The 144,179-nt window shown below is 47.9% G+C and overlaps 1 protein-coding gene across 2 annotated transcripts; it reads left to right on the top strand.

The window, feature by feature from the left end:
* The first annotated feature begins 95,129 nt into the window (after nt 1-95,129).
* MXD3 (MAX dimerization protein 3) lies at nt 95,130-134,399 on the top strand. 2 transcript variants are annotated; one of them, XM_086931785.1, is made up of 6 exons: nt 95,130-95,546; nt 96,975-97,074; nt 106,550-106,579; nt 107,265-107,379; nt 131,171-131,345; nt 131,939-134,399. In XM_086931785.1, exons 1-6 carry the CDS (start codon nt 95,477-95,479, stop codon nt 132,055-132,057), a joined length of 609 nt encoding a protein of 202 aa, XP_086787911.1. In that variant the 5' UTR covers nt 95,130-95,476; the 3' UTR covers nt 132,058-134,399. The 2 variants fall into 2 exon arrangements, with proteins under 2 accessions (XP_086787911.1, XP_086787912.1); XM_086931786.1 differs by lacking the exon at nt 95,130-95,546 and adding an exon at nt 96,214-96,271.
* The last annotated feature ends 9,780 nt before the right edge of the window (nt 134,400-144,179 follow it).

The following is a 144,179-nucleotide window of genomic DNA, read 5'->3' as shown; positions in this document are numbered from 1 at the left end:
AAGAGGGAATCATTGTCAGAAGAGTGGTGATGTCAGGAACCACTGGAAACTAGGGAATCACTATTTTGTTAACTTCACGCAAGTCAATCACAAAGCGATAAACATCTACATGGTCATCAGAGGAACCTGGTGGTGCCCTTTTAAGGATCGGAAGAATAGGGTTATTACAAATATTAGTAGTCGTCTCCTCAACCACACCTTTCTCAATCAAATCCTATACAATCTGCAACAAGGCTCGCTCTCCTGCCTGCAGTATTTTATATTGAGGGACACAAGGTAAAATAGCACAATCCTTAACGCGTATCGAAACAGGCTTTATCTGCAGCAATCCCACGTCTGTGTCACCTGTTGCCCACAGAGTGGGTGGCACGTCTTTAAACTCGGCAGGAAGGGGTGCATCTTTGGATAGACACTGCTTAGCACACACCACATCTGGACCTATGGTCATATAGACACCTACTGGAGAACAATAAATGGGGCATGCTACTTTTTTAATGAATCCAGAGCCATCAAATTCTCAACAAAAATGGTGAATCAACAGTGAAAGGACCTATGGTCAATGCAAGAGGTTTGGAAATGGGGCTTACAACCAGTACACCAGAAAAACCTAATGAAACATTATTATGGCCAGACAGAGCCACCCCAGGGACCAAAGAGCGAGCAATAGAACTGTTTGTTGCCACTGTATCCACCAAAAATTCCTTAGTCGAGTCATGCACGTTCACAGTAACATAAGGACCGCGCTGATTTACAGGTATCGAAACTGGTCCCTCACTCTGTCACTGACTGTTCTAGCTGTAAGACATTCCTGTCACCTCATCTGTGTCATAATCATCATGATAATAATGTCCGCCCCGAGGGTCATCAAAGTAATTATTATCAGAACGATCCTGTGAGGCCACAGCATTCTGAACGTTGTCCGCTACTCCAGCTCCACGACCCCGTCCACGAGAACCTCGTCCTCTTGGGGCAGCCACCTTCTGCAACAACACTGGACACTCGCTATCCAGTGTCCGTCCTCCTTACAATACGCACACTGATTCGGCCCTACAGGTGTAGTATTCCTGCTAGCACATGGAACTGTTGGGCCTGCTGCATTACCACCTTTGTCTTCAAATCCTTGTGCTTCTTCTCTGTCCTCTCCTTATCCTCATTTTGCCTGTGCTCATAATACTGTGCCATATTCAAAATAACAGAAGAAAAAGAGGTGGACCAGGTGCTCTCAGAAGCCTGTAATCGAGTCGCAATATCGGGAAGTAAGTTTGAAACAAATCTATTAGCGAACAATCGGACACCTCCCTCAATGGACAAATCCTGCCCACTATAATCCAGCAACACATTTTCAAACCAAATGAACAAATCAGACACACTCTCATCTTTCTTCTACCGACAAGCCGATAACTTGTCCCAAATAACCTTTCTCTGTGGAATAAGAGAATGCATATACTTTATAATGCGACCCAGCAAAGCAAGTATCTCTGCCCTAGGCTTATCACCAGGCTTCCTGTCCTGATCCCATGCTTTTATTTGATCCCATGTACCACCCAATTCCGCAACATGATCCTGTGTGTGCACTTGTCTCCAAATATCAACCGGAACCAGCAGACCAAAAAAACCTTTCAATATCCGCAAGCGTCATTACTGTTGAAGAGTCTGCCTCAGTCAATTCTTTATAATATGCAGTAGGATTTTTCCTAGGGTCAGGTAACTGAGTCGTAAGGGACAAAACCTCATTCCTTTTCCATGGAGTATAAACCCACTGTTCTTGGAAACGGGTAGCCTCACCTGGTCTGATAACAGCATTGAGCTGATCCCTTAACTCTGGGATCTTTGGGTGATATATAGGGTGAACATCCCGCATTGGAAACTGAGATACCGTGGTGGGGCTTTTCTCAAGCAGCCTACTCTGATAAGCTATCAATGTCGCGACACTACAAAAAACTTGGCCAGTCTCCATATTACTAGCATATACATGATCCTTAACATCATATAAAATCCTGTTCCCAAAGACCGATCAAAGTAGCCAACATGTAATTAAGGGCATGCTGTTGTACAAAAGGCTCATAATCTTTCATCACATTCCACACATCCTCCACACTGTTAATGGGATTTCAAGCTCACTAGGCAGCCTGATTAGCTACTACCTTTTTCTCTTTATCTCCCACATCAGATCACACTAATGTTCGCCCCATGCTTTCCTTAAATTTTGTCTAATCTGGCTCCTCAATGCCACGTACTGGTGTCCCACTACTCAGCAATGTTGGGGGATAAAAAAAAAAGGGGGAGTAGCAACAGAAGTAACAGGCACTAACGTCGGTACTGGCTGCGTCGTAGGTGTAAGGGCTGGTGAAAGAGATGTTGAAGCAATAGGAGTTGCAGGAGTACTAACAGTCATAGTTGCTGCAGACGGCGAGAACAAAGAAAGGACAGGAAGTGCTGTGGCCAAGACAGTCCGGTCAATAGTAACAGGAACAGAAACAGTAGAGACAGAAGAACCGGGTAGCTGGGCCTGTGCAGGATATGGGGGTCTAGTATTCAGCAATTCTTCCACAAAAGTATTGTTTTCTTCTCAGGCTACATAAGATTTATCAATTGGTAATCGAAACTTCCTACCTTCGCGTTCAACCCCTATCTTTTGCTTCTCTCTATCATGTGCTAAGCTTTCTGATTCAATGTTTGCATTCTCCCCTTCCGGGCCTCTTTCTCTGCTTTCATTTGCCTCTGTTTTGCCTCCTTTTCTCACATTCGAAGAGAATCAATCATAGACGGTCTACTTCTTTTTGCCAACAATTTCCCCTGTAAAACCCAATTTTTTGTTTATCAAAGGTGCCAGTCAATAGCCACTGCAACTCAGCATTGTCCCTCGTATATTTGTGACATAGTGTACTAAACATGCCAGGGTCAAGGCCATGCTTCACATACATATCAAAGTTCGGAGTGCCTTCTGGAGGTGCTGGCTGACTTTCTTCCAATCGAGCATCAGACGAACAACAACGACAACCCAAACAAAACAGTTTACTGACACCAGGCATTATCAAAAGAAAACAAGTTCACTACTTATGCTTGGCAAAGTATTTGCAAACACGTTCCCCCCAAAATCGGTCCTCAGACGGTACCAAATACATACCAAAATGGTACCATATCCACAAGAAACCAAAACTAACTCACCTGATATATGCAGGGCAAACTAATTTGCCGACTCTTCAGGCCAAACTGTCAGATCCAAGGATTTCGCCGTTCAGGACTCCAGTCGGGATGACAACTCGGCGAGGCACCATCCAGCAGGACAGAAGGGGCAGCTGCGAGTTCAGGAACTCTTGTGCAGGGATCCCTGATCCATCCGTCCGCCCCAACGATAGGGGTCGCTCACCCGAAGGAGTTCCTGTTCCGGCGCCAACTGAAGGAAGTGACCCGATTAGGGCCACCCGGGTCACTCACGACTACCTCTCAGCCTTCCATACAAATGAAGAGTCTGTCAGGCAATAGAGAATACAAACCAAGGATATATTTATTCAGATACATTCGATTCGAGTGGAGCCCCGTTTGCCCAGTCGCTTAGGGGTGCTGCAGAGAGGACTGACTTCAAAAACAGTACGATCCATTATGTACATTTCAGAACCAAGGAAGACCCGCCTATAATGGAATCTTCCAAGCAGGTGCCGCTAACACAAAGAAGTACATTAGGATGGGTTTCTATTCTGACGCCAAGCACACAATATCTCCTACCCAAGGTCATTCTGTCCGTGCCTGCCGCTAGACTGGTTGAAGAAGACTTCCATCTAGTGGGAAAGGTATGCCCTAATAAGAATTGTGTATTCTTTAGGAGAGCAAGGCCTAACCTTGGAGAAATGAAACTTTCCACAGCCTGCTATTCGAGGAGGGAATACGCAGTTAAGGGCATGATTCAAAATGGCGGCTAAACATAAAATCGTGCTTCGAATGCTAACTTACATGGAACAATGCACAAACAAAATAGCAAAACATATTTATTTCATCATCTATGCACAGCACCAATGCCATCCTGTCAAGATAAAGACAACACTTCCCCACACCCAAGGCCCTTTGTCCATATCCTGGTAGGAGTCGATAACACACCACAGACAAGCCATCAAGATGGCAGGAGACAGCAGAATACTTACAGAAAGTCCTCCAGATGCTTTAGGCAGGCAAAGGGAACTTTTCTAAAGTACCTTTTCTGTAATACTTAAATAAAATCTAAGACTACCATTACATTTGATTTTAACTATTAAAGAGAGTCCTTGAAATATTAAGTTACCAATCTGAAACTAGCATTATAAGGTATTCTAATGTAATCCAGTGTGTCCCTATGGAAGCCGTCAGTTTTGCTGTAGTGAAAATTTTTGTTATGCCTTTTTACTGTATGGACATGTAGAATATTAATCTTCTACATGTCCTACTTTTGAATACTATGCACCCTACTGGATGGGCAATGTGGCCTACCTTAGAGGTATTTATTAATATTTAAAAGGAAGTTTTAGGCCTGTCAAAAGAGTTTACTTTGATAGGTTGCATTGACAGTTTACAATTGAGCCGCCAGGCTACTGTGGTAGACCTGGAGACATGCTTGACTCTGTCACTATAGTGGTTGGTACAATGAGTGCTGCAGCCCATTTTTGACATTTAACTTACAGGCTAGCATCTACTAGGGGGTACATATGCCAATCAGGAGTATACCAATTTTACCATGTTGAAAGGAGGAGCGAAAGCACTTCATCACTGGTTAACCGTGGTAAGGTTCACTGAGTCCTATAGCCAGCAAAATAGATTTTTTTCACAACAAGTTTATTGATAAAGATGAGCACATGTGATAGAGTGGCCCCCTACAATCAGGATGGCACCACCAAACATACCGAGACAATCATGAAGATAGGACTAAGCGTCCAGTCAAGAAATCAATGTAATACAAGGATACAGGAAACATTAACCCCGTCTTTATCTTTTCATCTACCCATCAACCCAACTCCCAGAACCCTCCCCTGGATCCCACCCTAACCCCAGGCATGTGCGCATATACAGTATCGACGTAAGTTCCTAGTGCGGCAAGTGTAGGTGTGGGGGAGCGGGGTCACCAGGCCACATGGGGCTAAAGATCTTCCTCCGGTTCAGCAGGGGGGTCCAGTTGCAAGCCCCTGTGGTCTGCCCACCTTTTCCATATTTTAAAGTGTTTACGGGGGCATCCCCGAGCAGCAAAATAGATTTTGGAAAACAATTTAGTGACACTCTGCCGAAAGGGCAAATTTCCAACTTGTGACATACAAGATCCACAAATCATGCAAGTGGGAACCTTTACACCAAAAGACATTGTCTTACTATAACCGAGAGGTTATTGATTTCAGCCTCACGAGCAGAAGGGGCCAACCCAAATCTAAAGACTATAAATTAATTTTAAATGGACAGCCCCTAGTTGATGGGCTGTTTAAGATGAGGATACCAATTCTGGGAAGAGTGAGATCTTCTATGGCGGCATTTGAGAAAGGCACTACAATAGTGAAGGCATCAACCATACCCCCTAATGCTTGTTCTGTAATGCCATCTGAGGAAGCTTGCCTCACCCTTAATGCAAACACTCACAATTGAAAAATCGTCCTGCCAACTATTACTTCAGCCTCAGGTTTTACCTCTGATCCCTTATTGGAACTATTTATTCAATCTGTGAACATTCCATGGCTGAGGGGTAAACTGGAAGATCACGAATGGAGTAAATTCATCAATTGTTTTGATACTATCATGCTGCAGGTGACCAGGTCCTTATCCCCAGTGGTAATAAATAGTACATTAACTATAGTGTTGATGCACTTCCCTCGAGGACAGGAAGACAGAAGGGAGGAATTTTAACGTTCGTGCAGGATGCTAGGAATCTGTCTGTGAAGCAAATCCCTTTGGACTGTGCTGACATAATAGGGTTGATTAACGGTCCTAAGGATTTTTTAAACAAATGTTATAATGTTTAAAATTGACCGGGGAATTTACTTAAGGAATCGTCTACCTTGTCCAAATTAGATCGTATTGTTCCTAGTGGTCTCCCTAATGTCCAATTGATCATAGTCGGTGATTTTAATGTCTCATTTGAACCTATTGATCATATGGACTCCATTATGGAAATGGAGAATAGAGTTAGAGATGTTCAGAGACTGGTCAGTGAACCTTTAAAAAAAATGGTCCACCATGGCTCTACAGCTTAGTGTGATGCCATTTAAACACTGCTCTAGGGCCTGCAGATCTAAATAATATTTCTGTAGAAACTTTCCTTTTATAAGGGCTAGATCCAAGAGTAGGATTGTTTATATTTTTGGGGATTTAGAGATCTGGCACACTATGTCTGAGTTCAGGGTGTGTAAGAGGGTAGATTGTGACCACTATCCATTACATCTCTCTGTTAACACAATGCTGCCATCGCACTAACAATGCCCAACAATAGGAGATCTGTCAAATGGGGCAAAACCCTGACTAACTCTGAGGCTATGATCGCAATTGAATGATTATTTTAATACCCTAGTCGGGCCCTTGTCAGATAACCATGATATAGGAAGTGAAGTTCTTTCATGGAAGTACACCTTGAATTGTTTAGCACCCTGAGCTTGTTGTGCTATAAATATATCAATCCAGTCAACACAAATCCTTCCTCTTGGTTTAACTCTGAATACAAGCAAGTCAAACTTGCACTTCTAGCAGCTCTGAAGCTAGAGGACACATCTCTGATTTGAACAAAAACAGAACCAAGTTCAAAGATATCAGAGTTATGTCCAAACAAGAATGGATAAAAAATAGTTGAGAGGATTTGCTTGAAGTTTCTAGATCTGGGGACTGTAGATCATTTTGGTATATAAGAGAAAAATTCAATTTCAGAGCTAACAATCATTTGAATTATCACATTGCCTCCCGTATATGGGAACAACGTTTTAGCACCCTGTACAGTAATGTTTCAAATCCACAGCAAATTTAGAGTCCAGTGGCACCAGGTACTAAGGTGGATTGCAATGATTTGCCAATGAGCTTCACCCTTGAACTGTAAATCAACGCAAGTCAGGGAAGGCACCAGGGCCGGATAAAATTTCAGGTGACCTTTATAACTCAGAATAGGATGTATGGATCCCTTACGTAAATAAGCTTTATAATCTCATTATGGCAGATGCAAATATTCCTGAAACTTGGAAAGGTGCGGAAATCATCGCAATAATAAGATGGGTGACAGGAATAATCCTGGGAATTATCATCCCATAAATCTTATTCACAATTGACAAAAGACATTTTTTTCCTAGGTTTTGATACTATTCTTTACCCGCTGCAATCTGGTTTTAGACAGAAGATCAACACTGTCGATCAATTCTTCTGGTTCACTTTAATAGGAAGGAAGTATCTCCATTATCTAAGGACCATTTATTTATTTATTTTGAAGGTTTTATATAGCGCGAACAAGACTCTTACCAGTAACAGAGCGCTTCACAGGTCATACGTGGGAAGAACGAAATAACATCACACGTTCTAAGAGAAAACAGTAATACAAAGCAAATAGTAGCATAGATTAAGCTGACCGAAGATCAAACTATGGAGCATAGAAAACAGGATACAAATACAATCCAGAAAAACAGTTATAGAGTTCAAGTGAATTTAGCCATGAGGATCGCTTTCACTTCTATTTTGAATGCGGCAGAGAAAGGGTTCATTCTTGTTTCAATAGGCAAAGCATTTTAGCAGAAAAGTAATGGCACTCCTTGAGGCTCTGCTGCCCGCAGAGAGCACTAGTTTCTGAGCTAGATAGAGTGGGGTGTTGTGGTAGAGGGCCTTGTGCATCATACAAGCTATTTTGAGATTGATTCTGGCTTCAAATGGTAGCCAGTTGAGGGCTCTCAAGTCTGGGGATATGTGGGAGTTTCTCTTGGAGCCCGTGATGAGTCTTGCAGCTGAGTTGATTGTGGCTCTTATCGGTGCTGTCGATGTCCTTGAGAGGCCGCATAAGGTTACTGCCCCGTATTCCACGCGAGGGATTACAAGGGCTTGAACTGCTTGTTTGAAATCGTGTGCGGGCAGAAAGGGTTTCAGTTTTGGTAGGGTCTTCAGATGAAAATTAGCTCCTTTGGTTGAGGCGCTGATATGTTTCTGCATGGTTAGGTTACTGTCAAGCGTTACCCCTAGCGATTTTGCTGAATCCACAGCGAGAGGTTGACCATTGAGGGCTGTTAAGTGTTTCATCCACTCCAGGATAGTGGGAGTTTTGTTAGGGAGAGCAATTAAGAGGAATTCCGTTTTGAGGGACTTTAATTTAAAATGGTTTTCAGCCAATCATGTTTGGGTTTTTTGTAGGGTGGAGTTGGGCGATTTGATGTCATCAAGTGAGTGGATCTTGATGTAGATTTGGGTGTTGTCTGCATACATGTGGAAGTGAATCTTGGCGAGGCTGAGAAGATCGGCAAGTGGTTCCATAAAGAGGTTGAAAAAGGTGGGAGAGAGGGAGGAGCTTTGCGGAACTCCTAAAGTGACTGGCATGGGGTTGGACAGGGATTGGTTGACCTTGAAACTTTGTGATCTATTATGGAGGAAAGAAGTGAACCATTTAAATACTGTCCCAGACATTCCCATTCTGTGCTTCAAGAGATCGAGCAGGTTGCCGTGTTTGACGGTGTCAACGGCTGAAGACAAGTCGAGTAGGATTAGTAGACAGGCTTCGTTTCGGTCTAGGATTTTTAGGGCGTCGTCTAATGCATGAGTCATGGCTGGTTCAGTGATGTGACCTGCTCTGAAGCCTGATTGGTATTGATTAAGTAGGTTGAAATGATCAATGTGGTTGTTCAGCTGAATGTTAATGCATTTTTCCAGGAGTTTGGCAAGCATAGGAATGTTAGAGATCGGACGATAGTTATTTGGGTCCGAGGGGTCAGCAGTTGGTTTCTTAAGGATAGGCGAGAACTGACCTGATTTCAAGCTGTCTGGGATGGATCCTTGAAGGAGGGACATACTAATGATCTTAGTCCAGAGTGGTAGTAACAGAGTAATGAAGTCTTTTAGGGAATTTTCCGGGAGCGGGCCTATGAAGTGATTGTAAAGTTTCAAGGAGGTTAGCGTCTTTAAAATGGTATCCTCACTGTAGGTGTTGAAGTGGGACCAAGTAGCATTGTTTTTTTGTTTAAATTTCGGGAAACCGTTAGCTTGGGCACCAGCCCGGGGCAGTTAAGGGTTCTTTACCAGGTCTGAGATGGATTGAAGGTCTTCGAGTAGATCTGATTTAATGGACTCCGTCTTAGAGCCAAAGAAGGAGGCAAATTCTTCACAATTGGGTAGAGAGAGAGTGGTAAGACATTAGGGAGATTTGGTAGGCTCTTGGTCTGGGCTTTGATAAGATCAAATAGTTTTTTGGGGCGGTTCTTGGCTTGGTCTAGTTGAGACCTGAAGAAGCCGGTTTTAGATTTACGGACCTTTCTAAAATAGGCGTTTCTTGAGATTCTAAGGAGCTTGAGGTGTTCAGCAGAGGGGGAGGCTCTCTATCGTCGTTCAATGACTCTAAGAGAGCGTCTGTCTTCATTTAGTCTCCCATCAAACCACAGTTTTGAGTCTTTTGTAGAGGTCCTTTTCAGTTGAAGTGGGGCTATTTTGTCAAGTAGGTTGCTCATGGAATAAAAGTAATGATTGGTCAGTTCCTGTATGTGAGAAGTTGGCCCGATATGCAACGTTCGCTATTCTAGCGACCGCTATGTATCGTTCCAACGACCCTTATGGTGATTGGTTGTAAGTCAACCTTAGACCAGCTATCCTAGTAGCGTGGATACGAGCAGTCTTCGGGCTAAACTCTAGAGGGCGTGTTAAGCCAGCTGTTATACCATCACATACCCCTTGAACCCCAAGTGAAAGGACACCACACAAGTGTTATGAAAATAAACAGAATATTTGTTAAGAATCACAACAGCCCTGGACTCTTTATGAGGACAGGGTACTAAGCACAAACCAAAACTCTTAGGAGAATACTTCAAGTGCACAATTTAAACAAGTGTCCGGGGACACGGGAAGTTTAGTGGTCTCGGGCGGACCCGATAAGGCAAGTCGGAAGCGAGGGACTCGGGACCCTAGAGTAAGGAGGCTATGCAGGCACCGAAATGCCGAAGTTACCTAGCCACGAGGGCTGCAGCTGCACAAGTCTTACAGGCGTCGGGGTCTTCGCTGACGAGCCAGGAGCCGGAAGAAAAGGAGTTGCTGGCCGGCGACCAGTGCTGAATAGTTCGTAGAGATCCAAGCCTGGATCAGAGATCGTTGATACCTGAAAGCAGAGGGGACCAAGTTCGCACTACTAGCCAGTAGTCAGAGGGTACCAGGAAGGCACCGGTTGGCCGTCACCTCGACTAGGTGAGTGGGCGACGCTAGGCTCTGCAGTCTCACGGACCAGGAGGCGTTGTCGGCGACCAGGATGGAGGTGCGAGCTGTCCCACGAAGGTTGATGCTGTCGGCGTCGCTGGGCCCAGGATTGGGGCAACAAGCCTTGGCAGATTTCAGGGCCACGTGGTGGGCCTAAAATGGCGTCTTGAGTGGACCGGGAGGGTCCGGGGTGCTCCTCTCAAAGATGGAAGCAAAAGCCAGTCTGGAGCAACCAGACCAGCAGCGTTGGTTGTCGGGTGTCGTCAAAGAAGGGCACAAGCCAGCGGCTAGTGACCAGACAACGTACTGAGCAGCGAGCAGAAGGGCCCCACGCAGATCGTGGAGATGCTGGGAGACTGCACTTCGGTGCTGGAGCGGCTCAGGGTCGGGGTTTCTCGGACCCCAGAGCACTCACCAGAGAATTGCTTCGATGGTCGTGCTGATTAAGAAAGCGTGCAGGTTTTGTTGATGGCCGGTCCCTCGAGGTCTCGTCGCACCCACAGATCACAGCTGAGCTGATGACGTGGGTAGAGGTCAGAGGTGCCAGGGAAGCCGGTTCTCGTCGAGCTGGGCTGTCGGATTCCTTGAGGAAGGACTTGCAGCAAACCGCAGAGTTCTTAGATGGTGCCCGCTGGTGCAGGGTGACTACTCCTTAGCCACAAGGGAGAAATCTTGAGAAGAGTCTCGAAGTCCTTTCGTAGAAAGTATTCTTGATTCAAAGATGATCTAATTTGGAAGGGTCCCCGCTCCGGCCTTTATCCTAAAGAAAGGGGTGGGTACATGACTAGGTCCTGCCCTAAGGGTGGGACCAGGAAGGGGGGTAGTTACACCCCTCTCCCCTGCCGGACTGTCCCCAGGTCAGGGGCTGGCGCCCCTGGAACTGGTTCTGACCGGCAGATGCGTAGTGAGCACCGGGGTGCCACTCCGCAGTCACCTTCTCGCAAAGCCCTACCTACCCAGAATACACAAACCCTGTCTGGGACGGTGCGAACACCGCCCTTGACAGGAAACCCTTTGTCCAAGCTCTCCTCGCTTGGAAGGACTCCCAGCAGCAGGAGGTCAGACTTGTGTCTGTGGTGGCAGCATCCATTTTGTGGAGCTGAGGCTTTAGTTAACTTTAACCGGGGTTCACAGTTACATACATGTCGTGTCTGGATAACGCAATACCGAAGTTACCGATATGGCACGCGTTATCATGGAACAGCCATTGGGTCTTGGTTCCGCCAGCTGCAACCGGGCTCGGCTCGGGCCAGAACCCAATTCACACGATTCCAAGCACTCTGCCTTCAGGATTGTCAAGGCCTGCCATAGGAGTGTCTGATAGGAACTCGGGTGTCCATTGTGTGGTTAGATATAGGGCTACTATACCTAAAGCAACGAGCGGGTACGCTACGTTGCCCCAGCTGTCGTGCAGCCAGTTGTGTCAGATTTAGATGGCCATCCAGGGGTGGCATAATACATGCTTCAGCCCCTGGTAGGCCCTGGGTACACCGATGCCCTGAGTTACAGGGTCTGACAGGGTGGCCCAGTTCCAATTGGGTAATGCACCTAAGGTACACGCATCAATTTAGAGAGAGAACAGCTAGGCTGTGGGTCTGATTAGCAGGCCCGCAGCCCGAGAAAGTCGTAAACCAGTGAAACAAAAGCAAAAAGTCCGGGTGATCATAGGATTGCAGACCCTACTCTCCTACATGACCCCCCCCCCAAACGTTGGGACAATAAGCTAACCTTGACCAGGTGAGTCTTCTTGTTCTAAGTGGAAATACCTGGAGAGCCCATCTGCATTGCCATGATCAGTACCAGGTCTATGCTCCACTGTGAAGTCCATCCCCTGTAGGGAAATGGACCACCTAAGCAGTTTGGGGTTTTCACCCTTCATCTGATTTAGCCATTTAGCCAGAAGCATCTGTTTGGACAATGAATGGTTTGGAGTAGTCTGGACTCTTGAGGATAGGTGCCGTGCACATGGCCTGTTTTAGGTCATCGAATGCTTTTTGACAGCTCGCTGTCCACTGAACCTTTTTTGGCATTTTCTTACTCGTTAGTTCATTGAGCGGAGTCACAATCGATCCGTAATTTCTGACGAACTTCCGGTAGTAACCAGTCAGGCCCAAGAAAGCTCGAACCTGAGTCTGGGTGGTTGGAGGAGCCCAGTCCCTGATTGACTGTATCTTGCTCTCCAGTGGCTGAACTTGACCTCCCCCGACGAGGTGGCCCAAGTATACAACCTGTGTCTGCCCTATCTGGCACTTGGTAGCCTTGCTAGTGAGACCTGCCGCTTGCAGAGCCTCTAACACTTTCCGCAGGTGGACCAGGTGATCCTCCCAGGTGGAGCTAAAGACAGCAATATCGTCAAGATACGCCGCACAGAAGTCGTCCAGCCCAGTGAGAACGTGATTCACCAACCGTTGGAAGGTGGCAGGTGCATTTTTCAAACCAAAGGGCATCACCACAAACTGGTAGTGCCCACCAGGGGTAGAAAATGCGGTCTTGGACTTGGCGTCCTCAGCTAACCTGATTTGCCAATACCCAGCTGTCAGGTCAAACGTACTTAAGTAGTTGGCCGAAGCCAATCTATCGATAAGCTCGTCTGCCCTTGGTATTGGGTGGGCATCAGTCTTAGTGACTGCATTGAGACCCCGGTAGTCTACGAAGAACCTCATCGCTTTCTTACCGCCCGGGGTGTGAGGTTTCGGCACTAGAACTACGGGACTAGCCCAGGGGCTGTCCGAGGGTTCAATGACTCCCAGCTACAACATTTTCTGCACTTCGTTCTTGATGCAGTCTCTAACGCAGAGGTCTTCAAACTTTTTGATGCCGAGACCCCCTTGTAAAACCTTTTTAATCTTAAGGACCCCTTTCCAACAAAAGTTTCTAGAAACTGGTACTCCTTAACATCAACAACTATCGACAACCATAAATGCGCCTGTTAGACCTCATCACATCCATCCATCCATCATTCATCCACCCACACTTTCACACATCCATCCACACTTTCACACATCCATCCATCCATCCTTCATCCATCCATCCATCTACCCTTTCATCCTTTCAACCATACATCCATCCTTCATCCATCCACCCTTTCATCCTTACATCCATCCTTTACCAATCCACCCTTCCTTCCATCCATCCATCCATCATTCATCCACCCACCTTTTCACACATCCATCCATCATTCATCCATGCAACATTTTATCCATCCATCCATCCATACATCTATCCTTCATCCACCCACCCTTTCATCCATACATCCATCCTTTCATCCATACATCCACCCTTTCATCCTTCCATCCATAGATCCACCCTTCATCCATCCACCCTTTAATCCATACATCCATCCCTCATTCACCCACCGTTTCATCCATCCATCCACCCATCATTCATCCACCCACACTTTCACACATCCGTCCATCCATCCTTCATCTATCCATCCACCCTTTCATCCTTCCAACCATACATCCATCCTTCATCCACCCACCCTTTCATCCTTCCATCCATACATCCATCCTTCATCCTTTCATCCATACATCCATCCACCCTTTCATCCTTCCATCCATACATCCACCCTTCATCCATCCACCCTTTCATCCATACATCCATCCCTCCTTCACCCACCGTTTCATCCATCCATCCACCCATCATTCATCCACCCACCTTTTCACATCCATCCATCCATCCATCATGATCCATCCAACCTTTTATCTATCCATACATCCATCCTTCATCCATCTACCGTTTCATCCTTCCATCCATACATACATCCTTCATCTATCCACCCTTTCATCCACCCATTCATCCACCCATTCATCCATCATTCATCCATGCAACCTTTTATCCATCCATACATCCATCCTTCCTCCATCTACCATTTCATCCTTCCATCCATCCTTCATCCATACACCTTTTCATCCATTCATCCTTCGTCCATCCATCCATCCATTCACCCTTCATTCATCCACCCACCTTTTCACCCATCCCTCCATCCATCATGATCCATGCAACCTTTTATCCATCCATACATCCATCCTTTATCCATCCACCCTTTCATCCATTCATCCACTCACCTTTTCTGTGCCTCTCTCATGAGGGAAGGGCGTGGGGGGTCAGTATCTCTCTATGTCTTCTTCCCTCTTCCTCTCTCATGGGAGGGCATCTCTGTGCCTCCTTGCTGGGGCGGGGGTGGGCGGACAGGCTGTAACAACATCTCACCTAAAGAACAGACTCTCAGGCACATTTCTCCCGCACAGGCGCCAAGTATGAGGGGTTGTGCTTTGTGCTTTACAGCCTCCTCCCCCAGCCACCCTCCCCTGCCCGCCATCCCTTCCCCTCCTCGGCTTAAACACCTTCAGGGACACACACAAACCCGCACCCTTACTTCACAGGTCTTTAAAAGACCTTTTACTTTTAATGAGGCTTTGTTGTTTTTCACAGCTGGGTGTGAATTAGGCCTGCCGTGAGCACCATCAATCAGCCCGACGCCACTAAGGCAAACTGACAATCTGCGACCCCCTTCCCAGGACCCCACGACCCCCCTGGGGGTCGCGCCCCACAGATTGAAGACCCCTGCTCTAACGTGATCTGGCTGCCGGTAGATTTTACTCTTCACGGGCAAGCTGTCACCAGTGTCGACCTCATGGGTGCACCAATTGGTCTGACTGGGTGTTAGAGAGAACATATGCCGGAAGGATTGAAGAACCTGTTTACAATCCTCCTGTTGATGTTCGGAGAGGCTGCCACAAAAGACAACACCATCTACCGATCCATCGTCAGGATTCTGAGTGAGCAGGTCGGGGAGAGGGTCACTCTCCTCCTCCTCCTGTCCCTCATCCATGGCCATGAGCAAACTCATGTCCTTCCTGTCGACATATGCCTTGAGCCTGTTGACATGGAGCACCCTGTGGGGGCTCCGGGGAGTTCCCAGGTCTACCAGGTAGGTGACCTCTCCCTTTTTCTCCAGGATGGTGTAGGGCCCGGACCATTTGTCCTTGAGTGCTGCCGGGGCCACTGGCTCCAGCACCCACACCTTCTGTCCGGGCTGATAAACAGTCAAGACAGCCTTTTGGTCATGCCAAGTTTTTTGGAGTTCTTGGCTGGCCTTAAGGTTTTCGGATGCCTTCTCCATGTACTCAGCCATCCGCGAGCGGAGGCCCAGCACATAGTCCACTATGCTGGTTGCAGGCTTTTTGAGAGGTCTCTCCCATCCTTCCTTCACCAAACACAGGGGTCCTCTCACAGGATGCCCGTACAAAAGTTCAAAAGGGCTGTAGCCAACCCCCTTCTGTGGGACTTCTCTGTAAGCGAATAAAAGGCAGGGGATCAGGACGTCCCATCTACGCCGAAGCTTTTCAGGTAGTCCGTGAATCATCCCTTTCAGGGTCCTGTTGAATCTCTCAACAAGCCCATTGCATTGTGGATGATAGGGTGTAGTGAATTTGTAGTTGACACCACATTCCTTCCACATAGCAGTTAAGTAGCTCGACATGAAGTTTGCACCTCTGTCGGAGACGACCTCCTTAGGGAAGCCCACTCTGGAGAATACTCCAACTAGGGCTCTTGCCACAACAGGCGCTGTAGTGGTCCTAAGGGGAATAGCTTCAGGATACCTGGTGGCATGATCCACTACCACCAGTATAAACTTGTGCCCTGATGCTGTTGGTGGTTCCATGGGACCGACGATGTCAATCCCCACCCGTTCAAAGGGCACCCCCACCACAGGCATTGGTATAAGGGGGGCATTTGTCGTGCCACCTGACTTACCACTGGCTTGGCAAGTGACACAGGAGCGGCAAAACTCCTTGGTATCTTCGTTCATGTGAGGCCAGTGAAAGTGTGAGACAAGCCTGTCCCACGTCTTCGTCTGGCCTAAGTGTCCTGCTAAGGGAATCTCGTGGGCCAAGGTAAGGAGGAAACCACGCTGAGACAAGGGGACGACCAGCCTCCTGGTCATGCCAGGCTTGGGGTCTCTTGCCTCAGTGTACAGGAGTCCATCTTCCCAGTATACCTTGTGGGTACCTGTGACGTTCCCAGCAGCCTCAGCAGCAGCCTGCTGTCTGAGGGGTTCAAGAGAAGGGCAGCCTAACTGGTCCTTCCCCAGGTCCTCTCGTGTGGGTCCCCCTGAGCCCAGAAACTCAACTTGATCAAGTTCGAGTTCTTTAGGTTCAGTTTCCCGTAATTCTTGGAGGTCAGCCTCCTCTGAGTCCTGATCCTTGACCTGGGGCAAGGGGGAAGGTGAAGCCTTAACCCGACTGCTCCTCTTCTTGGGAGGTGTCTGATCCGTTGTTCCAGGATCCAGCACCTGCTCAGTGGGGCATCGTCTGACCTGTGACCTGGTCACAGCAAACACGTGTGCTGGCAAGCCTAACATCTCCATGTGAGTCCGTTGCTCCACTTCTGACCATCGTGATGACTCCAAATCATTGCCCAACAAACAATCCACTGGGAGGTCTGAACTAACAACAACCTTTTTCTGGCCATTTACCCCTCCCCAGGAGAAAGCAACAATCGCCATACTATGACTGGTAGAGGCGTTGCTGGCATTGGTCACCAGGAATTCTGTACCTGGCATGATCTGTCCAGGGTCCACAAAGTTAGGCGTCACCATGGTGACGCTGGCACAAGTGTCCCTATAGGCCTGAGCCATTCTTCCATTTATTAAAGGCGTCTGTCGGTATTTGCCCAAAGTATTGGGACTGATATCAGGGGATATATCCACATCCCCTGTACAGACAAGGACAGCCTGAGTGAGTGTACCAGCTAAGCCGTCACACCCCTCAGAACCCAAGGTTAACCCAACTAGTCCCTTGGGAGGCGCACTACTACTGCTGGCTGTACTAGGGGGCACAGGTGCCGTAGGGGCTGCAGTAGCAGGAGTCTGCCCTCCTTTCTTGGTGCACTCACTAAACCAGTGAGTTTTACTTTTACAGTATTGGCACCACCTTTTCGATTGACCTTCTTGATTCTTCTTTTTCTGGGAAGCCTGACCCCCCCCTCTTTGGGTTGTTGGGGACCTGTCGAAGACTTCTGGTCAGTTTGTTCCCCTTTCGAATCTTTACCCTTCTGGTCTGCTTTCTTCTGACCACCCTGGTTCTGGCCCTGGTTTTGCTTAACCCTCGTTCTGACCCATCTGTCTGCCTTCTTTCCCAATTCTTGGGGAGAGGTCAGATCCGAGTCGACAAGGTGCTGATGCAACAACTGGTTCTGACAATTGTTTAAAATCTGTTCTCGCATGATCAAATTATACAATCCTTGGTAATCAGTAACCTTACTGCCCAGCAACCAGCCCTCAAAAGCCTTAGTGGCACAATCAACGAAATCAGACCAGTCCTGAGACTGAGTTTTCTGGGTATCCCTGAACAGCAACCTGTACTGCTCAGTGGTTAGGCCGAACCCATCAATCAGTGTGTTCTTCAGGATCTGGTAATTGTTAGCATCCTCGACCCTTGTGGTGAGGAGCTTATCTCTACCTTTACCTTCAAAGGAGAGCCACAAGATAGCTGCCCACTGACTCTGGGGGACGCACTGTACAGTGCAGGCCCACTCCAAAGCAGTAATCCACTTGTGGATGTCGTCCCCTTGCTTAAAGGGGGGCACTATCTTATTCAGGTGCTTAGTGTCTAAACTCCTGGGTTCCCGTGGGGGAATGCTGCCACCAGTGGGAATCGTCCCACTCAACTCTTGCTCTCGGGCAAAGGCGAGTCTCTCTTTGGCTAGGGCAAGTTCTTCCCTTTCGATCCGCAGATTGACTTCCCGCTCCTTTGCTTCGTACATTCTCCTCTGAGGTGATGTCATCCCTCTTCGAGCAGAACCTCGAGAGCCATTGGTTCGAGCGGATCTGTTAGAGCCTCTCGACAGAGACCTAACTCGTCCGTTCCCAATGTTAAGCTGGCCCGAGAGAGTAATTTCTGACGAACTTCCGGTAGTAACCAGTCAGGCCCAAGAAAGCTCGAACCTGAGTCTGGGTGGTTGGAGGAGCCCAGTCCCTGATTGACTGTATCTTGCTCTCCAGTGGCTGAACTTGACCTCCCCCGACGAGGTGGCCCAAGTATACAACCTGTGTCTGCCCTATCTGGCACTTGGTAGCCTTGATAGTGAGACCTGCCGCTTGCAGAGCCTCTAACACTTTCCGCAGGTGGACCAGGTGATCCTCCCAGGTGGAGCTAAAGACAGCAATATCGTCAAGATACGCCGCACAGAAGTCGTCCAGCCCAGTGAGAACGTGATTCACCAACCGTTGGAAGGTGGCAGGTGCATTTTTCAAACCAAAGGGCATCACCACAAACTGGTAGTGCCCACCAGGGGTAGAAAATGCGGTCTTGGGCTTGGCGTCCTCAGCTAACCTGATTTGCCAATACCCAGCTGTCAGGTCAAACGTACTTAAGTAGTTGGCCGAAGCCAATCTATCGATAAGCTCGTCTGCCCTTGGTATTGGGTGGGCATCAGTCTTAGTGACTGCATTGAGACCCCGGTAGTCTACGAAGAACCTCATCGCTTTCTTACCGCCCGGGGTGTGAGGTTTCGGCACTAGAACTACGGGACTAGCCCAGGGGCTGTCCGAGGGTTCAATGACTCCCAGCTACAACATTTTCTGCACTTCGTTCTTGATGCAGTCTCTAACGCAGAGGTCTTCAAACTTTTTGATGCCGAGACCCCCTTGTAAAACCTTTTTAATCTTAAGGACCCCTTTCCAACAAAAGTTTCTAGAAACTGGTACTCCTCAACATCAACAACTATCGACAACCATAAATGCGCCTGTTAGACCTCATCACATCCATCCATCCATCATTCATCCACCCACACTTTCACACATCCATCCACACTTTCACACATCCATCCATCCATCCTTCATCCATCCATCCATCTACCCTTTCATCCTTTCAACCATACATCCATCCTTCATCCATCCACCCTTTCATCCTTACATCCATCCTTTACCAATCCACCCTTCCTTCCATCCATCCATCCATCATTCATCCACCCACCTTTTCACACATCCATCCATCATTCATCCATGCAACATTTTATCCATCCATCCATCCATACATCTATCCTTCATCCACCCACCCTTTCATCCATACATCCATCCTTTCATCCATACATCCACCCTTTCATCCTTCCATCCATAGATCCACCCTTCATCCATCCACCCTTTAATCCATACATCCATCCCTCATTCACCCACCGTTTCATCCATCCATCCACCCATCATTCATCCACCCACACTTTCACACATCCGTCCATCCACCCTTCATCTATCCATCCACCCTTTCATCCTTCCAACCATACATCCATCCTTCATCCACCCACCCTTTCATCCTTCCATCCATACATCCATCCTTCATCCTTTCATCCATACATCCATCCACCCTTTCATCCTTCCATCCATACATCCACCCTTCATCCATCCACCCTTTCATCCATACATCCATCCCTCATTCACCCACCGTTTCATCCATCCATCCACCCATCATTCATCCACCCACCTTTTCACATCCATCCATCCATCCATCATGATCCATCCAACCTTTTATCTATCCATACATCCATCCTTCATCCATCTACCGTTTCATCCTTCCATCCATACATACATCCTTCATCTATCCACCCTTTCATCCACCCATTCATCCACCCATTCATCCATCATTCATCCATGCAACCTTTTATCCATCCATACATCCATCCTTCCTCCATCTACCATTTCATCCTTCCATCCATCCTTCATCCATACACCTTTTCATCCATTCATCCTTCGTCCATCCATCCATCCATTCACCCTTCATTCATCCACCCACCTTTTCACCCATCCCTCCATCCATCATGATCCATGCAACCTTTTATCCATCCATACATCCATCCTTTATCCATCCACCCTTTCATCCATTCATCCACTCACCTTTTCTGTGCCTCTCTCATGAGGGAAGGGCGTGGGGGGTCAGTATCTCTCTATGTCTTCTTCCCTCTTCCTCTCTCATGGGAGGGCATCTCTGTGCCTCCTTGCTGGGGCGGGGGTGGGCGGACAGGCTGTAACAACATCTCACCTAAAGAACAGACTCTCAGGCACATTTCTCCCGCACAGGCGCCAAGTATGAGGGGTTGTGCTTTGTGCTTTACAGCCTCCTCCCCCAGCCACCCTCCCCTGCCCGCCATCCCTTCCCCTCCTCGGCTTAAACACCTTCAGGGACACACACAAACCCGCACCCTTACTTCACAGGTCTTTAAAAGACCTTTTACTTTTAATGAGGCTTTGTTGTTTTTCACAGCTGGGTGTGAATTAGGCCTGCCGTGAGCACCATCAATCAGCCCGACGCCACTAAGGCAAACTGACAATCTGCGACCCCCTTCCCAGGACTCCACGACCCCCCTGGGGGTCGCGCCCCACAGATTGAAGACCCCTGCTCTAACGTGATCTGGCTGCCGGTAGATTTTACTCTTCACGGGCAAGCTGTCACCAGTGTCGACCTCATGGGTGCACCAATTGGTCTGACTGGGTGTTAGAGAGAACATATGCCGGAAGGATTGAAGAACCTGTTTACAATCCTCCTGTTGATGTTCGGAGAGGCTGCCACAAAAGACAACACCATCTACCGATCCATCGTCAGGATTCTGAGTGAGCAGGTCGGGGAGAGGGTCACTCTCCTCCTCCTGTCCCTCATCCATGGCCATGAGCAAACTCATGTCCTTCCTGTCGACATATGCCTTGAGCCTGTTGACATGGAGCACCCTGTGGGGGCTCCGGGGAGTTCCCAGGTCTACCAGGTAGGTGACCTCTCCCTTTTTCTCCAGGATGGTGTAGGGCCCGAACCATTTGTCCTTGAGTGCTGCCGGGGCCACTGGCTCCAGCACCCACACCTTCTGTCCGGGCTGATAAACAGTCAAGACAGCCTTTTGGTCATGCCAAGTTTTTTGGAGTTCCTGGCTGGCCTTAAGGTTTTCGGATGCCTTCTCCATGTACTCAGCCATCCGCGAGCGGAGGCCCAGCACATAGTCCACTATGCTGGTTGCAGGCTTTTTGAGAGGTCTCTCCCATCCTTCCTTCACCAAACACAGGGGTCCTCTCACAGGATGCCCGTACAAAAGTTCAAAAGGGCTGTAGCCAACCCCCTTCTGTGGGACTTCTCTGTAAGCGAATAAAAGGCAGGGGATCAGGACGTCCCATCTACGCCGAAGCTTTTCAGGTAGTCCGTGAATCATCCCTTTCAGGGTCCTGTTGAATCTCTCAACAAGCCCATTGCATTGTGGATGATAGGGTGTAGTGAATTTGTAGTTGACACCACATTCCTTCCACATAGCAGTTAAGTAGCTCGACATGAAGTTTGCACCTCTGTCGGAGACGACCTCCTTAGGGAAGCCCACTCTGGAGAATACTCCAACTAGGGCTCTTGCCACAACAGGCGCTGTAGTGGTCCTAAGGGGAATAGCTTCAGGATACCTGGTGGCATGATCCACTACCACCAGTATAAACTTGTGCCCTGATGCTGTTGGTGGTTCCATGGGACCGACGATGTCAATCCCCACCCGTTCAAAGGGCACCCCCACCACAGGCATTGGTATAAGGGGGGCATTTGTCGTGCCACCTGACTTACCACTGGCTTGGCAAGTGACACAGGAGCGGCAAAACTCCTTGGTATCTTCGTTCATGTGAGGCCAGTGAAAGTGTGAGACAAGCCTGTCCCACGTCTTCGTCTGGCCTAAGTGTCCTGCTAAGGGAATCTCGTGGGCCAAGGTAAGGAGGAAACCACGCTGAGACAAGGGGACGACCAGCCTCCTGGTCATGCCAGGCTTGGGGTCTCTTGCCTCAGTGTACAGGAGTCCATCTTCCCAGTATACCTTGTGGGTACCTGTGACGTTCCCAGCAGCCTCAGCAGCAGCCTGCTGTCTGAGGGGTTCAAGAGAAGGGCAGCCTAACTGGTCCTTCCCCAGGTCCTCTCGTGTGGGTCCCCCTGAGCCCAGAAACTCAACTTGATCAAGTTCGAGTTCTTTAGGTTCAGTTTCCCGTAATTCTTGGAGGTCAGCCTCCTCTGAGTCCTGATCCTCGACCTGGGGCAAGGGGGAAGGTGAAGCCTTAACCCGACTGCTCCTCTTCTTGGGAGGTGTCTGATCCGTTGTTCCAGGATCCAGCACCTGCTCAGTGGGGCATCGTCTGACCTGTGACCTGGTCACAGCAAACACGTGTGCTGGCAAGCCTAACATCTCCATGTGAGTCCGTTGCTCCACTTCTGACCATCGTGATGACTCCAAATCATTGCCCAACAAACAATCCACTGGGAGGTCTGAACTAACAACAACCTTTTTCTGGCCATTTACCCCTCCCCAGGAGAAAGCAACAATCGCCATACTATGACTGGTAGAGGCGTTGCTGGCATTGGTCACCAGGAATTCTGTACCTGGCATGATCTGTCCAGGGTCCACAAAGTTAGGCGTCACCATGGTGACGCTGGCACAAGTGTCCCTATAGGCCTGAGCCATTCTTCCATTTATTAAAGGCGTCTGTCGTTATTTGCCCAAAGTATTGGGACTGATATCAGGGGATATATCCACATCCCCTGTACAGACAAGGACAGCCTGAGTGAGTGTACCAGCTAAGCCGTCACACCCCTCAGAACCCAAGGTTAACCCAACTAGTCCCTTGGGAGGCGCACTACTACTGCTGGCTGTACTAGGGGGCACAGGTGCCGTAGGGGCTGCAGTAGCAGGAGTCTGCCCTCCTTTCTTGGTGCACTCACTAAACCAGTGAGTTTTACTTTTACAGTATTGGCACCACCTTTTCGATTGACCTTCTTGATTCTTCTTTTTCTGGGAAGCCTGACCCCCCCCTCTTTGGGTTGTTGGGGACCTGTCGAAGACTTCTGGTCAGTTTGTTCCCCTTTCGAATCTTTACCCTTCTGGTCTGCTTTCTTCTGACCACCCTGGTTCTGGCCCTGGTTTTGCTTAACCCTCGTTCTGACCCATCTGTCTGCCTTCTTTCCCAATTCTTGGGGAGAGGTCAGATCCGAGTCGACAAGGTGCTGATGCAACAACTGGTTCTGACAATTGTTTAAAATCTGTTCTCGCATGATCAAATTATACAATCCTTGGTAATCAGTAACCTTACTGCCCAGCAACCAGCCCTCAAAAGCCTTAGTGGCACAATCAACGAAATCAGACCAGTCCTGAGACTGAGTTTTCTGGGTATCCCTGAACAGCAACCTGTACTGCTCAGTGGTTAGGCCGAACCCATCAATCAGTGTGTTCTTCAGGATCTGGTAATTGTTAGCATCCTCGACCCTTGTGGTGAGGAGCTTATCTCTACCTTTACCTTCAAAGGAGAGCCACAAGATAGCTGCCCACTGACTCTGGGGGACGCACTGTACAGTGCAGGCCCACTCCAAAGCAGTAATCCACTTGTGGATGTCGTCCCCTTGCTTAAAGGGGGGCACTATCTTATTCAGGTGCTTAGTGTCTAAACTCCTGGGTTCCCGTGGGGGAATGCTGCCACCAGTGGGAATCGTCCCACTCAACTCTTGCTCTCGGGCAAAGGCGAGTCTCTCTTTGGCTAGGGCAAGTTCTTCCCTTTCGATCCGCAGATTGACTTCCCGCTCCTTTGCTTCGTACATTCTCCTCTGAGGTGATGTCATCCCTCTTCGAGCAGAACCTCGAGAGCCATTGGTTCGAGCGGATCTGTTAGAGCCTCTCGACAGAGACCTAACTCGTCCGTTCCCAATGTTAAGCTGGCCCGAGAGAGTAATTTCTGACGAACTTCCGGTAGTAACCAGTCAGGCCCAAGAAAGCTCGAACCTGAGTTTGGGTGGTTGGAGGAGCCCAGTCCCTGATTGACTGTATCTTGCTCTCCAGTGGCTGAACTTGACCTCCCCCGACGAGGTGGCCCAAGTATACAACCTGTGTCTGCCCTATCTGGCACTTGGTAGCCTTGATAGTGAGACCTGCCGCTTGCAGAGCCTCTAACACTTTCCGCAGGTGGACCAGGTGATCCTCCCAGGTGGAGCTAAAGACAGCAATATCGTCAAGATACGCCGCACAGAAGTCGTCCAGCCCAGTGAGAACGTGATTCACCAACCGTTGGAAGGTGGCAGGTGCATTTTTCAAACCAAAGGGCATCACCACAAACTGGTAGTGCCCACCAGGGGTAGAAAATGCGGTCTTGGGCTTGGCGTCCTCAGCTAACCTGATTTGCCAATACCCAGCTGTCAGGTCAAACGTACTTAAGTAGTTGGCCGAAGCCAATCTATCGATAAGCTCGTCTGCCCTTGGTATTGGGTGGGCATCAGTCTTAGTGACTGCATTGAGACCCCGGTAGTCTACGAAGAACCTCATCGCTTTCTTACCGCCCGGGGTGTGAGGTTTCGGCACTAGAACTACGGGACTAGCCCAGGGGCTGTCCGAGGGTTCAATGACTCCCAGCTCCAACATTTTCTGCACTTCGTTCTTGATGCAGTCTCTAACGCAGAGGTCTTCAAACTTTTTGATGCCGAGACCCCCTTGTAAAACCTTTTTAATCTTAAGGACCCCTTTCCAACAAAAGTTTCTAGAAACTGGTACTCCTCAACATCAACAACTATCGACAACCATAAATGCGCCTGTTAGACCTCATCACATCCATCCATCCATCATTCATCCACCCACACTTTCACACATCCATCCACACTTTCACACATCCATCCATCCATCCTTCATCCATCCATCCATCTACCCTTTCATCCTTTCAACCATACATCCATCCTTCATCCATCCACCCTTTTATCCTTACATCCATCCTTTACCAATCCACCCTTCCTTCCATCCATCCATCCATCATTCATCCACCCACCTTTTCACACATCCATCCATCATTCATCCATGCAACATTTTATCCATCCATCCATCCATACATCTATCCTTCATCCACCCACCCTTTCATCCATACATCCATCCTTTCATCCATACATCCACCCTTTCATCCTTCCATCCATAGATCCACCCTTCATCCATCCACCCTTTAATCCATACATCCATCCCTCATTCACCCACCGTTTCATCCATCCATCCACCCATCATTCATCCACCCACACTTTCACACATCTGTCCATCCATCCTTCATCTATCCATCCACCCTTTCATCCTTCCAACCATACATCCATCCTTCATCCACCCACCCTTTCATCCTTCCATCCATACATCCATCCTTCATCCTTTCATCCATACATCCATCCACCCTTTCATCCTTCCATCCATACATCCACCCTTCATCCATCCACCCTTTCATCCATACATCCATCCCTCATTCACCCACCGTTTCATCCATCCATCCACCCATCATTCATCCACCCACCTTTTCACATCCATCCATCCATCCATCATGATCCATCCAACCTTTTATCTATCCATACATCCATCCTTCATCCATCTACCGTTTCATCCTTCCATCCATACATACATCCTTCATCTATCCACCCTTTCATCCACCCATTCATCCATCATTCATCCATGCAACCTTTTATCCATCCATACATCCATCCTTCCTCCATCTACCATTTCATCCTTCCATCCATCCTTCATCCATACACCTTTTCATCCATTCATCCTTCGTCCATCCATCCATCCATTCACCCTTCATTCATCCACCCACCTTTTCACCCATCCCTCCATCCATCATGATCCATGCAACCTTTTATCCATCCATACATCCATCCTTTATCCATCCACCCTTTCATCCATTCATCCACTCACCTTTTCTGTGCCTCTCTCATGATGGAAGGGCGTGGGGGGTCAGTATCTCTCTATGTCTTCTTCCCTCTTCCTCTCTCATGGGAGGGCATCTCTGTGCCTCCTTGCTGGGGCGGGGTGGGCGGACAGGCTGTAACAACATCTCACCTAAAGAACAGACTCTCAGGCACATTTCTCCCGCACAGGCGCCAAGTATGAGGGGTTGTGCTTTGTGCTTTACAGCCTCCTCCCCCAGCCACCCTCCCCTGCCCGCCATCCCTTCCCCTCCTCGGCTTAAACACCTTCAGGGACACACACAAACCCGCACCCTTACTTCACAGGTCTTTAAAAGACCTTTTACTTTTAATGAGGCTTTGTTGTTTTTCACAGCTGGGTGTGAATTAGGCCTGCCGTGAGCACCATCAATCAGCCCGACGCCACTAAGGCAAACTGACAATCTGCGACCCCCTTCCCAGGACTCCACGACCCCCCTGGGGGTCGCGCCCCACAGATTGAAGACCCCTGCTCTAACGTGATCTGGCTGCCGGTAGATTTTACTCTTCACGGGCAAGCTGTCACCAGTGTCGACCTCATGGGTGCACCAATTGGTCTGACTGGGTGTTAGAGAGAACATATGCCGGAAGGATTGAAGAACCTGTTTACAATCCTCCTGTTGATGTTCGGAGAGGCTGCCACAAAAGACAACACCATCTACCGATCCATCGTCAGGATTCTGAGTGAGCAGGTCGGGGAGAGGGTCACTCTCCTCCTCCTGTCCCTCATCCATGGCCATGAGCAAACTCATGTCCTTCCTGTCGACATATGCCTTGAGCCTGTTGACATGGAGCACCCTGTGGGGGCTCCGGGGAGTTCCCAGGTCTACCAGGTAGGTGACCTCTCCCTTTTTCTCCAGGATGGTGTAGGGCCCGGACCATTTGTCCTTGAGTGCTGCCGGGGCCACTGGCTCCAGCACCCACACCTTCTGTCCGGGCTGATAAACAGTCAAGACAGCCTTTTGGTCATGCCAAGTTTTTTGGAGTTCCTGGCTGGCCTTAAGGTTTTCGGATGCCTTCTCCATGTACTCAGCCATCCGCGAGCGGAGGCCCAGCACATAGTCCACTATGCTGGTTGCAGGCTTTTTGAGAGGTCTCTCCCATCCTTCCTTCACCAAACACAGGGGTCCTCTCACAGGATGCCCGTACACAAGTTCAAAAGGGCTGTAGCCAACCCCCTTCTGTGGGACTTCTCTGTAAGCGAATAAAAGGCAGGGGATCAGGACGTCCCATCTACGCCGAAGCTTTTCAGGTAGTCCGTGAATCATCCCTTTCAGGGTCCTGTTGAATCTCTCAACAAGCCCATTGCATTGTGGATGATAGGGTGTAGTGAATTTGTAGTTGACACCACATTCCTTCCACATAGCAGTTAAGTAGCTCGACATGAAGTTTGCACCTCTGTCGGAGACGACCTCCTTAGGGAAGCCCACTCTGGAGAATACTCCAACTAGGGCTCTTGCCACAACAGGCGCTGTAGTGGTCCTAAGGGGAATAGCTTCAGGATACCTGGTGGCATGATCCACTACCACCAGTATAAACTTGTGCCCTGATGCTGTTGGTGGTTCCATGGGACCGACGATGTCAATCCCCACCCGTTCAAAGGGCACCCCCACCACAGGCATTGGTATAAGGGGGGCATTTGTCGTGCCACCTGACTTACCACTGGCTTGGCAAGTGACACAGGAGCGGCAAAACTCCTTGGTATCTTCGTTCATGTGAGGCCAGTGAAAGTGTGAGACAAGCCTGTCCCACGTCTTCGTCTGGCCTAAGTGTCCTGCTAAGGGAATCTCGTGGGCCAAGGTAAGGAGGAAACCACGCTGAGACAAGGGGACGACCAGCCTCCTGGTCATGCCAGGCTTGGGGTCTCTTGCCTCAGTGTACAGGAGTCCATCTTCCCAGTATACCTTGTGGGTACCTGTGACGTTCCCAGCAGCCTCAGCAGCAGCCTGCTGTCTGAGGGGTTCAAGAGAAGGGCAGCCTAACTGGTCCTTCCCCAGGTCCTCTCGTGTGGGTCCCCCTGAGCCCAGAAACTCAACTTGATCAAGTTCGAGTTCTTTAGGTTCAGTTTCCCGTAATTCTTGGAGGTCAGCCTCCTCTGAGTCCTGATCCTCGACCTGGGGCAAGGGGGAAGGTGAAGCCTTAACCCGACTGCTCCTCTTCTTGGGAGGTGTCTGATCCGTTGTTCCAGGATCCAGCACCTGCTCAGTGGGGCATCGTCTGACCTGTGACCTGGTCACAGCAAACACGTGTGCTGGCAAGCCTAACATCTCCATGTGAGTCCGTTGCTCCACTTCTGACCATCGTGATGACTCCAAATCATTGCCCAACAAACAATCCACTGGGAGGTCTGAACTAACAACAACCTTTTTCTGGCCATTTACCCCTCCCCAGGAGAAAGCAACAATCGCCATACTATGACTGGTAGAGGCGTTGCTGGCATTGGTCACCAGGAATTCTGTACCTGGCATGATCTGTCCAGGGTCCACAAAGTTAGGCGTCACCATGGTGACGCTGGCACATGTGTCCCTATAGGCCTGAGCCATTCTTCCATTTATTAAAGGCGTCTGTCGGTATTTGCCCAAAGTATTGGGACTGATATCAGGGGATATATCCACATCCCCTGTACAGACAAGGACAGCCTGAGTGAGTGTACCAGCTAAGCCGTCACACCCCTCAGAACCCAAGGTTAACCCAACTAGTCCCTTGGGAGGCGCACTACTACTGCTGGCTGTACTAGGGGGCACAGGTGCCGTAGGGGCTGCAGTAGCAGGAGTCTGCCCTCCTTTCTTGGTGCACTCACTAAACCAGTGAGTTTTACTTTTACAGTATTGGCACCACCTTTTCGATTGACCTTCTTGATTCTTCTTTTTCTGGGAAGCCTGACCCCCCCCCTCTTTGGGTTGTTGGGGACCTGTCGAAGACTTCTGGTCAGTTTGTTCCCCTTTCAAATCTTTACCCTTCTGGTCTGCTTTCTTCTGACCACCCTGGTTCTGGCCCTGGTTTTGCTTAACCCTCGTTCTGACCCATCTGTCTGCCTTCTTTCCCAATTCTTGGGGAGAGGTCAGATCCGAGTCGACAAGGTGCTGATGCAACAACTGGTTCTGACAATTGTTTAAAATCTGTTCTCGCATGATCAAATTATACAATCCTTGGTAATCAGTAACCTTACTGCCCAGCAACCAGCCCTCAAAAGCCTTAGTGGCACAATCAACGAAATCAGACCAGTCCTGAGACTGAGTTTTCTGGGTATCCCTGAACAGCAACCTGTACTGCTCAGTGGTTAGGCCGAACCCATCAATCAGTGTGTTCTTCAGGATCTGGTAATTGTTAGCATCCTCGACCCTTGTGGTGAGGAGCTTATCTCTACCTTTACCTTCAAAGGAGAGCCACAAGATAGCTGCCCACTGACTCTGGGGGACGCACTGTACAGTGCAGGCCCACTCCAAAGCAGTAATCCACTTGTGGATGTCGTCCCCTTGCTTAAAGGGGGGCACTATCTTATTCAGGTGCTTAGTGTCTAAACTCCTGGGTTCCCGTGGGGGAATGCTGCCACCAGTGGGAATCGTCCCACTCAACTCTTGCTCTCGGGCAATGGGGAGTCTCTCTTTGGCTAGGGCAAGTTCTTCCCTTTCGATCCGCAGATTGACTTCCCGCTCCTTTGCTTCGTACATTCTCCTCTGAGGTGATGTCATCCCTCTTCGAGCAGAACCTCGAGAGCCATTGGTTCGAGCGGATCTGTTAGAGCCTCTCGACAGAGACCTAACTCGTCCGTTCCCAATGTTAAGCTGGCCCGAGAGAGGCCCCAGGGGTCTCCTAGTACCAAACTCGTGCCGGCTTAAGTTGTCCTGAGTTAGCTGACTAACTATGACTGGACCTTTGTCTGCCTCGTCCCCAGATGTCTCTGGTTCCTCGTCCTCCTCTTCGCCCTCGGCAGAGAGATGGATAAGGTCAGGGTCACCTCGGGTTCCCTCGAGGGGAGGCATTTCCATTTCGGGATGAGAAGGGTCGGTGTTACCCGCCTTCTTGGCATCATAAGTCTCCAAGAGACCAATCAGAAACGGAATGGTAGGGTTTGCACCCTGCTTAATCTTTCGAGACGTACAGATCTGTCGCATCTCATGAAAGCTAAGCGCAGCATATCTGGAGGTGACCTGTGGAAGGTCGACTGACACGAGGGGAGACTCAGAGTTTCCGCCTTTGTCCGACATGCTGTTTCTAGTGTGGTGTAAGTGATGCACCTACCTACACTATGGGTTTACCTACTGAGCCCTTGCTAAGAGTTGCAGCCAAGGTGTGCTAAGCCTTGAAGAGCTACAACAGCTGGTTCAGTAGAACTCAGAGTATTCTAAGTTAGGTTATATGTACCTGGAGTACTTATGCGATCTTTCACAAGATGTTCTTAGGATACGCGTGGTAAAACAACAGCAAGCTCAAATCCCACCGCTGCCACCAATGTGAGAAGTTGGCCCGATATGCAACGTTCGCTATTCTAGCGACCGCTATGTATCGTTCCAACGACCCTTATGGTGATTGGTTGTAAATCAACCTTAGACCAGCTATCCTAGTAGCGTGGATACGAGCAGTCTTCGGGCTAAACTCTAGAGGGCGTGTTAAGCCAGCTGTTATACCATCACATACCCCTTGAACCCCAAGTGAAAGGACACCACACAAGTGTTATGAAAATAAACAGAATATTTATTAAGAATCACAACAGCCCTGGACTCTTTATGAGGACAGGGTACTAAGCACAAACCAAAACTCTTAGGAGAATACTTCAAGTGCACAATTTAAACAAGTGTCCGGGGACACGGGAAGTTTAGTGGTCTCGGGCGGACCCGATAAGGCAAGTCGGAAGCGAGGGACTCGGGACCCTAGAGTAAGGAGGCTATGCAGGCACCGAAATGCCGAAGTTACCTAGCCACGAGGGCTGCGGCTGCACAAGTCTTACAGGCGTCGGGGTCTTCGCTGACGAGCCAGGAGCCGGAAGAAAAGGAGTTGCTGGCCGGCGACCAGTGCTGAATAGTTCGTAGAGATCCAAGCCTGGATCAGAGATCGTTGATACCTGAAAGCAGAGGGGACCAAGTTCGCACTACTAGCCAGTAGTCAGAGGGTACCAGGAAGGCACCGGTTGGCCGTCACCTCGACTAGGTGAGTGGGCGACGCTAGGCTCTGCAGTCTCACGGACCAGGAGGCGTTGTCGGCGACCAGGATGGAGGTGCGAGCTGTCCCACGAAGGTTGATGCTGTCGGCGTCGCTGGGCCCAGGATTGGGGCAACAAGCCTTGGCAGATTTCAGGGCCACGTGGTGGGCCTAAAATGGCGTCTTGAGTGGACCGGGAGGGTCCGGGGTGCTCCTCTCAAAGATGGAAGCAAAAGCCAGTCTGGAGCAACCAGACCAGCAGCGTTGGTTGTCGGGTGTCGTCAAAGAAGGGCACAAGCCAGCGGCTAGTGACCAGACAACGTACTGAGCAGCGAGCAGAAGGGCCCCACGCAGATCGTGGAGATGCTGGGAGACTGCACTTCGGTGCTGGAGCGGCTCAGGGTCGGGGTTTCTCGGACCCCAGAGCACTCACCAGAGAATTGCTTCGATGGTCGTGCTGATTAAGAAAGCGTGCAGGTTTTGTTGATGGCCGGTCCCTCGAGGTCTCGTCGCACCCACAGATCACAGCTGAGCTGATGACGTGGGTAGAGGTCAGAGGTGCCAGGGAAGCCGGTTCTCGTCGAGCTGGGCTGTCGGATTCCTTGAGGAAGGACTTGCAGCAAACCGCAGAGTTCTTAGATGGTGCCCGCTGGTGCAGGGTGACTACTCCTTAGCCACAAGGGAGAAATCTTGAGAAGAGTCTCGAAGTCCTTTCGTAGAAAGTATTCTTGATTCAAAGATGATCTAATTTGGAAGGGTCCCCGCTCCGGCCTTTATCCTAAAGAAAGGGGTGGGTACATGACTAGGTCCTGCCCTAAGGGTGGGACCAGGAAGGGGGGTAGTTACACCCCTCTCCCCTGCCGGACTGTCCCCAGGTCAGGGGCTGGCGCCCCTAGAACTGGTTCTGACCGGCAGATGCGTAGTGAGCACCGGGGTGCCACTCCGCAGTCACCTTCTCGCAAAGCCCTACCTACCCAGAATACACAAACCCTGTCTGGGACGGTGCGAACACCGCCCTTGACAGGAAACCCTTTGTCCAAGCTCTCCTCGCTTGGAAGGACTCCCAGCAGCAGGAGGTCAGACTTGTGTCTGTGGTGGCAGCATCCATTTTGTGGAGCTGAGGCTTTAGTTAACTTTAACCGGGGTTCACAGTTACATACATGTCGTGTCCCTCTAGAAGGGCGGAATGCTAACCTCGTCGCCAGTATTGGTGAGGGGGTCGCATCCCGATTCGTATGACACCTTACTCGACATGTCTGGATAACGCAATACCGAAGTTACCGATATGGCACGCGTTATCATGGAACAGCCATTGGGTCTTGGTTCCGCCAGCTGCAACCGGGCTCGGCTCGGGCCAGAACCCAATTCACACGATTCCAAGCACTCTGCCTTCAGGATTGTCAAGGCCTGCCATAGGAGTGTCTGATAGGAACTCGGGTGTCCATTGTGTGGTTAGATATAGGGCTACTATACCTAAAGCAACGAGCGGGTACGCTACGTTGCCCCAGCTGTCGTGCAGCCAGTTGTGTCAGATTTAGATGGCCATCCAGGGGTGGCATAATACATGCTTCAGCCCCTGGTAGGCCCTGGGTACACCGATGCCCTGAGTTACAGGGTCTGACAGGGTGGCCCAGTTCCAATTGGGTAATGCACCTAAGGTACACGCATCAATTTAGAGAGAGAACAGCTAGGCTGTGGGTCTGATTAGCAGGCCCGCAGCCCGAGAAAGTCGTAAACCAGTGAAACAAAAGCAAAAAGTCCGGGTGATCATAGGATTGCAGACCCTACTCTCCTACACTGTACATCGTCAAGGTCTTCCGGGTGACAGGAAATGTTTAAATTAGCTGATGCTATTAGGTCAGATCCAACATTATTCAGGTTCCTCTTCAATATCTTAGTTCTCAGGGGTTGAGTTGTGAGACGTTTAACCTTTTCTAGGATTTGGAATGTAATGACATGGTGGTCAGACCAGTCGCAAGGGAGGATCGATTTGAGCTGAGTGGGGTCAGCTTTAGAGATTATTAGGTCGAGAGTTGAGCCTTTGTCGTGAGTGGGGTTGTTACATATTTGGTTAAAATTAAGGTCAGCGAAAAAGGCTTTGAGGTTGTGTACCCCTGAGTCGTTCTGGTCTTCCCAGTGCAGGTTGAAGTCCCCCAGGAAAATGTGCTTATTTTGTTGCTGTCATTAGATACTCGAATGTCCATGAAGTTTTTTCTTTGAATGTGAGGTTATCTCCAGGAGGGTGGTAGAACGTGTGAAGAGAGCAAATTTGTTTGTTGTTGTTGGCGATGTTTAAGCATAGGTATTCACAATAGGAAAAGGCTGGGCATTGGAGTTGGTCACTGTTAGGCTGCTCTGGTGTATGCAGGCTATCCCACAGCCTGGCCTGTCCGATCTGTCTAGTCTGGTGATGTCATAGTTAGGGGGTAACAGGATGTCCATGATGGCCGTGGATGTTACGTTTAAACAGGTTTCCGTCAGGATCACAATGTCTGGTTTGTTAGTGATAAGTAGGTCAGCAATGTCCGCTGCGTGTCTAGAGGCGGACCTGCAGTTTAGGAGGATGCAGTTTAGCCTCGGCTTGATGGATATTGTGGTTGGTTCGGTTGTAAGGGGGATTCTAGTGAGGTTGTTTTCCACAATGCCTCTGGGGTTGTGTCTGGTGGTTCTGTATGTGTTAATCGGAATAGATCGGAATCTTTATGTAACGTTTGTAGACCTTAAAACAGCATTTGATTTGGTAGCTAGGGTCAAGCTATAGCAAGTACAGGAGCTGATAGGGATGAACCAATCTCTACTACACATAATAATTAGATTGCATGAATCAAATTAAGCACAGGTGAGATGGGGCCCTAAAGGCGAATTAACCAAATATGTTGTGATGGAGGGTGAGGTCCACCATGGCTGTGTGTTAGCCCAGACTATGCTTTCGCTATATATTCACAACGTGCTCAACCACTTACTCGATTGCACATATGACTATCCTAGATAATATGGAAAGTCATACCTATTCTCTTATTTGCAGATGATACTCTGCTGTTCTTGTTCACTCCTATGGGGTTACAAAATCTTTTGACTCAATTCACACTTTTTTGTGATGAGAGGGGTCTTGGGGATAACACTACTAAAAAAAATATATGTGCTTTAACCTCCATAGAGGTGGTTTCAATTTGGAAGGGATTTCCATACAGATCGAGTACAAATTTGATTATTTGGGTACTTTAATTGATAAAAACAGTTCTTGAGTGTCACATATGGGCCAAGATAGAAGTGCTTCTCTTCTGCATGGAGTGCATGCTGTGCTGAAAAGATACAAGTGTATGACCCCAAGATATGTTTCACCAGCCATTGAAATATATTGTGCTAAGATCTGGAGTGCAGCCCTGTTTTCATACCTGAATATCGACTCATGTGGTGTCTGGCTACCCCAACCCACCCAATAAGGGGATTAGTAATTAAATTCCCCCGGTTTTCTCTAAAACTACTCTTGGGTTATGCCAGACGCTGGCACGTGCGGACATTGTTCCGAACTCATATCTCACCATGCTCGATGCCTGTGCTCAGAGGTCCCTGCATATCTCCCTTTCCCTCTGATACCTAAGATCGGCTTTGAGGAAGTGTAACCTGGGTACGGGGTCTCGCCCTGAAGAGGGACCCCCTTTAATGATGTCCGACCCCCCCCTCTTGGCTCCACAGCCTCCCCAAAATCCTGGATGGTCGACAACTGAAAGATATAGTTGCGACGAGGAAGAGGAGGAAGGATGGGGGCCCTTTAAATGGACTAACAGCCTGATGGTGGAGGAGGAGCCTCGTGAGCAGATAAAAGGAGGCACCGACAGTCCACAGGGGTGTTACTACACCGGAGGAGCGGACAGAGTGCAGGAGAGCGGAGAGGCGGGAAGCAGCGAGACGGACTGGAGCGGAGGAGCAAGTTGGTTACGTGAAGAGGAGGGGACAGGAGGAGCGAGGTGGTTGAGCGAGGAGACCATTGCGGAAGTAGAGAACCCTGAACCAGGATAGCGGGAACCGGATTCCTCGGATCAAGAATCGGCGAGAGAGTATACCTCTGCAGAGAGCGCCGAGAGAGGAGAGACGGGATCGACAAAGCCTGGAGGCCAACCCCACGAGCCACCCAGCCGTACGCCAGGAGGGGTACGGCTAGCCGAGGTACGTGAACGGTTCCTGGGATGGTGGAGGCGAAAAGGCAGACGCCTGACTTAGTTTAAAGTGATCGTAGAGACCACCTGTTTCCCCTGATTGACTTAGCACTATAACTGCACAATCACGAGTCTAGATAGCAGTGCACTGTGTGTCCCCCTCACGACCCTCACGTCCCCCTTCCCCACTCAACTGCCATTCTTGTCATTCGGAAGAACTTACTTGTCCTCTCTTCTCTTTACCTTCTCGGCGGCCGGCGAGGGCGAACACTACGGAGCCTCCAGAGCCCAGCAGCAGGAGGAGGAGCCCCGTCCGGAGAAAGGAGGAGGGAGTGCTCCGAAAGACCCGGAAGGAAAGGAGCCGATCCCCCAGAAGGGACGCCACAAGAAAAACTTGTACCGATGACCTGTATGCGAAAATAAAAACCTCTACTACCAAAACACGTCTCCTACCCCTTCCTAGCCCCGCGGTAACAGTGGTGGAGAATGCGGGCAAAACCTCCGTCTGTCAACCCAAGATGGATGAGTTAGTGCAGGCCCTGGTACACGGACAAGAAAGATTGGAAAAGATTGCAGAACAGCAGTTGCTCGCAGCAGAAGCAGATAGAGAAATCATAAAAGCATCCGTCGTAGCCCGCACCCTGGACCCCCCTGTAGCTACAGGTTCAGTGGCAGTGGGCGGGATACCCCATGCTATTGGAGGGGTGTCTCTACAAAGTATCAGCCCGGTGAAGATCCGGACGCCTTCCTCCTTAATTTCGAGAGGGCAGCTCGGGCATGTGGCTGGCCCGCTGCGAAATGGCCCTTCTTCCTGGCCCCGTTACTGGTGGGGGAGGCCCAGGCCGCCTACCAGGTGGCAAACCCCCGAGGGGACACTTCATACTCCGACGTCAAAAAAATCATCCTGGACCATCTAGGCCTGGACAAAGAGGCATACCGGCTTCGGTTCAGGAAGGAGAGGGGTGTACCAGGAGAGACACCAAAGACATTGTTTGTCCGCCTAAAAATGGCCACGGATAAATGGCTCAAACCCAATGAAAGCACAAAAGAAGAAATCATGGACCGGATTTATCTTGAGCAGTTCCTTGAGGCTCTCTCCTTCTCTACACAAAGGTGGTTAAAACAACATCACAACTTAACCACCCTCCAGGCCGTCGAAATGGCCAATACCTTTTCCAGAGCACCACAAAGACCCCCGATGGTAGGGGAAACAGACAGACAGAAACAACTATACAAAACGGAGAAGAAACCCGTAAAAATCCAGGAGGTAGCGAAACCCCGTACATGGAAACCGGAGCCTCTGCCACATAGCGGGCCGCAGTGTTTTGAGTGTGGGACCTGGGGACACATTGCCCGACATTGTCCTCGTCGGAAGCAGGAAGAAGAGCCCATGGAGGTCGGATACCTACCCAGGACCGTGTTGTACTCGGCTGAGATGGGACGTGCATATAGAGTGAGTATGGATATCAATGGTAACCCAGTAGAAGCCCTGCTAGACTCAGGATGTCGTCAGTCCGTGGTCCAGGCCCACCACGTACTACCCCATCAGATCATCCCCAGAGAGAGAGTTTATATCAGGTGTGTTCATAGGGACGTGAAGCCGTACCCCGTGGCTGTAATCCCCCTGGTTCCACAAACAGGCACCCCCTTCCAAGTCAAAGTGGGGGTACTAACCTCCCTGCCAGAAGACCTGATTATTGGGACAGACAACCCGGCTTTTCTGGACATGTTCAAATCGAGCATTTCCACCGAGAAGGGGACAAGAAGCACCTCACAGAAAAGGAAGTCTTTGACTGCTTTAGCCTCCCCGGATCCCTGGATATTGGACCGGAGTTTCCAATTCGCCCAAGCAAATGATGCTACATTGTTTAATGCCTGGGAGACGGCCCACCAAACTCAGAACCAAAACCCCATTAGGTATCCACGCTTGTTCATCAAAAACGACCTTCTGTACAGACAGGGGAAGGAAAACGACCCAGAACAATTACTGGTACCTGTATCCTTTCGTGAACAAGTGTTGTTCTATTCTCACTCTCATCTAGTGGCAGGCCATACAGGAGCTGAAAAAACGACGCAAAATCTGCTGAAATGCTTCTACTGGCCTGGAATATATAAAGACTCTATGGTGTATTGCCAGGAATGCGATGTTTGTCAGAAACGGAACATGACCAGACCGCCCGCCGTTCCACTACAACCTCTTCCGATTATCGGAGTACCCTTCGGAAGAGTAGGGATGGACCTCATAGGGCCTCTCCCCAAGACAAAAAAAGGACATCAATACGTGTTAGTCATGGTAGACTATTCCACCCGATTTCCCGAGGCCTTCCCGTTGATGGCGACAACAACCAAGAATGTAGCAGACAAAATGCTGGAGTTGTTTTCCCGAGTCGGCTTCCCGAAAGAAATACTAACAGATCAGGGGACCCCCTTTGTGTCCCGCCTCATGAGAGAAGTGTGTGCCCTCCTACACATCCACCAAATCCGAACGGCCGTATACCATCCTCAAACCGATGGCCTAGTGGAGCGCTACAATCGCACATTGAAGACCACCCTGCGAAAAATGTTAGAAGTAAACGGTGCGGAGTGGGATCAGATACTCCTCCTGGCACTATACGTCATTAGGGGCCAAAAACAGAGCAGCCTAGGATTCTCCTCCTTTTAACTGCTATACGGGCGGCAGCCACGGTCCCTGTTGGACATGACCAAGGAAGCCTGGGAGAGGGAAACACCCGAAGAGGTAGCAAACACCCTGGAGTATGCCAGACACCTTAGGTCCAAACTGGGAAAATTAAGAGACCTGGCATTTACCAACCTGGAGAAAAGCCAAACGAAACAGAAGACGATATACGACAAAGGAAAGAAGTGGCGAAGGCTCTCCGTAGGTGACTGGGCTCTGGTATTGTTGCCTTCTTCGACTCAGAAGTTCAAAGCGGAATGGAGTGGACCATACGAAGTCATAGAAACAATCGGAAACACCAGCTACAGACTGAAAATACGTCCTCGAAGTACGCAGGTATATCACATCAACATACTGAAAAAATGGCTCGGCAGACCTCCAGCGGAGATTCATCTTACGAACTCGAACCAGCCCGATCCCCCTACCACCCTTGCAAATTTAGTGGTCAATGAGGAATTAACGGAAAAAGAGAAACAGGAGCTGGGGAAACCCTACATCGACATGCCACAGTGTTCTCAGATAGTCCAGGAAAAACTAGTCTGGCAGAGCACCGTATCCATACGATACCGGGGAAAACAGTAAAAATCAAACCCTATCGGATCCCGGAGGCCAGAAGGACCGGGATACAGCAAGAAGTGGAAGAAATGCTAAAACTCGGGGTGATCCGGCCTTCCCACAGTGAATGGTCAAGTCCCATTGTGTTAATACCAAAACCAGACGGAACGAGAAGGTTTTGTATGGACTTCCGAGCGCTGAACGACATATCCACTTTTGATGCTTATCCTATTCCAAGGATAGACGAACTCATCGAGAAACTTGGAGAAGCCAAATATATAAGCACGATCGACCTTACCAAAGGGTACTGGCAGGTCCCCCTTAAAGAGGAGGACCGGCATAAAACCGCGTTCACCACAGACACTGGAAGATAAGAATTCACTGTTCTCCCCTTTGGCCTGCATGGGGCCCCTGCCACCTTCCAAAGGTTGATGAACAATGTACTAAAGGACCTCTCGACATTCACATCTGCGTATCTTGATGATATCGTCGTCTTCAGCCCAGACTGGGGCACACATCTGAAACACCTGCATACACTGTTCGAGACGCTCACCCACGCTGGGTTGAAAGTAAACGCAAAAAAATCACGAATCGGATTCCAAAAAGTGAAATACTTGGGATATGTACTAGGTCACGGCCGGATTGAGCCCCAAATGGAGAAAGTGAGGGCCATAGCAGAAACCCCATTCCCGAGCACAAAAAAAGAGGCGGGAAGCAGCGAGACGGACTGGAGCGGAGGAGCAAGTTGGTTACGTGAAGAGGAGGGGACCGGAGGAGCGAGGTGGTTGAGCGAGGAGACCATTGCGGAAGTAGAGAACCCTGAACCAGGACGGTGGGAACCGGATTCCTCGGATCAAGAATCGGCGAGAGAGTATACCTCTGCAGAGAGCGCCGAGAGAGGAGAGACAGGATTGACAAAGCCTGGAGGCCAACCCCACGAGCCGCCCAGCCGTACGCCAGGAGGGGTACGGCTAGCCGAGGTACGTGAACGGTTCCTGGGGTGGTGGAGGCGAAAAGGCAGACGCCTGACTTAGTTTAAAGTGATCGTAGAGACCACCTGTTTCCCCTGATTGACTTAGCACTATAACTGCACAATCACGAGCCTAGATAGCAGTGCACCGTGTGTCCCCCTCACGTCCCCCCTTCCCCACTCAACTGCCATTCTTGTCATTCGGAAGAACTTACTTGTCCTCTCTTCTCTTTACCTTCTCGGCGGCCGGCGAGGGCGAACACTACGGAGCCTCCAGAGCCCAGCAGCAGGAGGAGGAGCCCCGTCCGGAGAAAGGAGGAGGGAGTGCTCCGAAAGACCCGTAAGGAAAGGAGCCGATCCCCCAGAAGGGGCGCCACAAGAAAAACTTGTACCGATGACCTGTATGCGAAAATAAAAACCTCTACTACCAAAACACGTCTCCTACCCCTTCCTAGCCCCGCGGTAACAGGAAGCTAGCTTCTTTATGCTATTTTAGCAATCCTCGTGTTGTCTCCATGAGACCATTTTGTTTTTAGAAGTGTATCGGAGAAAATACAGGAAAGACTTTTGAGTGTCAGAGATCCAACCTTATTGGAAGTTGTTGACATTGCCAAAGGTATAGAAAGGACTATGGTCTCTAGTAAAAGAATTACTGCTGATGTTTCTGTTCCAGGGGTATTATCTGTTGATTTACCTGCTGGGGTGGTTAGCGTTGCTGCTGTTTATGCTAAGAGCAAAGGTAAATCAACTCCTCTTAAAAAGAAAATATGGGTGTATGCTACCAATGTGGTTCCAAGACGCACTTAGCAGATAGCACCACGTGTCCATCAGGTTCATAAGTGTGGAACAAGTTGGGCACTTTCAGAGTGTCTGCAAGAACACTAGAGTTGGAGGCAGAGCAGTGTGCGGAAGATTTGTCTGAAATTGTACTTACTGTCACTTCTGAGGGAAGTGTTTCTAAGAAAGCCAAAGGTCCTTGGTGTCAGGCCCTCATTGGCTGATATGTCTGTAATCATGATGGATGATTCATGAGCTCCAATTATGATTATTTCAGATTCACTGTACAATGAAAGGTGGAGTACTATCGCTTTAGCTATATCTGATGTTAACCCCAAAGCTTTCAGAGGACAAGCTATAGAAATGTTTGGGTATTTTGTTGATGTGCTCACGTGTTTGGGAAGAAAAATCATCACAAAAATATATGTGGTAGTCAAAGGGACGAAAATTATTGGGAGGCAGTACCAGGCAAGGCTAGGTATAAGACTTGTTCCAGGTTCAGATAACCCAATAGTTGTCACTGATAACCAGATAACTTTCATTGAATTGGATGAAGAGTTATTAGTAGATTATGCTATAATCAAATTTTCACAAATTGTTTCAGGGAAAATTGGAAACAACATGACATGTAAACATCAGATATGGTTCAAGGAGATGGCTAGTCCTTTGGTACACAAAATAAGACCTGTTCCTTTAAGCATTAGGAAGGAGTTGAGAGCTTTGTTGGACAAGTTATATTTGGAAGAGGTGAAACAGCTCACTGAGTCCTCTGAATGGGTCAGTCCAGTGATAATTGTCAGACAGAAGAATTCTGAGTTCCGCTCTTGTGTGGATTTTAATAATCACAATATTATAACTGACTGTCATCCTCTGCCTGAAGTACTGGAACTATTGGCAAAGTTGGGAGGTTCTAATGTGTTTTCTTTATTGGACCTCAAATCAGCGTACCACCAGATTCTGTTTGCTGAAGAGAGTCAGGGCTTGACCACCTTTATCACTCCGCTTGGTGCTTACAAATTCTTATGAATGCCTTTCAGTTTGGCCTCTGCAGCAAGTGTTTTCCAGAAGTTAATGGACACCATATTGGCTGGCATTCCTGGGGTTCAAGCTTTTCAGGATGATGTTTTGATTTGTGCACCCATTGTTAGGGATCAAAATATTATTCTGAAACAATATATACACATATTTAAGGATGTTGGCATCACCTTGCGGATGGTAAATGCAAATGTATGGTAATTCAGCTAGATTATTTAGCCCATTGTGTTTCTGATCAAGGTATCAAACCCAAACTGACACTAGTGCAGGCCATACAGGAAGCCAAACCACCTGACTACAAAGAAACTTTGCGGTAATTTCTGGGCCTCTGTATTATTCAATGTCCATACAAGGTTATTCCATAGTGGTTCAGCCCCTCAGATTGCTTCCTAAAAAGGGGCAAAAATATGGCTGGTCGGAAGAGGTGAACAATGCTTTTCTAAATGTCAAGGCATTGATCACCTCAGCCCCCATTCTTTCTGCTTTAACTGCTGGGAAGCCGTGTTTTTTTAAGGTTGGTGCTAATTAGCCAGGATTGGAGCCATTAGTATCCCAGTGGATTGATATTGCTTTTGCTTACCGTTCTTTGATGACAGCTGAAACTAATTACAGCAACATAGAGCAGAAAGCACTGGCATGTTCATGGGCTGTGGAAAAATGTCAAACCTTCCTCTGGGGTACTGAATTTGATATTCTACTTGATCATAAGCTTTTAAATTATATGCTCAATGGGAAGAGTACAGGGAAGGCATCAGCGAGGCTGGTGATGATTGTGTCAAAGCTCCAAGAATACCATTTCAGCATTAAGCATCTACCAGATGGCAAGAATGCTAGGGTGGACTGTTTATAGTGTAGGCTGGTGAGTGTGGCAGCTGAGCAGTCAGGAGGATGATGTTGAGTGTGTGGTGGCGCTGACTGTTGATAAAGGTGCTAATTGTGATGGCCTGATGTGATGACCAGGACAGACGGACGCTAGGACCCTGTGGGTCACAGGGTGGTGACCAGGTCACCGGACACCACTTCCTGTCGAGGGACAGGAAAAGGACAATATACCATAGGACGAGGACGAGGACAGACGTGCCCTGACGGACTGCTGAAACATCCAAATAAAGAAATACCTTCACACACATGATCTGTGTCCCGAGTCTTCCTGCATGCTAGCGCGGAGTACATGACATCTGGCGACGAAGGATCCGGTCCATGCGTGCAGACATCGCGATTTCAAACCAGGAGCCCACCCTGGATCGCGTTGTGACCAACAGGAAGCGGGAAGAGTGAAGCGCCGTCCAGAAATAAGCAGCGACGTGGGAGCCCACCCCGACCGCCGCAAGAACAAGCAACACTGCCGGTAATCGCCTGCAATAAGAGCGCGAAGCTTGAAGGAGCTGAAAAGCCAGCGCGAGCTCTCGCGAGAGTCTCGGCGGCCATATTGGGGCCAGGCGGGAGAGCCAATAGAAACGAAGGATAAGCGCGGCGGCCATTTTGAAGTCAGGCAGCGCCCGGATTGGCTAGGAAGTCTCGCGAGAGTCTCGGCGGCCATTTTGAAGTCAGGCGCGAGAGCCAATCAGCGAGCAGGAAAGTTGGGCGGCCATCTTGAAGTCAGGAAGAGGTCGAAAACAAGAAAAAAAGTGCCGATTGCAAGAAAAAGGAGCAATAAAGCACAGGCAAAAGCAAAGAAATAGGAAATAAGACTAAAAATTGCGTCCTCTGCACCAAAAAGACGGGAAAAGGGACAAGATTAAAGAAAGAAACGAAGGAGCAAAGATATCAATAGAAATAGCTTGAAGTAAAGGAGTTTAAAGAAAATGCCAGACACAAAGTCACAGAGTGCACAATACCGCAGACCAGTGCCTTTCGTTGTATCGGAGCCACAAGTGGGCATCCGGTGGGAGAAGTGGATCATAAAATTTGAACGATACATGAAGGCGACTGATGTGGTGAATGAAAAAAAATTAGATCTATTCTTAAACTTAATGGGAGATGAGGTGGATGACCTCCTCATAACGCTGCCACAGAGTGAATTAGAAACCTATGACAAACTAATACAGTCTCTGACAGCCAAGTTTGACCCGCAAAGAAACGTTGACTTTGAGAGATATTCTTTTCACATGGCATATCAGCAGCCAGAAGAGTCAATGGATGATTTTGCAACGAGGCTAAGAAAGCTAGTAGCACATTGCGAATTTGAAAAGTACGACAACGAACAGGCACTTCGCCTCAAACTGATAGAAGGCTGCAGAGACACGGAATTTCGCACAAGGCTACTAAAAGAATCGACCACTGTAGAAAAAATTCTAGATCTTGCGAGGGCAGAAGCGAGAGCGACGACACAAGCGAAACAGATGGATCGAAAGGGAGAACAAATACATAGAATGGCAGACACCGGCAAGAAAGGGAACTGGAAAGGAGGACACAAGGAACAAGCGACAAGGAAACAAAGCTCCCAATGCTACAGGTGCGGCCTGGATTTCCCTCACAGAGGACCATGCCCAGCATTTGGTCAAACGTGCAGAAAATGCAACAGAAGCAACCATTTCGCGACTATGTGCCAAGGTGGACAATTCAAAAGTGAACGTGGCAAGCCAGGAAAGCCAAGAACAACAACAACAAAACATGTACGGCACATGGAAGCGACGGAAAGGAGCTCGTCGGGGGAATCAGGAGAAGAAGAGGAAGAGGAAGAAACAACAAGAAAAGTAGAACGCCTATATCTCATGACCACGGACGAAGGGCATGAAGAGGAACATATCAGGCTAATAGATAGGAAGTCAATAAAAAAGACGGATTGGGTGACAATCGAAGTAGGGCCCCATCAAACAAACTTTGTACTGGACAGCGGAGCCACATGCAACATCATGTGTGCCACCGAATATGAAAAGATGAAGAAGAAGCCGCCGCTACAACCATCAAGTGTAAGAGTCTTCACGTGGGGTGCACAAAATCCTGTAACAAACATGGGAAAATTCACGGACACAATGACGCACAAAGGCAAGACTGTCGTGGAGGATATACATGTGTTACGAGGAGACATTCCAGCACCGTGTCTACTCAGCAACGTAACAGCAAAAGTAATGGGACTACTGAAAATGATGTATCACATGTCAGAAAAGGAGAGCATATTACAGGAATTCCCGAAACTAACGGAAGGACTTGGAAAGCTAAAAGGAAAACAAATAACACTCCACATAAATGAGGCCGTCAGGCCAGTTGCACAGCATCACCGAAGGGTACCAATAAATCTACAACCTCAAGTGGAGGAAGAAATAAAGGCCTTGCTGGCACAGGATATCATTGAGCCCGCAGAAGGACCAACACCATGGGTGTCCCCAATAGTGGCTGTACCAAAGAAGGACACTACGCAAATAAGAATATGTGTGGATATGAGAGTACCAAACACAGCCATCGAAAGAGAAAGGCACCCAGGGCCACATTTGGACGACATGATAAGCTGCCTGACAGGAATGAGAAAATTTTCCAAATTAGACCTGTGCAAGGGATATCATCAGTTGGAGCTAGATGAGCAATCTAGATACATAACGACCTTCTCAACGCACCTCGGACTGTTTCGCTACAAAAGGCTGAGCTTTGGAATATCTTCAGCAGCAGAAATATTCCAAGAAACGATCAGGCAGATAATAAGACCGATAACGAACAGTTTAAACTACAGTGATGACATTCTGGTCTTTGGGAAGTCAGACGGAGAACATGACACAGCACTGAGGGAAGTATGCTCACGGTTAGTAGAAGTGGGCCTGACAGTCAACGAGAAGAAATGCGAGCTGGGAAGAGAAGAACTAGTATTTTTTGGACACGTATTCTCACGAAAAGGAATGAGGCCGGACAGGAGCAAGATAGATACGCTCGAAAAAACGAGTGAACCAAAAGACGTCGCTGACGTACGCTCGTTTCTTGGCCTTGCCAGCTACTGCGCGAGATACATAAAAGACTTCGCAACGGTGAGCACACCATTGAGAGAACTGACAAAACAAGGGCACCCATTCGAATGGACCACAGAATGCACAAAAGCGTTTGAAGAGATAAGAGCATCAGTGACGGCAGTAGACCACTTAGCGTACTTCGACCCAAACCTATGCACAGAACTCACAGTAGATGCCAGCCCGGTCGGCCTGGGCGCAATACTAGCACAACACAAACCTGGGAAAGATTCACCTCGACAAATAGTAGCATACGGAAGCAAAAGTTTGTCCGATGTTGAGAGAGCCTACTCCCAACCAGAGAAGGAGAGCTTGGCGGTAGTATGGGCATGTGAGCACTACCACATGTTCATATACGGAAAACCATTCACAATAGTGACAGACCACCAAGCGCTAGTGACTATCTATGGCAACCCAAAAGCGAAAATACCGCCAAGAATAGAAAGGTGGGGAATAAGGCTGATGGACTATAACTTCAAAATAGTACACAAACCAGGCAAAGACCAAAACCCAGCCGACTACATGTCGCGACACCCGCTCCTGTATCGGAATGGTGGTACCACAATGGCAGAAGAATACCTAAACTTCATCGTGAAACAAAACACTCCAGCGTCAATAACAAGTGAAGAACTGGAGCGAGAGACAAAAAGAGACCCGACAATGAAAGCAATAGGAACGATAGTGAGGCTACAGAGATGGAGACACATCAATAGCAACACCGTCACAGAAGCAGGAGTTGACAAAGAAGAACTGTTGGCGTTCAAAAAGATAGGTGAAGAATTGTCGGAGACAGAGAATGGAGTGCTGATGAGAGGTCCAAGAATTGTAATACCACATCGACTAAGGAAGAGAACAATCAAGATAGCCCATGAATCACATAGAGGAATAGTAGCGACAAAGAAGATGTTGAGAGAAAGAGTGTGGTTCCCAGGACTAGACAGCATGGTGGAGGAAGAAGTGTCACAATGTCACACCTGTCAAGTAACTGGATCAACCAGCAAGCCCACACCGTTAAGGATGTCGGAACTGCCAGTGGCAGTATGGACTGAACTAGCGGCAGACTTCTATGGGCCACTGGAGACTGGAAAATACCTGCTGGTAGTCATTGACGAATTTTCGAGATTCCCAATAGTGAGGGAAGTGCCATCGACATCGGCAAATGCCACCTTACCAGTGCTGGACGACATATTTGCCGCCTGGGGCTCACCACAGACACTAAAAACAGACAATGGTCCTCCATTTTCAGGAGAAGAATTCCGCAGGTTCGTGGACTACCTGGGGATCAAACACAGGAAAATAACCCCACTATGGCCACAAGCCAACGGAATGGCAGAACGATTTATGGGGACCATCAAAAGAGCCGTCCAGCGAGCAAAATTGACACAGATTTCCATTGGACAAGCGCTGTGTCAGGTACTACGAGATTATAGAAACACCCCTCACAGCACCACGGGCAGATGTCCAGCAGAACTGGTGTTAGGAAGAACAAGCAAAACAAGGCTACCACAGAGAGAAGCAATAGCAGACATCAATAGACAAGAGATCGCAGAAAAAGACAACAAAGAGAAAAAGAAAATGAAAGAATATGCTGACAAAAAGAGACATGCCGCTGAACACCAACTAAAGGAAGGAGACCTAGTAATAGTGAAGCAAACACAGCAAAGAAAATCAGACAGCCCATTTTCAAAAGATCCGCTGGTAGTGACTGGAGTAAACGGGTCAATGGTGACCGCGGTCTCAGACCATCGGAAGATAACAAGAAACAGCTCACACTTCAAGGAGTTCAAAATGGAAGAAGGAGAAAGAACAATAACGACTCCGGAAGGGGAAGAAAGAGAGCAAGGAACAAACGGAGAAGTGACAACACACAAAGAAGAAGGTAGAGGACCAGAACAGAGCAGAGAACAAAGACCAAGAAGAGAGTGCAAAAAGACAAAGAGACTGATAGAAGAAATGTAGAGACTCTTCACATGTCTCTCTCTCTCTCTCTCTCTCTCTCTCTCTCTCTCTCTCTCTCTCTCTCTCTCTCTCTCTCTCTCTCTCTCTCTCTCTCTCCCTCCCTCTCTTTTGCACTGTCTCACAAAGTTTCCACAGTGTGGAGAGTATTGCCAGGACTTGCGCATGGGGAAAGTATTTGTTGTGACAAGGGGGGAGATGTGATGACCAGGACAGACGGACGCTAGGACCCTGTGGGTCACAGGGTGGTGACCAGGTCACCGGACACCACTTCCTGTCGAGGGACAGGAAAAGGACAATATACCATAGGACGAGGACGAGGACAGACGTGCCCTGACGGACTGCTGAAACATCCAAATAAAGAAATACCTTCACACCCATGATCTGTGTCCCGAGTCTTCCTGCATGCTAGCGCGGAGTACATGACACCTACTACAAAGATTTGCAGGATGTTATTAGGTTTGTGAGGACTGGTTGGCCTAGAAAATAAATCGCAAATCTGGTCCAAAGACCTTTGCGCAAGTGTCAGATGAAATTTCCATGGTGGATGTTTTTCTTACCAGACACGACCTTTTGATTCCACCAGTGTTTTTTAGGAAGTTGTTGTTCAACGTCTACCATGAAGGGCATCTAGGTGTGTCAACTACTACTTGTAACATCAAATAATATTATCAGTGGATGGGGATAGGTGCTCAGGTTAATAGACGGGTAGCTGAATGCGATACGCTTGGTCTCGGACAAACATTAGAGGACTGCTGAAACCAGGTTACATGCTGTTCCTCTACCTGATGGTTCGTGGGAAAAGATATCACTAGATTTTGTCAGTCCATTTGATCTCCTTCCTGGTCACATGAAGTACATGATTGTTCTTGTTGATTATTTTTCCAAATTGTACTATTTTGATTTTGTCTCATCCCCTGATACTAAAACTGTGGTTTATTTTCTGGAAATGATTTTTGAAATCGAACATCCACCTAGACAGATTGTTTCAGACAGTGGAACACATTTTAAGTCTTCCCAGATGAAGTCTTTCTTTTAGAGATTCCACATAAAACATCTGCAAATGGTCCTATATTCTACCATTTCCAATGGCCTAGGAATGTGTCAACAATTTTTTGAAAGAGGGGGTGCAAACTGCTTTGTCCTCTGGTGTTAATGTGGAGGAATTTTTCAGAAGGAAAACATGGAATTATTTTGTGACTCGGCATATTGTAACTGGACTGGTTTTTTTGTCAAATGATTTCATAAAAGGTTACCTAGATTTGCTTTATGCTCTGATTGGGTCAAGTGAAAATACTAGTATCAAAGAAGTAGTTAAAAGGAAGCAGTGTGGCATGGAAAGTTACTTTTATAGCAAGTATAGTAGGAAAGAAGTTGATTACAGGATTGGGGATTGGGTTCATATAAAACAAATTGAGAAAAAAAGTAGGGTGCAGATTTACTCTTCCTTTTTTAGTTTCCAGAGTATCCAGGGAAGCCATTTTGTTGGCAGATAAAGGGTAGTGGAGTAGAAGGAGTCGGTCAAAATGTCATCAGAACAGGCGAGGAAACTTCAGAACACCAAACAGAAAGGTTTTGTGAGATTTTCAGATCAGGTTAACAATGTAAATTGGTTGGAGTATGGTTCTGAATGTACACCTCCAGCTCCAAGTTCCTGGAGGGAGTGGCTTGATGACTGATGCAACTAGTTCTGGTGTTAATGATGGATCTGTTTGTAGTCTGGGTTCTGGGATTGATTCACCTTCCGTGTCGGTTCCTACAGAGGTGGCTACTCATGGGGACAATGGTGAGGCATGTAGAACTGTTAGGAAGGTTTCTGTACCGGCGAGATTTAAAGATTATTATATGCAATAATGGTTGCAATAGGTGCATTGGGTAATGTTTCTGTACCAGGGAAATATAAGGTTATTGTCTATAACATAAACAATACATCTTTTTATACATAGGAAAATAAACTTTTCATAGATCGAAAAGCCGAGTTACAACAACATTGCAACATCATGAAACATAGGGTCCTTTCTGAAAATTCATCTTTTTTTTTTGCACTTTAAAAACAGGGACTAGGACACAGCCAATTAGTTTCATCCCTAAACATAGTCACTTCTTCAGGGCTGTTATGCAAAACATACAAACATTCACTTTAGTCAAAAAATCAAACTCCAATTTCAACAACAAAAAAGAAACATACAGACAGTGATAAGGGACCGAACTATAAAACATTAGAAAAGTGTTAAGCAAACAATAGATCACATATCACAAACAGTAAAATACCATTATGAAATAATTGAAGTACTATTGTGTCCAATTAATTTTACATGATCATTTATCAAGCATCATGTCTTTATCAAAAACAAATTTTTAGGTACAAGTAAGAGTTTTAATGCCTGTTCCTTATTATACAATACAAACCATGACCATAACTTCCTTATAACCTTTACCAAATCCGAAATGAGTCTGTTTTCATTCAAACGTATGTAGCTCTGCATAACTCACAAGTCCAACTAGTCTTATTTCCCTTCAGTCAGCACATAAACAACAAAAGCTAACCATTATATATGTAAGAAAAAGTTTGCAACAAAAAGTATAATCAAAAAGTACTTATCAGAAAGGTGTAAAATCCCAGTGACAAAATAAAAACGGTGGCCAGAAACTTTTCTGTGTTATTACTAAAAGAGTGTCCCTTAAAAAGGAAACTTTTTTATAGTATTCAAATGAATTCAGCAACCAATCTACAAAATACATTATGTAATAGTACAAATTACAATCTGATATCCAAATATAGTTATTATATATATAAACTTTAAAACAACTTACCATGCAACATCTATTCTCAGTCTAAGTAAAAGTCCTATGATCAAATTCTTCTTTCTACAGGTTGTAAAGGCACCAAATTTCAAACAGATCCTAAATTTCAACTCAAGTTGTGAGTCCCTAAAGTGTAAAAAAAGAGAGTAGTTCATTCCCTCCCAAACGACACAAGATAAATATAAAGATCTTCAACTCTATCATTGCTCGTATAGTGCAAGGCCTCATAATCCCAATCAGCACTGTTCAAAATGAAAGTGCATGTATCATATAGTAGCGCTAGAGATACCACATCCACGATCTAGAAACAAACAGGTTCGTCCATAATGTGTCCCATTCTAAGCAACCCATGGGTAGCTCATTCAAAAAGCCCAACCATCACACAGAAATGTAATATGGCCACTCATTCACACAAACTACTGGCTTATTTTAAAGAGTGGTTAGAAAGCATCCTATGTGCAACTCAAACGGGATGGTCAACCATCACACATAAATTTAATATGGCCATTCATTAGCATAGACTCCCGTTCTATGGTTGAAAAACAGTCTGGGCGGGTATAAAAACCGTCAAAGCCATGCCCCATTACATAAGCTAAAGAGGTGCTATACGGGTTTAGGCAAAAGTCAGAACTGCAAGTTTAGCCGCCCGTTAAAGAGCTCCAATTCAGATGCCCCAAAAATTATTTGTAAATCAAGAAATCCCTTTCAAACAATGGTCTGTATTGTCCACACAGTATATTTTGCTAGGTACGGAAATGCCTATCAAAATATACTGAAGAAGTTCCTATGTTTAGAGACAAAACGCGTTGGCTGTGTCCTTGTCCCTGTTTTTAAAATGCAAGAAAAGAGAAAAAGAATTTTCAGAAAAGACCCAGTTTCATGACAAATTCCTGTGTTGCAATGTTGTTGTAACTCTGCTTTTCATTCTTTGAAAAGTTACTTATCCTGTGTGTAAGAAGCTTTATTGTTTGTGTATGTTCTATGCCTTCTTTTGCAATCTGTTGATTTTACGGTCTTTTTGGACGAATGGCCCAGAGAGTGGGCACCTATTGACTGTGGGAACTATACAGACTGCAACAAAACTATAGCACGATTGTTCTGGTAATTTTTTGTTTAATTGTCTTTAACATGTTTTGCTATTTGTCTTTTGCATATGTAGATAGATTTTTTTACAGTATAAGTGTAAGGGTGGTGTTATATGTGTCAAATTGTATGGCTCTGTATCTTGTGCTGCATCACGAGATGCACAGTGCAATTCTTAGAATTGTTATGGCTCATGTTAGTCCAATGTTCCAGGCCCTGGCTCGTTGGGAGTTGCAGTTTCATTCTGACAGTTGCTCTTGGTGGAGGAGGACCTGATATATATATATATATATATATTAATATATATATATTAATATATATATATATATATATATATATATATATATATATATATATATATATATATATATATATATATATTAAATCTCACTGTCCGTCCGCTTCCCTTCACTCCCGGCCGGGTGCTGCAGCAGCGGGTGACGGCACCACCCGGGTCACGCTTAGACCCAAGCTCAGTTGTACAAAAGTACGCAGCACTCACAGGGACGTGTCCAAAAGTTTATTTGGCAAAACACTCTCCAAGACGCGTTTCGGCAACCGCATTTCTCAATTATATATATATATATATATACACATCTTACAACACTCTCAAATATTAAACTAATGATCTATTCTTGGTAAAAGATGGCCAAATGTTTGCAGCTCTGACAAGTACCATGCATCAGGGGTTAGACTAATGCATTTGTGTGGTGTCTGCATCACTGCACTCAAATGCATTAGTCGCGTATTTATAGCACTGCACAAGGTTATTGTCTGATTGATGAGCTGCACCAGCAGCAAGCATGGTGCTGGCTGAGACTGAGAAGGCAGATGGACGTTAGCCTCTCTGTGTCTTCACAGCCCATTCGATGCCCAATTTATTGTCACCACTGCAGCCCGGCGGGGACAGCATCCAATCAAACCGAGACTCAGCCCGGCCGCTTCAGGTACCATATGGCCTGTAACCGCAGCATGTCACTGCAATAAACAAAAAAAATAACCTTTCCGGAGTATGATGATCACATGAAAATGAGGGCTGCGCCTTGCCTGTTGATGTTTTCCGGTAACTAGTGCCACCCCACTGTGAGTGACCAAGTAAAAAATATTGTGAATAGCCCATCTCCTTTATACTTAACTGAGGCGGTGGGCGGCAGCTTTGATTTTCCTTGCCATGATCGCCAGAACGGTGCCTCTGGTCCACACGCGCCTACGTCTTCACAGACATCAGAACTGCTACAAAGGAGATGCACCCACTCAGGTTCCTGAACGATAAAATGTACAAGTATGTTGCCTCCTATGTGAACGGACAGCTTCAGGTCATAAGTGAGTGACGATAATTAGACAGAAAGCGGCAAAAGTAAAAATATATATAAACCTCTACTTAAGTAGTTTAATTAAATCCTATTTTTGAGTTGTATGTTTGGCCAAGAGCAGGATGCACTGGAGTGTTGAGGAGGGAAAAAGAGATAGGATTAGGAGTGGAGACAGTAAGGAAGGATTCAGAGAAACAATACAGAGACTAGGAGAGAAAGCAATGAGAATATGTAAAAGGAAAAGAAAGGAAGCAGTTAAACCTTGAGCCAGAACAAAAAAATATAGAAAACAAGATGGCAAAAGCTTAAAAGGACTGAAAAGAAATAAGGGACGATAGAGAGAGGAAAAATGTAGGGTGGCGGGGCAGAAATGACAAGTCTCGTTTTTCTCCAATTTGGTTTGAAGCACAAGCAGAACGGAACCACTCTCAGTCTCCTCGTCAGGCAACTCCCCCGGAGGTGCAATCCCCCATACCATCAGCCTGGGAGCTCTTGCTACAAACAATGGACACAATCGCCAAAGCAATGTCTTACCACGCTGACAAGCTGGATACCCAAGTGGACCTTCTAAACATCCTAGCAATTCATGTTCAGGGGGTTGAACAGAAACTGCAAAGCTTCAATGAGATGGTCTTGAGGGTGCAGCGAGACCAGGAAACTACATATCAAACGTGTAACTGCCATTGCACCCAAATAATAGACAAACTAGCGGAGGTCCCCACCATCCTCTCAGATCTACTTGTCGCAAGTAGGGAAGCCACAGAAAAGGCCGCTTTTGCAAACAGTGAAAGATAATAATGCACTAAGAGCGACTGACCCCGAATCACCCAACCACTTGGGCAAACAGATACAAAGCGGCGCATTTCCCTTTTCAAATCAATTACAGACAGACCTTACAGCACCTAGTCCAGCAACTACTGTCAACAACCCAAATATCCCAGTCTTACAACTAGCTGAAAATGTGCAGCAACCACTATCCAAGCCACGCACACCAATCAAGTTATTAACCAAGCGTGAGAGAAAACGCCTAAGAAAAACAAGAAACAAAAGGCAATCTAGACAGGCAACCAATTTATTTCCTGTGCAAACCAACCAGGAACGGAATCAGAGCGACCACGATGAAGCCCTCACTCCTCCTGATACAACTCCATACAATGATCAATTGAATCACCCACCCACGCAAACCCTCCAACTAACATCAAAAGGGAATCACCGCAGTCAGAGAAAGTATATAGTATTTTCAAGCCACCAACGAATGTAAACACCTTAAACCCACCAAGGCAATCCACTCAGTGAACTCACCAATTAAACAAAAGAAACCTACGATAGATACAAGTACACCAAGTCCACGCATTGCACTTTCAGTCACCGAAAATCTAGGGGAAGATATCTGTCAAACCGACCCAGGCAATAACTCTAATGCGGGAAGCAATCAAGCAACCCGGACAATTGTCCATAAACATCCAACCGAAAATAATACAGACGTAACCTTGGCCACTTCTTTGAGAACAACAGTGCCATCACTGGCCGACAACATCTTGGGAAGGGCAGTACACCTAGCGTCGCACCAGGATTTCTCCTCAAATTCCACCAAATTAGACTTCACCCCCCACTATGTATCAAGGGGAAATCATGACATTTTAAATGGAAGTATTCTACTTAAACTCTTTAAAGCTCTGCCCCCCCCTGAGTCACATAACTACCAGCGACATTGTTAGTATTGCATTTAAACTGAATGCGTACTTCATGGGACAAGAAATCACCACAGCCTCGTTCTCAGCCACCTCCTTTATTGAACAAATTTGGCAGCAGAGGGATCAATTTGCAACGTGGGGTATCGAGTTCAAAAAGATCAACCCCCCCCCTGCTACCCCAACCTGCTCCAACCAGTCTACCAATCAGTGGGTCTGCTAAAAGGGGCAAAAGGCTCAGACTATCAAACTTCCCAAAAAAGAAACGAGTGCATGTCCAAGAACATTAATATCACCTTTGCCAACCCAGAATCCATTAGGCCCCTTGGACCCCTGGAACGAATTACAGCCGGACCATCTCAAGATATGGCATGAATCAACACTCACGCAGCTTCCAATCGTCTCCAAGGCTGTAACATCTGCTCCTGGAATGTGTTCGGGCTTAGCACAAAACTTGACTTGACAGGCTTCATGGAATTCATTTTAAAGTATAAAATTCTTCTCTTCCAGGAAACTTGGATGATTAATCCTACTCCCATAACTGGATACAAGGAATTTCAGTGCCCCGCCGAAAAGGCAGGAAAACTAGGGAGAGCCAAAGGAGGGCTTTCAAAGTTTGTCTCAACTGATACTCCATGGCAAGCTTCATCAATAGAACTCGAGTTTTCTTGGCTGCAATGTGTCAAACTAAAAGCCCCGCTCCTAACTTGTTTGCTGATACTCAATATCTATATTCACCCGTTGTTCAGTCGGAAAAAGATATGTGTAGACCATCTATTAGCAACAATGACAACCCTAAAACGTGCCTATGGGGAAGCAAATATCATCTTGTCTGGGGACTTTAATATGAACTTACTTAAAGCCATTGACGAGCGGGGGCAAGATGGCCGCCGGGACGCCGTAGTGGAAGGTCGTGTCCTGACACCCTCCTGACCGAAGGACGAAAATGCGGTGAATTACGTGCTCGTTGTGCCGTTCTGACTACAGTTCTCCTGCTATTGTGGCGCATACGCTAAACCAATTTGCCGTGGAATTAGGTGTGGAATTTGGTCCTCTGTGGGAAGAGACTGTGCAATTGACTTGGTGATTAGTAACACAGGTGGAGAGCTGACAAAAGACGGAGTCGGCATTAACAATCTAACAAGAAGTGCGACTTACTGAATAGAAGGTGATGTTGAGAGAGCTCACTGGCTTGTTTTTGCTGATAAGTGACTTTCCTCAGGAGAAAAAGGGGGCATTGCATAAATATTTACATAAACATTTTATATTTTGGATAGCTCGCCCGCCCTTATCTGGAAATCATTGCTGGAAAACTGGTTTAAGATCTATGGCTCCAAAGCTTGCACTCTACTCGAAGAAAACTCGAGTGCGAGACGGCTGGGACAATGATTATGAGGTAGAAGAGGATATGGATATCCTTGATGCTCCAGCGTCAAATCTACGAGGGAAAGTGCGCTCTAAAGCACAACAAAGACGCGAGGCAGCAAAGGAAATAAAACTGAAAAAAATACGGGAAAAAGAGGAAGGGGAGAAAAAGAAGAAGACGACTGCTCCACCATCAGCTTCAGCGAGGAGAAAGGAGGAGGCAAAACTTACCGCCGGAGAGACATCAGGGAAGGAGACTGCACTCCGCCAAATGACTATAGTGGAGACGTTTTTACCCGCAGTGGTGTCAGCGCCAACTACGCAATATACTTTGCAATTGGATCCGCCACGGGGAGCTGAAATCCCCACGTTGGCGTGCCTGTGTAGAATGATGCAACCTGGCTCAGAGAGGGAGCCGCTCGAGCAGACGGGAGCGGATGGGAATGTTACCGGCATCCTGGAGGCACAGCCACAGACTGAAGTTACAGAACCAGCAGGAACGGAAGGCCTTTCTACAGCGGCAGAAGAGGGCGGTCCTAATCTCTTAAAGGAGAAGGCTATAATTCATTCAGCTCCCGGAGTGTCCGGAATTAAAGGAACAGGTGCATGTCAAAGTCTGGTGGTGGATAATGTCCTGGAAAAAAATAAAAAAAGTAACTTTGAGGGTGTAATCAATTTAATTGAAACGGAGTCATGGGTTAAAGAAGGTATTAATTCAGACCTAATTGATAAGATGGATGTAAGCACACGCAATTTACCTGATGTACACCCTGCCTCTCCCACTGATGATGTTTTTTTCACTGGTAATGACGAGGCAGATGATGAGGAAAGCGAGAACGGCAGTCTGGGGACAGTGACAGACACAGAGTCGGAAACAGAAAGTTCAGGTGATGAAACAGTGAATACTGATATGGAAGGTAAAGAGACTGAATCAGGGACTGACTCCGAAACCACCTCAATCTCTATCAATAGTGATACAGAACCTATGGAATCAGCCCAAGAAAGAGTTCAAAAGAATGCCTCCACAAGATCTAAGACAAATACTGAGGGCAGTATTAAAACTGTGGAAAATGTTAAAGCTAAGAGTAAAAAAAAGAAATCAAGTAAACGGAATAGTAAATCCAGACAAAAGAGACTGTCAAAGGAGCGCAGAGGTAACACGAAAACAGTGGTAAAAAGGCTAAACTGGGATAACGTGGCGGAGAACTCTGCACTGCCTACGGACGAGCTTGTAAATGGTGAAACAGGTCTTCTTGATTCTACATTTCGGGGGTCAGATGGAGGCGCATCCAATTTTGAAGTTCTATTTACAACTTTAAAACAAATACAGAGTGAGGCTCGTATTGAGAGCCAAAGGGCAAAGCGGAGGGCTAAACGCGCGAATAAGAAAATGCAATCTTCCCTGCACAAGGTCAGCAAACTGTATGAAGAGATGGTTGGGAGAGTTTCCGAAGTGGAGATTAGAACAGGGAAATTGGAAGATGATATGGTTAAAGTACAGGATGCCAGGAAAGAACAAGATAAGACAACAGCCGACATGTTATGGAAATTAGAGGAATTTGAAAACAGACAAAGACGCAACAATGTACGTTTGATTGGAATACAGGAAGGGAAAGAGGGGAGTGATGTTCGGGGGTATGTTGTTGAATTATTAAAGGGTGCCCTTCCAGAGCTGTCTACATGGGATTTGGACCATGAGATACCAAGGGCGCATCGTTTTCCTCTGATTCGGAAGGCAACGCAGGGTAAACCTCGCGCAATACTTTTGTATGTTGGGAACTTCCTATTGCGGGAAGAGATAATCAGCAAGGCAAAGCCCCAATCTAAATGTAAGCACAATGATGTAGAGTTTTTTGCACGCCCCGTTTTTTGCCACACCACTGTGGAAAGAAGGTGGAGAATGAGGCAGCTCATTACTCCCTTTCAGAACATAGGCTGTGAGGCATACCTCTTGTTCCCTGCACGCTTGAAGATTGGACTAAATGGGAACTTTAAATTTTTTTACTCCGAGATACTGGCACAAGAATATCTTAACTATTTGCAGGAAAATAGGGATCAACGAAAAACACGCCACAAGGAGAATGTTGAAAATGACGATCATATAGTAGCCCTTAGGGATACTCCTCATAAGAAACAAAGATAAATATAAAACGAAAAGAGAGACTGTGTATATCAATACTTGGGGATGAAAAGTTACATACGAGGGCTTATCTAAAATAAGAGTTGAAAATGCTTCTCCAAGGTTTATGAATTTTTTTTTTCTCATTTTCTTTTTTCACTTTGGCTTCTGTTTTTTAGATGTGTTGCTTTATCTGTAAATGATTGGTATTAGCATAATAAGAATAGTGGTAGAGGTTGAGCACAAAACAAGGGTGGAATATGGTGAAATATGGAGGGTATATACTGAGCACAAGAAGTTGGAAGGGAAAGTCAGGGGGGTTGATGGGTTCGGCATCCGGGAGGCAAAGTCGGCCAGACATAGGTCCTTTGGACCTATTTGCCTGTAGGGGGGGAGGGAAATTGAGGGTGGGCAGTCTGGGGTGGGGGAGGGCAGGGAAATGGACAGGGCACAAAGGGACAAGATGCTTAATTGGATCTGATCAATATAATTTGAATCAATTGTATGATATGGTCGGTGATATTGAAGATATTGAATATAACATGGAAATTAATAGGGAAGCCTATTCAGTCAGTGTGCTAGAATTAGTGATGTATAAATTTTTTAGAGTGTTAAATAAAAGCAAGCAGATAGTGGGGGAAGGGAATAAGAGAAAAGAAATGAAAAATGTCTGTTAGATTAGTGACATGGAATGTATGCGGCCTAAATGATGCTCAGAAAAGACAGAAGATAGGAATTCGGTTACGACAAATGAATGTAGATTTTGTGTTTATTCAAGAGACACATATAATGAGTACTCAGGAGCTATGTCTCAATCAGTTGGGGTTTCACTTAATAGTTAGTTCTAAACAAGGAGTAAAACAAAGAGGGGTAGCCATCCTATCGAGTAGTGATCGTTTTGTGGTTGTAACCTAAATCACATATGTATGTAAAATCCCATCTGTTATCTTTTGTGTTCTTTTTGGGGTAAACACTCTCAGTTGGTTTTTGCTCTATACACAATATAAACTGTCCCCCTTTGTTACAACAAATCTTCATCGTATGGTCCCCCACGTTTGTAAAAATGGACAAAAATGGACAAATCGCCACTGTCAATAAGGCATAAACAAACAAAGGCCTGTTTTTATATATACATTTAGCCTTCCTCTTTTAACTGGTCAATGCTACCCCAGCTTCCTCAGCACTCTTTCAAGCGTTCAAAAGCGCATATAATCACATTCACTCACTACTCAACCACGCATGTAATCACATTTATTCACTACTCACCCATGCAATCGCATCTGTGGTGAGATGTATCAATTATTTTTTTGTCTGGGGATCGTTATTTACAATTTCACGATTTCCCGATTTCCTATTAAATTTAGGAAGGTACAAAAACCATTAATCAATCTTGGTTTTATTAATGATAACAAAGTGACTATATTGTCAAAAAAGTTTTTTATATATTTTACCTCAATGTTTGAATACGATGATGCAAAACAATGGAGGGTTTCAAAAGATGGTAGGGTTCACGTTTGTACACTCGTATTTGATTTAGGAACCTATTTGTAAAAAATATAGTAAGTTGTTTATTGAATTCTCCAACTTTTTTGTACCTAAAGTCCCTTTTCATTACATACTACACAGATATGCACTATTTACCTTGAGATATTCTTATGAGGTGACCATCTTGTGTATAGAAACGGAAATCCTTCCTGCTTCTAGTTCTGCAAGAGTTATATATATATTTTAGTCATGTGCATCTTTTGCCCCATTTTTTTTTTAATTTAAATTCAGAGATTCCCCAAGGGTGCTCACCTGATCTCTATGGCAGGTATGTGTTGCTTGGTCGTCTCTGTGCACCCGGGTAGTAAACACTCGTAGCTGCATGAGAAAACGAGTGTTTGTTTCAAAAAGCGGCACCATGTTTGTATGCACAACATTTATTACCGCAGTTATATTTAATCCGAGTCGGTATGTTTCAACACTCGTAGCTACATGAGAAAACGAGTGTTTGTTTCAAAGGGCGGCACCATGTTTGTATGCACAACGTTTATTACCGCAGTTGTGTTTAAACAAACCCCCATGAGTCGAGTGGTGTCATTAGATATTGCTCACTCGTAGTTACCTGAGAAAACGAGTGTTTGTTTCATAAGGCGGCACCATGTTAGTACGCACAACGTTTAATGCCGCAGTTGTATTTAAACAACCCCCATGAGTCGGGTGGTGCCATTGGATATTGCTCATTATTTTAGTCCATTGCCCAGTACGATGTTTAAGTTTTACTCTATGGTTATAGGTTCCCGATTAATCTATCTCGTATATTCCATTTACAGCTACCCCCGTTCGCTGCTTACCTTATTTTTTAATACGGCACGTATTCCCGGGTGCTTCTTGGGCGTCAGTCAGATCACCATAAAAAATCGAGCAAGGTTTTCTTCTAGCACTAGCCGTCGCTTTTAAATCGCGTAATTCGTGCACGTGATCCCAAGGTTCGTAGGGTTGTGTGTGTGGATCTTGTTTACTTCCTGAGCTGTGAAACGCATATCAAACTTTATTGTTCCCTAGATATTTAGCTCGTTTCCTTACTTAATGTCCGATCTGTTCTAGGGCTGCGCTTCTAAATATTCACAGAATTACTCGATATTCTCAAATTAAAAGTTTTAAAGTAACATCTGGGTATTGAAATGACCGAATATTTCCAATATATAAAGGTTCCTTATGCTGTGTATGTAATTTGATATAATATGATGGAGGCGACTATTATGTATTTCAGTTACCACTTGGGCAACAAAGCCCATTGTTCACTACAGATAAAGATATGGGTCACAATGCATGATGTCTCCTAGTTCACTTGAGGTGTTTATGAAAATATCATCTGGACCGTACATAGTGATCTTGGCTGTACTGTATCAAATAAGATGACATTGAGAGACATATTATTGGGGTGGCAATGACTTATCAGATGCTTATCTGTTCTAGTGTACAAGACTCGGGGAAACTGATGTTAAGGCAATCTAAGTTACAATTCTCATCCAGTCTTCCTTCGTGTTCAGACCTCGGTTCACCGTGTCTAAAGTGGAGATATACCATTGTTCCCTATTTTTCCTTTTAGCATCTATATTGCCACCTCTTTTAGATATAGTGATTTTCTCTATCACAAACCAAGAGAATTCTGTATGTTTTTTTTCACAACAAATTTTATTTGTAGGATCGGGCAAGTAATACGCGTGGCTCCCCACAATCAGGATAACACCACCAAGCATTTTGGTACAGTTTCAGCATAGGACCAAGCGTCCAATCAAGGAGTCAAGAGAAAGCATTTATAAGAGAACACAGCTACCCCCTCCCCTACCCCTATCAACCCCAACTACCCAACTCTCCCACACCCTCCCCTGTGCCCCACCCTAACCCCGTGCACGTGTGTACAATTAGCTTCGGTGTTTAATCGTGACATGTTACTCGTGGCGTATTGCAAGGACTTGCATATATCAGGGGACTAAAGAGCTTCTTCTAGTTCTGCCGGAGGGTCCAGTGTCAACTCCCTATAATCAGCCCACCTCTTCCACACCTTAAAATGTTTGCGGGGGCACCCTCGTGCTTCAAAGATCGGTCGCTCTAGACCCATACAAAAGTCCATTCCGGCTCTCCATGCACTCAGGGGGGGGGGCCCTCACATCTTTCCACGCTCGAGCCAAGTCTCTTTTGGTCACTACCAGCCCCAGGAGCAACAAGTGACGTTTGTATATGTTTCCACCAACCCCCTCTAGGATGTGGAGTAGGCCCAGGAGATGAGTGCGAGGAAGAGTCCAGCCCAGCACCTCCGACAGGCAGCCCCACAAACCCCTCCAGAAGCCAACCAGCCTAGGGCACGACCATACCGTGTGGAGCAAAGTGCCCACCGCATCACCACAGCGCAAACATTCCGGGATCCAATCAAGCCTGCTTTCCACAGACGCTCACGGGTGTAGTAGGCTCTATGGAGAATTTTGAATTGGATTAGTGTAAACCGTATGGCGATGGCTGCCCCCCTAGGGGACTCTAGGGCCTCCCTCCAATCATCTTCATCTAGGGGGCCAATATCGGCTTCCCAAGTCGTCTTTAATGGAAGAAGGGTGGAGGAACAATGAGTGACCATCGTCTGATATATACGAGAGACTTTCTTGTCCCCCAGGTCACCCATAAAGACTTTCGCCTCAATTGGACTAAATTCAGGAAGCGAGTCAATGTTGGCAATACTGGGCATTAGTGCGTGTCTGAATTGTAAGTACCTAAAAAATTGGGACTGGGGCATATTAAATTCGGTGCTAAGCGCCTGAAAGGACTTGAGCGTTGTCCCGTACATCACATGTCCTAGCTGTGAGATCCAGATCGCGTCCCAGCCGTCGAATCCTGATAAGGCCGACAAGTCGGGTAGCAGGCCGTTATGCCATAGCGGCGTCTCAGCGGTCAGTTGAGCCCATGCGGCGCAAGGCCTGTCGCCATACAGCAAAGACGAGTCTTGTGACCCTCGGTAGCTTCCGACGCAAACGGGCTTAGTAGAGGATTGTGTGGAGCGTATTGTCGCCCATCATTGTGCGTTCCAGGGCATATGCCGGATCCCCGCCGTCGCCATACCACCATTCGTTCAGGATTAGCAGATGAGCGGCTTGGTAATAGGACAGTAGATCCGAGGTGGCCAGACCTCCGCAGTTAGTGGACAAGAAGCATGTACGCAGTGCTACTCTGGCCGCCCCCCAGCCCATAGAAAGCGGCCCAAGACCGAGTTGATCTGTCCGAACCACCGGGGTGCAATTGGATAGGGATGATTCTGCAATTGGTAGAGGAGACGCAGGAGCGCGACCATCTTAAAAATCGCAGATCTGCCAAATATAGACAGGGGCATCCGAGACCAAGTTTTGACATCCGTCTGAACTCGGTCCCAAACGGGCACTATGTTGCGTTCCCAGGCAACGTTCGCTGACTCCGACAGGAACACCCCCAGATATTTCAGGCCATTCGTAGCCACCTGCAGTCCCGATGTCCAGGGACCCGTTGCGGTGTCCCCACTCAGCACCCATAGCGTAGATTTCCGCAGTTTCAGATAAATGCCCGAGACTTCCCCAAAGATTCGCATAATTTCCAGTACGCGCGGTCCCGAGCGCTGCAAATCAGTAAGAAAGAAGAGGACATCGTCCGCGTAAAGCGCAATTCTATCCGATAAGTTGTCGTTCCATACAAAGCCCCGCATTTGTGCATCTATACGCACCCAGGCAGCCAGTGGCTCCATGACCAGAGCGAATAGATAGGGGGAGAGTGGGCACCCCTGTCGGGTCCCTCGTCCAATGTGAAACGTCTCCGACACCGCTCCCGCAACACGTACCGAGGCCGTAATGTCTGTGTATAGTAGCCTGATATAGGACAAAAAGACTGGGCCTAGATTGAGACGGGGCAAAAGTGCAAAAAGATATGTCCAACTGACGGAGTCAAAGGCCTTGTTGATATCAGCTAGCAACAGAGCCGCTTGTTCTCCTGTGACTCCCATGGCGTCAATTGCTGCCTGTGCGTGTCGGATGTTATGCCGCGTCGCTCTATGAGGCATGAACCCAGCCTGGTCTGGATGCACTAGGTCTGTTATATGCGGGAATAATCGATTCGCCAGGGCCTTAGCCAGGACCTTAGCCTCAATATTGAGTAAGGAAATGGGGCGATACCAGTCGTGTCTCTCTGGGGGTCTGCCTGGTTTCTGAAATACTACAATCTCGGCATGTCGCCAGTCTCTGGGCAGTGTGCCCTGTTCACGCGCCTTCTCGAGTGCACGGTGATAATGGGACCCCAGTTGTATATGAAACTTCTTGTAAAACTCACTCGGGTAGCCACTCGGGCCAGGGACCTTCCCGGTATTAAGCTGTCCCAGGGCATCGCCCAGTTCCTCAGCTGTAAGGGGTGCATCGAGGGCCCTCCTGGTCTCATCCGACACCGCCTTAGGGGGCATGCCATCAATAAAGTTAGCCACCTCGTCAGCCGATAGATGGTCGCATGGGGCGTACTGAGTTGCGAAGTATGTGGCAAAACTCGCTGCTAGCTCGACTGGGTCAGTAAGGACCTCGCCGTCGTCGGACGTGAAGTCCGGCAGGGTAAGCGGCTGGAGGTTATGTTGGCAGAGTCTATGGAGCATCGTACATGACTTATCCCCCCATTGGTATATTCTACTGTGCGTGGCAAGCCACGCCTGTTTTGCCTCATCGAGTAGGACAGATGCATAGGCTTGTTGAGCCTGGAGAAGCAGCCGTAGCCCGGCTCCATCGCCCCCCACTCGGTTTTGCTGTTCTAAGGTTTCCACCTGTGTGGCCGCTTCTGTGATCGTTTCCCGACGCTTCCGACGGGCCGCGGTACACCACGTGATGTCTACTCTTCGTATAGTGGGCTTCATGGCCTCCCATACCACCCCTGCGTCGATGTCTCCAACTAGGCTTTCTCGCCAATACAGGTCTATCGCTTCACGCAAGTGTTTCACATAGGCAGGCTGTTGGAGATGCCACGAGGACATCCTCCATCTAAATGGCTGGCGTTGTCTACATAGTTCCACCCTAATCGATACCGGGGAGTGATCGGACAGGCCCCTCGGCAAAATGTCAGCACTCTTCACTCTACACAAGCAGTTACCAGGCACAAACACATAGTCCAATCTTGAGTAGGAGCCATGCACAGCAGATACATACGTATGCTCGCGTGTTGTAGGGTGCATATGTCTCCAGGTATACGTCCAGCCCAGTCCCTCAGTCATAGCATGCAGTCTGGTGTGTGGGGGGGAGGGGCGGTCTCACCTACTTCCTGGCGCCGCCGGCGATCCACACACACGTCCATCACAGCATTCCAATCACCCCCAACCACCGCCAGGGATTCGGGGATGTCTTCCCACACTGTGAACAGCTTCTCAGCCAGGGCCCATTGCGGGGGGGGGGCATAGACACTCCCAAAGACCACAAATTCAGTGCCTACCATGCCCTTGACAAAGATATAGCGACCTTGTGGGTCCACCCACTGCTTCTCATGGACATAGGCCACCCTGCGATGTATCACAATGGCCACTCCTCTGGATCCCCGGGAAAATCCGGCATGAAATACCTGATGATAGCCGAACCTCTGTAGACCCAGCACCTTCGAGCCCATCATGTGGGTTTCCTGGAGTAAGAATACATCAGCACCCTCTCTTTTCCCCCAGCGCAACACCGCCCCACGCTTAATCTTGTCCAGCATCCCCCTGACATTCCACGTGATCACTCGCAGAGACGCCTCGGGGAGTCTATGAGTCGTTTCAGCCATAGTCAAGTGGGACCCACCAAGCAGGTCGTCCACGCCATTGCCACTCATCGCGCACTGTAATGAACACCATTGCAAAACACACGTGCAGGTCCACCCTCCCGCCCCAGAACCCCAAGATAACATGGCGAGCAGCTCTCGCCCCACCCCAAACCCCAAAACCAACCATCAACTTATTGTCATCACATTCCTGAACATGTCTCAGTCCCAACTCAGCGGCCTCGTTCCTGGCCACCCGCACCCAACCCCCCTCCCGCCCGCCCCCCTATACCTCAAAAAAACATGAAGTACCTGTCGCGGCATGAGTAACCCCGAGTCCAAAACAGAGGACCCAGAGCCAGCCATGCCAATGGATCCCAACTCCCCAGAAAACAGTAACCTCATCCCTCCTCCCCCAATACCTCCCACATCAGTAGGAGAGCAGTAGCCCCTCATATGTAGTCCCCGAACCCCATCCCACAACCCCACCCATGTTCAGTGATCAGCCGCAAACCAATCTTGAGGCAGACATAATGCTACCAGTCTATTGAGCCTCAAGAGCCCTTTTGCCGTTAGCCAGAACCTGTAATGCCAAGTGTACAGAGGGGCGCCGAGTCTTCATAGCTGGCCATGATCTGTTCCAGAGTGATCCGAGTCCTCGGTTCTACCACTGTCCTGGGTGCCGCTGACGGAGGCCGACCGCTTTCGTGACTTAGATCGCCGGTTCCTTCTGTTCTTGGTCGTCTGACCTCCCCGTTCCTGCAATGACCCCCTCGAAGAGCCCGGGTTCAGTCCCGGTTGAGAATTCGGCCTGATCCTCACTGTTTCGTCGGTCCATTTGAAGAGGTCCTCCGGAGTGTCGAAAAATAGTGTTTGCGATTGGAAAATCACCCTCAGGCGCGCTGGGTACAGCAGGGAGTATTGGAGTTTGAGACCTCGCAGTTTCGCTTTTGCGGCCATAAATGATTGGCGCTGCTGCTGCACTAGCTTCGTATAGTCAGGGAAGATCATTATCTTTCGATTTTCGTAAAGAAGAGCCTCTCTGGCTCTTGCTTCCCTCAGAATGACAACTCGGTCATGATAGTTCAGAAGTCTAGCAATTACTGCCCTGGGCGTTCGCCTTCCGGTGGCATCTGTGTCAAGGCGCGGTGTGCGCGTTCGATAATGAAGCAGTTTGATAAAGCCCCCGGGGGCAGCCAGGTTCCCAGCCACTGCGTGAGGAATTGTTCCATGTTACCTTTCTCGCATCGTTCCGGAAAGCCAATGAAACGGAGGTTGTTGCGGCGTGCGCGCCCTTCAGCATCCTCTACTCGGAGCGCCAGGCCCCGTTGTGCAGTTTCCATTGCCGCCATTTTCTTCTTGAGGGTGCCTACGTCGTCCTCCACTACCGACACCCTGCATTCGGCCTCCGTGATCCGTGCTACGGCATTCCGCAAGTCTTGGCGCAACAGGGTGACATCTGCGCCCACTGCACCTATTTTTGCATCTAGCATGTCCCTTGACTGGGTGATGGCCGCCATAAGTGCTGCGTTGTCCGGCCCCCCTCTCTGCTGTCCACCTCCTGATGGTCCAGGGCCCCCACTGGGCCCGGTGAACTTGTCAATTGTCGCCTGCTTGGTGAGACCGCCACCACCCCTGGTCATGGCTGCAAGTTCCTCGTGAGTCGCCAACTATGTATGCAGAGACGGCAGCGCAGGGGCCCCAAGCACCTCCGCTAAGTCTATCAGGGGAGGACCACATAGCAGCTACCTTTCCACTATGGGGGCCGGACGGTCGTATCTCTGGTGGATTCCTGCGCCCGGGCCAGGTCCAGGCAGGCCCCGATACCAGCTCCCCACTCGCCAACAGTCAGCTCCCCCTACCCCCTGCGGGCTGGGCAGTGTTCCTCCGCAACAATTTGTGGGCGCTACAGCGTTAGCCCAAGCTCCTGCAGTGCCCAGGGACCCAGGGGGGGGTACTCACAGTTTGCCTCTAGGTACGTAGCCAGCCAAGGCGCTCCGGGCTGCCCTTATTGTCCAGCCACCTTCGGGGCTTCCGTTGTGTGTAGGCAGCAGGGGAGGTTCGCTCCGGGTATAGCAGTGCCCCAGCAGGTGCGGGTGAAAACTCCTGCGGCGGGGGTCGCGAAACTCGAGGCCGCGGCTGCACCCGGGACACAGGGCCGCCGCAGCCGAGCAGGCAGGGTCACAGCGCCAGGAAAGCACACCCCTTCAGCGGGGCCCCAGGAAGAGGATCGTCGGATGTCCCTCGGCCCTCAGGGTAGCGAGGGTCAATGGCAAGCGGTGGGCCAGCCGACCCACCCAGAGGCCGTCCGGCCGGGGATCTCCAAAATCGAGGTCCCGGCGTCACTCCGGCATGCAAGGCCTCACTCTTCGTTCCCGTGTTCTGGCGCATCCGAGCACCCAGGATCTCTGCCGTCGGCACCGGAGGATCCCTGGCACCATCAGTAATGTCCGCCCCACAAGGGTTATGTGTAGTGGGTTCGGGGGCCAGGATAATTAGCCGGATCAAGTGCGGGCCGGCGGGAGCTCTAACAAGCTGCGACCGCCATTGCCGCTCGCGAAGCCACGCCCCGAGAATTCTGTATGTTTATGTTTCAATTTGGTGAAATGTTCCACCATGGGGGCATTTTCTTTGCATGTTTTTAGGGCTGATCTGTGTTCTAACAGGCGTAATCTGATATCTCTGCCTGTTTCGCCCACATTCGCCAATTTGCAGGGGCACAGTAATATACAGATTAATTTACAGCTTCTGCAGTTATTTAGTGTTTTTGATGTTAGGGTATAGTTATTGTAGGTTAAGGTTTTGGCCACAATACAATTTTCGCATATTGAACAATTGCTGCATTTGTAATTACCTACTGCCTTATTACCATTTATAGTCATTTGGTTGGTTTGATTACTCTCTCTGTATGTATGTACCAAGTTTTGGCGAATGTTTTCATTCAGACTAAAAGCAAAGATCGGTTTAGGGAGTTTCTCCTCTTTTCCATCATTTAAGATGTTCCAGCTTGAATGGATAATGTTTTTGAGTTTATTACTAATGTTTGAAAATTGACTAACAAAAACCAATTTTGAATCTGTTACAGATTGTTTTTTTTTTGGTTGGGTTCAGGATGTATCATACTCTCCCTATTATAGAATCGTGCTCTTTTGCACGAATTCTTAATAAGTTTCTTTGGGTATCCTCTATCTTTTAATTTGTTGCTCAGTATTTCTGCATGTTTAAGGTAGTCTCCCATATTTGAACAATTCCTCCTAAGTCGGAGGAATTGCCCGAATGGTACAACATCACGTTGGGACCGTGGATGGTAACTACTGTAGTGTAGTAGTGTATTTTTATCGGTGGGTTTCGTATACAATTCCACCTCTAGACTGCCCTCTATGTTCTTAATGGTTATGTCCAGAAGATTTACTGAGTTTCTATCATACATTGCTGTGAATTTGAGGTTCCTATCCCCTAGATTCAGCCACTCTAGAAATTCTTCAAGGGTATCTGTCTGACCTTCCCAAATGAAAAAAAAATGTCATCAATGAAGCGACGCCATAACAAGATGTTCTAAAAAAAAAGGCGCCGCTTCATTGAACACATGTCTCTCCTCAAAGTTAGCTACATATAAACATGCCAAGCTCGGCGCACAGGTAGCACCCATGTTCGTGCCCTTGCACTGAAGGAACAACTCATCCTTAAATAGGAACATGTTGTTTTTCAGTACAAGGCTGATACACTGCATGATGAAGTCTTTACTGGCCCCTCCAAGATCTACATTTACAAGTATCTCATCAATAACCTCTATGGTGTTGTCCTGCGATATATTAGTGTATAGTGCCTCTATGTCGAGGGTCACCATAATTTGATTGTTAGAATTAAATGCCACACCTTTTATCATAGAGATCATGTGCGCCGAATCTCGCACATATGATTTCTGTTGTAAAACAAGGGGTTTCAGAAAAGTATCCGCGTATTGGCTTAGCGGTTCAAGATGTGAGCCAATGCAGCTAACTATGGGTCTCATGGGTGGGTTGTGTACATTCTTGTGTATTTTTGGAAGGCCATATATAGCTGGTATCTTAGCTTCTTTATTATATAGGAAATCCAACCTTTTTCTAATGCACTTTTAACTTTTTCTAAAACCTCTTTATTTAAAAAATCTAATCTGGAGAATGGAACTTTTTGATAGTGCTCTTTAATTTCCAATAGGTCCAGCATTTTTGTGTTATAATCCTCTGTATTAAAAACCACCACGCCTCCGCCTTTATCGGCGGGTTTGATAGTGAGTTGCAAATTATTTTTTAATTCTATCATTGCCTTTCTGTGCTCCTTGGACATGTTGTTGGTGTCCGGGTGAGTATATTCTAAGATCTTTCTTACTTTGGATTCAACTACTTTCTCAAAGATCTCAACGGTTTTGCCTACTTGGGAAATGGCCGGTATAAAAACAGATTTTTGTTTGAGGCCTGAAATATTAGTAGTGGGATTATAATCCTTATCCTCAAAAAATTCCTTTAATCTAATTTTGCGGAAAAATGCTTTTAGATCTTTCTCTAAACTAAATTTGTTAACGTTTGCAGTGGGAGCAAAAGTGAACCCTCTCTCTAAAACTTCAAATTCTGTTTTACTAAGGGTGTAACATGAGAGATTGATGATAGGAAACTTCTGTATTTCATTTTGTTCTAATGGCGATATCGCTGGCTCCGTGTGTTGGGATATTCCTGAGGGGCCTGGTTGTGCTGGTAATTCGTTCTGTTCTAATCGGGAACCTATAACCATAGAGTAAAACTTAAACATCGTACTGGGCAATGGGCTAAAATAATGAGCAATATCCAATGGCACCACCCGACTCATGGGGGTTGTTTAAATACAACTGCAGCATTAAACGTTTTGCGTACTAACATGGTGCCGCCTTATGAAACAAACACTCGTTTTCTCAGGTAACTACGAGTGAGCAATATCTAATGACACCACTCGACTCATGGGGGTTTGTTTAAACACAACTGCGGTAATAAACGTTGTGCATACAAACATACAAACATGGTGCCGCCCTTTGAAACAAACACTCGTTTTCTCATGTAGCTACGAGTGTTGAAACATACAGACTCGGATTAAATATAACTGCGGTAATAAATGTTGTGCATATAAACATGGTGCCGCTTTTTGAAACAAACACTCGTTTTCTCATGCAGCTACGAGTGTTTACTACCCGGGTGCACAGAGACGACCAAGCAACACATACCTGCCATAGAGATCAGGTGAGCACCCTTGGGGAATCTCTGAATTTAAATTTTTTTTAAAATGGGGCGAAAGATGCACATGACTAAAATATATATATAACTCTTGCAGAACTAGAAGCAGGAAGGATTTCCGTTTCTATACACAAGATGGTCACCTCATAAGAATATCTCGAGGTAAATAGTGCATATCTGTGTAGTATGTAATGAAAAGGGACTTTAGGTACAAAAAAGTTGGAGAATTCAATAAACAACTTACTATATTTTTTACAAATAGGTTCCTAAATCAAATACGAGTGTTCAAACGTGAACCCTACCATCTTTTGAAACCCTCCATTGTTTTGCATCATCGTATTTAAACATTGAGGTAAAATATATAAAAAACTTTTTTGACAATATAGTCACTTTGTTATCATTAATAAAACCAAGATTGATTAATGGTTTTTGTACCTTCCTAAATTTAATAGGAAATCGGGAAATCGTGAAATTGTAAATAACGATCCCCAGACAGAAAAATAATTGATACATCTCACCACAGATGCGATTGCATGGGTGAGTAGTGAATAAATGTGATTACATGCGTGGTTGAGTAGTGAGTGAATGTGATTATATGCGCTTTTGAACGCTTGAAAGAGTGCCGAGGAAGCTGGGGTAGCATTGACCAGTTAAAAGAGGAAGGCTAAATGTATATATAAAAACAGGTCTTTGTTTGTTTATGCCTTATTGACAGTGGCGATTTGTCCATTTTTACAAACGTGGAGGACCATACGATGAAGATTTGTTGTAACAAAGGGGGACAGTTTATATTGTGTATAGAGCAAAAACCAACTGAGAGTGTTTACCCCAAAAAGAACACAAAAGATAACAGATGGGATTTTACATAAATATGTGATTTAGGTTACAACCACAAAACGATCACTAACTGTTTGAAAAGACTAGCTGCATGTTATGGAGTTAGCGATGATAAAAACCTGATAACAATGTTAAGGGGTTAGCTATGATATAAAAACCTGACAATACTTTTGTACATAAGAAAGGTGGCGATAATAATGTGGGAAGCCATGCAAATAGCATGTAAGGTTTTAATGTGTGGATCCACGCCTATGATTTTTTATTGATGACAATGTGATGTAAATTCATAAGATGTTGACTGTAGGCTAAAAGGCTATATTTTACATATTGTTTATTTTTACTTTGTGTATTAGGTGATAAACAGATACTGACTCTGGAGAAAACTATAGATATTGTCCTGAGGAAGGAGGCTATAATCATACAAGGCTTTCGAAACGCGTCGACGCAATTTTAAAGTGTTAAATTCGGTGTTGTCAACAATCCAATTGGTTATAAGGAAATAATCCTTCCCAGTGTTGTCAAACAGGGGTCCGAATTGACAAAGATTAAGACAAATACAAATGTCTTGTCCCACGATTTCTCCATGTCCACAGTAGGTGGTTTTTATTTGCATATTGAAGGTCTTTTTAATTAGCATTGCATAGAATATTCATATATGTTTTTTTTATCCATAATAAAAATGTATTTTTGATATAGACATTGCTCTGTTCCTTTCTGGTGAGTGTTCCCCGAACTCAAGGCTGACAGTTGAATGAGTGATGAGAACTAAGTGAGACAGGTCTTTGAATTCCGTTTGGTTCTGAGATTATTGTATCTCCCACTGGGAAAACCTTTTTCTTTACTTAATTGAAGACTTCGACCATAAAACGTCGGTAAATCCTAAGAACTTTATCTATGTGGGAAAGAAATATTGCAGTTCGAAACTCCGGTGCATCGTGATTGAGGTAACATTGGACTTACTTATTTTCCTTTAAAGACTGGCCCGGTCGCTTAGTGTCCGTTGAAGTTTTCCCTCAGTGGCATTTTTTGAGTTGAGAGCGAGATTCTGCATGGTCTGCGCTCAGTGATAGCGCGAGAAGCGGAAGTCAGCTTACAACACCGGAGGATACTGCAATTAGAGGAAAGAACCTTACTGTGCGAGGTCACGCAACGTGACCTTACGTGGAGGACATTTTGAGTTTTCATTTCCACCGGAGCAATGCGCTTGAAGAGAAGCTTCGTGAGGATTTAATAGGACCGGAGCAACACGTTGAGGAGATATATTGCGGTGATTTACAAGCATTATTTTATTTTTCTTCTTTCTTTACTTCCTATATTGTATTTGTGGATTTATCAGCAGGTAGTGACTCAGTAGAAAAATACTTTTAAGACTTTGGAACTTATTATCTATACAGGTGAGATAGTCGGGGATTAGCATATAAACATTTTAATATTTTCTACTTAAAGAAGGAAGTACAATGTTCTACTTTTGAAAAGGAATTTTGTGTTATGGACCAGGGTGACACCAGTGAAGCCAGTGAAAATACTAGTGTAGTAATGGCTCAACAAAACTTCACAATAAATGCTCCTGAACCTTTTTGGGCAACTGGTACCAAGCCAGTTATTCAATGGATCGAATTAAAAGAGTATTTTATTAACTATATCGAAGCAATTGACAAGAGTAAACCTGATCAAAAGAAAAGAATGTTGTTACATTCATTGGGCCCAATCGGTTTAAAAACTCATTCACGCATGAGCAAAGTTGAAGACTCAAATTTGGATGTTTTTGAAAACTGTGTTAAAGATATGGATAAATATTTCGCACCCAAAGTATGTATTGGTGTGACGAGACATAAGTTCTTTCAGAGGAAGCAAACAAAACAAGAGACTGTTGATGACTGGGTGGACGACTTGAAAAAACTGGCTATTGACTGCAATTTCAGAGATTTACATGATGAATTAATAAGAGACCAACTGGTTATGCATAACAATAATTCTACGTTACAGGATAGGTTGTGGGTAAATGGCGATGCGCCTTTGGACGATGTTTTGGCTATTATGAGAAAGGCAGAAATGTCTGGCAGATGTTCTTCTGTGGTAAAAGAAACAGAAGAAGATAAGAGCGCTAGTGCAGTTTGTAAAATACAATCTGCAAACAAACCACAGAGTAAATTTCAACAAGGTCCACAAGGGAAGGGGTTGAATCAACCTTCTAGGTATCAAAAATTTGATGTTAAAAGAGAAGAACGAAGATGCTATCGCTGTGATAGTAAGGAGCACTTGGCGTTCAGCAGGAATTGTCCTGCTTTGAGAAAGAAATGTTCAATTTGCGGATTATTAGGCCATTTTAGCAAAATGTGTTGCAGGAGAAGCAATGTTAAATATATTTGGGATGAGGAAGAAATTGAACAGGTTGAAGAAAAAACTGAGTATGTGAAGCGTGTGAGGGGTAATTATGTAATTAATATATCGGAAGAGTCGTTACAAGGCAAACCTTTATGTAATATCTCTTTAGGAGTGATTGTAGAAGTGTATGCTGACTCTGGATCTCCCTACACTATAGTCAATGAGGATGTGTGGAAAAAGAGGTTTGTGGGAAAAATTGGGGGTCAATTGTGTGAACCTGATTTTAATCCAGTTGGTTATACAGGCAAAAGAATCGAAATGCTAGGTTACAGATGGCTTACTTTCCTATTTAAGGGGAGAAACACAAGAGGAAAATTGTATGTATCTAAGGTTGGACCATCAGTGTTGGGGTGGTTTGACCAGAAAAATTTAAACATCATCCTAGACCCCAATAGTGAGGAAAAAGTGTTGGTTGTGGATGATCAAAGTAAATTGAGTGATGTTTTATGCAAAGAATTTCCAGGAGTGTTTGGTGAGGTGTTAGGAAAACTGCAGGGTTTTGAGCATAAAATCCAACTTAAGGCTGATGCGGTGCCTAAAGTTCACAAGGTGAGACCCATTCCGATGTTGATCAGGGATGAAGTAAAAAAGAGTTACAGGGCTTGTTAACTAAAGGGATCATTGAAGAGGTGGAGGCGTCAGAGTGGATTAGTCCTATTGTAGTTGCACGCAAACCGAATGGCAAGATTCGGCTATGCATTGATTTACGCCATCTTAATAATAACATAGTTGTGGAAAAATTTCGGTTACCGAAAATTAATGAAATGGTTTCTTTGTTAAAGGGTGCTTCATGGTTCTCAACCATAGATCTTTTAGCAGCATACCACCAGGTGGAGTTAGAACCTGAGTCAAGATGCCTTACGGCTTTCATCACGCCGTTCGGTTGCTTTCAGTTCAAACGTATGCCATTCGGGCTGGCGTCAGCCGCTGCTGTATTTCAGCACCTGATGTATAGACTATTAGGGGACATGGAAATGATCTCGTTTTTCCAAGATGATATTTTAATTGCTGCTAAAAACCAGGTGGAACATGATATTAAGTTGAGGCAAGTTTTAAAAGTGTTGGAAGGTGCAGGATTAACGGTTGAGTTGTCCAAATGTAAATTCAGTCAAAGAAATGTGTCTTACTTAGGTCACATCATAGGTGAAGAAGGGGTTAGGCCTAAGCCAGAACTGATTGTGAATATTGGAAATTCAGGAGCACCTTGTACCAAAGAAGAGGTGAGGGTATTCTTTGGGATGGCGGAATATTGTGCGAAATTTGTAAGTAATTTTGCATCTAAGACATTTAACAACAGGAACTTACTCAAAAAGAATGTGAAGTTTGACTGGACAAAGAATTGTCAGGATGAATTTGACAGAATCAAAGATGGTCTACAACATGTCAATGCCCTAGCCAGTTTTGACCCTAATGCAGAGTGTTTGTTGACAACAGATGCTAGTGATAAGGGTCTGGGGGCTATGTTATCGCAAGTGGATAAGCAGGGGAAGGAAAAGATAATTTTATTCGCTTCCAGAGCACTTTCACCTGCGGAAGTAAGGTACCCCATCATTGAGAGGGAGGCGTTGGCGTGTGCATGGGCATTGGAACACTTCAGAGCTTTTGATTGGGGCAAGCCTGTGGTCATTCGCACGGATCATCGACCATTGGTGAAGATTTTGTCATCTAATGGAATTTCTGGAGCTTCAGCGAGGATGGCTAGATTGTCCATGCGCATGAAAGAGTATATATACAAGATGGTTTATTTACCTGGCAGAGATAATCTTGTTGCAGATTGTTTGTCTAGGTGGCCTTCTCCACTTGAAGAGGGTGTAGATGACCCTTGGGGCGCTTTTAGTGTAGCTCTGGTACATGATTCTGGAGCACCTGCCATTAGTAATCAAGAGTGGTTAGTGGAGCAGGAGAAGGATGCGGAACTTAAGAAAGTTCTGGAGTATATCTGTAGTGGGTGGCCTAAGAAGTGTTTCATGGAAGATGGTTTAAAAGCCTTTTGGGAGGTCAGGATGGAGTTATCTCTTGAGAAAAATATACTTTTCAGAGGTGATAGAGTTATTCCCCCTGTCTCTTTGAGACAAAAGATTTTGGAATTATGTCATGAAGGGCATTTTGGTATTGGAAGGAATAAAGTTGTGGTGAAGAATATGTTTTGGTGGCCAGGGGTTGATAGAGATACGGATAAATTTGTCAGGTGTTGTAAGGTTTGTTGTTCTGCAGATAAGACTCTCAGAACTTTGAAACCTAGCATGAGTGAAGGATTGATTCCTGATCTTCCTTGGGACACCATTGCTGTTGATATTATTGGACCTTTGGGTTCAATGAGTGAGTTTGGTTTAGTTGCTATAGACTTATTTACTAAGTGGCCTTTTGTGAGGTTTGTAGATAAAGCGGACACTCTTTCAGTTTTGACATTTTTAGATAAGATTTTTATTATAGAGGGTCTGCCAAATTGCATCCTCACGGACAATGGTGTTCAATTTCTGTCGCATATGGCTAAAGATTAGTTTCAGAAGTGTGGGGTAAAGCATAAGACTTCTGCCTTGTACAATCCTAGTGGGAATGGCACAGTTGAAAGGTTTAATAGGGTGATCAAGGGGGTGATTCAAGCGGCTGTTAACAAAGGTATGGATTGGAAAGTTCAGGTGCAGAAAGCAGTGTGGTCTTACAGAACTACGTCACAGACTGGTGTTGGTCTCTCCCCATTTGTAATGATGAGAGGAAGCAGGGCCGTTTCTACCATTAGGCAGGTCTAGGCGGCCGCCTAGGGCGGCAAAAGGGGGAGGGCGCCAAAAAACATGTGTGCCTGAAGGTCGGGGTCCCTTAGACGGCCTGGCGCACTTTGGTAGAGTCCTGTTCTAGGACGCCGCATGCACAGCACTGTGCCCCGTCTTGAACACAGAGGAGGGTGCCTTCAGTCCCTGAGGAGCAGCAGAGAGGAGCTAGACGAGCGGGTGGGGGGCATCATCGAGCAGGGTCCATGGCTCTGCTCGGGAGGAAGGACGTTAGTTAGAAGGTGCCGAGACCTGCCCGTCTGTGGCCCTGGCCTTTAGCAGGGCCTCCCTCCCAGTGCCCGCCTCTAAGCACTTGGCAGCCTCAGGTTGCCAGCTGTGGGCAATGCACAAATATTTCTATTAACATCAATGGCGAACTGCAGTTGAAGACTGTTAGAAACGGGGTCCCCGGCTGGCCAGGGCTCACGCCAAAGTCAGTCAGAGACCACCACTCCTAAGTCAGGGCAAGGGAATTACACGCCAAGATAACCCCTGCTCACCCTCTAGGTTACGTGGCGCGAGCAGCAAGGCTAAACTTGGAGGCGGTATGAGTTAAGTATTTGCGCACGCACCCCAGCAACAACACCCAAGGCCCACCACAAAGGAAACTCCACACAAGGTTATATAAAAAATAGCCTTTGTATTATAGAAAAAAACACATTAGATAACACACAAACTTTACAATGTGCCAGAGGCACGGGCAGAATTTACAAGGGATTATGTACAGGACAGGGCCACATGGACCACTGTCAGGGGTAGGCACTTGTGAGAAATAATACTTGTAGGGATACACTTAGCACATAAACATATAATGGTTAGCACCAAAACAGTACATGTAGCACACAACCAGTAATCACTGGTTAAGAGTAAATACCTCCTACGCAACCCTAAAACACTGTAGGAAAATCACGCAGGGAACTAGGACCTTATCATCAGGACCTAAGGAAGGAATACCAACACCTAAGCAGGTCACTTTTAGCAAAGGGAAGGAAAACCTAAACATAAAACATAAAATGGGACATCAATAATTGCACATGAGGCATTAAAACACATTCAGAGGAGCAGGTTAGAACTTATGCGCAAGGATCACATACATCAGTAAATTACAATGCGCAGGGTGCACATAGCACAACACTAGGATTGTCCCTCAGGCCAACTGGCCTCTCAAGGGGCTGAATGCCCTGAGTCTCAATGTCAGGGGGTCTGCGCAGGCAGCACAGAACACAAAGCCTAAACGTAGCAACTGTCCACTAAGTGCTGGACAGTTGTGAATCAAGATGAGCAACGTTGGAGCCACGTGGGCTCAAGAACACAGGTGCTGGCACCTAAGAGCTTCAGCGCTCTAAACAACAAATATGCGAGCGTGGAGCCTCCTGGGCTCGAGAACAGATGTGCCCCCACGAGCTTCTCTGGCTCGTAAATCAATTTGGCAGGTGGAGCCTCTCGGGCCCGTAAAATAACTGTGGCTGGAGCCTCTCGGGCTCAAGGAACAAATACGGGGCCCTGGAGCCTCGTGGGCTCTTAAACAAATGTGCCCCTGAGCCTCGCAAGGCTCGCAACAGAAATGCCCCAGGATCGTTAGAGTCCCTCACGGGGGACTCAGAAACAGATAATGCCCCAGAGCCTCAGGCGGCTCTACTCACTTGGGCCGCTCTCAGGCCTGGCCCGCACACGGAAGGGGAGGGGCGGGCACCGACAATGTGCCCCGACGCCCTCCTCCCTTCCCTCGCTCGCTCTCCCCACCGAGCACTCACCGGGTCTCCTGGCGGCAGCAGCGCCGGGCTCCTCTCCTCACACGGGAGCCTCCGAGGACGCGGCAGGCTGCTTCCTGCTTCTCCGGTCCTTGCAGCCAATCGCAGCGCGAGTCGCCCGGCGAGCCTCCGGCAGCTGTAACCAATCACAGCGCGGCTCTCCGGGTGACATCAGCGGCTGCACTCTCTCGGTTCCGGGCTGTGGCGGTGATTACGGGGCAATGCCGGGTGGGCACCGGCCTTAAATAAATATAAAGCGAGGTAGGCACTCGCTATGCCGCAAAACGGCAAATCCAAACGGGCAGATGCCGGGTGGGCACCGGCTGCACAGCGAGCGCTCCCCGGCGCTCAGGGACAAAGCACAGCGCTCTCAAGCGCCAAGAGAAGCGCGCTCAGCGCTAGAAGGAAAATAAAGCGCGCCTAGCGCTACAAGTCAAAATAAGAGCGCTTCCAGGCACAGCAAAGCTCCAGCAAGGTCTGGAGGCAGGCAGAGGGGCAAGGCAGGGCCAGAGCCAGCACACTGGGTCTCCAGGCAGGGAGACAGTCCAAGTGGTGGTCCTCCTGGCCCCAGCAGCAGCAGCAGCCCCCTCTGGCAAGGATCCACAAGAAGAACCAAGGAACAAATTGTATGGGGACACAGCCCCTTCTTATACTGTAAAATCCCTTTGTCTGTAGGTGCAGGGTGGGGGAAAACCAGTCGCAGCTGGTTTTCAAGTACTCTGTTTACCTCAACCACCCTTTCTATTCACTGGCAGGGCTAGGGACATCAGTCGCACTACAGGGGGTGGAGCCAGCATTGTGTGGGGAAAGTCCAGGCCCATCAGGGACCAGGTGCACTCCTCCCAAGCTATCAACATGCTAATCTCACACTCACCACCGGGCAGACCCATCCAGCCTTCCTGGAGCCAGGCTCACCAGCCAGCTCCAGCCAATCACACAGCAGGCATATTTTACATTAATATGCCAAGTCCTAGAAGTGGCATTTCTACACATGACATACACATGCCACATACCAAATTCACGAGCTCGCACATACCAAATTCAAGCATGCACTCCCCACGCATCAGGAACTACTAGGGACACAGACATTCCCCATGCATCCCTATGGGAGAGCAGGCCAGCCTAACTACATGCACGCACTTTACTCTGGGACACAGAGAAAAAGTGCGCACAGACCAGAAAATCATCCATACAGATCACAGATCTAAAGCAAAAAGATTAGGGGTGAACCTGCCTTAAGGGCCAAGTCCAACACAACCCCCTTCCAGCCAAAACGCAGGGCAGACCAATCACCACCGTGATGGACTTCCCTGCTTGGGGCGATAAAACATGGACGCGGGCCCGCAACTGCAGGGACACCCTCCTGTTTTATGCCACGGTGAACCCCTGGGGTTCTTTCTAAAACTATGGTAGGGACTAACTGGACTACCCCACTGGTACTCTCCAGCTGCCCTCGGCCAGGACCAGGCCCTAGGCCACCCAGGTGCCACTGGTTCCTGCCTACTCACAAAGTGGGGGGTAGTAACCCCTGGCACATAACAGCCATTTTCCACTCTTCCTGTCTGCAAGACAGGGCTAGACTGCCACTGGTTCTCCAGGCTAGGGTCTACAACCTTAGGTGGACCAGGAGTCTCAGGGAAGGCTCTCCTCCCCTTACCTCTTCTCCTAGGGTTCCTCCTCCTCCTGCGAGGGGTACCCTCTAAACACCATTCTCCCAACCTAGGGTTTAACCCCTCAGGTGGTACCGGGGTCAGAGGTGGGCTCTCCCACCCTCTGCACCCCCTTCCAGAGTCCTGCTCCCTCCCAACCGGGGCGGTACCTCTGGAGAAAGAACTGGTCAGGACACTGATTACAGTATTCCCACCCTTCAGGTCAGGCAAACCCTGAACCTGGACCTCCAACCTCCGGTCTAGAACCTTTGGTGGAACCACTGCCTGGCACTCCAGGACTTCTGGGGACTCACATTCTATCCCCCAATCACTCCTTTCACTGGACTTCTGTACTCTCCCTCCTGGAGCAGTACTGCCAGACTCTACAACCATAGAAGCTCCGCTTACAGATGCTCTAGGTCCCCCACACACTAGGAGATCTCCCTCAGGTGAACTAACAGGTAAGCTTAGGTCCCCACCCTGGTGTTCCCTAAAGAAACCATCCAGGCTCTGAGGCAGGGCTTCGGGCATCTGGGGACTCTCGGTCTCACACTCACTCCCTCTCCACTGAGACAGGCAGTAAGCCCCTACACCCTCCTCACTATACTGGGACCTAGCTGGGCAACTTTCACCCTCCTCCACCACGCTGGGTTGGAAGAAACCTGACCCACTATTGTTGGAATCACTCACTAGCGGCGCTAAGGAACCTCTTGCACTGTCCCATCGGTCTGCTTCCTCTGCCAGGGTGTCTGGATCAGTCAACCCAAATTCCAACAGGTGTTGGCGCAACTCTGGCAAACAACTATGGAGCACCTGCTCTCTTAAAACCAGATCAAATAGCTTGGCAAACTCAGTTCCCATGTGAACCTCTAACCAATCAGACAGTGCACCTTGACATTCATCCACAAAGTCCTCCCAGGACTGGTGAGACAGTTTCCTAAGGTTCCTAAACCTCAACCTATTCTTGTCAGGTCCTTCGTGGTTGCTCCTCAGGATTGGATTGATGCTATAAAGGGGGCCCACCTCTAGATCATCCCAAGTCTGGCTATCAAGGTCACAGACTATTAAGGAGATCAAGCGGGGGAAAAAGATAGGTCCGGAGGGGAACAGCTGGGCAACTGGAACCGGAAACCTGCAGATATAGAAAGCATGGGATGAGAGGAATGGCAACCCTCAGCTGGTAACTTAACTATACAATACACTACGTTTTTCCTCACCTGCAATATCCTACAGGTATGCAGAAACAAGGGGTGATAAAAGGGCTTCTTCTAAATCCCCTGGTTTTCCTACTTAAAGACACAACAAAAGAAAACACAAATAAACTACAGTATTTTCCCCTTTCTGTAACAGTAGTCAGATGAACAGAAGAGATGTAGGTACACCTACCCAGAATGGGGATGAAGTAAACCAGAATGCCCCAGGATACTAAATAAGTAAATATCACTCCATTCCGGTATGTTCCTACAGTGATCGTAAGGTTTCCCCCTCCGAGGATATGTATGAATCAGCAAGTTCAAGGGTCAGCGCAGGAAGCGAAAGAGTCAACCCCTGTAACGATCCATACAACCCCTAAACATAGTTCACCAAGTAAGTTCCTGGTACCAAATTAGCAACAGAAAATATGCCCAGCGCAAAGCAAAAACACAGCGTCTATGCAGATTCTTCTCTGCAGGCGCCAACAGGAATGAAACGCTCTTAGATGAACATGCGGCACCTAAGCCTAGGTGTCCGGCAGGGATAGGAGATTCACACTCCCCGTAGACTGTTTTGAAGCAGGTAAATGTACACACTGCTCCCCAGGAATGCACGTTAACACAAGCACCCCCCCGACCAGTGGAAAACCTGTAACATCGTCCTCCACTCCTGAATACGGGCGCTTCCTAAGCCCCTCCACAGTACTCCATAAAACTGGTGCTGAGAACACCGGTACTCCGCTCTCGTTGCGGGTGCTTCCTAAGCCCCTCCCAAGTAATCCACGGATACAGAGCAACGATGGCGCGAGCTTACCTCAGCCCACAACGACAAACGCCAACTAGAACACAGGAAACACAAGCAATCAACTTGCTCGCCAGGAAGAATAATCGGCAGCGTTTCTCTCTGAAAACACCATGATATTCCTTCCGGTCGCACAGCGTCATTCCAGCGCGCCGCGCTAAGGATCATGGGAAATGTAGTTTTCGAGCCTTTTACAGACTCGCATTGCAGTCAGTGATCTACCAGCGGCCGGGGAATCCTGACAGGACACCCCCTCTCACAAAATTCACTGACTGCCACCAGGTTTACCAGGATGAGACAAATGGAACTTCCGCACCAGTCTAGGAGCATGTATAGCACCCACAGGTTCCCAGGAGTCCTCCTCCGGTCCATAACCCTTCCATGATACCAAGTACTGGAGCTTACCCCGCACTCTACGGGCATCCAAGATGCACCGTACTTCGTACTCCACATCCTGTTGTACTCTCACAGGTACAGGGGTTTTAGAACGGGGACACTTTGCCGGTTTGAGCAGCGAGACATGGAACACCGGATGTATCCGGAAATGCGTTGGAAGTCTCAATTTCACGGCCACAGGGTTGACGTGGCGAATTACTTGGTAAGGGCCAATGAACCTAGGGTTGAAGACACTATATTTGCGGAAACGGATATTGCGAGTGGACAACCACACCCAATCCCCTTTTCTATACACAGGGCCACACCTGCGGCGTTTATCAGCCTGTGTCTTGTATTTCAGTTTCGCTTTCTCAAGATTCCTTCTTGCTTGCAGTACGGTCTTCCGCAACTGCACCAAGCGGGACTGCAACTGCGGGATCTGAGCTTCGGCGACAGGCACACTCAAGGGGGCAAATCTAGGGTGAAACCCGTAGGTACAGAAAAACGGGGTGTATGAAGTAGAGGAATGGGCAGCATCGTTATACGCTACCTCAGCCGTCCACAACCAGTCAACCCATGCCTCAGTAGTGGTATCTACAAAACACCTCAGGTATTGTTTGAGGGTCTGGTTCAACCTTTCGGTTTGCCCGTCCGTTTGAGGATGAAAGCTGGTGGACAGGGAAGAGGCAATGCCTAACCTGTCACACCAGTCTTTCCAAAATCTAGCGGTGAATTGGGCTCCTCTGTCCGAGACTATGACCCTGGGAAGTCCATGCAACCTGATTATATGAAGGAGCAGTAACTGGGCAAGCTGGTTAGCTGTGGGAACCCCTTTATAGGCAATGAAGTGACCCATTTTAGTTAAATAATCCACTACTACTACAATAGCTGTCATCCCTTGATCTTTAGGGAGACCCACCACGAAATCCACAGAAAAGCTCTCCCAAGGACTCACAGGAGTGGGCATGGTTTGCAAAAGCCCTTGTGCAGGTCGATGATCGCTCTTAGCCTGCGAACAAATGTCACACTGTTGAACCTAAGCAAACACATCAGGACGGATGGTGGGCCACCAGTAGGTGCGTAGCATTTTCTCCAAGGTTTTCTTCCCTCCTGTGTGTCCCGCACACTGCAGATCGTGACACCATTTGAAAGCTTGTTGTCTCAAGGCTAACGTGGGAAGCAGCAACTGAGACCCTTTTCTTGGCAACCCCTGACGGATTCTCCATTCTGGATGCAGACGGATCCATGTTTTCCAGGCAAAGGTTTGTATTCCTCTCTTGACTTTGAGGAGAAACTCCTCGGTGTGTATCACTCCTACCACCTTCTGGGGTTCAATGATGCTAGTCTCTGGCGATGATGTTACTGCTGGGTTGTTTTCCTGACGCGTGAGAGCATCAGCCTTCCGGTTGTCACATCCCGGACGAAAAGTAACCACAAAATGAAATTCAGAAAAAAAAGCATCCATCGAAGTTGTCTGGGGGTGAGATGGCGTGCTGCTCGCATGAACTGCAGGTTACGGTGGTCAGTGTACACCGTGATTTGCTGAGAGGCGCCCATCAACCAATGCCTCCATTCGGTGAAGGCGTCCTTAATTGCTAACAGTTCCTTCTCAGCAATGGTGTAGTTGCGTTCGGCGGTATTCAATTTGCGAGACATGAACGCGATGGGATGGAGATGACCTGTGCTTTCATTTCTTTGCGAGAGAGCGGCCCGACTGCTAGTTCTGAAGCATCAGCTTCCACCACAAAGGGGAGTTTCGGATCAGCATGGATTAATACCGGTGCAAAAGTGAACGCAGATTTCAATCGATCAAATGCGGTTTGTTCGTCGAAGCCCCACACAAAGGGGGTGTTCTTCCGGGTCAATTTTGTGAGAGGGGTTACCATGTCCGAAAAGTGCGAGATGAACCTCCTATAGAAGTTTGCGAATCCAAGGAGTTTTGGATGTCTTTGACGCTGTTGGGTCTAGGCCACTCCACAATGGCACGTACCTTTCTTTCTGCCATTACTTGCCCTGAAGGTGTGAGCATGACTCCTAAGAATTCAACAGTGGTAACGTGGAATTCACACTTTGTTAATTTGCAGTACAGTTGGTTTTGTTGTAAGGCCTGAAGCACCTGACATACATGTCTTTGATGTTCTGGTTCATCATTGGAATAAATCAAGATGTCATCTATGTAGACTACTACGAAGATGTCTAGGAAGTCTCTTAATACCTCATTGAGGAAGAATTGGAAAGAGGCAGGGGCGTTACAGAGCCCAAAGGGCATCACTAGGTACTCAAAGAGTCCATACCTCGTCTTAAATGCGGTCTTCCATTCGTCGCCGCTTCGCATGCGCACTAAATGGTAGGCTCCTCTCAGGTCCAATTTCGTATAGATTTTAGCTGATCGCACCTGCTCCAATAATACCGGTATCAATGGGAGTGGATATTGGTTCTTTATAGTTATGGCATTCAATGCCCTATAGTCAATGCAACAGCGTAATTCCCCGTTAGCTTTCGGGATGGGGAACAGCGGGGAAGCCGCTGGAGACCTAGAAGGTCTGATGAATCCCAAAGCAAGGAGGTTATCCAAGTATTCCCGGAGATGTTCTGTTTCGGGTTGTGATAAAGCATATATCCTGCCACATGGAATGACAGACCCAGGTGTTAGATCGATACGGCAGTCGTATTCCCTGTGAGGAGGGAGCACTTCTGCTTTCACTTTACTGAAAACCTCCCCATATGCCTGGTAACAACTAGGTAATTCCACCTCCTTTTCAGCGGCGGTAGAAACAAGGTGGGTAACGGCCAGCACCCTGGAAGGTCGAGGATTCTCTCTGAGGCAGTGTTCTTGGCAATAAGGGGAGGAGAATTCCAAAGACTGATCCGTCCACTTAATGGTGGGTTCATGTTTCTTCAGCCAAGGGAGTCCCAATATCACACCATAAGTAGGGGCATGAATGAGATTGAACGAAAGACGTTCCATGTGGTAACCCTCATACCACAACTTGTATTCAGGTGTATGTTGGTTGATAGGACCGGATTCTAATTCATGACCGTCTACTGCAAACACAGCTTCAGGGACAGATTTAGTGACAGGAGTCACCCCCAGTTTACGAGCTTCCGCCAAATCCATAAAACAACCTGTCGCTCCTGAGTCTACCATGGCTCGAATGTTCTTGGGGTTTTGGTCTATCCACAACTCCATGTCCAAAAAGAATAGATGGTTTCCCACTAAGTCCTCTTCTGTTACTGAAGGGATGAAATGCGTGCTCGAGTTCCTCCCTTCCTTCGAACTCAAGCATTGGAGTATTCCGACCCCTTGTCAACTGTGGATACCGCTCCTTGTCCTGTACGATAGCGCCCTCCCTTAGGCTTCACTGGGCATTCGCGCAGGAAATGTCCTTTTTTCCCACAGTAAAGACAGAGCCCAAATTTGCTACGATGTTCTCTTTCACTCGAGGTTAGGGACGCTCGTACCACTCCAATTTCCATAGGTTCTGCTTTTCCCTCATGCTTTTCCCCACTTGTTGGTTTGTCACCCAAGAGTAGTGGTCTGTCTTTTCTTCCTTGCTCTCCTTTTCTTTCTCTTAACCTGTGGTCCAAACGCAAGGCCAAATCAATAAAAGCAGCACAAGTTGTAGGCTGGGGTTCAACCTGGGCTATGACATCTTTTAAATTTTCTGTGAGTCCTTGGTAGAACAAGACCATCTGCTTAGCCTCAGGCCAATCAGTTTCCGCAATCAACCTCCTAAAGTGGTTCAGATATGTGACTAAATCAGAATTGCCTTGTTTGAGGACAAGCAATTCCTTATCAGCGGAAAAGGTTTCTGCTCTCCTGTCAAAAGTTTTTTCAAATTCAGTACGAAACAAGTCCCAATCATAAAGGATTGCATCGTTATTCTTGACGATAGGGACCGCCCACTGAGCTGCCTCTCCACCCAAGTAGGAAATCAGAAAAGAAACCCTGGATTGGTTAGTAAGAAAACATTTGGGTTTACAGGTGAAATGTAACATCACCTGAGTCATGAATACCTGCACCTTTTTTCTATCTCCCAGAAATCTTTCAGGGGGAGCTAATGGAACAGGGGAAGGCATTTCTACCACCACTGAGGCAGGTTGAGGGGCGGAGTTCCCTGCATCAAAAGGGTTCCGCTGTAAGGCATCCATCCGTGCCTGCAACGCGGCTGTTTCCTGGCGGGAGGTGGCTAATTCCACCTGCACTAAGCCTAGTGCTGCCAGTACGTCATCTAAGGTGGCCATCCCTGGATCAATCCAACCAGGAGGATCAGAACTCTTGGGCCGATTATTCTGTCAGGTCCTTCGTGGTTGCTCCTCAGGATTGGATTGATGCTATAAAGGGGGCCCACCTCTAGATCATCCCAAGTCTGGCTATCAAGGTCACAGACTATTAAGGAGATCAAGCGGGGGGAAAAGATAGGTCCGGATGGGAACAGCTGGGCAACTGGAACCGGAAACCTGCAGATATAGAAAGCATGGGATGAGAGTAATGGCAACCCTCAGCTGGTAACTTAACTATACAATACACTACGCTTTTCCTCACCTGCAATATCCTACAGGTATGCAGAAACAAGGGGTGATAAAAGGGCTTCTTCTAAATCCCCTGGTTTTCCTACTTAAAGACACAACAAAAGAAAACACAAATAAACCACAGTATTTTCCCCTTTCTGTAACAGTAGTCAGATGAACAGAAGAGATGTAGGTACACCTACCCAGAATGGGGATGAAGTAAACCAGAATGCCCCAGGATACTAAATAAGTAAATATCACTCCATTCCGGTATGTTCCTACAGTGATCGTAAGGTTTCCCCCTCCGAGGATATGTATGAATCAGCAAGTTCAAGGGTCAGCGCAGGAAGCGAAAGAGTCAACCCCTGTAACGATCCATACAACCCCTAAACATAGTTCACCAAGTAAGTTCCTGGTACCAAATTAGCAACAGAAAATATGCCCAGCGCAAAGCAAAAACACAGCGTCTATGCAGATTCTTCTCTGCAGGCGCCAACAGGAATGAAACGCTCTTAGATGAACATGCGGCACCTAAGCCTAGGTGTCCGGCAGGGATAGGAGATTCACACTCCCCGTAGACTGTTTTGAAGCAGGTAAACGTACACACTGCTCCCCAGGAATGCACGTTAACACAAGCACCCCCCCGACCAGTGGAAAACCTGTAACATCGTCCTCCACTCCTGAATACGGGCGCTTCCTAAGCCCCTCCACAGTACTCCACAAAACTGGTGCTGAGAACACCGGTACTCCGCTCTCGTTGCGGGCGCTTCCTAAGCCCCTCCCAAGTAATCCACGGATACAGAGCAACGATGACGCGAGCTTACCTCAGCCCACAACGACAAACGCCAACTAGAACACAGGAAACACAAGCAATCAACTTGCTCGCCAGGAAGAATAATCGGCAGCGTTTCTCTCTGAAAACGCCATGATATTCCTTCCGGTCGCACAGCGTCATTCCAGCGCGCCGCGCTAAGGATCATGGGAAATGTAGTTTTCGAGCCTTTTACAGACTCGCATTGCAGTCAGTGATCTACCAGCGGCCGGGGAATCCTGACAATTCTCCTCTTCTAGGGAAACAGGAACCATACTCGGGGAACTGGGAGTGGGACTGTCTACACGGACACTTAAAAAGCTGCCACCACTGGACTCCACCCTCCCTGGGGAATCCAGACAATTACAACCGCACTCAGGGGGTAACCTACTCTCTTGGGCTACCTTCTCCCTGAACAAGGCCCTCTCAGCCTCTAGCTTGGCATGCTCCAACCTGAGCTGTTCCATCGCTAGCTGATGCTCCCTCTCTTCCTTCCTATCCAACCACTCCTCTGGGGACAGGGAAAGGGATGGGGCGCTGGTACTGACACTGGACCCAGCAAGGGACTCCCTATCTATGGGGTCCTCACTATCTGCTGACATCCATCCACTGTCATCATCATACAATTCACATTCTTCATCAGGATCTTCAGGGCTCCCCACAGTCTCACCACCCTCATGGCGTGCGGCCCGGGCCCTATCTCTCTCACTGTGCTCAAGATCCCACTGATCCTTTTGCCATTGGATCAGGCTGTCCCTAAGCTGGGACTGAGTATCCAACTCACTCACCTCTATGCCTCCCTTTTCACAGAATCTGACCAGCTCTAATCTACTGTACCTAAAAAGACCACAGAGATCAAAAACTGGCTCCATTTTGGCGGACGTTCTCAAGAAAAGTTTGACACAGGGAACCTGGGGGTCTGAGCTAAACAGGAGAATACAATTAACAAAATTCAGCAAGATTCCTATCTCAGAGAACTTGCACTCCACTGTCCAGTGTAACACACACTCATTCACACACAACCCTCCTCTCGGACTGGTAAGGCAGTTTCTACCACCCCTGATTTTCTCAACCTGACCATCAGCGACACAGGTAACACACTCTGGGAGCAGGGCGGGGAACAAGGTACTGGACAAAATCACAAAATGACACCGTTCAGGAAAAGCAATTCTGATCTTCACCTAAAAAACAATAATCCCCAAAATGTGGTTATCTAAAAATGTAGAGCTTTGAAGTGTGGCCTGTCGCCACTGTGGTACAGCGCAAACACAAATCCTTATCCTCACCGCTTGCCGCCAATGTTAGAAACAGGGTCCCCGGCTGGCCAGGGTTCACGCCAAAGTCAGTCAGAGACCACCACTCCTAAGTCAGGGCAAGGGAGTTACACGCCAAGATAACCCCTGCTCACCCTCTAGGTAACGTGGCGCGAGCAGCAAGGCTAAACTTGGAGGCGGTATGAGTTAAGTATTTGCGCACGCACCCCAGCAACAACACCCAAGGCCCACCACAAAGGAAACTCCACACAAGGTTATATAAAAAATAGCCTTTGTATTATAGAAAAAAAACACATTAGATAACACACAAACTTTGCAATGTGCCAGAGGCACGGGCAGAATTTACAAGGGATTATGTACAGGACAGGGCCACATGGACCACTGTCAGGGGTAGGCACTTGTTAGAAATAATACTTGTAGGGATACACTTAGCACATAAACATATAATGGTTAGCACCAAAACAGTACATGTAGCACACAACCAGTAATCACTGGTTAAGAGTAAATACCTCCTACGCAACCCTAAAACACTGTAGGAAAATCACGCAGGGAACTAGGACCTTATCATCAGGACCTAAAAAAGGAATACCACCACCTAAGCAGGTCACTTTTAGCAAAGGGAAGGAAAACCTAAACATAAAACATAAAATGGGACATCAACAATTGCACATGAGGCATTAAAACACATTCAGAGGTGCAGGTTAGAAATGTTGCGCTAGGATCACATACATCAGTAAATTACAATGTGCAGGGTGCACATAGCACAACACTAGGATTGTCCCTCAGGCCAACTGGCCTCGCAAGGGACTGAATGCCCTGAGTCTCAATGTCAGGGGGTCTGCGCAGGCAGCACAGAACACAAAGCCTAAACGTAGCAACTGTCCACTAAGTGCTGGACAGTTGTGAATCAAGATGAGCAACGTTGGAGCCACGTGGGCTCAAGAACACAGGTGCTGGCACCTAAGAGCTTCAGCGCTCTAAACAACAAATATGCGGGCGTGGAGCCTCCTGGGCTCGAGAACAGATGTGCCCCCACGAGCTTCTCTGGCTCGTAAATCAGTTTGGCAGGTGGAGCCTCTCAAGCCCGTAAAATAACTGTGGCTGGAGCCTCTCGGGCTCAAGGAACAAATACGGGGCCCTGGAGCCTCGTGGGCTCTTAAACAAATGTGCCATGAGCCTCGCAAGGCTCGCAACAGAAATGCCCCAGGATCGTTGGAGTCCCTCACGGGGGACTCAGAAACAGATAATGCCCACAGAGCCTCAGGTGGCTCTACTCACTTGGGCCGCTCTCAGGCCCGGCCCGCACATGGAAGGGGAGGGGCGGGCACCGACAATGTGCCCCGACGCCCTCCTCCCTTCCCTCGTTCGCTCTCCCCACCGAGCACTCACCGGGTCTCCTGGCGGCAGCAGTGTGGGGCTCCTCTCCTCACAGGGGAGCCTCCGAGGACGCGGCAGGCTGCTTCCTGCTTCTCCGGTCCTTGCAGCCAATCGCAGCGTGAGTCGCCCGGCGAGCCTCCGGCAGCTGTAACCAATCACAGCGCGGCTCTCCGGGTGACGTCAGCGGCTGCACTCTCTCAGTCCCGGGCTGTGGCGGTGATTACGGGGCAATGCCGGGTGGGCACCGGCCTTAAATAAATATAAAGCGAGGTAGGCACTCGCTATGCCGCAAAACGGCAAATCCAAACGGGCAGATGCCGGGTGGGCACCGGCTGCACAGCGAGCGCTCCCCGGCGCTCGGGGACAAAGCACAGCGCTCTCAAGCGTCAAGAGACGCGCGCTCAGCGCTAGAAGGAAAATAAAGCGCGCCTAGCGCTACAAGTCAAAATAAGAGCGCTTCCAGGCACAGCAAAGCTCCAGCAAGGTCTGGAGGCAGGCAGAGGGGCAAGGCAGGGCCAGAGCCAGCACACTGGGTCTCCAGGCAGGGAGACAGTCCAAGTGGCGGTCCTCCTGGCCCCAGCAGCAGCAGCAGCCCCCTCTGGCAAGGATCCACAAGAAGAACCAAGGAACAAATTGTATGGGGACACAGCCCCTTCTTATACTGTAAAATCCCTTTGTCTGTAGGTGCAGGGTGGGGGAAAACCAGTCGCAACAGGTTTTGAAGTACTCTGTTTACCTCAACCACCCTTTCTATTCACTGGCAGGGCTAGGGACATCAGTCGCACTACAGGGGGTGGAGCCAGCATTGTCCAGGCCCATCAGGGACCAGGTGCACTCCTCCCAAGCTATCAACATGCTAATCTCACACTCACCACCGGGCAGACCCATCCAGCCTTCCTGGAGCCAGGCTCACCAGCCAGCTCCAGCCAATCACACAGCAAGCATATTTTACATTAATATGCCAAGTCCTAGAAGTGGCATTTCTACACATGACACACACATGCCACATACGCCATTGCGAAGCATTCACTCTCACGAGCTCGCACATACCAAATTCGAGCATGCACTCCCCACGCATCAGGAACTACTAGGGACACAGACATTCCCCATGCATCCCTATGGGAGAGCAGGCCAGCCTAACTACATGCACGCACTTTACTCTGGGACACAGGGAAAAATGCGCACAGACCAGAAAATCATCCATACAGATCACAGATCTAAAGCAAAAAGATTAGGGGTGAACCTGCCTTAAGGGCCAAGTCCAACAAAGACGTTCCTCAGAACTTTGAAGTGCCTAATGCAATTTTTGTCATGTTGGTATCGTTTTAAACATGAAATACTTACATAGAACACTTTTCCATTTTCTGACCTGTTAATGGATTTTTGCACTGCTTGTGTTTATAGCACACACTATGTGGAGTTAAGCCAGTCCTTTCATGCCAATCGTTAGCAGGGCAGATAGCAGTTATTTCAGAGAGGGAGTGAGAGCGTTACTAGGAGCTCGATTCTTCCTTCAGTAACACCTGCCACTCCCACCCGGCAAGCAGGGTGCAGACGTGAGGCAGGCAGGCCCAGGAAGCCCTGGCCAGGTCCACAGAGCCTTTCATCAGCTCTGCATTTCATCCGTTCCACAGAACTGGATGGGGTCAATCCCCCATCAAGAAAGGATCTTTGCCTTTGATTGCAGCCAACCGGCACTCAGGAAAGGAATCCTCACAGGCCTCTTCCTGCAGAGGCTTGAGTATATTGGCTTAGCAAGAAGGGATGTCTGTCCAAGCCAGAACTAGACATCCTCCTAAGGCCACCACCAGCTCGACGCTGTCATCCCCGCTGGCCCCTTCTAGTAAGTAGTAACGGTGCAACGCTGCAGAAGACGGATGTGCCCGGTCCTGAGAAAGCACTAGAGAAGGGCTTCATTTCTTAGCGCTGCCTAGGGCTTCTGTGGTACATAATATGAAGTTTATTTCAACCAACTTTTTTAATTTAATGGCGTTGTCTTGAAAATGTGCTTCTGATCAGTGGTTTTATTTTTGGATCAAAGTCTCCCCCTTTTTAGACCTGCTCCTAGTACCAAGGGGAGAGGATGTGGGTAAGGCCAGAGTTGCCAACATAGGAGCTGGGGAACCAGGTTTGTGCCTCTGCATTGGCTGAACATCCTGTGATTCTGGGTAAATCACTTATCCTTCCCATGCCTACCAAAGATGAATGTGTCCTTGTGTAACATAAGTGGCGCTCATGTAAAGCGCTATGATACCTTTGGGTTGAGTTTGCCTAAATAAAACTGCAAAAAGTAAACGTGCATTGGGTACAAATCTGGCCTCGCTTTAGGCCCTTCCATGTGACTCTGAAGGTGTTCAGAAAATTACTGTAGGGCTCACTCCCACCCTGGCACAGGCAGCTCAAAGCTGTAATCCTCACAGGCGCTATTTTGGAGTGGGGGTCAGCTGAAGTGGACAGATCTACAAAATGCACCTGCCCGATCCAGAAGAAGCAGGCACGCCTATTCTGATGGAGCTCCCCAGATAGGACTTCTGGATGAAACAATTTGGAGTTAATGTCAGTTACATAAAGTTTATATTTGATAGTCCTTCATTTGTGTTTAACAAGTGTTTCTGAGCATTTGGTATAGATTTAGGTCAACTTCATCCCCTTCTCTCACTGCCCCCTCCAATCCATGTGGTGTTTCTTAGCCCTGGGCTCCACTTGGTAAACACGTGTCTTGGGTTCAAATTGCAGCTGTTTTGTACACGAATCCCTGACCCCATCAAAGAGCAAGAACAGCGATATTAGGATGTGCCTAGGGAGGCAAATCCTGTGACTTTTCCCAGACTTGTCACAATACAGTTCTGTGCTTTTGCTATAATTTTAAAAGCAAAAAAATCTGGACATGGGAGGGGGCGGCATTTTTCAATTCTCGCCTAGGGTGGCAAAACACCTAGAAACGGCCCTGAGAGGAAGATTGCCAAGAAGTAAAGTTAACCCTGGTTGGTTGGTGGAAGGGAAAGTGACTCAATGGTCTCCTACTAAGGTTAAAAGGGACCTGGATATGCTCCATGCTAAGAGTAAAAATGTTTATGATGCTCATCGTGGCACTAAGGATGTACAAATTGCTGTGGGAGACTGGGTGCGTGTGAGAAAGCCTTGGAAAGTACCGAAGGGTGAAAGTTGTTTTGATCCACCTAAACAGGTTAAAGAAATTTTGAGGAATGCGGTGAGGCTGAGTGATGGGAAAGTGTGGAACTTGAAAAGCATTGCTATTAATCCTGAACAGGACAATATGGAATGTACTGAGGAGAGTTGTGGACAGAATGGTTATGATTGGATTGAAGATCATTTTGAGGATAGTTGTTTGCAATCCCAGTTGGCGGATGTAGAAAACAACGGTGATAGTATTATGGAGAACTTTTGTGAGAAGGGGGGAAGGGTTCCTGGTTGTGATGCTATTTCTGATTTGGATCCTAACAGCTGCATTGGTGGTTCCGTTGCCGTGGGAAGGGAGCATGGGAAAATAACCTGTGTTCCACCTTCATGGTTTGGGATTATGTTACTTAGTGTATCCTTAGGGGTTGGTTCATTTTGTTTTTTTCTTTTTTTTCTGCTTGTTCTTTGATTAAGGGGCGGGGGATGTGTTATGTTGTTCTTTTCACATGTATCTTTGAGGCTCGTGCTATGTATCATAGAATGCATGAGGTCAGGGTTGGAATGTGGTATTTGCTGTATTCTGATATGGGTGACAGTTATGCTGGAGTGGTCCTTGGACTAGCTACTTCCCTGGCGCTCACCTGTATAGTTTATGCTTTATATCTAATAAAGCTATTCCTTGTATTCTGCCTACGTCCCTTCTTTACACATTACAATGTCACATATATATATAAATATATTTTTTTTTTGCTGTTTAAAACAGCAAAAAAAATATATTTATATATATATATAAATTATATAGCGCGTCCTTGACCAAAAGGTGTCAGACCGCTTTACATGAGCACCAGTTGCATTACAGTGGCAACTTAACGTCACACTTAAAACTACACAAAAATGTCACACGTAAGCAAACTGAAACCTTGGCGGTTTCAATTCGTTACTGCAAAAACCCGCTGGATTAAAAAACTGACATAGACACTTGGCAGGAACAAAAAAACAGTTAACGTAAAAAAATAGCGCAAAATGCTGGCTGTGCATTCATACGATGTTAGATAGAGATAGACCTCCGCCGTTACACTCCCGCCCTGCCTTCCCGGTTCCCTGCCTCGTCCTTCTTTCGTCCATTCAAATCCCTCCCCGTCTTATACATCAACACTGTTCTAGTTTATAAACTTTATTTTTTCCCTGCACCCCTCCGTGCTCTTCCTGTATTTTTGAACCATTTCTTTTTCCCGCCCGTTCCTTTCAAACCGGGGTGGGCAACGCGCAGAATCGTAATGTACCTACGTGCAGCCAATGGCAGTGGAGAACGCAACAAACCACTCCCACCACCAAGTATGATAGAAATGTAGGCGTGGCTAACACTGCACACGAGCTTCCCATAGGCGGAACCTGGAGAGAGGCTGGTCCCTGACAAAACAGCTGAGAGGCTGCACACAGTAGATAGAGAGAAAGGACTGTACACAGGTCTTTAAAGCCATCTTGAATTATTACAGTCTGAGTGAACGCTAATGCCCAAATGGGTGGTATTTTCTCCCCAAAAATAAGTTATTTTTGTGCTCAGGAATGATAACCTTAGCCTATCATCCCTATCACTTTCTGCCACAAGACTGTGCCCATCTCTACACAAGGTGCTCCGTGGCCCGGACTCTTACACGTGTATTGATAAACTCAGTGTAGAAAAACCTGTAGGTTTAGTCGTACTAATAATGCACGATTGTACTGCATCCTGCAGTTTACACGTTTATCTTCGTCAACACGCTGATGTTTTTTCTTTACCTCGCCTATCGTTACCACGAATCTATCCTATTTCGCAATCTCTTCAGTCTGTCATTGTGCGCTCCTTCCGCGATGCACAGGTTCCTAACCCGCCCCCACCTCCATCTGCTCTTCTCCACGTAACCCTCTCCCTTCCCCCATCCATCTGCCTGTCTTTCGTGACGTCACCGGGAACCGCTTCCTGAGTCCACGCTTGAACCGAGCCTTGACGTTCCAACACAGAAACCTCCCCTCCGCTCCCAGAGGCTGCCAGGACTGCGAAGTATTGACGTTTGAAGGGGGCGGGGCCTGTGTCTCCGTGTCCGAGGGGTGGGGCTTAGGCTGTTTGTTGCAGTCAGTGTCAGTTACATTGTTACCGAGCCCCGAAGCAGACGGGGCAGATAGGAGCACCAAATCTAGGCATTGACAGAATTTGGACCCCCCCACCCTTCCCCATCACAGCACCTCTTCTCTGGAACCTCCACCCACTGCCCCCTCCCAGAAGCCCCCGGGATTGCTCTTCCAAGGCGATCCCTGCTCTTGCCCTGGATTCACCCATCTCTGCCCTCATCCGCTTCGGCCCCCAGTACCTACACCCCGGTGAGCTCTCTGCACGAACCCGCACCCCAAAGGACTGCCATTCATCTCCCCCCAGCAGAGCTGTGCATTCATTATGGATCAGATTTCCAGCAACATCCAGGTGCTGCTGCAGGCGGCCCAGTACCTGGAGCGCAGGGAACGGGGTAAGGGGCAGAGTGTGAGGGGGGAGAGGCGACGTTAGAGGAAGGAGTCTCACTTTGGGGGGAGGAGGTGGGGGGGTGTTATAGGCGGTGGATGCCAACGGAGGTTATTGATGGGTGAGGGTAGTGGGGTCGATGTGTTATGGGCACAGTGTGTTCTTTGAGGATACCTCTGAAAAGAGTGGCATTTTTATAGTGGTTATGCTAAGATGTTTATTATGTAATCGGAGGTGCCATTTAATGGTTGGAAAATGAGGAATGCGTATTATTGTTGGTAACTGGGAGCTGCCTATCGTTGGGTGGAAAGAAGACTTCATAGGGCGAAGGATGGTGGACTTGTTTTTTTTTCTTCTGTGATGTGGGGTTCCTTATTTACGTGCTCTTGCTTGTTATTTCGAATGGGGTGATGTTTATCATGAGCTGGAGAGGGGCCTGGAGTAAATGTTTGCTGATGGAGGATGGGGTGTGTCTGCTCTTCAGGGGGAAGAAGACGATTATTATTATTCGAGTGATGTCCAGTATGGGGGTGGTACAACTGTTATTGTAGGCTTGGATTATGTGCAAGGTTTCCATTTCCTGCGACTGGCAGGGGGCGCTACCTTTTGCCAAGATGTTGGCGAGCGGCCTTTACAGGCTTAATAAGACTTCCGGTGATGGGGAGATGGAAGCTGCATATATTGAAAGGGGATCTTGGTGCCTGTGACGGGGAACGTGTAGTCCGTTGTGGTGTGAGTGGAATTTGCTTGTATTCTGTGGCCTGAGTTGACTGCCTGTGTCGGGGACTGGAGATTGTGGTTATGTTATGTATTTCTTCGTGCCTCCCTTTCTTGACCTGCGATCGAGGTTGACCCAGTGACATCGGAGGCAAAGAATGATGATGACGTTTCTCTCTAGCTTCAATGCCCTGGCTTAGGGTGGAGTGGCCACTCGTTTGTCACCTCATAACTGTAGCCTGCCTGTGCTGGGTGGATCACAGGCCTCTGTCCCCACAATCTCGTATGTGATGCGAATGGTTTTGCTCCACAGCCCTGGCCTGTGATCAGAAGGCGGCGCCTTCTCGCCCAGCAGCCTTTCCATATTAAAAGGGCATTATATCTGTTTTATCATAGTCTTGGCCTTGAATGGGTGGTGAGGGCGCTTGCCCAGAGATAACCTGTGATGGGTACGCCTCTGTTATTACGATCGTGGCCTGTGCTGTTTTTTTTTGGAGGGGGGGGGGGGGGGGGGGGTCGCTGTTTTGTGTTAATTTCAGGTGCAGGGGTCTCCTTTTTGATCCACTGAGTTCTGTGCGCTGCTGTCTTTGGCTCTGCTAGTGGGATAATCAGTGCATGATATACTCTGGGTTGCAGTCTTGGCCTGCGACCTGATTGGGTTGATGATGTGTACCACTCTTTCTCCGGTGTTATCTCAACACTTATCTTTCCTCCCCAGAAGCAGAACACGGATATGCCTCCATGATGCCTTATTATCGGAAAAGTAGCTTGGACCAGAGCAGGCGTCCAAGATCGCCCAAGACCCCAGACACCGTAAGGTAAGTGACAGAGCAGTGTGTTGTCCACAGTGGAAAAACAATCACTAGTGGAGTGCACTTAATACATGCTCTATAGTTGCTCTCCTAGGCAACATTTGCCCTTTACCAGTAGTCTGTCATCCTCTCTGGCTAAACTTCCTGTTAGCCTCGTTTCCCAAATGGCTCACCCTTCCTTGCCAAAACTGGGTAATCTTCCAGAAACAGCAAAGAAAGTAAAAAAACTGGGATTTCAAGTAGATAGCAAGCTGACATATGGTGACCAATTAAGACCGTCGTCTCTTCTACCTGCTACACTACAAAATAATAAAGAACATTCTTCCATATCTTCCTGAGACCTCAAGGATGACTTCAGGTACTCCAGAATACAGCAGCACATATGCTACTGGATATCCCTACGTTTCATCAGCCAGAGAAGCTTTGCGCAAGCTCCACTGGTTGCTGGTTAGCCATAGAATTACTTTCAAGACACTCTGTACTACCCACAATGTGCTCTATGGCACAGACCCAAAACCCCTCAACAGAGTTTCATCTAGTATCGCCCAACCAGACAACTGTGCTCGCTTAGTGACAAGAATGTATTTGTTCCTAATTTTAGGCGTGCTTCTTGGGGCGCAAGAAGTTTTATTCGGAATGCATCTAAGATGTGGAATGCCCTTCTGACAAACATTAAATCAATTTCAGACATGGCTTTTTAACTATTAAGGAAGGACCTATCGGTTTCAGTTCTCAGCATTGCTGAAGCAGCACCAAGACATCTCGGGGTATACGAGCGCTTTACAAATCACTTTAGCATAGCATAACATTACTTTCTCACCAGGCTCCTGTTACAACTATTGCTGGTCATTCTTCTTCTGCGAACCCCAAACCCTATCAGACTGCTTTTCTTTGTCTCTCTCTCCTGGCATCATCTCCCTCTTTTTGTCAAAACTGTCTATTGGATCTTACACATATCCAGTAATAACAATAAATGCATTAGTGTCCCCTCAATATCTCACATCGAGGCCAGTGGGTTTCACAGTGTTCAACGGTTGAGAAAACCATGTTGACAGCCGCAGCCTATGCAGGTAAGAGTGTGGGGTGGGGGGGGGGTCAGCAGGGGACGACGAGGGAGAATAAAAAAGAAAGATAAACATACCTTGTGCTCACCGCATTGCGGACTCAGCAATTGCATAGTAAGTGTTTTTCTTTTTTTTTAAAATTTCATCCTCCCTCGTCGTCCTACCCCGCCCCACCACTCTTACCTGCACCTTCCGCGACTTATATGTTGAAACTTTACAGGTGCAAATGGATAGAAATTACCAGCATGTTCAACCACAGTGATCAAAGTGTTTTCCCCGTAATCCCCCCCCCCGAACCCTTTCAAACAATGCAAAGAAAAAAGAAACAAAACAGAAAATGTAATTGTAGAAAGAAAATAGTGTATGTATGAGATTACACAGTTGACTTGCGCGAATGGTGGTTATTGGGTGAAACTTTGTAGGAGAGATGGAAGAAGTGGAGGGGCAACTGATGCCCAGGCTTATGGAGTTACAGCCTTGCACCCTCAGCATTGAAAGAGGCCGAGTGCTCTTGCCAATGGTAGACCTTTGGTGAGATATGACACAAGGAGCATGTGTAAATTTGAAGTTTTTAAAATAGTCTCGAAAGATGTCTGCCATTCATTCCATTGTGAGGGCTTGCCAATCAATCAATCAGTCCACTTGTAAAACGCGCTACTCACCCGTGAGGGTCTCAGGGCACTGGGGGGGCAGGGGGGGGGGAGGTGCCGCTACCGCTCGAAGCAGTACAAAAGGGGGTGGTGATGGACGGAGCATCTGAATCAATCAAACACTCACACCCAGTCAAAATATCTGGGTTTTATCCATCACCGTTCTTTAGCCCACTCTGCCACCCCAGTTCAGACATGGCTATATGCAAATCAGTCTGACCCTGTGACTCATGGGAACAGTCCAGCCCGAACTGCCGGCTGAAGACGGCTGGAATGCCAGAAACCGGTCCTCGGAAGCTTGTTTCCGAACCAGGGAAGACATGGCTTGGCAGTTCGGGCTGGACTGTTCCCATGAGGCTCAGGGTCAGACTGATTTTGCATATAGCCATGTCTGAACTGGGGTGGCAGAGTGGGCTAAAGAACGGTGATGGATTAAACCCAGATCTTTTGACTGGGTGTGAGTGTTTGATTGATTCAGATGCTCCCTCCATCACCACCCCCTTTTGTACCGCTTTTGGCCGCCATAAGTGTGGCAGGGTATGCTCAGACGTGAGTCCCTTGCTTACTTTGCCACTGGATTCAAGCAAGCCGGGCTGAAGACGGCTGGAATGCCAGAAACCGGTCCTCGGAAGCTTGTTTCCGAACCAGGGAAGACATGGCTTGGCAGTTCGGGCTGGACTGTTCCCATGAGGCACAGGGTCAGACTGATTTGCATATAGCCATGTCTGAACTGGGGTGGCAGAGTGGGCTAAAGAACGGTGATGGATTAAACCCAGATCTTTTGACTGGGTGTGAGTGTTTGATTGTTCAGATGCTCCGTCCATCACCACCCCCTTTTGTACCGCTACTGCTCAAAGAGCCAGGTCTTGAGGTGTTTTCTGAATGTGAGGTGGTCCTGGGTCAGACGTAGGTGGGCGGGAGTTCCACGTCTTGGCCGCCAGCTAGGAGAATGATCTTGCTCCAGCGGTGGTTCTGCGGATTCGTGGGAAGGTGGCGAGGGCGAGGCTAGCAGAGCGGAGTTTGCGAGTTGGAGTGTAGGACGTGAGGTGGTTGTTGAGGTATTCGGGGCCTATGGTGTGGAGCGCTTTGTGTGCGTGGGTGAGGAGCCTGAACGTCCTCCTTTTGATGACCGGGAGCCAGTGCAGGTCTCTCAGGTGGGCTGATATGTGACTGTGGCGGGGGATGTCAAGGATGAGTCGTGCGGATGCGTTCTGTATGCGTTGTAGTCTTTTCTGGAGTTTGATTGTGGATCCTGTGTATAGGGCGTTCCCGTAGTCAAGTCGGCTGGTGACGAGGGCCTGGGTGACTGTCTTTCTAATTTCGGTAGGGATCCATCGGAAGATCTTACGGAGCATGCGCAGGGTGTTGAAGCATGAAGATGAGATGGAGTTGACTTGCTTGGTCATCGTGAGAGAGGAGTCCAGGATGAATCCCAGGTTGCGTGCGTGGTCAGTGGGTGTCTGTGCGGTGCCTAGTTCTGCGGGCCACCAGGAGTCGTCCCAGACGGATGGGGATGGTCGGACGATGAGGACCTCAGTCTTGTCTGAGTTTAGTTTCTGACGGCTGAGTTTCATCCATTCCGCGACGTTTTTCATTCCTTCCTGGAGGTTGAGTTTGGCTGTGGCTGGGTCTTTGGTGAGGGAGAGTATCAGCGGGGTGTCGTCGGCGTATGAGATGATGTTGAGGTTGTGTTTGTGTGCGATGGTGGCGAGGGGGCTCGTGTAGATATTGAAGAGGATTGGGCTGAGCAATGAGCCTTGGGGTACTCCGCAGATCTTGGTGGCTGCGGAGCGAAAGGGAGGGAGGCGGACTCACTGGGTTCTGTCTGAGAGAAGAGAGGTGATCCAGTCCAGGGCTTTGCCTTGGATCCTGGCGTTGTGGAGGCGGGTTATTAGGGTGCGATGGCAGACTGTATCAAAGGCGGCTGAAAGGTCTAGGAGAATGAGGGCGGTGGATTCTCCTTTGTCGAGTTGGGTCCTGATGTCGTCGGTGGCTGCGATGAGGGCGGTCTCGGTGCTGTGGTTGGCTCGAAATCCGGACTGGGATGGGTCGAGGGATCCATTGGCTTCGAGGAATGCAATCAGCTGTTTGACGATCTTCTCGATCACTTTTGCCGGGAAGGGAAGAAGAGAGATGGGGCGGAAGTTTGTGAGGTCTTTGGGGTCCGCTGTGGGTTTCTTCAGTAGGGCGTCACACCAGAGTCATGCATGCCATTGTGCCAGCAAAGGCGTGTCCTAATTCTTCCAGGTTGCACCCAGTGCCAAATTGGCTGTCCCCAGACATAACCAAGTTATCGCACTGTCACCTTTTGGGTTGACACTTCAGGGCAGCATCCCACAAAGCCAGCAATGCAAAATTCCGGGAGTCAGGAATTAATTTGTGCCAGGATTTCAGCCCACAACGGCTGGCTGGCAGGACAGTCCCACCGTATATGGCAAAAGTCAGCCTGCACCCTCTCTAGCAGAGATCAGAAGAGTTGGGAAATGTTTTTATCAGCTTGGTGGGATAGAGATGCCATTCATAGAGTAGATTATAGTGTGCCCATCTCATGCCTATAGAGTGGTTGCATTTCGAGATATCTCTGCAAATGTCCTCCACTTTGCTTCAGGGATTTCCTCCCTGAGGGTTCGCTCCCAGAAAGTTATGTATCGCGGTTGCAGGGTAAGACGTGTTGTAAGTAGTGAAGAGTATAGGAAGGAGCTGGTCCCTCTGGAGGGTCCCACTTTCCTAACAAATTGCTCAGTAAGAGTGATTTCTCTAGTGGCATATATTCTTACTTCTGGATGGAGTGCCCAGTGTCTTAGTTGTGTATAGTGGTAATGTTCGATGTCAAAGTTTAAAATTGCGCTGGCGGTGTTTGAACTTTAAAATATCCCAATTGTAAAAGAGATCAGAGTGTGTGAGGCATCCTCCCTCCATGCATCAAAAGGATCCGGTAGAAGAGCTGGCGAACATGCAGGGTTATAGTCTATTGGTGTATAAAGGGAGGGGAAGGTTGTCTATTCTGCTGTTTTTATTCACCTCAATCCACGATTTAAAGGTCGTTTTTTGCAGGGGTGTTCAAGTAGGCTTTAGGCAGGCAAATCGGTTTTGGTTTCTGCAATACATCCCATATGTCTCTTCCCACTATGGCCATGTCCAGCCAATTTTCATCTGACTCGCATCGATCATTCGGAGAGAACTCTGAGTTGAGTTGCTTTATAATAAACATTGAAAATCAGGAAGGGCTAACCCCCCTCCCCCCCCCCCGGAGACTTTAGGAAGTCCGAGCAGTTTAAAGGTAAGCAGGCTCTACAATTCTGCCTAATAAAGCGCTTGATTACTGTACTTGGAGTCGGGAGCAACTCCGTATTTAATGAAATGGGAAGAACTTTTAAAAGATATAGCACCCTGGGTAATTTAGTCATCTTTATTGCATGTATATGTCCTAACTAGAAGATATGCATAGGTGCCCATCGTTTAAGATTCAATTTCAGTTGTTGTAGCAATGGGAGATAGTTGGTTCAGTAGAAGTCAGACAAACTGGGGTAAGTTTGATGCCAAGATAAGTGGTGTCTTCTTTTAACCCACTGGAAGGGAGGGGTAGAGGCCACCAGGGCCTCAATGGCTGCATTGGGCATTGTCAGATTGAGTAGGAAGGACTTAGTCAGGTTAATTCTGAAGCCTGCTACTTCTTCACAGTTACGCAGATCATCCTGGAGTGCCACTAGGAACGAATGGGGTGAGGGGAACGTTAATAGCGTATTATCAGCAAATAAAGACATTTTGTGCTCTACTGAGCCAAAACGAAGGCCCATGATGGCTGCTGTCACCCGTATCTTAGCCTCCAAAGACTCAATACTGAGTGCAAAAAGGAGAGGGGGCGTATATGTGTCGTCCCCCTCCCCAGGTGAAACGGGTCTGAGCTCACCCCATTAACTAGCACTCAAGACTGTGGCGTTTTATAATTTGTTTGAATCATTGTTATGAATGGGTCACAGAAACCAAAGCTCCTCAACGTTTTTTAAGAGAAAGGGCCAGTCCACCTAGTCTAATGTCTTCTCAGCATCTAGACCTAAGAAGGCCACAGGAATTTGTTCATTGGTGGCTTTTTCAATTAGGTGGAATACCCTCCTGACGTCATCATGAATCTGCCTACCCTTATTGAAGCCAGGCTGATCTGGCTGGATCAAATCTGGCATCATGTCTAGCCTAGAGGCCAAACTATTTGAGTCGATCTTGGCATCCAGTTTGAGCAGGACGATGGGCCTTAAGAGCTACATGAATGGGGATCTTTACCCGGTTTTGGAATACCGGTCACCAGTGCTCCGCTCATCGAGGTAGTTACAATACCTACCTCTGCTATGTCATTAAACAACGAGGTCAGGTGTGAGTATGTATGTATGTATGTATGTGTGTTCTTATATAGCGCTCGATTTTACCCTTGGGCATCTCGGCGCTTGCCTTGGGAACCCGTCCTGGTTTTTCCCTGTGAGATCACCCGTGCTGGGCATCCCCAAGGTGAAAGCCAGGCATCCCGCCGCGGGGGGGCCGTTGTGGAGATTAAGCAAGCTTGTCGCCCAGAGCTGCATAGTGTGAACTCGTGCTTAGAGTGGGCACCGAGGCGAGAATTATCGAGTCCGTGGACAATTGGGTTCAGGACCCTGCCGCGTCGGGAATCGAACCCTGATCCCGGGTCTGACCTCAGCTTCAGGGTATGCCTCCTCTAACCAGTGAGCCACACTTCTCCACAGACTGAGTCTGTGACAGAGCTGAATTTCTTATAATATTGGGCTGTGAGGCAGTCCGGCCCTGGTGATTTTTGAAGTTTCAAATAGAAGATGCCTGTCTGGGCCACTTCTGCACTAATCGGTTCTCACAGCATCTCGTTTTGCAAGGAAATCCCCTGCGGGAGGTCTAGCTTATTGAGATAGTCACGTTGGGTGTGGGTGTTGACTTGTTCAGCCTTGCATAGTTTTTCATAGAACTTGCAAAATATCTGAGCTTTCTCTGTATCTGCTCACTCTAGGAATCCCGAATCTCACATGATATCATCTATATAGTCCTTTTCCCCCTTGACCCGGAGCTGTCGAGCCAAGTTTGAACCCACCTTATTACTCTGCTCATAGGACATGCGTTTGAGGCGTAATAAAGTGAGTTCTGCCCTATTAATATAGATCACGTCTAGTTTCTCCAGTAATCCTGTGGCTTTGGGCTGTAATATTAGTGTCGGTGAAGCTTTGTGAGCCTGTTTGAGCTATAGTAGCTCCTTTTCGAGTGCTAGGCGCTATTTTGCTCTGTTTGTTGAGTGTTGATATCATTGCAATACACTTGCCACGTACAACCGCCTTGACTGTATCCCAGTTGTTGGGGGTATTAGCGTTGCAGGGGTTGTTTAATTGAAAGAATTCTCTAATAGCTTTCCGTAGGTCGTACCTGAAGAAGCAATCTCTCGTAAGGGAACTGGGGAAGAACCAGTGGCAATGCCTTGGTGGCGGGTCACCCCAAACCAAAGTCATCGACATTGGAACATGGTTAGATATGGAAATGGGGTGGATAGCTGCTGCCTGCAGGTCTTGTCGAAGGATCTGGCTAAGAAAGCACGTTATCTAACCATGAATGCGTTTGGTGTGTGAGAGAAAAGAAGGTATATTTATGTGAACTGGGATGAAGTGTCCTCCAGGCATCCACCAGCCCCTTGTCCTGAATTGGCTGTTTAAGTGCTTTGGGGAAGTCACACCATTCTGCTTAGACAAGGCTGAGAATTTATATATCATGTGGTATGCAGTATGTTTAGTCTTCATCCCGCTTGAGAAGTCTCCTCTAGTGCCACAACATTGTGACTCTGGTCATGAAGATATTTCCACAATTTGTGGCGCTTAGCTAGGGAATTTAGGCCCTGAATGTTTCATCAGAGCATGGAGATCACCATGGTGTAGTCAGATCAAGTAGTTTCTTTAAATGCCACCCTGTCGGATTTACCACATACTCATCACACCACACCCCGCAGCCCACCCACCTTCGACGCTCTTGTCATCAGTATCTGCTCCCATCCCCAACTCTAGCGAGGTAGAAAAATGCCCTCTATGCACCCTGAAGAGAAAAGAATCACAACATAACAAGTGGGACAACTGGTCCCAAATTGCAAACATCATGCAAGTAGAAATATATCATGACATACAAGTAGGTAAAAAAAGTGAATGCCACTTTGATGCAGCACATTTTAGTTAAGGCATTATGCAATCCTGAGTCAGTAAACCTGAATAGATCGGCTCCCGTTTCAGGCTGGTCATCGGGTCAAAGTTCAGCAGTCCCCTTCCATCCAACAAGAAGAAATACAGGGGGTTGTTCCCCAAATACACCAAGTATGGTTCAAGACCCTTAGAGCCCGCTAACCATCAGTAACGCTCCAGAACTTTCTCTTTCAGGGAGGCAGACCCAAAGATCGAAACGAAAACTCCCAAAAGATCAGCACTTCTTAAGTTGGCGAGAGCGCTGCTGTGTGAGCCAATGGCTTGCACTGTGGGATTCGTTAGCTTTGCCATTGGATGTCCCTGGATCTTCCCCAGCTAGCGGGGCCTCCGTAGTTGGTATCGCCAGGAGAGTCATTGCCTCCACCAATTCCGTCACATGGTGTGATTTGTGTCACTATTCAAAAGCCAGACCAAACGGGTAGGCCCAGAGATATTTTATATGTTCTTGTCTCAGTTTCTGTCATTGGACAGAATTGCTGATATCAGGCTAAAGTTGCGGGTGGAATATTCTGGAAGAGAGAATGTGGCCCCTTGGAATGTGACCGATTCCGTCCTTTGGGTGCCTGGCGGATGACTTCTTTTAATTTGAAGGAGTGTAGTTTGGCCAGTATATCTCTTGGGCATCACTTTTCACCCAGCTGTGAGCCCACTCAATGGATCCTATATATCTTGACTTTCAATGTTGAAATTCTGAAAATAACCCTGTGACAAAGACTTCCAGGTCAGGGCCTTCGGTCCCATCTACCAGATCTCAAACTCTTTTGTTTTCGCGTCATGATCTTTTTTTGAGATCTTCACACATTTCAAAAGGAATGTCTTCTGAAGCTGTGAACTGAGGGATTGGGTGAGTTTCAGTTTCATTTAGGAAGAACTGACACAGCAGTGAAATAAAGCAGCCTCTACCCTGTGGATACCTTTGTAGATCAGTGCAGCTATGTAATCAATGCTCACATTTGTAATGCATTCTGGGAAGAGGTGTGGTGCAGCCGCCAGGGCGGCTGACTCCGGAACACGGGGGCTCACGGTTTGATCGAAGGTGGCAGGTTAGCTCAGCACCATGTGACTCTGGGCAATAGCTCGCTTAATCTTCCAGACGGCCCCCAGCGCCGGGACACCTCTCCGGAGGTAGCTGTGCGTGTTTACAAATGCTGGTATTTAATTTTCATTTCATTTTATTCTGGTCCATTGAGCTGTCTCATACAACATGGGTAAGAAGTCCCTGATATACTCAATGTAGAAGATCCATGTGAAATCAACTCTCTTCCCTTTGTGTGACCCGTTTTCTCAGGGTGGCGTCAGTGTAGTTGAGGTTTACTCATCTATGTGCCTCATCATTGTGCCTATCTCACACCCCCCCCCTCAACCCACTGCCAAAACTTGCAGCAAATTAGCAGTTCTATTCCTAAATACCTCTGTGGTGGATGCGAGCTGTTATTAGGTATTAGGGGGGATGTGATGTTCTAGACGTTTTGTTTTGCTGCTTTGTGCACTAGATTAGATCACCTTGACTCATAATTATTCCCTTGTTTTGCAGGTCTGTTCACAATGAGCTGGAGAAGCACAGGTGAGAGAGTTTGTGGGAGACTGGGATATCCATGAGTGTTTGGATCTGTGGTGCCGAGATGAATGTTCTCTGAATTACTGTGGTAAAGAGACCACATTGCTCTACTTTACCATTGCAGTAGGAGAGTGATGCATGTGTGCTCTGCAGTCATTTGGGTGGTGAGCGGTCCCCTCATGCTTAGCAGGCAGTTCCCGCAAGTGTCTGGGAGTGGAGGTTCCTGTATGCAGTTGTTTTCTATAATGTGCATTTTGGTTTGCTTTTGGATCTTGCTGCCTTTCTCTAAGGTGTTGTACTTTTGTCTCTATTCTTCTTGTATCCTCAGTCTGAGTCTTAGTTTGGGAAGCTGCTGTTCTTGACACACATGTTGGTCTCCCTGGCCCCTGGAATCATTATGTTTCTTGCCACATGTAGTCTGTCTCAGCTGGTGGTCCTGTTGTCCCTGGTTCTTGCTTTGTGCCTTCAATCATTGCGGTAGACCCAGGCATCGAAGTGGAGCTTGCTGCATGAAGTCTGTCTCACAGTTGATATTTTGATCTCTTACATTTCGAGGCCTGTAGAGTTACTCCCCATGAAACAGATTTTCTGTTCTCCTTGCAATTCTTCCCACATCATTGGGGAATGGGAATTCTTCTTGTCTGCATTGTGACTGTGTGTGACCTTGTTCTTCACCCCTTCTGTCCTGCAGGAGAGCTCAGCTCCGGCGCTGCCTGGAGCAGCTCAAGCAGCAAGTCCCAATGAACAGCGAAACTTCGCGCCACACTACTCTCAGCCTCCTACACAAGGCGCGCATGCACATCAAGGTGAGCTGTGGAGAGTTCTAGACCCTATGACTCATTAGTTACTGGTATGTAATGCAGCATTGAGGAGGGTTTTCACTCAAAACAGCTAATCACAAAGTAGCTGCTGAGCCACAGTTCAGTGAAAACTGCTGCTGCACTGATGAGGTAAGGGTTATGGACCTGTGTCAAAGCAGAACAAAATGATTCTAAGCAAGCATAAGATAGACACTTCGGGTAGGCATAATACAAAATAAAATGCTTGTTCGTGTTCATATAGAGTATGGTGGAGAATAGGATCCTTGAATCATTAACGTAGTTCCTGTGTAGAATACTAGTTGATATCATAACTTGCTGGACATATAGGCACATTTGTCTATAGTTCTCAAAAGTTTTAAACTGTGCGCAAATTTAGTCTGTTTGATGTTAGGTTCTGTAAGATTCCCACATTTCTGTCAAATACAGCATCTGAGAAAAGCAAATCTTGGATATTTGTGTATGAGATGCTACAAAACATCTTCAGTTGAACACAGCCCAGATGTTTCCTTGCATTACCTACTCTTGTACCACAGCTGTTCTGTACCTCACTTTTATCTGCTTGTGATGGGGTTTCGCTTGTGAGCAACGCATCTTGTGGGCCGGAGGAGACTATCTCCTTTCTTAGTCACTCTGGGAAGTTGTTATTATAGCTCTGACTCACAGGACAACCTCCCCTCTTTGAATATACACACCAGTCTCTAAGGTGTCCCATCCTCACTCTCCTTTCCTCCTGTAAATAATCCAGATCTATATGTCCTTAATTGTATAAAAAGCTTCGAAAATGTTTATTTAGAAAGAAACCTGTTAGAGGCTGCAGCCTCATTGGTGTTTAAGACTGCTGTGAATCAGCAATTATTTCCATTTGTTTGATCTCACAGGAAGATCTTTTACACCCCCCCCTACTTTAAGCTTTTAGTCCTTGACGGTTTAGGTGGGTAGACAAATTGCCATTGGTACCCAAATTGAAAGGGTCCTGCCTACCCGTTTGAGAATAGTTATCAAAACAGGGGTTGACCCAATATAGTCAAAGGACCTGGGTATTCAGTAGTATAGAAAACAGTTGGTCCTCGACATATATTTAAAACATAGAACAAGTTATTGCATTCGGTTGAGTTAATTTTCTTCAAAACCAAGACTGAATCTGTATTGTTAGTTCAATAGTGTTAGACGGGGACCGGGAGGGTCGGCCGAGGACAAGGGGAGAGGCCTCCGGTGACGGCCGTCTCCAGCGATCGTACAGACAAGTAACTTCCCCCCCACAGATGGACACCACACAAGGATAAGGTTAACGTTCTTTATAGGCAATTCTTGAAGTACGGTAGTACGGTACAATGAGATCAGGACACAAGGATCCTCTCAATTCTAGTCTCTGCAAGGGAAAGGGGTAGCAGGACAGTCTTTGTTACCAATCTGGTACTGCGATGAGACGATGGTAGCTCACAAACCTCGAGCTCGGCGTTCGAGAAGGACGGGCCGCGGCAGCGCCAGCAGGTCCCGAGGTGGTCGTAGATAGGAACGGGCCGCGGCAGCGCCAGCAGGTCCCGACGAGGATGAAGGTTGCAAGAAGGCCGCGGCAGCGCCAGCAGGTCCGACGAGGATGAAGGTTGCAGAAGACCGCGGCAGCGCCAGCAGGCAGGACGACAGTTCACAAGGCAGGGCTGCGGCAGCGCCAGCAGTCCGTCAAGGATGAGTTCTTCACGGTGTCTCTCGACTCCAGGATACAACTGCCTTCCTGCTCTGGAGCTGCCCCAGTTATAGGTCTGGCGCCCTTTGATGTCCGGACCCTCGCACTTGGAGGTCGGGAGGTCCGGGATGAGGGAGTCCAGACACCCAGCAGGGGGGTGGAGCCAGCGCCCGGGGAGGCTGGGGGCGATCGGCACCTGGCGGGGAGAGCCATCGACACTCCTTTCTCCCATTGACCTGCCAAGTGGTCCGTTCACCTCCTGGGTGGATGGTGGTGCCGGGATGTCGGGGCCTGGCCAGGCCCAGGGTTAGGGTCGAGCTGAGGCCACGCTGCCTCGTGGTGCAGTGTCCAAGATGGCGGCCGGGCCGGGCAATGGTGCTGACAGTGGCCCGGGCCAGTGATACAGAGATGTCCGGGAGCAGGAGTCCCGTAGGGGACGGTTTGCGGGTTGCTTCTGTGGGTAGCACCTGGAGAGCCGGTGTCCGGGCCCTGTCATGCGGGGAGGGAGCGAGCCCTTCATGTGGCCTGTCCAACATGCGTCCCCCCCAGCTGAAGGCGGGGAGAGTCACCCATCCTCTTGGGGACTTTCCTCATCGAGGCGGAAAAATGCGTGACAGGCCATCCGCGTTGGCGTGATCCTGGCCAGGTCGGTGCTCCACAGTGAAGTCCATCCCCTGCAGGGAGATGGACCATCGCAATAGTTTGGGATTTTCCCCCCGCATCTGCATTAGCCATTGCAGGGGGCGATGATCTGTTTGCACCCGAAAGTGGGTACCGAAGAGGTAGGGCCGGAGCTTCTTGAGGGCCCACACTACTGCGAAGGCCTCCCTCTCGATGGTGCTCCAGCGTTGTTCTCGGGCCAGTAGGCGTCTGCTGATGAAGGCCACTGGTTGGTCAACTCCATCGGGGTTCAGCTGGGAGAGGACGGCCCCAATGCCATGGTCGGAGGCATCAGTCTGGACGATGAACTCCCGGCTGTAGTCGGGAGCCTGGAGCACCGGGGCGGTGCACATGGCGGCCTTCAGCTTTTCGAAGGCCGCTTGACAGTCTGGAGTCCAGTTGACCATTTTTGGGTGCTTCTTGGATGTGAGCTCTGTGAGGGGCCCCACAATGCTGCCATAGTCCTTCACAAACCGCCGGTAGTATCCAGTGAGCCCCAAGAAGGCTCGGACCTCGGTTTGCATTACGGGGGGCTGCCAGGACTGGATGGCAGCGATCTTGAGCTGGAGGGGGGCCACCAGACCGCTTCCCACTTGGTGTCCGAGGTAGGTCACGGACCCCTGGCCAATCTGGCATTTGCTGGCCTTGATTGTGAGGCCGGCCCGTTGGAGGGCCTGCAGGACCTCTCGGAGGTGGCGGAGGTGGTCTGACCAGTGGCGGCTGTATACCGCGATATCGTCCAGGTAGGCGGCGCTGAACTCTTCAAGGCCCGCCAATACCTGGTTCACCAGTCGTTGAAAAGTGGCTGGAGCGTTTTTCATGCCGAATGGCATCACTTTGAAATGGTAGTGTCCATCCGGGGTGGAGAAAGCGGATCGTTCTTGGGCCCTGGGGGTGAGGCCGATCTGCCAGTAGCCCGCTGTCAGGTCGAAGATGCTGAGGTAGCGGGCAGCCCCCATGCGGTCGACCAGTTCATCTGCTCGGGGAATGGGGTGAGCGTCGGTTCGGGTGACAGTGTTCAGGCCCCGATAGTCGACGCAGAATCGGAGCTCCGGGGTGGTGCCTGGGGCGGCAGCTTTGGGGACCAGCACGACTGGGCTGGCCCAGGGGCTGTCCGAGGGCTCGATGACTCCGAGTGTGAGCATTTTTGATACTTCTTCCTGGATGCAGGCGCGTACCCGATCTGGTACGCGGTACGCGGTACGCCCGGTGTCGGATAGGGGGACTGTCCCCAGTGTCCACGTCGTGCAAGCACCAGGGGGTGACCCCGGGGGTGAGGGAAAAGAGGGTCGCAAATTGCAGCAGGAGGGCCCGACAGTCTTGGCGCTGCTCCGGGGTCAGGGCATCGGAGAGTCGGACCCCGTCCACTGAACCATCTTTCTCACGGGTCCTCAGTAGGTCAGGGAGGGGCTCGGAGTCTTCTTCCGCTCCACTGTCTGTAGCCATCAGTAGGCTGAGCTCCGAGCGCACAAAGTGGGGTTTGAGTCTGTTGGCGTGGAGGACCCGGAGGGGGTTCCGGGGAGATTCCATGTCGATGAGATAGGTGACGGGGCTCTTGCGCTCGACCACCTTGAAGGGCCCCGTCCATTTGTCCTGCAAGGCACAAGGTTCGATGGGGGGCATCACCCATACTTGCTGGCCAGGTTCGAACTCGATGGAGGAGGCATTTTGATTGTACCATTTCTTCATGTCCTCCTGACTGGCCTCAAGATTGGCTTTGGCGATCTCTCTGAATCGTCTGGTCTGATTGCGGAGGGTCAGGAGGTACTTGTAGACGTCTGGAGGGGTTTGCAGGGGGGCCATCTCCCAACCTTCTTTGACTAGGCTGAGGGGCCCTCGGACGGGGTGTCCGTACAGGAGTTCGAAGGGGCTGAAGCCGAGGGACTTCTGGGGGACTTCTCGGTAGGCGAAGAGGAGGCACGGGAGTAGCACATCCCACTGGCGGCGTAGGGGCTCTTCCAACCCCATAATCATCCCCTTGAGTGTGCGGTTGAACCGCTCAACCAGTCCGTTTCCTTGCGGGTGATAGGGGGTTGTGAATCGGTAGGTGACCCCGCACTGCTGCCAGAGGGATTTCATATACTTTGAAATGAAGTTCGTGTCCCTGTCGCTGACGACTTCCCGGGGGAAGCCCACTCGGGAGAAGATCCCCATTAAGGCTCGGCCGATCACTGGTGCTGTTACAGTTCGAAGGGGAACGGCCTCGGGATAGCGGGTGGCGTGGTCCACCAGGACCAGGATGAATCGATGCCCTTCTGCTGTTCGGGGGTCCAGGGGCCCCACAATGTCTATTCCCACCTTTTCGAACGGGGTGGTAACCACAGGGAATGGTTGCAGGGGTGCCTTGAGTTTGCGGCCGCTCTTCCCGCTGGCCTGGCAAGTGGGGCAGGACCGGCAGTGGTTGAGGACGTCATTTCTCATTTTTGGCCAGTAAAAGTGGGTCACCAGGCGGTTGTAAGTTTTGTCCTGTCCCAAGTGTCCAGCCAGGGGGACATCGTGTGCCAAATTCAACAGGAAGTCTCTAAAGCGGAGGGGCACCACCAATACTCGACCGGCTCCCAACTCCGCGATTCTTTGTTTGCTGTACAACAGGTCATTGTCCCAATAGATCCAGTGGGCCCCGGCGGTATCTCCCGCGCTCTGGGCGACGGCCTGCTGTCGCAGTCCCTCGAGGGAGGGACAGGTCTTTTGCTCTTGACGGAATTGTTCCTGGGTGGGTCCCCCCTCTTGACGCCACTGAGCCAGATCTGGAAGGTCTTGGGGCTGAGCGAGCCCTTCTTGGGTTTGTTCCGGGGGGTCGGTATGGTCGGCGTCTCCCACTGGAGCGATCGGGGGAGGAGGTGCTGGCCATTCGGGTTCTTCAGGTCTGGGGATGGTGCGGGCGGCCATGGACCGGGTGGTTACGCATGCCCAGTCCGGGAGGCCCAACATCCCCAGGTGCTCTCTTCTTTCCACGGCGGCCCACGGGGAACTCTCGAGATCGTTCCCCAGGAGACAGTCCACGGGGGCATCATCGCGGACAGTCACTTTCAACATGCCGGATACTCCTCCCCATTCGAAGGGGACGCAGGCCATCCGACACAGGCTCTCAGAATTGTCGGCTGAACGGACGGGGAAGAGGACGTTCGGCAGGATTTGTTCTGGGGTCACCAGGTGACAGCGGACGGCCGTCACACTGGCCCCCGTGTCACGCAGGGCTTCAGCCTTGCGCCCATTTATGTTCACCCACTGGCTGTATTTTCTGGTGTTGGCGGGTAGGGGAGCCCGCGGGATCATGTCTCTTCCCCCTAGGCACGCCAGGACCATGGCGGCCGGTTCCCACTCTGGTTGCTCCTGTTCGTATTCCTCATGCTCTTCGGTGACTTGCTCTTCTCCTAGGGCGGCGGCAGCTACCTGGCGTGGCCCGGGAGTCTGGTTCTTTGGGCAGTTCGGGTCACTGGCGTAGCGGCCGACTCGCTGGCATCGGTGACAAGTGACATTGGCTCGGAACCCCGGGCGCATCGGGGGGTTACCCCGGCTGGCCGGGGGCGGGGTGTTGGTAGCGGGAGCGGCCGGGACGGCGTCTCTGCCCCGGCCCTGGCCTCCTCCTCGAGGACGGTGATGACCTTGGTTGTTTCTATTCTGTTCGTTTGGCCCACTCCGGCCCACTCGGGTGCTCTCCCATCGGTCAGCCTCGGCGGCGAGCTGCCGTGGATCAGTCAATTTACTGTCGAGGAGGTGCTGCCTGAGCTCGACGAATGAGGTTGAGGAGCTGTTCGTAGGTCGTTACGTGGCTTCCCTTGATCCATCCCTCGAAGGCTCGGCTGAAATAGTTCACATATTCCACCCAAGTTGTACCCGGGATTCGGGTGCAGTCGCGGAACCTCTGGCGGTACATTTCGGGTGTAAGCCCATATCGAGTGAGGAGGGCGGCCTTCATGTGGTCATAGGACGTCATTTGATGGTCCGGGAGCTGTAGCAGGGCAATGCGGCCTTCATTGACGAACCTCCCCCATAGACCGGCTCCCCAGTCACTTCGATCGATCCGGTGGGAGGTCATGGCGATCTCGTAGGCCTTGAACCACTGTTGTATGTCGTCGTTTCGGAAATATTCTCGGACGACATCTTTGGGGATGTGGACCTTTGGTTCTGTAGCTCCTGGGGTGCGTGGTTGCTCGGGCACCCCCAGGTCTTTGTTCTGCCTCCGTAGTTCTATCTCTGCTAGCTTGCGCTCGTGTTCGTATGCCAGTCTTTTTTCTTCGAGCTCTCTTTGTCTTTGCTTTTCTTCCCGCTGTTCTCGGGGCCGTAAGTGTTCTAGGTTCATTTTTTGTTCCGCTAGTTTTAGTTCTCCGTCCAACTTGAGCCGTGCCAACTCTAATTCGTGCAGTCTGCTTTTTTCTCGTTCTTGGATCTCTTCCCGGGAGAGACCCGCTCTCCTTTCTTCGGACGGAGCGGTGCTCGTCTCCGGTGTTTCGATGTTTTGGTCCCGGGGTCCGGCGGCATTTGCTTCTGCCCACGATTCTAGGGCGTGTTTAAAGTCATCTTTTGTGCTCAGACCGGTGGTAGCAATGCCCAGTTCCATACAAAATTGTTTTAATTCTCGATGGCTGTACTCCTCCAGTTTTTCCATTTGGAATTTCTCTGTAGATCTGCTCTCTTTGGTCGACATTGTGGTTTAGTCGTGGGGTGAGTTACTTCTGTACGATTACGCGTTGGTTCGGATCGCGCCGCTGGCCACCAATGTTAGACGGGGACCGGGAGGGTCGGCCGAGGACAAGGGGAGAGGCCTCCGGTGAGGGCCGTCTCCAGCGATCGTACAGACAAGTAACTTCCCCCCCACAGATGGACACCACACAAGGATAAGGTTAACGTTCTTTATAGGCAATTCTTGAAGTACGGTAGTACGGTACAATGAGATCAGGACACAAGGATCCTCTCAATTCTAGTCTCTGCAAGGGAAAGGGGTAGCGGGACAGTCTTTGTTACCAATCTGGTACTGCGATGAGACGATGGTAGCTCACAATCCTCGAGCTCGGCGTTCGAGAAGGACGGGCCGCGGCAGCGCCAGCAGGTCCTGAGGTGGTCGTAGATAGGAACGGGCCGCGGCAGCGCCAGCAGGTCCCGACGAGGATGAAGGTTGCAAGAAGGCCGCGGCAGCGCCAGCAGGTCCGACGAGGATGAAGGTTGCAGAAGGCCGCGGCAGCGCCAGCAGTCCGTCAAGGATGAGTTCTTCACGGTGTCTCTCGACTCCAGGATACAACTGCCTTCCTGCTCTGGAGCTGCCCCAGTTATAGGTCTGGCGCCCTTTGATGTCTGGACCCTCGCACTTGGAGGTCGGGAGGTCCGGGATGAGGGAGTCCAGACACCCAGCAGGGGGGTGGAGCCAGCGCCCGGGGAGGCTGGGGGCGATCGGCACCTGGCGGGGGAGAGCCATCGACACTCCTTTCTCCCATTGACCTGCCAAGTGGTCCGTTCACCTCCTGGGTGGATGGTGGTGCCGGGATGTCGGGGCCTGGCCAGGCCCAGGGTTAGGGTTAGGGTCGAGCTGAGGCCACGCGGCCTCGTGGTGCAGTGTCCAAGATGGCGGCCGGGCCGGGCAATGGTGCTGACAGTGGCCCGGGCCAGTGATACAGAGATGTCCGGGAGCAGGAGTCCCGTAGGGGACGGTTTGCGGGTTGCTTCTGTGGGTAGCACCTGGAGAGCCGGTGTCCGGGCCCTGTCATGCGGGGAGGGAGCGAGCCCTTCATGTGGCCTGTCCAACAAATAGGTAATACTAGCCCTCATTGACAAGATATCATACAGTAGACACCAACAAACCATTAGAACTGGGAAAAGTCCAATCAGATTGGCATGTTTAATGTACAGTAAAACAAAGTTTTAAATTCCACGGATCTTTATACATATATTTACACTAATACTAGACCAAAGTATATTTCTACAATAAAAGAAGAACGTGCACAGAGAAAGATTAAAGAGTGTGCTCAAGTGAATGATCAAGAGGATCAGAGAAACATTGTGTAGGTCATTTATATACAAGAAAAACGATGAGCCTGCCCTAGAAAATGCTTGTAAAAAATGTACTTCTTTTTTACTAGCTTATGTACTATATACAGTTCCGTAGTCCTTAATTCGCACAGTTGGCAAAAGGGGATTTGGAATTGGGGCAGGGGGCAGGGGTCAGCAGGTGCAGGCTCCCACAGGGAAATGTCGTCGACGTTTCGACCCAACCATAAAACGGGTGGCTCAATTCCTCAACAACGGGTCTTCATCAGGACGGAATTGGGAAAAGGGGGGGGTGTAGGGGGACACACAATTCTTTCAGAGTGCACGTAGGTTAAAAACCATTGTCATTGGGCACCCTTTTGTGGTGCATCAACCTCAGTGCGACGTTTGGTCCGTTAACGCGGAGGGGAGTTTGCAAGCCGCGCGGTACGCTCGTGTAGCGGATTCATTTCTCGGTGCTGTATACAGCGATTTTGGCTTTTTGACTTCTGACTTCCAAACATCCCCGAACGAACACGGTGGTAATAACCTGTGAACTACTTATTTTCGAGTGCGGACCAAACGTCGCACTGAGGTTGATGCACCACAAAAGGGTGCCCAATGACAATGGTTTTTAACCTACGTGCACTCTGAAAGAATTGTGTGTCCCCCTACACCCCCCCCATTTCCCAATTCCGTCCTGATGAAGACCCGTTGTTGAGGAATTGAGCCACCCGTTTTATGGTTGGGTCGAAACGTCGACGACATTTCCCTGTGGGAGCCTGCACCTGCTGACCCCTGCCCCCTGCCCCAATTCCAAATCCCCTTTTGCCAACTGTGCGAATTAAAGACTACGGAACTGTATATAGTACACAAGCTAGTAAAAAAGAAGTACATTTTTTACAAGCATTTTCTAGGGCAGGCTCATCGTTTTTCTTGTATATAAATGACCTACACTATGTTTCTCTGATCCTCTTGATCATTCACTTGAGCACACTCTTTAATCTTTCTCTGTGCACGTTCTTCTTTTATTGTAGAAATATACTTTGGTCTAGTATTAGTGTAAATATATGTATAAAGATCCGTGGAATTTAAAACTTTGTTTTACTGTACATTAAACATGCCAATCTGATTGGACTTTTCCCAGTTCTAATGGTTTGTTGGTGTCTACTGTATGATATCTTGTCAATGAGGGCTAGTATTACCTATTGAACTAACAATACAGATTCAGTCTTGGTTTTGAAGAAAATTAACTCAACCGAATGCAATAACTTGTTCTATGTTTTAAATATATGTCGAGGACCAACTGTTTTCTATACTACCCGTTTGAGAAGACCTTTCGATTGCAATTGGCCATTCTCTTTCTCACTGAAACTATCATTTCAATTATCTTGAGGCTGTTCATCTTTCCTCTTGCCTTTATCCATTGCAAGGAACGGTGGTCAGTTTGCACTGCGACATTGGTTTGAGAAAGACGAAGAAGAGAATTCTGCATTGCCCAAATTTGTGCTAAACATAACATTTCTGATAGAAGTACCAATTTCCTAATTAAATAGTAAGCAATTGGATGTTCTTTAACTTAATCGGTTGCTTTAGATAGAAAAGTATTTTTTGGATGCCTGTTCAAGGGCTTCACCTGATGGGGCTAGCTTGTAGCTTATCCAAGACAGTGCATACGTTTTTCAGTCTTGAATTCGTGGGCATAGGTATCCTTCCCTGCTTTTTGCTGTGTTTTTATCATTATTTAACTATGGCCTAATAGCCCTTAGTGGCTGCAGGTCCTAATAGCATTACTTAGAAAACGGAAGACTCAGATTTACGGTACCCTTGCTTCTCTAAGCACTTAATCTTAGTGGTGATTTCCCTAGCTTCTCCAGATACTTTCTGGATGTCCTTACCTGTGCATCACATTCTCCTCCTGTACTATATGGAAATCACTGGACAAATTTACTCACTCATTAGGTTGGTTGGTCATGATAAATGTTGCTCCTTCTCTCTTGAATGTTATATATTATTTTTTTAATCTTTGTTCTGGCTGGAGCAACCACAGGGCTCCCCTTTCCTTTAAAATTCTTTGACCCTCCCACCCGCCAGCTCATAGTGCAATCCACTGTTCTCTCCCGCTTAGATTATGCTAGCTCCTTGCTGTTAGGAGCAAACCAGGCAGAGATTAGAAGAATGCAGCGGGTGCAAAATGCGGCACATAGAATCTTGGTAGGCCTCCCCCCGCTTTCATCCAGTGGCGAGTACCTTGAATAAACTCCATTGGTTGCCAGTGACTAAGCAGATCCAATTCAAGACTCTTTGCTTATCATTTAAAATCTTAAAACTTGAGACTCCACCCATGATCTGTCCATTACTTACCCTTTATGTTCCCCCACGAGCCTTGCGGTCGGAAGGCAGGAACCTGGTAGCTGTTCCGCGTGTGAAACGCTCTAGGATGGGCGGATGTTCCTTCCGTTTCATGGCTGGTAAATTATGGAACGCCTTGCGGTCCCGGCTACGTGGATTAAACGATCTGCTGACATTCAGGAAAGCCATCAAGACTTACCTTTTTCCCCTAGATTAGATCCTAGAGTCTGTTATATTAGGGTCTGCCGTGCTGTATTGGGGCAGTCGCCATCCTTGTTATTTTAGTAAGCGTCTGGACGCCCCTTAGCTGGGGCAGCTGAGCGCTATATAAAAATTAGTAACATGACATAACATTGTGCAGTCTTCTCCATTCTGCCTCCTACATGTGTCTGCAGTTTAACTTATTGTTTTTTTTTCAATTTGTGTTTTTAATTTCATTTTGGTAAAATGACCTTTTTGCGCTTTTTCTTTTATGATGGGTGATTCAAGCGTCACCAGCTACGGCTATGGACCTACTTCTGCAGATGCAGCCTCATTGCGCCACTATTAACACCACACTGTATTTGCTACAGTACCAAAAATGGCTACACTCATATCCCCCGCCTCATACCCTGTTGGCCAAGTAACGCCTGCCATTCCTCACGTTTTGCACATAAATATTTTTCAAAGTAGCAACCATCTGGGATTTATGTTCCCTTTTTGACAAACATTATACAAAGTAAGACCCAATATATGATATTGGGATTCTTGTAGCATTTTGGTGGTGGAAAGAGATGTATTTATTTTAAGCACACTAGCTATATACTACAGGAAGGTATAACAGAAATATTTAAAATACTTACCCGTATTGACCGGTGCAGAATCCTCCCCACCACCTTTCAAAATGGCCTCTGCTTCATAATATTTGAAATCAAATAGGAATTGCTGACCCACTAATTACATTCTTCACATCCTAGTACCTCTACTGGGAATGACCATAAGTATACATTTTCTTACATTGTTATTGTTTCCACAAAGTAATTGCTTTGAAATTTGTTTTAATGTCCATAGTAAGTTGAGCTGTGTAGCCCTTCTCTTTGTCTTTGGCTGCATCGCATTATGACGTATGATGCAAATCTATATGCAAGGATAGAGTATGGTGAAAAACAAATTTCCTGAGCCTTAAGCATTGGTACCAAGCCTCTGGTGTTGCTATCTAAAATGATGACCTTGTAATGAAAGTGAAACATAGATATATCATTCGAATACATACAGCTTTATGAAAGCTTGCCTATTTAGATTGGTTGGTAGGTAGGGCATTCACAATGGCACATATGTTACCCGTTTTATGTTATGTTGTATACTTGGGGATGGATGTGTCCCCCTCAATTCAGATACAGTAGTTTGAAGCAAGTCATTGGCTGCACTCATGTGTTTCTTAGCAGCTTATTTTGTGGTATCTTCCGGAAGTTTTTGAAACATTATCAACAAGATGGAATCCTTTGTAATTTTATTTTATTTAAATACATTTTATAATAATAAACATGCAGTACTCATTTTTACAACATTTGTTACTGACCAGTCGACAGATGTTGCACATTCACAGCTGTTTTGTGAAACTAAAATTAAAATGCCTTGCCTAACATTCTTCTCTTATTAGAAATATTTCAAACAAACATACCTCTACATGTTATGTTTGCTCGATACAGGATGCTATTTTGGACGAACCACGTTCGCTCTCACTAACTCGAGCATTTGGTCTGATATTAAGTTAATCAGTTAATTGAGTCCTGGGTAAAATAAGTTACAGGAGTGTAGAATGAAGTGTCAATATAAATAGAACAGATTTGAAGCAAATAAAGCGGTATACAACCGTTAGCACGCATTATTTACAACGCGGTGCTGTTACCACGCTACTTTTACCACGCAAGTCGTTACAACGACTTGCGCTGGAGGGCGCTCCAGGATAGTAAATAGTTTAATTTACTATCCAACTCCTTCCCTTGAGTCCGCGGGGACTGGAGTTGGAATATTACATTTAAAAATTTACTATCCAGCTCCCCTCCACGCAAGTCATTGTAACGACTTGCGTGGTAAAAGTAGCGTTGTAACAGTACGCGTTGTAAAAGTACGCGTGGTACCGTCAAACATCCAAATAAAGCACACAGTCGCAAAGGTTTGCTAACCTCATACTCTGTGATGGGTCAGTCTATTTTAATGCAGGATTCTATCGGGTCTCTATTTGTTTCTTTCAAATTAATTGAGCATAAATCCCCGAACTGCTCAACCTCTTTAGAATTTGTTAATAAGCGTTGCAATCCAACAGCATAGATTTTTTGGGTTTAGCAGAGGAGCACAAGAGCATGCTCCTTCCCTGCCTTCACCTGATAATCAGTGTCCATTGCCACACACATTCATTTTTGACATCCAGATACGCCTCCCAGTGAATCGCAGGACTGTGATTCAGAATCAAAAAAACAATCCTCCCCATGCATTTAAACAAAGCCTTCCAGTAAACCTCTATGGCTGGTCAATCTAGAAAAATAGCTCCACCAGTGAGCATCATGTCCTAACCTTTCAAGATATTTTGGTGAGTAAGTTATCTAGGTAGGTACCTGAAAATTGTTCTCTGTGTGGGTATGGGCCTAAAGTAATAGGCAAGGTGGATTTCGTCATCACTAGCAAGGAGGCTGTTAAATCACCTTTAACTGGTCTGGTACGTCTATACACTTTAATAAGCCATTCCACTGTAGCTTGGAATTTGAATCTGGATCTAGCCAGATTGATGCGCTCAATCTTTGAGGCAATGATACTCTCGGGCATGAAGACGCCATCGTGGAATACACCCGCCCTATTTACCATAACCTCAGTTAGGTGTATAAGTGAACTTGAAACCGTCTGCACATCTGACACAATGTTCTATCTTGTGTCAAAAGAAGGAAAAACAGCTCCAGCAGGATAGATAAACCATAAATTTCAAAAACGGGCAACTTAATAATTTTTGGCTTTGGTGGAATTGCTCACTTAGTATAATGAGGAAACTCCAAGGGTCACTGCGGTTTCCAAAGGCCGATTGGAAAGAGAAAATTATGCAAAAGACGGGCGCACTACCGAATGATTGAGGATCGCATACGCATCAAATTTTTCTTTCCTGGCAATTCGGATGCCGGTTTGAAGAAATTCCAAACGGTTTGACTGTTCTGCTACGATTGACAATTTTTAGGGACACCCGTCTTTCGGCACCCATCTTTTGCATCATTTTCACTCTCCAATTGGCCTTTGGAACCTGCAGTGAACCTTGGAGTTCCCCCCGTGGAAAACTCCCTACTCTAGTTACTACCAACTGTAGATTGGGTGATTCCGGTCCCGCATTGTCCTGAGGAGGCCAAAAGGCATCGACCTTCATAATTCAGGGCCAGCGTCGTTCATCTTAAAGAAAGAAAATAACCCATCGGGGTTTAGCCTATATAACTAATTGTGGACTCAATACATTTGAGATGCTTTAAATGGTCTGTAATTAATTAGTGTTGGTTCCTTTAGATGGGTTTCCTCTTGTTGCCCAATCAAGGGTCCATCATCCGCCATTTACAGACACCCCACTCACCTAATTTTTGTTGATACTTCAGTAACAACAGTTGTGTATTGTAACTCATCATTATTTGTTTAGAAATATTAATTCATTAAATGCTTTGAGCAAGAAGTTATCTACTAGTCAGTGTCTTCCTTTAATTTGCACAGCAATACTTTCATAATTTTCGTTGATAGATTTCATATGTCTTGCTGAAAAAATGAATGAATTATACTAGGCAAGCAATTCTGCCATTGGCCAAAAAGTATTACGTTGGCTGTTATTTAAATTTGTTGTTTATCTATCCTGCTGGTACCACTTACCCCCCTTTTGACACATGTTTATGATGTACCCATGCTCCAGAAGATTATTGGGCTCCCCCTTTCTTTTGTCTTATATAATTTTATTTACTTTTAAAGTTTTATATAGCGCGAACAAGATCTTTGCAGATATCAGAGCGCTTTACAGAAACAGTAGGTAGGATAAACAAACTGTTGAAAACAGTATAGGGTAGTAATCGCACACGAGTATGCACACTAATAACAATCAGGAAGCAATAATATTGAAGCCGTGCAATGACGATTCGAATAAGATTATAGCACCCCAGAGGGTGAGTATACACACTGTTGAAAACAGAATAGTAGGCAGCAGTGAGTGGATTGCAAGTTAGTAAGGCACTCAGGTCATAGTGTACAGCCCTAATAAACAATCTGGAAACAAGATAATAAAGCATCCGTGCAGTGATTTTGGTCCAGTAGCAGTCATAAAAGAGTCTAATATAGATAGCAATCAGGTAGCTGATAAACTAGGAGCCATGTACTATCATTGTTCCAGTGGCAATAGGGTTCAGGTGAACTTAGCCATAAGGATGGCTTTTACCTCTTTCTTGAAGAGTACAGAGGAGGGGATAAGCCTAGTTTCTGGCGGGAGTGCATTCCAGATCCTGGGTGCCATTCCTGAGAAGGAGCGTTTGTAAGTTTTTTCATTCCGGAATCTACGAGGTTTCAGGAGGAGATTCTTTGTGCTTCTGTTGGATCTCGAGCCTCCTGATATAGTCAATTTGTGGGTGAGGTAGTTGGGTGACTTGTGGTGTACGGCCGAATGTGTCATACAGGCAATTTTCAACTGAACTCTGGCTTCAAAAGGCAGCCAGTTCAGGGCTTTTAAATCAGGGGATATATGCGAGTGTTTTCTTGAGCCAGTGATGAGCCTCGCGGCCGCGTTCAAGGAGGCTCGTAGGGGTGCCGTTGTTGTTAGGGGGAGCCCGCTGAGAGCCACAATTCCGTAGTCTATGCGAGGAATGACTAGGGCTTGTACAACAGTTCGGAAGTCCTTGGGTGGTAGGAAGGGTTTGAGTTTTCTCAGCGTCTTGATTTGGAAGTTGGCACCCTTGGTTGCTTTGCTAATATGCTGCTGCATGTCGAGATTGGAGTCAAGTGTGATGCCAAGGGATTTCGCCGAGTCCACGATGGTGGGCTGGACATTTAGTGCGGTTAGATGATTGAGCCAGGTTTGGGTGATGGCCTTTTTCGCAGGAGGTGAGATCAGAAGGAACTCAGTTTTCAGAGCATTTAGTTTAAGGTGATTGTCGGCCAGCCATGCTTGAGTGTTTCTTAGTGTGGCATTCAAAAGTTTGATGTCTTCAGGGCATTGAAGTTTGAGGTAGAGCTGAGTGTCATCTGCGTACATATGGAAGTGTACATTTGATGCTTGAAGCAAGGTGGTGAGTGGTTCCATGACGAGGTTGAACAATGTGGGGGAAAGGGAGGAGCCTTGTGGGACGCCTAGTGTTACGGGCACAGGCGATGACAGTGCGTTGCTGATCTTGAACTTCTGAGACCGGTTGTGCAGAAAGGAAGTGAACCATTTGAGGACAGTCCCGGATATGCCCATTCTGGTGTTTAACAGCTCAAGTAGATTCTCGTGTTTGACCGTATCAAATGCTGAGGAGAGGTCGAGGAGGATGAGGAGGCAGGACTCGTTGTGATCAAGGATTTGGAGGGCGTCATCGATTATGTGTGTCATAGCCGTTTCAGTGCTATGTTTTGCTCTGAATCCTGATTGGTGAGGGTTGAGGAGGTCAAACTGCTCAATGTGTTTTGTCAGTTGGAGTTGTACGCATTTTTCTAGCAATTTGGCCAGAGTGGGGATATTGGTGATAGGTCGGTAATTGTTCAGGTCGGCCGGGTCAGCTGTGGGTTTCTTGAGTATAGGCGTGACCTGCCCTATTTTGAGGGAGTCTGGGATGGATCCTTGTTGCAAGGAACAGTTGATGATTCTAGTCCAGAGTGGGAGGAGCATGGGGGTGAAGGCTTTAACAGCGTTGGCAGGTAGGGGGTCTGTGAGGTGATTGGCGGGTTTCAAGGTGCCGAGCAGCTTGTGAATCGATTCTTCAGTGTAGGTGTCGAAGGACGTCCATGAAGCGTTGTTTTTAGGTTGAGTGTTAGTTATGCCTATGGAGCAGGAGTATCGACTTACATCTTTGAGGAGATCACTTCTTATATTGTCGGTCTTTTGCTTGAAGAAAGCAGAGAAGTCTTCGCAACTTGGAATATCCTTTGCTGAGCAGTTAGGTTGTGGAGGCTGCGTCTTGGTTTGGGTTTTGACTAGCTCGAACAGTTTTCTTGGTCGGTTTTTTGCTTGATCCAGCTGTTGGCTAAAGAAGACTGATTTCGAGCGTTTGATTTTTCTGAAGTAAGCGTTTCTCTTACTCTTAAGCGCTCTAAGGTGCAGTGCTGAGGGGTCAGATCTCCACGTGCGCTCTGCCATTCGCATAGCACGTCTGTCCTCATTGAGTACCATCATACCATGGGTTCGAGTTCTTGGTGGCGACTCTCTTCTTTTGCAGGGGTGCGGCTTCATTGATTATTGTAGACATAGTGTCTAGATAGAGGTCGGTCAGTGAATGCACATCAGAGACGCCCGTCGGGGGAAGAAGGAGATTGCCTGTGTGGGCAGGCAAGGAGTTTGGGTTAAGATTCTTCAAGTCCCTCTTCCAGATCTTGGTTTTGGCAGGTTGAGCCGGGTTAAGTTTGACCTTTTCGTTGATGAAGAAGGTGATGATGTGGTGGTCTGACCAATCACAGGGTTCGATTGCCTCCAGCTGGGTAGAGTCTTCTTTGGCGATGATAAGGTCAAGGATAAAGCCTTTTTCATGTGTTGGACGGTTGCATATTTGGGTGAGGTCAAGCGCGTTGAGGAAAGTCTTAAGGCTATTCACCACAGCGTCTTTCTGGTCGTTCCAGTGGAGGTTGAAGTCTCCCAAGTATATTTGATTGATCTGTCGACCGGCGTTGGTGGATATCGTGTCCATGATTTGTTGGGAGAAGGTGAGGTTGTCCCTGGGTGGGTGGTAGATAACATGAAGGGAGCATACAGGTTTGCCCTCGCTAGTAATATCGAGGCAGATGAGTTCGCAGGAGGAGAGGGAGGGGGAGGGACCTTCAGTGATGACGAGGTTGCTCCTGTAGATGCATGCGATTCCCCCGCCCGTCTTGCCATTCCTGTCGAGTCTAATAATGTGATAGTTGGGGGGGACAAGTATGTCCATTATAGGTGTGGAGGCTTCAGTTAGCCACGTTTCAGTCAGAATGGCTAGATCGAGGTCCCTTGATGAGATGAGATCCGCGATGCCGGAGGAGTGTCTCTGGGACGATCTGCAGTTGAGCAGGATACACTTTAGTCTGGGGGAGAAGAGAGTGGGTGAGTGTTCTAGGGCGAGGGGGACTTTTCTGAGATTACAGGTGACGGAGCTTCTATTGCTCCGTGTGGGGGGCCTGAGGGGATTTGTGATAATCGTGGGTATGGGTAGGTGTGTAGTGGGTGGGGGTTTTGTGGGACCTGGGCCATATGAGCGAAGTAGAGTATGCAGGTCTCGGTCAGAGAGGGGGTGTGGGGTGCGACGGGGGCGGCCGGTGGCCTTGTGGTCGGGGATCGAGGGCCAGCGCGGGGAGTGATGAGTGAAGAGGTTTGAGGGGCGAGTGGTGTACTTGTTGGGCGCCGAAGTGGAGGGTAGGGGGTGTCTGGGGTATGTGAAAAGAAGTTCTTTGATGGAGTGAAGATCTTCTTTGACTTGTAGGAGGGTGGATATGATCATGTCCAGAGTTGGATTGGGGATGGTATTGGGCGTCTATCTTGACAAAGTGGTGCTGATCTTCACAGCAACTAGGTATATCTCTCTGCGCATTTCCTCTGCTCCCACATGCGCCCTCTGCCAAGGAAACCCTGCACACTTCGAGTGTATGTGCTTTGCGTTCTGCTAACCGACTCGTCATGACTTTGTGATACAAACATGGTAGCTGAGCAGCAGCTAAGGCCACCATTGCCATCTAGTGCTTGAGCACACTGAACGTGTGCTAAGCTGGGTTGTGTCATTCCTAGGGCATTGCGTTCTGAAGACTCCCTCCTAAAGCAATTCGGAATTTGACTGTTCTAGTTAGTCCAGCATGGAGTAACAAGGCCACACCACACTCTAGGGTCCCAACCACAGGGGCACAAGCGCAGACCAGGGCCTCTTTACTCTCTCCCCTAACTCTATGCCTGGTGCCGGATACTTGGTAGCTTGAGGCAATCCCTACATGAGTCATGTGACGCTACATTCCTTCCCAGCTTTGTTAAAAACATAGGTCACAGGCCTTGGGCCAGCCAACAATGAATATGTATTGTCCCAATGAGTCTTCAAGTCCACTATCTTAAGAAATATAATCTTTTGACTGGGATCTCTGCAGGTTGGGTCTCTGATTGTAGAGATGAAGTCTCAGGGTTGTGAAAGTTGTAACAGCTCATCTTGCCCCCTCACCTCCACGGAGGAGGTTCGACTCCATCCACCTTTTGTCAGGGTACTTTCTGTTCAGGGGGCTATAGGCTTCACCATCTTAGAGTGCTCAACTGTCAATGTTCCCAAGATTGTCGGGTGCGGTGTTCATTACTCCATTTGACAGATCTCCGCCCCTTCTACCTTTTTGAATACACACCTATTTTAAGGTCTGCATTAACTGTCCAGGTACGGTTGCTTTTTTAACAAAATGTTGAGCTTTATTTGTAAAATAAATAGAAAAACATTGGCATTTTGGTCGTCCGTAGAACCACCCACTTTGACTTCTGTTTACCTGCATATGTCTTTTTAAGTGAGGTGAGGGGGTCAAGGAGCAGGGCAGCAGAATCTCATTCAGATGCGGTTCCCTGATAGTCCACACCCCCCAAACCCCTACAATCTCTAATTAATGGCCCAGGAGAAAGAGGAACCCTGTGAGATCCATAGATCCCATCAAAGAGATGACCTGGAGATGGAGACACTATCTGGGAGCTCATTTTTAAATTTACAAACGGACAAACAGCTTCCCCAGAGAGCCCTGAGGAAGGCATGAGATTTGGGGGTTTGCTTTTATTTATTGTATTTATTTTTTAAGGGGCATTATTACCATTACTGTGATAAGTGCAGTGACACTGGGACAAAGTGTGAGGGGACATTGGACTCCATTTATGACTGCTCCACTACCAAACAGGGAAATGTGGGTCCCACTTGCTGTGCAGGTAGCAGGACTCGAGGAAGAGGTGCAGATTTGTTTCTCTTTTTGTTTGTTACTAAAATGGATGGGCAGCCTGCTTTGGGCCTCAGGCATAGGAGTGATGGCTCTTCACAGGGGTATAGTTATCATTGATGGTGATGGTGCCATGGCACTGGGGCGCAATGTTGCGAAGAGCTAACTAGACGCCAATTGTGGTTGTGTTACTATCCTTTCTTGCGGTGCATGTACTCTTACTGTGCCAGTGTTGCTTTGGGCCTCAGAGCACTGACCCATGGTAGGGTAAAATTGGAGCAGCGGAGACCCCTTAGCTTGGACTCAAAGAGCGGGTGGGGCAAGATGGGGGACATTGTTTTTAACAAAGGGCAGTGGCCGCTCACTTCACGAGGTAGTAGATGATATTGCTGAAGAAAGTGCAGTGGCACTGTGACTCAGGTGTGATGTGCCACTACATCACAGTTATGATTGTCTTAACTTTACCAAAGGTGCATGGGAGCTTATTTTCTTTGCAACCTTGAGGGGGGCCAAGTGCGCCTTTGCTGCACAGCCTGGAAAACATATGGAAGATAATTATTTTTAGGAAAGGGACAGGGCCTTTTTCAAGATTGGAGTGGTGGCGAGGCATGGTTGGAAAAGGGAGAAAGCCTGCTAATCAGAGCTGCTAATATCATTAGCTAACTGGGTGCAGTAGCATTAGGACCCAGGAGTGTGAGGAGTTCATAATCCCCCCCTCCCCCCCATTATGGGGAGCAGTGTTTTATTTTTTTGCCAGTTTCTGTTTTATGCATTTGCTCTTTTAAATGTCTCGCATATATTATGGATTATCAGTAATAGAAAACGCCCCCCCCCCCCCCCCCCAGAGATTCTCATAAGCCCTGACCCCTGCATTCAGACCTGTCCCTCCTGCTCCCCCAATCTTAGTCATAAAGCTTGGGAGGTGGCCTGCTATCTAAACACTTAGGGTGGGGGGGGGGGGGGGGGGGGGGGGGGGGGGGGGAACTCAGTGCCAAAAAGTTTGAATACCTCTACTCCAGGGGCATGGTACAAGCACATTCCCGCCCTTTTTCTTCTTCCCTGACATCACATCCATCAACAGGAAACATGGATGCGTGAGGCATGCCCTACATGTATCATGTGGCACACTACAGCTATCAGGCTTTAAGGAACGCTGTCTTCAACCGAGCTACGCAGTTGGACTGCGGCAGACTTGGACGACCTGGGCGGCCTGTATAGCGACGGAGAGCTGTTGCCCTTCGAGACTCTGGCCGCTGACACCGGTCTGCCAGCAGGCCAATTTCTGGCGCACGCCAGGCTTCTTCGTGCGCTAACGGAGGCATGGGGTGACTTGACCCACGAGCCGACCACACATATGCTTATTCAGTACCTACATGTGATGGGCGATGGTTCCCATATAGTGCATTGGTTAGCACAGGCGCTGAACAGCCATACTCAATCCTCCTCCCAAAGGCTGAGGGAGAAGTGGACGACCGACCGGGGTAGTGAATGGACGGACAAACAGTGGGCCGCGGTGTTGGCGGGCGCCAGAAATATTCCTCGCAACGCGCGATTTAAGATCATCCAATATTACATAATACACCGCTCATATTTGTCCCCAGACAAACTGAACCGCTACTTCGGACTCACATCGTCAGCGTGCCCCAGGTGCGGCCTCCTGAACTCGGACATCCTGCACGCACTCTGGAGTTGCGCTCACCTCACCTTGTACTGGTCGGCAGTCACTGACACATTGACGGCGGCCACGGGCGATACCCTCCCCAAGACATGGGAAGCATGCCTGCTGGGACTCTACAAGAGAACCAAACAGACCAAATTAAGGGCACGTTTCTGGGACCTAGGGCTCATTACGGCTAAGCGACTCATCACGAAACGATGGAAGAGTGTCGCCCCCCGCGCCCTGCTGACTGGCGTCGCTCATTTGACAACTGGGCTTGCGCGGATAGTGTGTCTCTACACAGGGAGGAGACAGCGGGTCTCCGGAAGTACCCGATTGCCCAAGACTGGGACTCTACCCTGACTGCGTACCATCAGGCCGGTATAGCGTGCCCACCCTGACACGGAACGGTGAGGGACCTGCCATACACCGTCCTGACGCGGCGCAAGCCCCCACCCCCCTTCTCCCCCCACCCCCTCCCCCCCCGGCCACCGAGGTCATACCCAACAAGAGCTGTCCCCTGTTGCCCCCCCCCCCCTGCAGTCACGGCAACCCTAAATCCACAGCCGTCCCCACCCCCACACGGCCCATATAGGGCGCAACATACACAGCTAGGATCACTGATACATTACTGTACACGCTAACACTAGTCCAACTGTTGTTGAAATGTTTCTCCCTCCCCCCCCCCCCCTTTTTTTTTTTTCTTTTTTCCTATTTTGTATTCATCTTTCATTATTTCCCTGTTGTGTCTCTTGGTAGACAGTGAGTTTGCTTCTGCTGTACTCATGATGATGTTCGATTTCCCCTCCCCGTTTACTCTCCACACAATGCTTATTGGACACTGCCAAGATCAGGAGACTGTAGCCCAGCGACCCATATGACAATATGGGAGACGATTCCTGCCTTTGACTACATCTGTGCCGACCAGGGAGCGCGGCCTAGGACAATGGTTGTTGGCTTTCATGACCACCTTGGTCCTTTTGCAGTGCTGCGTGCTACAAGCACTGCACCCCGAGACTTTTCCTGGCACTGATGTTTGCGGACTAATGCATCTCCCCTGGCTACTGTTTATTTTCACTTATGTATGACCGACATGTCAAAGCATGCTACTAGCTGGATAACGTTTGTAGTAGTTATTTTTTATGACATTGTGTGATCAATTGACTTATTACTTGTGAAACTAAATAAAATTTGGGACCATTGGTCTTAAAAAAAAAAAAAAAAAAAACAGGCTTTAAGGAATCTGTTTGCTTGGGCCTAAACCAGTGCTTAATTTGAGCTGGAGGTTTTCCGGTGCTCGGCACTGGAACTTAATTGTGAACACCAGCACTTATGTCAGTCTGCCACATAGAGGAGCTGTTTGTTTAATTTAGAGATGAGCACAACAGTAATTTCTTAATTTAATATACATTAAAAAAATAACTGTTACCTGCCCACCAAACCATTTTTGTAGCTTTTGAGGCCTGGAATAGTCTGAATCGTCACACTTTTGGGAGTGTGATGGTTAGCAAGTGTGTAGGTACGGTCCTTGGCAGTGCCATCCTCATGAAGGTCATGGTACTCGTGTGTTTTCCAAAACTAATCACTGGCCTAAACTGCAGATGCTGCCTTCACCTACCTCTTTTTTGTATATACTGTGAGAGCGAGCAAGAACACACACACATTTATAAAGTTACCGTCATGGTATCTCTATTACTAGTAGTCTCTAGGCTCTCCCACATTATCGACACACTCTTCTCAGCCATACGCAAAGATTTGCAGTTTGGTTCCTCTAGTTAAACTTTTTTTTTTAAAAAGAACTGAACTAATGATGGTGCGTACCTGCATAAGGGACAAGCTGCTATGCCTATTTAAGACGTCAAGTCTCGCATGTGATACAGAGCACAAGGTTTCTGATCCCACCAATAGTTGTTTCATACCCACTGGTTGATAAAAAGGGAGCTTGCATATAGACCAGCAGTAACTGATTCACCATTGGGGTTATCCTTATTTTTCTCTAGTAGATACGTGCATACATCATCATTGATTTCCTCAGACGTTTTGAAACTCTAAAGCATGCTGTCCTCAAGTTTACCTGTTGGTGATGTTCATTTTGGGAATAAGCACTACTGCTGCCAGTAGTAAATGTGGAGGGTACGTAGAGGTACTTTATATCTAGGGAGGATTTGAATGCAGGGAACTAGCACTAAACATTATGGCAGTGATCAATATTCCTGTAGTACAGTTTGTCTGGGAGGAGCTTGTATTGTGGTATGTCTCCTGGTGACTCTTCTTGTGTGTATGGAAAAGTGATATTTTGTCGCCACAAGATGCTTTTGTTAAAGATCTTCTGTGAGGAAGGCTAAAGCCACTTTCTTATCCTGTATACTTTGCAGAAGCTGGAAGAGCAAGAACTGCGAGCGTGCAAGGTGAAAGATAAGCTCCGATCCGAACAGCAGCAGTTGCGACAGCGGCTGGAACAGCTTCTTCCATCTACGGGAACAGAACGCACCCGGGCAGACAGCCTGGACTCCTCACTACTATCGTCCGAGCCCTCGGATTCAGACCAAGGTGAGAACTATGATTTGGAAAGACCTTTCAGAGAGGAGATTGTTGGAGCTGGGGGAATGCACCATTACTCCAAAAGATGTAGGCTATAGAGGCCTTCAGTTAGGGAGGATACTTAATAGAATTTCCTAAAAGGGGCATAGGAGGCTTCTAGTGAAGAGATTGTCCAGGAGGAGGTACAATGAAAAGATAGTATGAAGGGATGTAGGGTGCACTTGCTGCAAAGATTTCTTGAAGTGTTTTAGGGCAGTGTTGCATTGAGTGAGCTAGGTGAGTGGAAGGATGGATACATTTCTGAGTTGGCCTAGCAGGATGCTGTGGGAGAGTCTTTCTAAGACCTGGTTAGGAAGTCCAGGACATATTGTGGATTGCTTTAATGCATGTGACCCGCTCACTACCTTGCCCTCTTCTCCACCTTAAAATCCTGGGTGTTTTTCAAATATTGCTAACTTTAAAGGACACTTTGTTTGTGCAGAACACTGTAGGTAAGACTGTGCTATGGATACGAAGGTACAGTGGCAGTTTCTGAATTTTATCTCTGTAGAGCCCCTTGCTCTGGCATGGAATAATACAACCCTTTCTCTTGCCTTTTCCAGAGGACATCGAGGTGGACGTGGAAGGTGTGGTGTTCAGTGGCAATGAAGTAGACCCCTTCCCGATCTTCGGTGCTGGCACTGAGCATAGCTACTCGAACGCCAGCCCCGTGTGGCTATGACAGCTGCTTGGCCCTGCCTTTCTTCGCAGCTCCTTGCTCCGCTATCCAGGATACGTTGAGACACCTTGGACTACTTCAACCCTCGGGGGGAGGATGGGAGACCCTGCAGGCTGTGGCAGGGGGTCCTGGCACTATTGCTCTTTGTGTAGTGCTATGCACAGCCAACACAGGGAGCCCTTCACAAGCTCAGAGGCATTCAGCACTTCTGATTCTTGGCGCCAGCATGGACAAACTATTAACAGAAAGCACTCTCTGCAAGGGACAAGCACAAGCAGAGAGCTGGAGAAGTCCAACTCCGGGTTTTAGCCCTAGCAGCACACTCCCTCCCTTTGTGGCACATCATATATTTTTCCTCCAGGAATTACCACTCAGAGCACTTATATGCATCTAGGCAGGTCTAGTTGAAATTATTTATAAGCCTGATTGAACAATATTACAAGCCTTTCTGAAGGCATGTTCTGCAAGTAATCTGCTGTTTAGAAGAATGCTTATCCGTCCAACTCTACCAAGCATCAAGGTTTCATTGAGGTAATGTTTATGAAAAAAGTATATAAGTCGGTTGTGGAAAAGACAACTCTGTCTTCACAGTGATCAATGGCGTGTCTACTCTTAGTTATTAGAGGATCATTATCAGGACATATGATACTCAGACCAAACAGTATTAGAAGAAAAATTCAATGAATGACTCTTTTAAGTAGGAAATCGAAGAAAATATAAAGAATTGAAGAACAGTTTACATGTGGAGAGTTACTAGTGAGTAGTGGAATAACCACAAAAGCAACTTCAGGCATTTGATCACAGAGGAGTATCCCTAGTAGACCCTAACATCTTTAAATCCTAAGAAGGGTAAATGTTCCTTCCTGCATCACTGTACAGAACACATCCCTGGGGAATGCCTTCATGTAGTACAGTCTTTTCTATGATCGATCTTGGAAATTTAGGTTTATAAAGGCAGTCCATGGTCACTCTGATTTGAGATCCTTTCTCTGTTCTAGAATGGACCCAGGACCACCCTTTATCTGTCTTCTGTCGATAAACCCAGAACATCGCTACGTGGGATCTGCCTATTTGTTCCTGTGGAATAGACCCAGGATGGTGGGAGCCCCTGTAGGTATTGCATGTGCCTCAGTAGTAAGGTCCTAAGCCAAGACATTGACAACATTCCCTTTGCTTTAATGAGCCTGTATCCTGACGTTACTGCTGCCTTTTTCTTGGGCAGTTGTACATCATTCGTTTGAGAGCTGCCTGTCACAAGTCCCTCTGTTCACTCTCTGTTGAGCACCTACCTGTTCTTCTCGCATCGGATTGTTAGCTCGGTTTTCAATAGAGGTTTGCCCTTGCTGATCGATTTGGCTTCGACACACCTGCCATTAAGACTGAGCTACAGCGAGCACTGTTGGCTGTATCTTCCTTCACCCCCACTCCACTGGGGTAGGTGTTGAGAGGCAGCTCTTTGGGTGCAAACAGGGTTTTCCCTTTAATTGAAACTAACACACTGAGTGGATTTGTGGTAGGGGGTATATGATTTTCTGGGCAATTTTTCCCACCACACAGTGAGATTGTTTATGTACCATGTATGTATAATTTTACTACTCACTGTCCTCGCGAAGTAATCACTCAATGTATTCTCCCCTCCGCTGTGTTTTCGGAGGATGAATGCAGCACTGGTGCTGTTTAGTTTAATACACCGTTATGCCTGGCTACTGTTGCCAGTAATCTAGCACAATGGGTTCAGATCTGCACAGCAGCAATCAACAGTTTGAATCCTGGCAGAGCCCACACAACCTTTCATACTTCAAGGGACCATAAAACAAGCATCATTAATAATGCTACCACATACTAGTAAAGCGCCAACAGAAAACCGGGCTTGTGGTGTGCGCTACAAAACCGGCATCTGTAGTCTTAATGTTGCATTTAGATTGCTGGATTTCGTTACCTCCAAGGTCTAATTCGAATCCGATCTTATTGATCACTGACCATGTCCAAAGTTCCAGGGGTCTCCAAATGAGACCCATCCACAAAGGGTGGTGTGTGTGAGTGTGCTGTGCACCTCTCAGGTCGGAGTGTGGCTTCTGCCTCCTTAAAACAGTTCTCCCTCTCTTTCAAGGGAACCCCGTGCAGAGACAGGACCCCTCTGTCCCGATATGTATGTATATTTATAATAGTCCTGGGCAGACATGGGGCTTGGCAATAATTTATTTGTACAAGAGATTTTATGTGTGCCACGGCTGGAATAAAACTTGTTTGTGATGTAAGTATTTTGACTAACTTGCAATGGAGAAATCCTGCAAAATACTTGTATATTCCTACCAATATTTTAATAAATACATTTTTAATGCGTACTACTTATTTTTTTTTATATCTGCCTTCTGAACTTGCTTACTACGGTATTTGCTGATATGGCATATGTCTGGTGTTATGCCTTTTTTCAATGTTTATGGTTGCATGACAAGAGCCAGAGATTAGAATCCATAAGTACAGAAGGGATAATGCTCCAAAATGCGTTCCGGACTACGGAAGGTTATGAGGCTCTAAAGTCTTTACAATACATGGGATTCTGTAATCCCAGTATGAACGTCAGTCTCTGATTTCTTTATAACTGGCGACTTGTGACACATCCAGTTGTCGATTATATAAAAAAAGACATTGGAACTCGACTATTATAAGTTATTACAGTCGAGTTGTGATGTCACATCGCCTGCTGCCAGAGTCCGCAGCCGAGGGGAAAGGCAGGTCTGGTCACGTAGCATGAGTGAAGCAGCTGTTTAAAGCAACAAAAATGGAACATTGCTTTTCTTTTGTTTGCTCTATTTTTCTAGTTTACAGCGACCAGCGGAGAGAACATGTTAAATCTTTGCACACCATAGTTGGAGGAAAGCTAGAATCTTTCTGCAAGTTTATACACATTCTGAGCTACTGCAGCTTTCTTGTTTTGAAAAAAACCTGACTTGTATTGAACTGTTTCTAATATCTGTTGGCAACAAATATCTCACAGGCTTTTGATGCGCTTACTTTTGGACTAGAGGTTTTATTTGTATTCTTCTTGTTTGAAAACGTGCTTGCCTTTCCACATGAAAAACTATGCACCAAGGTTTTAAGTGATTTGTGGGAAAGATGATGCTGTGACCATGTATTATATGGGATAAATTACTCCCTGATGTGCATTATAAGGATTTTGCAAATCACCTCAGAGTTCCATAACCTTATGAGGTAACTCTGCCTTCAGCCCGTTCCTCTATATGGTTATGGAACTCCTTGGTGACTTGTAAAATCCTTATAATGTACGACCTGGGTACTTTATCCCCTATATAATACATGGGATTCCGTAATCCTTGTGTAAACACCAGTCTCTTTATAATTGGCAAGTTGTGATGCACCAAGTAGCCAATAATATAGAAAAGACGCCAGAACTCAACTATTTAAAGTTATTACAGTCGAGTTCTAATGTCACAGTGCCTGCTGCCAGACCCTGCAGCTGAGGTGGAAGACAGGTCAGGTCATGGAGCATAATTGAAGCAGCTGTTTAAAACAACAAAAAGAAACATTGCTTTTATTTCTTCTGCTCTATTTTTCCAGGCTTACTGTGACAAGCAGTGGGAACATGTTTATATTTTGCAATCCTTGTTTAGTTAGAGAAAAGCTAGACTCTTTTTGCATGTTTCTACACATTCCGAACTACTGCAGCTTTTTTGTTTATAAAAACAACCGGTATTTATCTGTTTCTAATATCTGTTTGAAACAAATATCAAACCGTTTTTCGATGTGTTTCATTTTGCACTTGAGGTTTTATTTTTATTCTTCACGCTTGCAGACATGCTCACTCTTTCATATGAAAGAGTTACGTACCAAGGTTTTAAGTGGTTTGGCAGAGTTCATAACCTCATAAAGGGACTTGGCCTTCTGCCTCATTCCTCTATATCACTGGTTCCTGCAAACATTTTTCCAGGGGCCAAAAAGTTTGGTCTGTGAGGTGCTTCTCAATGCACTTTTTGAAGAGACTGTCATATTTTTACACTTGTGCTGCAAAATGTCTTTAAAAATGAAGGTGTTCCTATAGTCCAATGCAGGACTGCTGAGTTCCTTACTTTCTTTAACAGCAATTAACCATGAAATAAATGCTTGCCTGCCTATTTACATCTTTTTATTATTAGTGCTGAGATGAGTAAACTGCATGCTCCTGTTGACCAGAGGGACGCATGAAAAGTTCAAGGGGGGCCACATTCGCCCCCTGGCCGTACTTTGAGTATATATGCTCTATATGGTTATGGACCTCCTCTGTGTCTTGCAATGGTTTTTATAACGTACAGCAGGGTGTATTTTGTCCCTTATATCTTGGCATGAGGTGAACGTACAAGCTTCTGTCTGGGGGCATATATTCAATGGGTACTTTTTCTAACTAAGACACACGCAAAGTTCTGGCATCGTAATTGCCTTTAAATATTTTGCCTTCCTTACCAGAAAAAGTGGCATCTATTCCAGGTAGGGGGTTAATAGACGTTTCACCCAATTGTGGAAACCGTTGCTAAAGGAAACATTTCACTATGTCCCTTTTATTATTAAATCTGTTTTATTGACAGAATATAGAGCGAAGAACACAAATAAAATTGCCTACAACCCAGCGGGCCGGCTAAAGAAGGTCCAGCTGAGCAAGCAAGTCAATGACAATAACAGGGCGTTTTTAGACGTTAAACACTGCAAGCCGCCTACAACCCAACAGGGCCGAACGAGTCTTCAGAAAGACGGGAAGCGGTAGACCGTGCTAAGCTAACACTCCTATTAATTTGAGAAGCGAAAGACCACAGGGCTGCATGATGACCCTTGGAGGTGGCAGCCGCTGTGCGGTATCCTGAGTGTAATATTAAGTCCTTTCGATAATTAAGTGATTGCAATGTAGATAATCACAAATGACATACATCAACAGTGCCCAACTAGGTATCATATAGGCAAGGGAGCAACAGTGAATAAAACCAGCTGTACCAGTGCCTCTGGTGCGTGCAATCCTACAAACTACTAAGAAATACAAATTAAAAACCTATAGAACAGAAACCTCCCTCCCCACCCCCAAACCACCCCCCACCTAACCCACCCACCCCCAATGGTTCACGTCCCCCACCTATCCTCAACCAACCCCCACTCTCTCTATCGGAGTGCACCTACCCTGTGTCTGTGAGACGGAATGGTCGGAGGTACTTAGGACAAGTGATCTCCTGAAATTCTAAGGCTAATAAGGACAACGAGGGCCGCCACAGCTCTGAGTATTTGGTATTCTCCCCCGCTCTTGACAGCGAGAGTTTTTCCATTCCAAGCACCATCCAAAGGCGATGGAGCCACCCCCGAAATGTGGGAAGAAGTGTGGAGCGCCAATGCGCAAGTATGTTCTGCATCCCCCATCCCAATGCAATGGCTATCAAACGGCCTCTGCGGGAGCACAGTGGGTACGTTAGAGGGTTTGGGAGTCCTAGTAGGACATACGATGGGAAACGCGGTATCTCTGTGTCAAAGTGGGTGTCCACTTCATCTAGTATCTGCTTCCAATATCCCTGTAGCTGTGTACATTCCCAGAGTAAGTGCACCAACGTGCCCACCTGTCCGCAGGCGCGCCAGCACAGTGCTTCTTTAGTGTGAGCCATCTCGCGGAGAGGCTCTGGGGTGTAGTACCAATAAGTCGCTATCTTTGTGAGGGTGTCCCTAAGCCCCATGTGATACGCTGAGTGCCGCGCTCTATAATAGATCCCCTCCCATTCTTTGTGAGTAAGTGTCCTGCCCAGCGCACCCTGCCAGCATTATAAGTGTGTATGTGTTTGCCGTTGAAAAATCTTATAAAGATCAAAGATCAGTTGTTTATCAGTTTTGCGTGTTATTAATCAGTGTTCACAAAATGTGAGGTGTCTGTTCGCCGTGGGGCGTACCTGTTCACTGAGAGCCCAATGTTTCACCTGTAAGTATCTAAGTCTCTCTGATTCTGGCAGCCCGAATTCCTGTTGAAACTGGGAAAATGGGATTATGCCCTCGGGCGTGTACATGTGATAAAGTAACCGGCAACCCGCCGGTCTCCACCTCGCGTAAGCAACCGAGTCCCTACCGGGTGCAAAATCCGGGTTGTCCACAATAGGGGTAAGAGGAGACTGAAAAGTTGTGAGTTCATGGCTCACCTTCGGCCGGTCCCAGATCTCCAATGGAACCCTCGTGATATGAGAGGCATACAGGTTAAGGGGTCTATGCTGTTTACTTAAGAATGGAATCTCCTTCAGCGGTCGACCAGCAACGGCTGCGTCTTGGAATAACCAATGTTTCCCAGATTCCCACCTACTCCATTCCACCAAGAAGCGCAATTGAGCAACCTGAAAGTACGCCGCCAAATCCGGCATTCCAATTCCTCCCTGTTCGGGGGGCAACATCGCCAGTCGCAACTTCAGGCGTGGTTTCCTCCCATTTCAAATGAACTGTGCCAACTCAGACTGCGTCTGTTTTATCCAGCCAAGAGGTGGGCGGAGAGGAATTGTGTGAAAAAGGTACAAAATCTGAGGAGAACAGTCATCTTGACTGCCGCGACTTTGCCCAGCCACGATAATGGGTAGTGTCTCCACCGCCCCAGCTCCCGCCGTATTTTCTGTCGTCGTTGGGCATAGTTGATGTTGACGGTCTCTGACAGGGAAGGAGCAAGCTGAATCCACAAGTACGGTATAGCTTCTGTCGCCCACTGAATGGGGTACAAGGCCTGCAAGAAAGCCCAAGTGGACTTCTCTAGGGATAGGTCGAGGGCCACCGACTTGCTCATGTTAACTTTGAACCCAGATACCCGTCCGAAGGCCTCCAGGTCCTCACGGCACGCAGGTTGGGAGTACCTCGGTCGAGACAGCGAGACCAAAACGTCATCAGCATATAAGCTGATAGCGTGGACATGGCCCCCAAATTTATTCCCCTTTATCAAGCCTCATGAGCTGCGCCAGTGGTTCCATGCAAAGAGCGAAGAGTAGGGGCGACAATGGGCACCCCTGCCTTGTACCTCTCTCGATAGCAAACCGGGGGATGTATACCCGTTAACTCGCACTGTGGCCGTCGGGAATTTGTAGCAGTTCATCACTCAGGCACAGAGCTCCGGACCCAGACCCGCCTTCTCCAGAACCTTCTCCAAGTAGGGCCAATGGACCCTAACGCATTCTCTGCATCTATGGCCAGCATCATGTATTCCCCGACCGTGCGGGGGTGGCCTTTTCAATAAGGTGGAAAGCCCGTTTAGTATTATCGGAGATCTGGCGCTCCGATATGAACCCGGCTTGGTCTGGGTCAACAAGGCTTCCCATATGCGGAGCCAGTCTAGCAGCTACAATCCCAGTATATAGTTTGAGATCTACATTGAGTAGAAAAATAGGGTGGTACGCCCCACACTGCGATCAGTCTTTCCCCAGTTTAGGTATTATGGCAATGGCAAGAGGTCCCCAGGTATCGCTCACGGCTCAGAGAAAGAGTTAAAGAGGCGCGTGAGTAAAGGTGCAACCTGGGCACAGAATGTTTTATAAAAACTTGCCGGGAAACCATCCGGACCCGGTCATTTCGCTAGTTTAAGGTGGGAGATGGCCGAGATAACCTCCTCCAGCCGGATATTGCACTCCAATTGTTCTGCCTGGTCCTGTAAAAGGGCCAGAAGGGGAACAGAGGCCAGGAAGTCAACTCCATCCTGGGCCGCAGGAGGGTCAGCAGAGTGGAGATTCGCGTAAAAATCGATGAAGGTGCTCGCAATCTCATGGTCCTCTGTAACCCGTCTACCGTCTCCCCGAAGGAACTTCTGAACCGCCTGCCGCTGCCTCACCTCCCGCAATTCATGCTCAAGTAGGCGCCTGCACCTATCCCCTCCAGTGTAGTATGCATGGCGTAGCTGCAGAGCCGCAAATTCCGCCCGATCCTGGTCAAGGGCCTCTAGCTGCTGCTGAGCCGCTTTCAACTGCCTCCAAATCCTAGGGGCCCCCGGCCGCTGGTGCATGTGTTCCAGCTGTCTGGTCTTCTGTGTGAGTTCATCCCTTTTGCCCTGACACTTTACATTCTCCGCGGCTGAGATTGCAATGAACTCCCCCCGAAGAACAGCCTTCAGGGCAGCCCACTGTGTGGCGAGTGTAGTGTCTGTGTTGCTGTTATGTGAGAGGTAATCTGAAATAGCGAACTGTATCCGGGCAATCACCTCTTTCCGATGTAACAGCGTCTCCCCAAACCCTACGCGCAAGCTGCAATGCGGGAAGAGAGAGGACTACTGTCACTGGTGCGTGATCAAAAAGTGAGGCTACCCCCATTTCCACTCTAGTAGTGCGCGCTCGTGTGGGCGTGGATGCAAGCAGGTACTCAAGGCAAGCGTATGTCTTATGTGCATTAGAATAGTAGGAATAATCCCTCTCGCCCAGGTGAAAGCTACGCCAGAGATCCTTGAAGCCCAGATCAGCCTTCCGCAGAGAGAGCCCCAGCCTGGGAAGCGCGCTGGCACGACCTATCTAAGACCTTGTCAAGCACTAAATTTAAGTCGCCCCCTAGCTCAATGTGGCGGTCAGTTGTGTTTGTACTTTCGTGAGGGCCCTATGAAAAAAAAACTCCTGACCTTTATTAGGGCCATATACAGTACCCACCGTGAACGTGGTGTTCCCTAGAGAAAACCTATAAGACAATAACCTTCCTCGGATCTCGGCCGATTTGTATAGGACCTTGCCCCTAAACTTCTGGGCCACCAACACGGCAACCCCCGCCGTCTTGGTGGGATTCGAGGAAAAAAATTGAAGGGTAAATTTCCAGGACCGGAGACTATGACAATCCCTCTGTAAGAGATGTGTCTCCTGAAGGAGGCAGATATCGACCTGGGATTGCTCTAAGCATAGCAAGACTGCCCTGCGCTTTACTGGGTTGTCAAGCCCCCGGACATTAAGTGTGAGTATTTTAAGTTCTGAGACCGGCATCTAACCCAGAGGGTGTAAACCAGCAAGCAAGGTGCTCTAGAAGCAAGGGGCGCGTCAACTCGCAGAAGATCTCGCCCCCAAAGAGCCCGAGGGTAGAAATTTATCACAGACCTAAGCATTCGGTGGACAATGAACCATACCCCTACCCACAAATCCAACCCCCCAAAACAACCAAAAAACACAAATCCAATGAGTCCATCATCCCTAGATAATCGGAAAAGTATGGAAACTGGGTATTCCAGTATACATTCAAGTGATCTCCCTCCCGCCAACGGCCAAACAGCATATGAAGAGAGCCATCAAACTGTAAGCATCAAGTAATGTCAACCCGTTTGGGCCGGGCTACCATCCGATGCAACCGCCTCCACAGCAGCTCTCTGGCCTTTCGCTATCACCGTTGCTGGGGGTTCTTCACCCGCCGCTGTCTGCCCTGCTGGTGCCAACGAGGCTTGGAGTCATCCGTATCAGTGGCCGGTCCCCGGCCCTCACTTTCTTCACCGGGTAGGTAGATGCCCAACAGGAGACAGGCTACAGAGACTGATCGGAGCTGATAAAGCTTGGTGTCCAATTTGAAGACCAGTATAAAGAAAAGGATGGTCCTTGACTATGAACTAGTACCAAACTTATGTCATTACTCAATAGTGCGATTAGATCTGCAAATGTTGATTAAAGCAACATGGGGGAGATATATTTAGGAAATATCAGTTTTGTGCACATTGGTTGCAATCATAAAGGGTACCCAAAATATAACAACATCAATCTGTGAAAGGAAACATTGATTGTAACCACACTCTGATTTCTCGTTATATCAAAAATTCACGTATTTATTTACAATATCATAAAACAGTTCTAAACGGCGCAAGGGACTGTCAGAGTATAGTCCGTGAGAAAGGGAAAAGGCGTGCTCTTAGTGGTGTAGAGAGGAAAAGGGAAAGGAGAGTGAGTGCAATGTACAATTGTACTATTTACAGAAACCAAAGCGGGACAGCTTCCGCTTTCATAACAACCTGTCCACAATAATTGAAAGGGAAAGGGGCTTGAACTGAACAGGGTACAGGCATCCAAAATGATAAGCGTCGACGTTTCGACCCTATTGCTCTTGGGGTATTTGGGACCTCAGCTGCGGGTCTTCTTCAGGACAGAATGTTGGGATGGGAGTGGGAGGGAGGGGAAGGCTCGGCCGTATTCCAATGGGTGATCTGAGTTGAACACCAATGGTACTGCTCAGAGTGGACCTCCGTCCAAACTTGTAGGGGGTGGGTCACCTAGTATCTTCCTGGTTGTCTAATGGTTCAACTTAGAATTCAATTGGATTAGTCTTGCAAGTTGGGCCACTGAAAGGTAGCTGGTAGAAAGGCCTACCGGTGCCCCCTGGGGCCTGCCGGTGCTTGTCGCAAACAGGGTTGCCAGTGTAGTCTCAGTTGGGTAAATCAGGGTATTTCTCTCAATTGTTAAATAACGGGTCCTCAAGTGACCTTCGAAAGTCAGGGTCAAATATGAAGTGCCGGGCAACGTCCTTTGTCGGTGTCTGTTGGGCCACTGAAAGGTAGCTGGTAGTCCGTGGACACTGTGCTGACACTGATCAGACACCGACAAAGGACGTTGCCCGGTCAGTCTCTCTCCCTCAGTCAGTCTCTCTCTCTTAGTCAGTACGTCTCTCTCTGACAGTCAGCCTCTCAGTCAGTGTCTCTCTCTGTCAGCCTCTCTCTCTGTCTCAATCAGTCTCTCTCCTAGTCAGTTTCTCTCTGTCAGTCAGTGTCTCTGTCAGTCTCTATCTCTCTTAGTCAGTCAGTCTCTTTCTCTCTGTCCGTCTCTCTCTGTCAGTCAGTTTTTCAGCCTCAGTCAGTCTCTCTCACTCTCCACCTCTCTAACTCTACATTTCTCTCTCTCTCTCTCTCTCTCTCTTCCCTACCCCTCCACCCCCCTTCCCCATGGGTACATTACCTGCAAGGTCCGTGGGCCGCCAAGGAAGGCCTGGCGGGCCGTACTATGAGTACCACGGCTCTAGAGCCTCTCCTCTTGTTCATGAACTGATACTGAAGGTGGACTCCTGTTGTACTATGCCAACTGCCCAACTCTGCGTGGAGCTCTTGTGCGAATTTGTTGGTACATCCTTGAGCCAACCTGGCAAGTTTCTCAGATCTATGCCCGACTAGCTGCTACAGTCCAGTTTGTTTTCTTTGCATCTTGGGGCCGGTTTATCCAATTTAACCACAGTCAAGCATAGACCTTGAAATCTTGTCATCTGTGCTTTTTTTAATGCCATTGGCACTTGTAGTGCATTCTTCCTAGCAGGATTTCTGGTGTCTAGTTTCTTCAAAGCGCACTGATATGCAACTCCCATGCCCAGTGGCAGAAAACTAATGTCTGAGGTGGTATGTGCACCATCCTTTGGAGGGAATGTGAGTCATTAACAACGTTTGTCTCAGAAGTAAAAGAAAAACAAGTTGCAATACTTCAGACCCAACAGGTGGCAAGAGTGCACAGCTTTTGAAGCAACACACACACACAGGTGCCAAACCGATTCCTGCAGGTAACTATTGTTTTCTTTTCCCTTGCTTTTTTAGGTCGAAGCCTACCATACAGCACAGCTGTTTGGTTTGCTAACGACATCTTGGGAACATTCAGGAAGCTTCCCTGTAAATGCATTATGCTTGTTGTTTACCATTTGGTCTTGGTGGTTTGTAACTCACATTTGCTTATTTTCTTTTTGCTGGCTCTATTTTTTTAGGTCTCGCTGAAAGCCATCCCGTTAGGGATGCTTTGGCGAGATTAAAGTAAGCGCTTTCAAAAGTGCACCCAAAGGCGAATTGCCTACAGTGCATGTGAGCCGGGCGCGTGCAGTATCAGACTTCAAAGGAATCCTCTTCCCCGCCCCGACGCCCCCCCCCACGCAATGCCGAGAGCTTGTTGAGATTACTGGCCTCTGACGCTTTCCCTCTCTCTTTCCAGCCCTACAGCTCAAATTCATCATCACTTTCTCTATCTGCCCCCCTCCACGGGTCCTCCAGCATGCCTGAACTCACAGGCTTAGACCTGCGGTACACAGTCACCGGCTTCCTCTGAGGCTTTTGCCCTCAGTTACTTGCTGATTTATTTGCCTTTTCTTTTCCCACTATCTCTTGTCTGCCACCATACTCCCAGTCTTCATTTCTTTTCCCTTCTTATTCTTTCCCTCATTTTAGC

Source organism: Lissotriton vulgaris, chromosome 7 (assembly GCF_964263255.1).
Source record: "Lissotriton vulgaris chromosome 7, aLisVul1.2, whole genome shotgun sequence".
NCBI classification, from domain to species: Eukaryota; Metazoa; Chordata; class Amphibia; order Caudata; family Salamandridae; genus Lissotriton; species Lissotriton vulgaris.
Note: the sequence above shows the minus strand (reverse complement) of the source record. Positions and strands in the feature narration are given on the sequence as shown.

What these genes read in the sequence shown, in the direction of transcription:
- MXD3 (XM_086931785.1), top strand. Translation starts at nt 95,477, where the DNA reads ATGGATCAGATTTCCAGCAACATCCAGGTGCTGCTGCAGGCGGCCCAG. An exon ending in AATGAGCTGGAGAAGCACAG is followed by an intron (nt 106,580 to 107,264) that starts GTGAGAGAGTTT and finishes TCTGTCCTGCAG; the next exon opens with GAGAGCTCAGCTCCGGCGCT. An exon ending in AGGCGCGCATGCACATCAAG is followed by an intron (nt 107,380 to 131,170) that starts GTGAGCTGTGGA and finishes TATACTTTGCAG; the next exon opens with AAGCTGGAAGAGCAAGAACT.